This window comes from Lates calcarifer, linkage group LG2 (assembly GCF_001640805.2).
Source record: "Lates calcarifer isolate ASB-BC8 linkage group LG2, TLL_Latcal_v3, whole genome shotgun sequence".
Taxonomy (NCBI): domain Eukaryota; kingdom Metazoa; phylum Chordata; class Actinopteri; family Centropomidae; genus Lates; species Lates calcarifer.
In genome coordinates, this window is record NC_066834.1 from 10,192,207 (window position 1) to 10,336,385 (window position 144,179).

The 144,179-nt window shown below is 39.2% G+C and overlaps 6 protein-coding genes and 1 long non-coding RNA gene across 10 annotated transcripts; 5 read left to right on the plus strand and 2 right to left on the minus strand.

Moving 5' to 3' along the window:
- Positions 1 to 602: 602 nt before the first annotated feature.
- On the plus strand, positions 603 to 34,320 carry kcnq1.1 (potassium voltage-gated channel, KQT-like subfamily, member 1.1). 2 transcript variants are annotated; one of them, XM_018683367.2, is made up of 18 exons: positions 603 to 1,254; positions 8,178 to 8,268; positions 13,923 to 14,049; positions 14,531 to 14,609; positions 15,214 to 15,310; positions 19,192 to 19,332; positions 21,228 to 21,338; positions 22,004 to 22,099; positions 22,297 to 22,410; positions 23,536 to 23,674; positions 26,393 to 26,416; positions 26,710 to 26,766; positions 28,209 to 28,338; positions 30,781 to 30,856; positions 31,819 to 31,913; positions 32,074 to 32,120; positions 32,232 to 32,293; positions 33,517 to 34,320. In XM_018683367.2, the coding sequence occupies exons 1-18, from the start codon at positions 893 to 895 to the stop codon at positions 33,727 to 33,729; spliced, it is 2,061 nt and encodes a 686-aa protein (XP_018538883.1). In that variant the 5' UTR covers positions 603 to 892; the 3' UTR covers positions 33,730 to 34,320. The 2 variants fall into 2 exon arrangements, with proteins under 2 accessions (XP_018538883.1, XP_018538884.1); XM_018683368.2 differs by lacking the exon at positions 26,393 to 26,416 and having other exon boundaries at positions 604 to 1,254.
- Positions 34,321 to 36,883: 2,563 nt separating this feature from the next.
- cdkn1ca (cyclin-dependent kinase inhibitor 1Ca) lies at positions 36,884 to 38,412 on the minus strand. The gene is made up of 2 exons (XM_018683361.2): positions 37,657 to 38,412; positions 36,884 to 37,543 (listed from the first exon to the last, which is right to left on the minus strand). The coding sequence occupies exons 1-2, from the start codon at positions 38,357 to 38,359 to the stop codon at positions 37,443 to 37,445; spliced, it is 804 nt and encodes a 267-aa protein (XP_018538877.1). The 5' UTR covers positions 38,360 to 38,412; the 3' UTR covers positions 36,884 to 37,442.
- Positions 38,413 to 38,962: 550 nt separating this feature from the next.
- On the plus strand, positions 38,963 to 59,060 carry trpm5 (transient receptor potential cation channel, subfamily M, member 5). Of its 2 annotated transcripts, none has more exons than XM_051075243.1 (26): positions 38,963 to 39,827; positions 41,607 to 41,674; positions 42,802 to 42,958; positions 43,071 to 43,251; positions 43,733 to 43,899; positions 44,038 to 44,215; positions 45,681 to 45,745; positions 46,155 to 46,340; positions 46,679 to 46,778; positions 46,952 to 47,070; positions 47,528 to 47,869; positions 49,029 to 49,172; positions 52,277 to 52,400; positions 52,622 to 52,767; positions 53,559 to 53,671; positions 53,773 to 53,874; positions 54,245 to 54,503; positions 56,424 to 56,542; positions 56,697 to 56,829; positions 56,961 to 57,135; positions 57,270 to 57,438; positions 57,587 to 57,765; positions 58,005 to 58,137; positions 58,339 to 58,411; positions 58,548 to 58,638; positions 58,771 to 59,060. In XM_051075243.1, exons 1-26 carry the CDS (start codon positions 39,801 to 39,803, stop codon positions 58,914 to 58,916), a joined length of 3,696 nt encoding a protein of 1,231 aa, XP_050931200.1. In that variant the 5' UTR covers positions 38,963 to 39,800; the 3' UTR covers positions 58,917 to 59,060. The 2 variants fall into 2 exon arrangements, with proteins under 2 accessions (XP_050931200.1, XP_018538869.1); XM_018683353.2 differs by having other exon boundaries at positions 58,783 to 59,060.
- Positions 59,061 to 59,323: 263 nt separating this feature from the next.
- traf6 (TNF receptor-associated factor 6) lies at positions 59,324 to 65,697 on the minus strand. 2 transcript variants are annotated; one of them, XM_018683357.2, is made up of 8 exons: positions 65,557 to 65,697; positions 64,474 to 64,799; positions 64,034 to 64,184; positions 63,048 to 63,206; positions 62,854 to 62,925; positions 62,402 to 62,479; positions 61,949 to 62,272; positions 59,324 to 61,750 (listed from the first exon to the last, which is right to left on the minus strand). In XM_018683357.2, the coding sequence occupies exons 2-8, from the start codon at positions 64,797 to 64,799 to the stop codon at positions 61,145 to 61,147; spliced, it is 1,716 nt and encodes a 571-aa protein (XP_018538873.1). In that variant the 5' UTR covers positions 65,557 to 65,697; the 3' UTR covers positions 59,324 to 61,144. The 2 variants fall into 2 exon arrangements, with proteins under 2 accessions (XP_018538873.1, XP_018538872.1); XM_018683356.2 differs by having other exon boundaries at positions 65,546 to 65,681.
- On the plus strand, positions 65,676 to 82,054 carry ttc17 (tetratricopeptide repeat domain 17). The gene is made up of 25 exons (XM_018683354.2): positions 65,676 to 65,910; positions 66,522 to 66,611; positions 66,792 to 66,961; positions 67,172 to 67,283; positions 68,602 to 68,733; positions 69,123 to 69,232; positions 69,415 to 69,562; positions 70,446 to 70,585; positions 71,086 to 71,246; positions 71,646 to 71,758; positions 71,980 to 72,132; positions 72,395 to 72,510; positions 72,737 to 72,893; positions 73,083 to 73,154; positions 73,265 to 73,489; positions 74,502 to 74,718; positions 77,182 to 77,301; positions 77,725 to 78,020; positions 78,132 to 78,285; positions 78,389 to 78,509; positions 78,862 to 79,021; positions 79,547 to 79,630; positions 80,399 to 80,518; positions 80,647 to 80,790; positions 80,952 to 82,054. Exons 1-25 carry the CDS (start codon positions 65,740 to 65,742, stop codon positions 81,081 to 81,083), a joined length of 3,618 nt encoding a protein of 1,205 aa, XP_018538870.1. The 5' UTR covers positions 65,676 to 65,739; the 3' UTR covers positions 81,084 to 82,054.
- Positions 82,055 to 88,707: 6,653 nt separating this feature from the next.
- Positions 88,708 to 94,766, plus strand: LOC127143204 (uncharacterized). Its single transcript, XR_007814453.1, has 2 exons — positions 88,708 to 88,988; positions 92,070 to 94,766. It is a non-coding gene; the product is annotated as an uncharacterized LOC127143204 (long non-coding RNA).
- Positions 94,767 to 98,048: 3,282 nt separating this feature from the next.
- On the plus strand, positions 98,049 to 115,345 carry hsd17b12b (hydroxysteroid (17-beta) dehydrogenase 12b). Its single transcript, XM_018683360.1, has 11 exons — positions 98,049 to 98,387; positions 104,983 to 105,029; positions 105,225 to 105,300; positions 106,038 to 106,145; positions 106,469 to 106,533; positions 107,670 to 107,714; positions 108,686 to 108,720; positions 109,987 to 110,068; positions 110,786 to 110,851; positions 111,076 to 111,225; positions 113,933 to 115,345. The coding sequence occupies exons 1-11, from the start codon at positions 98,210 to 98,212 to the stop codon at positions 114,038 to 114,040; spliced, it is 960 nt and encodes a 319-aa protein (XP_018538876.1). The 5' UTR covers positions 98,049 to 98,209; the 3' UTR covers positions 114,041 to 115,345.
- The last annotated feature ends 28,834 nt before the right edge of the window (positions 115,346 to 144,179 follow it).

A 144,179-nucleotide genomic window follows, 5' to 3' on the forward strand; every position in this document is an offset into this window, starting at 1 on the left:
ATCTACGTTTTCTCTGACTGCTCATAAGTGAAATTACAAACGTATTCTGTTTTTATGGTGTAAAAAATCTGCATCATAAAACATTACTAACTCAAATTGTAGTTCTAATGTTCATCAAGGATAGCAGGTACCAGTCATGTGTTTTGAATTTTGGTAGTGGGGTCACCCATTTGTTTATATGTGGGTTAGGACTGTGAGTATTATGCAAGAGCTTTTTACAGTGTTGCAACACAACCTTTAGGTATACAAATCCTTTGTTCTATGCTTATTTAGTTTGGTGCTATTCACACATGCATATGCCTGTGACCAAAGCCACGAATACAGAGATTTGTGTTTACACGCTGACCAAAAATATGTTGGGTTTGCATTTTTATTATTAATTATGAACAATTATTAATTTTGGTGGTGGTGGTTGCCACAGACACAAAGAAAAATTCCGATAATAAAGGATAATAAACTAACTATGTAAGTAAGTCAAAGGTGTGATGATTTCTCCACACAGATCTGAAGATGTTGTTCATCAACTTTAAGCAGTTTTGCAAAACAGTGAAATGTCTGAGCAGCTGGCGACTAACAGCGCACCGCCTGGCGCCTACAGCTCTCCAGGCTGATAAGTGCTCTGAAAGAGGCAGGGGATACTCATTCAGGGCTGAGACTCGCCATATCCTCAACAACCCAGAGAGCTGTTAAGTTAAATTAAAGAAACACCATCCTGGTGATCTAGAGCATTAATAACACAGTTTATGTTACAGTTTTATGCGCCCTGGCGCGATCAGGCGCGCAACAGAAGGTGAGCGCACATGGGCGAACATTTGTCCGTTTGAGTGAGTCACCGGAAAAAAATAACTGTGAAAAAGTTAAGCCGCCGACAGAAGAATAACGGAAAGCTATAATGTCTAATTCCGCCCCCTGTCAGGGGAACACACGGAGGTCTTCTGGTGTGGCACGTGGAAACAGACCACCGGATTTGGAGCTGTCGGAAACCACCTTTAGCGCGCCCGAACCAGGGACACCAGTGGCCGACAACGACACGTTTTCTGAAAGAGACAAAATGCCAGAGGACGGTAACACTCCCACTGAGGTACCCCCTGTTCACCTACACCCGTACTTATCTCATCCTCGGATGTCTGTGCGGATGTCGGTGTACAGCACCGGGGTCCGACCAGTCGTCACCCGCGCCTACATCCAAGGACGCGTGTATAACTTTCTGGAAAGGCCGTCTGGCTGGAAATGCTTCGTGTATCACTTCACTGTGTGAGTGTTTTTATTTTCATAAACATGCAGATCCACGGGGTATTCAAGGGTGTAATTGCAACTCTAAGATCCTAATTAAACAGGGAGTTAATTGCGCATGTAGAGCCTTGGAATCCCTCACTACAAAGAACTGTTAATCCTGTGAATTTTAGAAAGATGCTGCACAGATATCACAGCACAACTGGAGGTCCCTCTAGGAATATTATATGGATGTTTTAGTCTAGCCACAGCAGATTTAAAAAATACCATATAATTCATCACAGACAGCAGAGTCTCAGACAAAAGATGTACTCGTAGGAGCACTAAAGGAATATTATACAGATCTTTCATTTGGGAGCCTATTTTCCTTTGCATCATTGAGCATTTAATTTTCCAGAATAGTTTGACTGCAGCCACACAGAGGTTTCTGCTTTGCATTCAGTGAGTCTGTAACAACAGGACTTTTGAGCTAATTTAACCTGACAGGGAATGTCTTAGTGAGTTGTTTCCTTCCTGACAGTATGACAGGTATGTGGGACTACCTGGTTGTATGAAAATAAAATATAGATAATTTAGCAAGTGATAACAAAACTTTTTAGGGGGGTGTAGGCGTAGGGTGGGGTCAGGGTGGAGTTGGGGGGTACTGCTAAATTACCTGCTAAATACAAACTGCTAAAGCTTCAGTATCATGAAAAGGTTACATTATTATTCACCATCCAAAACTGATGCGACAGTTTTGTTAGGTAACATGAAAATCTGTACTTTGATGTAACACCAAAGGATACAGTAAGTTTTACTGTCTTTGTAGTGGGGTTTTTTCTCAGTATAACCCACATCCGGGAAACTGACAGTCCAGCAGATCCAGACTAGAGTGCTCAGACAGAGGTTTAGGAATGTGGGATATGATCTTCCAGCTCACCCCCCATGTGTGCTGTCTGTCCCCACTTGCTGGCACTGATAGCAGGCAGCTAAACTTGGCAGTGTGTGTGTCTGTGTGTATGTGTGTGTGTGAGTATGTGCGTGCATGCTGTGGAGTAGGTAGCAGCCCTCTCTGGCGCTGCCACCCTGTGACCCTGCAGTGTCGGAGGGGATGCAGGGAAACGCAGGCTGTCGGAACAGGTTAGAGTCTCAGTGACTCAAAGGGAGCACGAGCCAACACAGTGCAACTCAACCACATTCGAACATTACCCAGAGTAACGGCACAATACACAATAACAGGAGAACCAGTGGCTACTACGATTACAGGAAAACTGTTGTTTAAGCATCAACATTTTGAATATTATATTGAGAGATGAGAGATGAGATGCTTTAACATTTCTGTAATGGCCCCAACATGCTGATTCAAAGAAAGCTCAGGGAACAACACAAAGTCAAAATCAATATGTTTTTCGTAACCCAGTGTGTCAGTGGCAAATTTCACTTCTCTGCCTGTGTTTGATGGATGATTTTATTATGTTGCTATGGGCACACCAAGTGTGTTCTGAGGATGTCTTTGCCTCGACTGACAAGTTTTTCAGTCTGTCACACTCAGCCCTGATGGTTGTTTGTTTGCTGCTGCTCAGTTCCACCCAGACGCCAGCCCTGTATGTCCAGATTTGAAGGCAAAGGCACAGTCATATTAGCCTGTCACTGAAAGAAACTGCCCTGCACCTGGCCCCTCTGTGATTACAAACTCTATACAGTCTGTAAAAGTGATGCTGCAGTTTGTTGTCTGATATTGCAAAATTGTGCAAAAAATAGTGATGGCATATGCTAGAAACATGACCTTTCCAATAGTGTTTCTATTGGCTGACTGGGGATATGCACATACTCTATGTCAGAGTTGAACAAAGGTGATCTTCAGACTTCAAGTCCACTGGAGCCAGCCAGGGAATTGCACTCAGTCAGGAAGTGCATTCTTGAATGTGTTTATTGTGTGGGCTTCAGTGGACATGAATGGGATACACGATTGAAGTATCATATGATCATGCCTTTACTGACAAAGATGGCAGTAAGCTGTACACTCAAATAACATGCCTTGAGAAACCTATAATATATTTAGAAAACAAATTCCCTGCAGTGTTAACCAATGTACTCAGAGTTGTAGCTTTGTTCAGTTTCAGTAAATAGGTTTAATCTGTGCCATGTCTGCTAGTGCGTATGTTACAAAACTCTCTCAGTTCTTCAATACCACCAGGCGTTTGTTGTAAGCGCATGTTATTGGGATGTCAAACCACCCATTAGGTTTTTGAGGTCAGTTCAGTACCTTGTTGTGCAAGCGTTTGAGTGGGAGAAAAGCAGTTAAGAACAAGCATGGCCTTATCACTGAGCCAGACCTCAAACGTCAGAGTGACCCGAGGCCTTATCAGAGGTACCCTTGTGTGTGCGTATTTGCACACGTATATGCATGTCAGTTTTTGTGTATATGTGTGTGATGATACAGTTTGCTTAAAGGGACTTGGGAAAGGAACATGACATACATTTAGCTTAATGCAATTAATAAAGCATACCCCACACTCTCTTGATAAACACTTTAAGAAAGGATTTAGCATTTATCCATGTTTTATTCATTATTTTTTTTCCTGCCTCAGCACAACACTTGCTTGGTGCCTGTCTGCAGTGTGCTACACTTGAACAGTAAATGCAGTATTTTAGTTTGGAACAGCATGGATCCATCCCACATGCTGATTATAGATGAGTCGACAGGAGAGTTGAGAGAAAACACAAATCCGAAAGTGTTTTTCAGACCAGATATCTTGTCAAACAGTATCAAGCTGGAGGAAGTAAATTCAGACACATTTTTTAATGATTTAACAAACAGGCTAAAAGTTCACTATTGTTATTCTTTTCAATTTGAGCAGCATTTTTGACTTGAGCTGTTTGTATTCTACCCTGTATTTTAGTGACGGGGGAAAAGAAGTCTGCACTTTCATCTTTTCTTTCTTAAAAACCTTCTCTACACCCCTGCCTCAGTCAAACATCTTTCTTTTTGAGTCTATTTTTCCAAACACAGGAGTTAGGATTCTTAACAAAGCACACAGGCAAGGTCATTCACTGTTTACCACCTTTTATCTCTGAGATATTAACCCCATTTTGGCCTTGGCAGACTTCCCCTGACTGTCCAAATTATAGACAAGGGGTGATCAGGCCTTAAAACCTCACTATAATTCATTTTATGGTGTCTTTTATCACAGTGTCTCCATCCTAACCTCTGTGTTGTGTTGAATTGCTTTTGGTTGGTTTACATTTTTGTCTTTTATCACTCTAAAGCATGTTATAACAGTGATAAAAAATAAAGCATGATTACTGTTCCAAACAGGATATTTGATGCTAACAGCCAGTGACATGGTCAGCAGCGTCACTGCTAACTCTTATCCTGTCCTCTGCTTTGTCTCTACACTCGCTGCACAACAGACTGCAAGTGAATCTGTCCATCAATAATAGATAGGAGCCATGCTTTGAGCTTTTGTTTAGAGTTCAGTGGTGCTATGTAGCTGAGCCAATGTATTATTTTGTCTGTTGCTACACCAAGCCCACGGGTGCCAGGCAGTGACACAGAGCCAGTATTATCTATAGGCCTGGAGGTAAAGCAAGTGAAATACAATGGTGCAGTTAGTAGAGAGGGACTGACAAGTCAGATAGTCTCAGATGGATTAAAAGTGAAGCAGAAGTGTATGCTCAGCATACTGAGTGTGTATGTTTACTGGCATTTCAAAAGCTCTGAAATAATTTAAGCAGAGCTTCACTGACAAATTACAACCATTAGCATACTGCAGTGTTTGGTTTGGAAAGTTTGATGTTCATTTGTGTTTCTTTTGATCCTCTTTTAAACTGCCTGAGTCACATTTGAACATAAAATTTTATAAATTGCACTGCGTCCTAACTTGTGAGCATTTTTGTTTTTTTGCCCAGTGTGCGGTGCTCTGCTTAATAGACAAATTTGCTCCTCTTTACACAGGCTGTAGTCATTTTGATGTCATTTTACAGATGACACAGGTACCAAACTACAGAGTCATTAGGCTGTGTTATGTTGTCTACTTGTTCTGTTTTTTCAGACAGGACCAGCTGCTTTTGTTAGCTGAGTTACACACCAGCCCATCTTCCCTGAACAGGTCTCTCCTAGGTCTTTTATCTGTGTTGACGTGTGGCGTGCACATTCAAGTCCTTGTGTGTGTGTGTGTGTGTATGTGTTAGTTTAAAGGGGGGCTTTTGGATTCCTGGCCAGTCTTCAATAAACTCGGGCTGTAGCGTGTGGTGATAAGGGCCTTCATGGTGCAAACACCAACTGGAAACTATAACTCCCTCTACACATAGTTTCCATCAGTCTGCTCATATAGGAAGAAGACAGTGATTCCTTAGGGTTGTTTTCTGAACAACTAGAGCAAATACTTCCATCAACACTGTGCAGTAATGTCAAGATATTATAGCTCCATAATGGGTTTCTTGTATACACCAGTACCAACTGGACCCCCTAAGGACTTCAGTGATCCTATGAATTTCAATTTCAAAGTGCTGCCAGCAAGTCAGTATTTTCAATTACCCTGTAAAATAGTAGACAATATTCCTTCCAAGCTGTTTACATGGCCAATGAAAATATTCCACTAGTATTCCCATTCACATGAAGCTGGGTGAATCCTATAGCTATGCCCTTTCTAACTTTATTGTCCTATGCAGGCTAAAAATAGGTCAGTTTCTCCTTCTATCCAGAAATACAAGGTTTTCTTTTGGATATGCATCTCTACACCCGCTTTGCAATCTGTTAACTCATTGGTTTGTGTACAATGCAAAGAGCTGGCTGTAAACAAGCAAGAGGCCATGTGTTGCAAACTGATGTAAAAACCCAAACTGAGACGCGCATCTGAATGTGCTGTATACATGATGTATAACAGAATGCTCATAAAACCCAAATAATGTTGGCATATTCCACGTCTTAATTGGAAAATTCTAAATTCAGAATTAGGCCAAATTAAGAATATCCACACACATTATGCTGTTTACGTGACAAATATCAACATACTCATTGATCCTTTTGAGTTAAATGTCTCAACAACTATTGGAATGCCATGAAATTTGGTTCAGATATTCTTGCCTCCTTCAGGATGAATTGTAATAACTTGTGATCCCTTGACCTTTCATCTAGCACCATCATCAAATCAAGTTTGTCCAATACTTCGGTTTAAGACTAATAATGACACCACATCAGCCACAGCTGCACTTTGTATAAAGTGATAATAAGAAAAAGTTAACGGGCCAACTTCCTAAAGTTAGACAGTGAACGCTCAAACATTAACACATCAGCATGTTGGTCCTGCCACCGTGAGCATGTTAGCGTGCTGACGTTAGCAGTTCCTAAGCACAGCCTACGCAGAGCTGCTAGCGTGGCTGCAAACTCTTAGTCTTGTTACCACTTTTGGAGCATCCTTGTGGCCTCGGGTTTTAAAATCCCTAATTAAAGCCTGAATGCTGCTTGAGTCTGTTTGCTTGTCATAGCCCATTTCATTGCATCATCACATATGATAGTAGTCAAATTTAATTCTGTCAGCTCAATTTTTGTTCAGTAGGCATTAGAACTGCGCCTCTGTCAGTGTACCAAGTTTTGAAATAAATACTGGCAGCAGGCTTACTCTGTATCTAAACAGGAAACAGGCTCCCTAGTGTTTCCATGGAAGTTTGTTCTGTTGGTGTCACGTGAATCCATTCAGAGGTTCTGCCCTTCACTGTCACATCTCTTGCCAGTGCAAATCAAAAGTTAATCAGTCTGCCCTTGCCCTGGCACCAACCTTTCTGCAAAGTTTCACATAAATGAATTCTTAATTTTCTTAGATATCCTGCTGACAGACTGACAGTTGGAATGAAGGCAGACAGTAACTCCAACTTCAACTCTGATCACAGAGGCACAACTCCAATAACAAAAATAAAAACAGGAACTGAGGCTGTTACTGGCTTGGCGGGCTGAGGCACATGTTAACAAGGTTATGAGTTTGAGAATGAATCATTGCAGTCAGCCCTGCTTTCCCATCTTCCTCTGCTAGCGGATCTCTCCTCCTGACTTTTATCAGCAGCAGTGAAAAATTATTACTGGAATTTATTTGTTGTTCCAACATACTATATATAAGCCTTCGTTGTAAAGATAAGCTGCTCTTTTTCTAAATAACAAAAAGATGGTCATACAAAGATTTCTGAAATCCTGTTTGTCCTCAAATTTATAAATTTGTAAAAAGGGAGAGCATTATTTATATTTTTGGTGTAGTGTCACAGCAGCTTGAAGCCTTATCTAAAAAAAATAAAAAAGTATATTTTGCTCAAGTAGGTTGAGGAGTAACAGACGTCTCATTGTTGCTGCAGTTGAAACATGTGTGACCTTGAGGGGGAATAAGGAGAATGTTAAAGAGCAATTTAGTGTTTGTTGATCCTGCATGATGTGTGTGTGCATGTTTGTGCGTGTGTGTGTGTCTGCGTGTCCCAACCTGTGAGCTCATTATTTGACAAGTTTATCATGCACTTTGCATTTGTATGGTGGAGTTCAAAAGGTTCACAGTATTTCCTCCGGAGAGCTGTCCTTGAATGTTTGCTTAAATCCAGTCAGATACTTTTCATGACAAAAATATAAAGTGATGTTATGCTGTTGCTGTCTTGAAACCTTTTTTTTGTTCAGAAGCTTAGACTCGAACCAGACATCGAGGTTGACTGAGGTTTTTCTGTTTAAATCAAAGTGTGAAGTGCTGACATAAATATGAGTTGGAATGTTTTTGCATGGTGATTTGCATGGTTTGACTGGTGACAGGGTATGTAAACCTTTGATTCCAGGAAAATTATGTTTGTTAATAACCAAGAACCAGTTGATCATTGCTATGCAACTGCATAAAATAAGAATGAATTAGCTAAAAATGACCACCAAAATAAAACTTTAAAACCTCACAACATTTTAATCAAGACTAATGTATGTTCTGTATTTTTTTCTACAGGTTTCTCATAGTTCTGTCCTGTCTGATCCTGAGTGTCCTCTCTACCATTAATGAGTACCAAGCCCTGGCTCATGAAACACTCTTCTGGGTGGTGAGTGTTACATTTGATTACACTGAAAAGTAACACCAGGGATTAATCATAAAAACAATGTTTTTGTGTTTGGGCTAAGTAGCTTGGTCACTACTAAAACAATAAGTGAACTGAAGTTCATTCAGGAGATCTACTGTGGAGCAGTTCATAATCCTGCAGACCAGGGCTATATAAATTTGGCAGCCCATTCTCTTTAAGCTGCATACAAATTACATGACTTTAGAGTTTCAAAATGTGTGCAGTACATACGCCAATTCCATATCAACATAATGCAGTTCCAATGAAGCATGGCTTTCTCTCTATTTTGTAAGGTGATTTTTGGCTTATTGGTGGGAAAGGGGCATTGGGTGGATGTCTAGGGACTTACTTTGTTGATAAAAGTGGAGTTGCATAAGCAACAGGAGCGCACTGTTGGAGCTCAGAAACTGGTCATTTTGACTATCACATAAGGTGTTTTAGTGCTGTCAAAAGGCATTTTCCTTTTTGTAACCCAAAGCACGATCTTTCTCCTACCCTAACCACGTGGTTTTTGTACTTAAACAGAACCATTCTAACCCAAACAACGATGAAACGATTGGCGTATTTACTCCACCAACCTGGAGTGACATGACTAACATTACAGCTTTCTCCTTTTTAAACTCTTGACATGTCTGTTCCCTAAAGGGTCAGCACTAGCAAGACAATTTTATATAGGTCTTTTATGTGAATTCTCAAGTCAATGTTCTGCAAGGTTGTACAACATAAAAACTCCATGTGGATTATTTTGCCTGTGAGACTGGATCCGCATCATCTGCTTTAAAAGCTGGTGTGGCCAGACCATTGAGGTTGAAGAAGGACTGAAAAACTGAAATCTGAAAGTGATCCTGGCAGCAGATAAGAAGAAAGGAAGAAAAGAGACAAATGTCTTTAATGCTAACTCTAAGACCTGGAGTATACTCCCTTAAAGAAAGATATGAATTGATGTGGCACTTAGACGGACAAAACAGCTTGTCCCCCTGCTTGTCAAACTGCCTCATTGTGTGGTGCATAACTGCTCCAATCTTCCAACTGAAAGTGATGACAATACATTCATGCAATTACATGCACAGTGTCTGCATCTACACATGATGATATGTTCCATAAAGGGCAACAGCGCACCTGAATAGAAGAAAAAGAAGACCACAAGATGTAAAAGATGCAGGTTTCAAAACATTCTTTAAAAAATCACCAAATAGCTTTATAGATATTTTATGAGATAGAATGCATTCCATGTATTTGTTAGGCCTTAAAGATGCAGAAAATGAATCTGGGCAAGAAACACTGGATGTAAATCAAACTGTATTTGTTTACAGGAAAACTCCAGAGTGTACCTTTAATGATCCTGATCAGTAGCCTATGAACCACATGTGTATAAAATATACAAGTAGCATGATTATATTACATATTATAAATCTAAAGACGCACCTTTATTTCCTGATTACGTCAGCATTTACATTGTAAATATAGCCTGTAGCCTTTTCTCCCTGTGCTGTCTCCCAATCTGATCTTTCCTTTGACTTTCACCATCTGCAGTGCACTTCTGATTTGTCTATTTTCATCTGTAAATAGACTTGATTCAGATATGTTGTAAGTGATATGTGTAAGTAGTAAAGGAGGAGCTTTGTTCCCATGTCATGTCAAACTAATTTAAAGAAATTTAAAAATGATAATGATGCCATAAAACAATGCAGTTAATAGACACTGAGTCACCATAAAGGTGAAGAGACACACCACCTTGTTTACTAAAGCACATAATTAATTTGTATGTAAAATATATGTTTAATTAATTTCTATTACAGTTTGCTGACTGGATATTTTTAAAGGTGTTGCTGCAACAATCAACACAAAGATGACAGTTTTGCAAAAACACAGAATATGAAATTGCTTTTGTTTCAAAAGCAATTTCATGGGTTGATTGACCTAACATCAGCCTCACAAAAAACAATTTAGTGACATTCTGTGTGGAACTACATCGCTTTTTTTTCTACAAACAATTTCAGGGTGTCCCACTGGCCTAAGAGAGCGAAGGCACCTCCTCTAAAATCAATAGTAAATGGGATAAACTTAACCCCAACACACCAGCTGCTGAGCGCAGGAACTGTTTGGGTGATGGGTGAGTCACTTAAGCTCAGACAAAAGAAAACCCCAAGAAAGGATAAAAAGGACTTGAGGATTTTCTTTGAGAAGGACTGGGGTGCGCCACACGCGACAAGTTCACCTTGGGATGAGGATAATGGGATGAAATGGTCATGCCATTTCATGAGCTGGCGCATCAGAATGTCAAATCCTACCATTCTATTGTTGGGTTCGAAGATATTCAGGCTGCTGCAGAGGCTCCCATGTATAAGTAAGACTTGTAATTAAAATGAAAATAAAAATAATTTTTTCACCAAAAAACCATCACCAGTACCACAATATCATGAAATATACATTTTATGGTAAAATGTTTTTCTGCCCTAAGTTCACCCTCTGGAGATATTTAATCTTCTTATTCTTCTTCACAGATAATGAATAATTAATATTTGCCACGCTACTGAACCTACCAAAATCTCAAACATTCATCTTTTCCATCCTCCATCCCAGAGGGATTGTTTTGTACTTTGTGCTTTCTAGTTTAGAGATTCGCTCTGACCCTGTCACTCTTTTCATTCTCTCCTTCCCCTCATAGAAGTATCTCCTTAGTCTTGTTTCTTTCTTCCTGCACACTCAAGGTTAACAGAGTCCACTCTGCTCTTTACGTAGAGATGCAGCAGTGACTGACAGTGTTTGTAGTGGTGTGTTTGGCCAGATGCTTGGCAGTTCACCTGAAGGATTTACATTCTCAAAAGAATTTGTTAACCTTTCGGATAAAACTGACAGTGAACTATTAAAAAGTATTGCTACATTATATTCTCTTGTATTTTTTTATCAGTACATATTACGTTATCTGAAAGGTAGGATGAACCAAGGTTGGAGACAGAAGGATGACAGGGTTTGAGATTAGAGGGTGGGATGGAATGAGGGTTAAAGCAGGAGGGGATGAACAGAGGGTCGAATAGGGATCGATGATGGGTTTAGGTCGAAAGATGTGGAAAGTAACTCAGGGAGTGAGACTCAGTGTGAGGGGAATGACTAGATGAGATGTCATAGTTTTATTGCTCCCCTTGTGGCTCCGGTAATGAGATGGCAGGAAGAGAGGCAGCGGGGAGTCAGGGGATTGGAGGGGTGGAAGGTGTGAAAACTGAAAGGTAAGGAAGAGACAGGTTTGGGGTGATATTTATTTTGCAATTTCACTTGTTACTTATAATAGTTTGTGATTCCTTTATAATTTCTAACCAGGTACTAAAAGGTCTAAAAGGTGCCTTAGCTGGTAAACTATAAGCATTATTAATGAAGGATGACAGTATTAGTAATAGGACCTAATCCAGAATGATACTGATCCTCTTGAATCCATTGCTCAGGAATTAGCCATACCAAAGGAAGTTAAATAAGGGCCTACCAGATCCAAAGGGCCTCTTTCACATGGTCTTCATCAGCAGATGGAACTAGCTCAGTTGTTATGTTGGAGATGTTTCAACATTACTCTTTTACACTTTTGGGATTTCTCTCTTGAAGATAATTCTTGATTGTGGAAGCAGCAGTTGAATGTACAATCTAGTCTCAAGGTTCATTTTCAAAAAAATATCACTCAGTCTTCTGTTTACAAAGTCAAGAATGAACTGTCAATTGTAACTGTTGACAGTTGAGAGAACTCCATCTGTTGATGCAGAACATGTTATACAGCCAAATGCCCTGGAACAAGCAGGTAAGTGTCAGCTGCTGTTGCCAAGGTCAGAATGAACTGTCAAGCTCAACTACAAACAGCTGTTTTGATTCTGCTCTATGCCTGTCTCTGCCTCCTTTCCTGTTTGTTAATCGTGCATTGCCTTTTTGGATAGACCATTTGTTTCTCAACCTTGAAGTAGAAATCCTCAGTGAATAAATTAAGAAATACAACATTTTACATATTAGCTTCCAAGAGCACAATTTAACATAATATTAATCCAATTTTCATTTTAAAAGATGTGCTATTTTATAATCACTGACGTTTTAATCTCAGGCTCACATGAAGAAAAACACCTCCAATAATTCCCAGCTGAAAACATCTCCTGCTGTACATTATGGAGCACATCTCCTCCAGTTTGTTACTCCCATCATTCACTGCAAAATTATCATGTCACCATTAAAAATCTATGAAAGGCTATTGATTTGATTTCAGATAGCTTCATTTGGAAACATGTGTCAGTTATTAAGCAACATGTTGAGGTAATTGCATTCTCATTCACACCAGTTCATTCATTTCCACATGTTGGTTGTTTGTGTGCTGTAATTGATTTTTTAGAATCCATTTGTCCTCAGGGAGCTCTGGGAGAAACTTGATTGGAATTGAAATAAAGAAATGTTAATTGAGAAGCTTTAGTTCTATGAGCTCAGTATTTAGTATTGGACACATGCTGTTGTGGCTTGTTTCAAGTATTGTCATGTAAATTAAAAATAATTAGAGGAATAAGAACACGAAGAAAATTAGGAAGTAATCCAGATGTAGTATGGTAAATATGAAGCCATCATTGGCAGCTGGTTAGCATAGTTCAGCACAGAGACTGGAAACAGGGGAGAATAGCTAGCCTAGCTCTGCTTTAATCATTAAACCAGAATGTGTCATTTCTTACATTCTAGTTCTTGTATGAATTAAGCAAATGAACTTTAGAGGTGGTGACCCTCTCTCCTAAAGACAATGTTTCTGTGCAATTAAATTGCAACATGTTTTGCAGAAAGATTAATTGCAATCACATTAATGTATGTAATTGGCAGGACAAAGGTATGTTGATACTGAAACCATTTACAGACAACATGTTTGATCTCCACCAAAATATCTTATCTTGCAGCACAATATCACTTGTAGTGACTACAGAACTTTTATGGTTATGTGGTGCTTCGTTAAGGTTAGTGAAAGGTTTAATGCAGAAAAAAGTTCACAGTTACAGTTAGACACAAGCTGGCTGTAGCTTCATATTCTGTGTGTGTGTTCATTTTTTATTCTATGTGTTTTTGTACTTCGTCAACACCTGGCAGTTACTTAGAAGATTCGGGTCCTTTGAGCCACTAGCCTCAAGCAGAGATCAGGAGCAGGCTACCACCCACTAATTTCCCAGAGCCACAAGAGGCTTTCTATTTTGATGTAGAAAACTGGTGTTCCAACTTCCCCTTCAAAATTAATGAAATAAAAATACATTTCATGAGACTATTTGTCAGGATACATAATCGTTTTTTCATCTATCAGGTCCATGTAGATTTAGGAGCTGTATTAAGGAATTAATCAGTGTTGTGGTAGAAATTAAGCAGTGACAAATGAAGTATCTGTGGGTTGAGGGTCAATAATCCTTAATGAATTGTGGTGACATGATCAGGTTTGTGTGAGAAGCTGCAGAACAGCTGTGCAACAGTTGCATCTATAATTCAACAATATCTGTTTTAATGTGGACTTTGTTGAAGTCAGAGCAGCTGTTCAGGTGTTGTTGCACTGAGCAACCTGCAACAACATCTGATGTTTGTTTTTTTTTTTTTTCCCGACCTGTCCTTCATTTGTCTGTTCTGTTTGTCCCTCATTTCTCTGACAGGAGATTGTCCTTGTGGTGTTCTTTGGTGTGGAATATTTTGTCCGCCTGTGGTCAGCGGGCTGCCGCAGTAAATATGTCGGCATCTGGGGCCGACTGCGCTTTGCCAGGAAGCCAATATCTATTATAGGTGAGAATGCAACCCCCATACACACACACAACCACACACACACACATGCAAATATCCATAAACATGCACACAAACAGACCTATCACTCCCCACCCACGCACAATATTTAAACAATATCTGTAATATATCTTGAGCCTCATCCAAAAATGAGATACCTCAGACAAATTCAGCATGAAATTAAAACTGTCACTGCAATATTTTTTCTACCCTCAGCTTTTTATTCTTAAAATTGGAGCCTCCAGGTGTTTTTTTTAAATATGCAGCGAAGAATATTAGTGTTAATATTATTTGCAACCCTTCTCACCTCAATTGATTTATAGAATAATTTATGAAAACCAGTGATAATTTCTTAATAGAGCACTTTACTTCTACTTCTACTTGACAATGTCTGCACGTTCCTCTGTTAAGCTACATCTCTGTATATTGAACATCTGCATGCTTATGTCATACACTTCAACTCCCTTATTCTCCATCTATGCAGATCTGATTGTAGTTGTTGCCTCAATAATTGTGCTGTCAGTGGGCTCCAAAGGCCAGGTGTTTGCTACATCTGCTGTAAGGTAAGAGACAGTGTTTCTGCAAGTGGAAACAATGGTCTAACTAAGTCTGGTATAGGCCTGTTTTTCATGGTTTGTGTTGAGCCTTCTTGTTCCAAGTAAGGCAGACTGTAACGCCAGATTATATGAAGTAATTTGCCTAAGGGTGCCTCTATATTTCACTCCCATTACAGTGTGACAATGCCCCCAACAAAGTCACATCCGTAAAGAACTGGTTTTCTCATTTTGGTATGGAAGACAGCAAAAACTGACCTGCACAGAGCCCTGACCTCAACCCCATCCACCAATTCTTGGATGAGTTGGCCAGCTGAGAGCTAAGCTATATTGCCCAATATCAGTCGCCAACCTCACTAACGCTCTTGTGGCTGAATGGGAACAAATTGTGCAGCCAGGCTGCAAACTCTTGGGGAAAGCTTTCTCACAGGAACAGAAACAGTTATAGCAGTAAATGGATATGGAATGAGATGTAAGAAGGTCACATATGCATGTGATGTTTTGATGTCCATTTACTTTTGGCTCTACAGTGTGTGTGTGTGTGTGTGTTCACATGCATATCTAAATGCATCTGGTCTGAATACAATGTCAGCACACTTTTGTTATTTTCCAGAGGGATTCGCTTCCTGCAGATCTTGCGTATGCTTCATGTTGACCGGCAGGGAGGAACCTGGCGTCTCCTGGGTTCTGTTGTCTTCATCCATCGGCAGGTACACAAACACAGCATAAAAGCTCATTTAATGTCAGGTCCAAAGCCATCTGGGCTTCTGATTATTATTAGTAAGCTGGAGGCTTTCTGTCAGGGGATTTACAGCCTCTCCTGATCACGTAGGCCATTATTTTTCATTACTATGCAGTATGGAGAGAGAGAGTCTTCATATGGGAATACATCATACAGCAAAGAGAATATTCAGCAGAGAATCACAAGAAAATAGCTACTGTGTAATTGGTGAGGTTTTTAGGGTTATAGACTCTGCTAGAGAGTGCTGTGTCTTCCTCCAGGGTATCATTCAGCTGAGACACAGAGGTGGCCATGATTATCCCCAGCGGCCACAGTAGCTGTCTCCAGTGTCTGTGTAAAAAGAAAGAGGGATGAAGGTGAGCAGAGTGTCAAAGGATGTTGCTCATCCAGTACCACCTACTGTTCTCCCTTGTATTGGCCTTGGCTGATGACCATATTGCTCCCGGCTGATGCTGCTCATCAGCAGTCATTGACCTCAGCTGTAAAGAAAGTGAGTGCAGGGAGGTATTGGTGCTTTTTTTTGGATTCCTACCAGGTAGAGTCATTCACTACGTGCTGTCACTCTGCATGAAATAATGCTGCATTTACGTCACATCATGACGAGCAGCTCAGTGTTCACGTCAGCCTCTGACTCATACATATCGGGATTTCAGGGTTTAACTTGATATAAAATATCTATATATCACTTGGTGTTGAACTGCAACAAATACGTAACTCAACAAAAGTAGCTAATTTAGGTCGTTTATCTCTTGTGAGCGCTCACCATCTTGGAAAAATATGTGAACACTCACAAGCTGGAAAAAGGGAGGTTTTTTGTACTTTCCTGTTCTGCCCACATTACATGTGTGACTCATGTGACATACCATTCACAGCCATAACCCTGAGACATCTGCCACCAGGTGTACTGATACATAATTAGTGGCGTTTCCCTGTAAAAGCATAACATCCCTCAAGCAATCACTATGTGCAATCAAATAAGGTCAGCAAAGGTTTTGGCCAGTGGTTCTCAACCTTTTTGGTGTGTGTCCCTTTAAAACAAAGCGATATTTGCTCACCAGCCTCTTCACAGGTTAAAGTCTTGGTTTGTGTGCATGAGTTGTGAGGAGTTCAGCTAAGAGTGTTCTTTCAGGCTCGCATTGCTTCATTTGAAGTATTTTTGGAGATTAAAGAGCGTAGAGTAGAAAGGAAGCGATTATATAAAGTATTATATAAAGTATATTTCAGAGGAAACTAGCAAAAATTAGAGAAGGAGAGCTGAACTAATTCATGTAGTAGACATATATATTTCTTTCTTATTCCTTTAATCATCTTATGAACCCTCAAGATTTATCAACCCCCAGCCTGGGAACCTGCACTTCAGGCTATGTACATGACCAAAATAATATTTTATCAAGATGGAATTTAAATTCATATAATGTTTCCTTCATTTTACAATGCCCGTGTTTCCCACGCAGTCAGGGTGGTGGAGAATGACAAGTCAGCATGGGTGTAGACTAGTTGAGGATTTAAGTGTCCAATTCCAATCTGCACTACCTGGCCTGGGACTGGCCTATTATGGTACACCCTTCACAAGAAGAGACTGAGGAGAGAGATGAAAGTGAGATTGACTCTGGAACAGGTGCGGTTTGATTCAGTTCTGATTAAAGGCATGAGAAGCCGAGCTTTGTTACATAGAAGGACCTTCTCCATGAGAGTTGGGCTATTTGTGTTTTTCTCTATTCCATTTTCGCATTGCACCCTCTCTGGCTATGGAGCATATGCTCTGTTAAGGCCCCAACTGCCCTAAGGGAAATACAGTGTGTGCTCATAGGACAGTCAGAATAGAACAGGTCAAATTGCCATCAACCAGCTGGAAACTGGTGCATTGTACCTCCAATATTTGTTCCTCTGTGATTATCTGACTGTTCTGGTTAAGTCAACACAGAGCCTGAATATTTTGCTCAGCCACACTCTTATATCGACACATGAAACTGCAGACCTTCTGTGTCAGCAGCTGGAGTTTTTTAAAGTCAATGGAGTTTCATTCACTCTAATCAGTATCCAGTCTTTGTGTTATAACAGCATTTAAATACACACTGAGTAGTGTTCTAGTGCTTGTGGCTTGTAAACACAATTTGCACAGTTGGTCCTCGCTGGCTCGCTGGCAGATGGGAAGCACACATCTCCAGAATGTGTTTGCCAGGTCACAGCAGCAGTAACACATCTACTAAACCTTTGGTCGTGACTCAAGGACGACATACCTGAATGTATTAAAAGCTGTTATTTCCAAGAATTTTGCACTTATAAGTTGTAAGTAGTGAGGATCGTTGAAGGTGTTGCACGCTCTGGTGTTCACCACCTAAGGTTTCATGCACATAGATTTCCTTTAAGACAAAGTTACATAGTCACATGGAGAGATAAAGACACAGATGTTGAGTACCATTAGACATTAAGAACTATTTGTGTAAGGTGGTGTGGGGACATATTTATGTTATTTCAAGGGAGGCAAATACAGATATCTCCCAGATTGTTTTTGCAGTAATCTGCTTCTGCTCCTCCGTGGCGCTCTGAAAAATCTGGGAGTGACAGTTTTGGGCCGAGACACGCATATGAGTTTTGCTCATCAGGAATTCAGTCCAATTTAGTGCGGTGTGTGCTCTGGCACTCTGAGTGGTTAAACATGGTTTAAATCACATAGTAGGTGAGTGTGAAGAGAACATTTACTAAAAGAGCTCTTTCAAAAATCAGTGGTCTAATTACAGTCAGACAGGATAAGAGGTAAGGCCAATTAGACATCCTGAGCAAATCAGAGACATCTCCTTATTGAATCTGCAAAAAGATGCTTCGTGGTTATTGTGAATATACTGGGAGAGATTACCTGTCTGGGTTTCAGACTAACTTGTAATGATTTAGTGCCCATCTGAATTCAACTGGTGATTAGTGATTGTTATTGAATATACTTTTAGTTTTAGAAAAAACTGTCAAAGAAAACCATGAAAATAATCTTTGTTTTAGTCTACATGGACACTTAACATTTTTGTCATCACATCTGACAAAACTGAACATTTTAATCTAATTTTAGTCAAAGCCAAGAGTGAGCATTTTAATAAAACGTCAGAAAACTGCTTTCAAATAATATTTCCAGTTGAATTTAGGATAAAAAAACAGTTACTAAAAAAAAAATCCACAAAATGACAGGTTGTATGATTAAGAATACAGCTTCGCAGACAGGCTGTCAGGTCTGATGTTATTTATTTCAGACATGAAACATGTTCTGATTTGCATATTTGTTTTGAACAAACACAATTCAACAAACAAGACTTGCAGCTGAATGAAACATATAGACACCAATTATAGAGACAGTCAACAACAACAATCAGCACCTCTCTGACTGCATCAGTGATGCCCAGCCCTTTTATTTAAGAAAATCCTGAGCCTTTTTAAAAAGTGAAGCTATATGCAGTATTTGTGACCCATTTTTAAAGATGCATGTCTTCAGTTAGATCAAATGGTTGATAAGTATTAAAAAACCTACCAATGCACTGTTCTTTTTGGTCTTTTCATGAGATTTGTTGATAATAGTAAACATACAGAATAATGCTAACATTATCCTTAAAGTGCAACCTTTTTCAACCAATTAGTTTAATGACACGGGACAGCACAATACTCAAAAAGATTTTAATCGTCATGTTCACAGCATATTTACATGAATATTCACATCCATATGTCCTGTTATTAGAGAACACAGCCACACCAGATGAGACACAGCCACACATATATATCATATCATTTATTATGGCCTTTGAAATGATCCTGTTGTTGTGTATTGAAATATGAAATATGTCATGCATCTGTGCATGTGTATTTCAGGAGCTGATCACTACCTTATACATTGGCTTTCTGAGCCTGATCTTCTCCTCGTACTTTGTCTACCTGGCAGAGAAAGATGCAGTCGACGGCAGCGGCTCCATTGAGTTTGGAAACTACGCTGATGCTCTGTGGTGGGGAGTGGTAAGTATGTGTGTGTGTGTGTTACTGTGTGATGCTTGTCAGGGGCCAAGTCAAAAGATGCTAACTACTGTTAGCTTAGCATAACATAAAGACTGGAGGCAGGGGGGAAAACAGATCCAAAGGTGAAAAATATCTGCCCACCAGCAAGTTTAATGCTCAGTAATAGCACATTGTGTCTTATTTATTTAATCTGCGCAAAAAATACTGTGTATGTCAAACTATTCCTTTAATCACCAGTTAATTAAGTCAACTTGAATAATTAAATTCTACTTATTTCATTACATTCTACTTTGTTATCAAATTCTTCTAAATATTTTAATATTATTTTATTACTTGAAATAATTGTTAATAAGAAGAATAGAGTCTAATAGAACATTATAGTCAGACTCTACAGAACTATGACATTAGCTGTATTATGTTTCAAAGACAGTTTAGTTGACCAGTCTTCTACGTATTGTTTCAGTAACATTCCCATGCCAAAAGTAAGATTTTGCAGAAACTGACTTGTTGTAGACAATATTTTTGGCAAGTGAAAGGTCAAATATAGACAGTGTTTTATCTCTACTACTGTTGTTACAGTAGGAGTTGTGTCAGAACCCTTTGGGCACATCAAGTGGGCCGCTAATACAAGAAACAAAACAAGTAGAGTAGAGAATACGGGATGAAAATTTATTTTCAGTACAATAAGTCACCGCCCACTCTGCTTCTCAGAAACTTCAGGGACTCTGATATTAAAAAATGTACACGCACGTGCACACACACACACACAGCAGAGTCATAACACCTTCTCTCCTATAAATGAAGGTTTATTTACAATATTTACGCATTATATACCAAGAGTTTTATCAGCTTTGACTCCACTCTCACACACTTACAGTCTGTATTGGGTACTGTCAGTGCACAAAGATGTAAACGAGAGTCAGTGCAGAAAAAAAGGTCGGAGTTGTGGTTGGAGGGTCAGGGAAAATGCAGGCCTAATGCACTACAGTGAGGACTCAAAGCAGACCACAGCTGTCTCTTTTGTCTTTTGGATCAAGTCCAAGTCAACTCACAATTTTTTCTTACATGTCTAGCATGCTGACCAGTACAATGACACAGCATTTGAAAGCTGTGTTAGTGTTTTTACTGAGTTAAAATATCCTCTTTTATTAGCCACGCTGCCAACATGGCTCTAGGGATTGCAGCGTCTGTTGTCAGTCCATCACTTTGGTCTAGATGGAAATGTGATGGATTACCATGCAATTTTTCACAGACATTCATTGTCCTTATCCTGACTTTGGTGATCCCCTGATTTTTCCTCCATCCACAACTCTCTCACAGTGAATTGTAATAACTTTGATAATCTCTTTTAATCTAGTACCATCATTTATTTCTCTGGTACTTTTGTTTATGACTAAATACCTGCAAAACAAATGAACCTCCTATCGACCTCAGTTATACTTCGTGTCGAGTGCTAATTAAGAAATATTAGCATGCTAACATATCAAACTAAGGTGATAAACATGTTAAACATTATACCTGCTAAACATCATGTTAGTTATCATATAGCTCAAAGCACCATTGTGCATCACAGAGCCACCATCATGGCTGTAGGCAGAGTTTCAAGCCATTGGAACTCAAGCGTCACATCCTAATTGTTAACTTAAATATGACTCAAGTAAGTCTCAAGTGTATAGTTCTGCGATTGATCAGTAAATGATTAAAAATGTCATGGATAGTTTTTGTTGTAGATTTCTTTTTTTCACTTGTAACAGTTCTTAACCAAATGCTGACAGGTGCTGGAGCATCTCTAATAGCAGTGTGAGTTTTTACAGAATACAACTGCCAGAATTAAGCTTCTTGTATTAATTCCCGTGTTTTTTTTTTTGTTTGTTTGTTTTTTATTTTCACCAAAGGTGACAGTGACGACCATTGGCTATGGGGACAAAGTGCCACAAACCTGGATCGGAAAGACCATCGCTTCCTGTTTCTCAGTCTTTGCCATTTCCTTCTTTGCCCTGCCTGCAGTAAGTGGAAGAAAAAATCGCTGAACCACAGTATATTGCAGGCTGAGGTCTTACATCTGCTCTACAGTGCTGTATGTTGTATTCAAATCATCAGTCCCTCTCTGATGTCTCCTGTACAGTGAGGGCCGTCCCCTCACAACATCCCAGGTTCTGCCACAGACAGTTTGAGGCTCTTCAAGGTTGAGATATGCAGTAAAGATTAACAGTAACAGTGAATTGCTTTTAAACATAGTTTCAGTCAAGTGGTGTGCATAAAAAAAAATTAGGATTAGACAAGTAGAGTTTGTTTTGGTTATTGATTATTCAATTATTTTTTGGTTCAGTATTCATAGTGTAGTGTATAAAATGTCAGAAATAGTTAGGGCTCAAATGATTCTCAATTTGTAGTGTTGTGAAATGTAGAAAAGCAAGGAAGCTGTGTAACAAATGGACAAATAATATATCTTTAATTAAGCTAAAACTTAAGTGATTAACATTTTAATCTATTACTATCTGATTAAACAAAATGAATAATAGACTTAAATGTTTCAGCATTAAATAGCACATAATTCCATAATTGTTTTGCTTTTAAACTTTGTGTGTATTTCTGTCTTTCGCTGCTGCCTGGAAGTGTGTCGTTCAAACTGAATTAATGAGCAGTAACTCTGCTGTGCTCTTATTCACAGGGAATCTTGGGCTCAGGCTTCGCCCTGAAGGTGCAGCAGAAGCAAAGACAGAAACACTTCAACAGACAGATCCCTGCAGCTGCCTGTCTCATTCAGGTATTTGACCAAAAAATAAAATAAAATACTGAAACAGAACCACAATACAGCGGGGGTACTGAAATGTCTCAGAGCCCCAGTCTTATTATTGAGACCATCCTTTCATGTAACCCTCACATTCTTTCTTGCATGGCGGACATAATGGCATGAAATTTGTCCTATCCAACCAATTTATTGCTATTTTCATGCCCCTCCAGACAGCATGGAGATGTTGTGCGGTGGAGAACTTTCAGTCGGCCACATTCAAGATGTTTTTGAGAAAGCGATCCCACATTCCAGCCTCCTTGTCCACCCCCAAGCCCAAGAAGTCGGTTAGTAATCATTCTATAGATTTAACTGTAACTGCCTCTTACATTAAGTTTCCAGTTTATTAGGTACACCGAGGCGAAGGTAATACAGTCTAAAGCAACAGCACTGCAATTTTGTAAATCCTACAACCATGAAGGTTGTAAAGTCAAAAACCATAGAGACTAACACTAGGAAAAATACTGGAAAGTGATGAACACACAAGGAAGAACAACAGGGAACAGGCTAACCAGGGGAGTATATATACATGGGGTTTGCTAATGGCAAAACCAGGGGCAGGTGAGTAATTAGAAGCAGGTGTGGATGGTTGAGGGAGCAGGAGACACGCAAGGGAAAGAAACTGAAACTACTCGTGAGTACTTCAAAATAAAACAAGAAACACACCATGCAATGATTAACGGGATGTTACACTAACCCCATTGAAGTCAGATTCAATTTAAAATAACAGAAACACCTTTGACCTCTCTTAGTCTAACACAGGTTGCATTTGTTTTGGCTAGATGTACTTTTATGGATTCAAGCTAAGCTAACCATTAGCAAAGGCCAGCTGTAGCACAATTTTAGAGAGTAATAAATCAAAGTCAACCATCCAGTGTCATACAGACTCAAGGGAGTCTCCATTAAATTGTTTAATACTGTTAACAATTTGTCACAGTTTATGGATGTGTTGATTTGAAGGATCAAAAACGAACCAAATTTTATCAGCATCACCATGGTAGTTATCAGTGTGAGGGGAAAATAAAAAAGACAATTAGACAAGAGCCAGCAGCAGTTTAATATTGATACTGATCATTCAACATTACTGCTTTGGTTATGAGACCATGACCACACAATTTATAAACTCTAAAATGCCAAAAGTTTTCCCTCCAAACTATTTAGGGCTTCATGAAGTTGTCAAATGTGTACATGTACAGTAAGTGTGAACATGTGTAATACATCAATATGAAATTATAATTTTACTGCCCTGACACTGTCATTTCTGTGCTGCTGCATTTAGTTAATGTATTCATTGTCAACAAAAATAGTGAAAGTGTTTTCTTTGAGTGGTAAAAAATGCCTAACACTTACACCTAACATGTTCCTCCATGGGAACGCTTTGTTGAGCTGATATTTTTGCATTTCTTGGGCAGGTAAAGATAAAGAGGAAGTTGAAGAGCACTGACAAGGACAACGGTCTGACTTCTCCCACAATTCCCAGTATCACCTTCGACTATGCATTTGACAGCGGGAAGGAGCTGAGTTCAGATGTTTACAGCACTGTGGGCACAGGTACTAAAAAACAAGACAAACTGTACGGTATACTTATCCAACCCACTCTCACAGCAGTTGGTGAAATGCTGATAAAATTTAAAGTATTGATTCGTATACATGGACACAAATTTTCAATTTTTTCATGGCACTCAGCACAACTTTCAAATTGCAAATTTACTTTTTGAAAGAACAAGCACTACATTCATTAATGGCAGTGGAGGTGCAAGAGGTGTGGATGGTGGGAGTACAAAGCACATGACTATCACACCAGAGACCAGGGTTCATATTCAGGCAGCAAAAGCTCTTTGGTTAAGATCAATGAAGGATGGTGGTTCTGGTTTGTAATACTGCATTATGTAATCACACCACATTATGTAATAACTCAACAAAATGTTGGTCTTATTGCATGATGTGGTGTTATATGGTAAATAAACACAGTGTGTCTGAAATCACTGTGAACTATTTCTTTATTAAACCATATAATGATCTTTCACTAACTTTAACCAAGTGCTGTGTGGGCCTAAACATAAGCATAAATGTAAAAATACTGCAGTCCCTAAAAGTCAATGTTTAACTAATATGTAAAAAATTTTGTGAGCATCTCGCAAACTGCTGTGACACTGGGTTATAAATAGAGATACAGTGGTTTAAAAGTCATGCTGAGTGTAAAAAAAAAAAGGAAATTTTGTGTCCATGTAATAGATTATATTTTGTGACCATTTCACAAACTGATGAGAGATTGGGTTGGCTTATCCCTGATGCAGTAGGTCAGGTTCCAGTTATCTTGAGTCAGTGGTAAAAACTTATTAAAACTTACTTTTAAACTTAAAGAACTTATTTAAGAGTACATTTCTTCACTGTTGCATGGAATACTCATACATTTTGCCAGAATTTTTCTTCCAAAATCTATGTGTGGTAGATGTTTAAACCACTTAATTAATGTCTGATGCACATAAGCATGGAAAAGAAGTGAGTAATATTGCACTGGATGCAAACCACACATTCAGGGATGATTCAGTAAAAATTAAATGTTTAATTTGAACCTCAGTTGTAAGGCTGTAGCCACAGGAGTGGGACAGGAGAAAGTCCAGACATTAAAGATGGATGAGCACATTGCAGCAACAAAACGTGAGGTTGCATTGATGAGGATGGACTCCAGCAGTGCACTGCTGAATTTACAAAACCCCTCACAACATGCATTATGGTACTGCTGGCTCAATGATGGAGAGCTACGAGGGTTGCAAAGAGGCAATTTAAATTGTATACTGTATCCCTCCAACTTTCATTATGCCAATGTCTTCGCCTAGAGTAGAGACTAACGGGAACATATTCATCTTTATCTAGTTTTTATCCACGTAAGCAGCGTGGCTTTAGGGATGGAAATGTTGGCAAGTCCATCAGACGGTCAGTGCACCACTTTGGTCTGGACTATGAAATTTTGTACAGACATAGACCCCAGTGGAAGAATCCCAGTGATTTGATTAATCCTGTGGCTTTTCATCTGGATGATCCTCAGCCAGTGACCCTGAAAGTCCTTCTCACAAACTCAGAATAAAAGTAACTGAGTTGTTTACAGTCAAAACTAAACTGGAAAGTACTGCCAAAACAACAAATACTCACCAACACTCAATATCTTCTTCAAAACTGCATCATTCATGTTTTCCCTGTAATTTCATTTTCTATTTTCTCCCCAGTATTGTATCCCTTAATGTTTTCTCCCCATGTAGTATTTTACATTTCTTTGTAAACCCTTCATTTTGTAAAGATTTATATGAACATGAATCATCATCATTGCTAATATCAAGGCTGCATGGAGAGGGCATTAATGGATGTTCTATTATATTATTAGATACTGGACAGGACAGTCTGTTTACTTTCAAAAGGAGACAAATAAATACTTTTTAGCATGCCCATAATACGTAAACATCTAATTGGATCATAGTCTTTGTTGTGCTTAGTTATATAACATTTTTCATTTTACACCAGCTGGTAACCTGAATAGCTGCCTGGCTGCGTGACTGCAGTGCAGTGGTTTTGCTTTGCACTCATTCCTCAGTACAACAGTACAATTTAATTTGCCCGGTTGTACAGATGCATTCGTGTCTGTTCGCTTCATGTTCAGTGAAAATCTGTGTCTTTGATTTGAAGCTGAATAGATTCTACAGGTCTCACTGCACAGCTAACATACAGCATACTGCTTTTAACTGTGAATCATTTCACTAAATTGCTACGTTGCCATCTGGTGTGTGGTTGTATTGACTGGACACACACATTGATGGAGGTTCAAGTGCTCAGCCACCTCCAGCTACCATCAGCTAACATTATTATCCTGAAATGATTTTAAGAAAACATAACCCCAGTCTTCCCAGTTCAGTAATTTAAGACCTAATTTAAGGTTGTTGATTTCATATTGTTGGGATTCTGGCTGGTAGTTAATTAACAAATTACTACATTTCATAATATAGATAAAGGAAATATGGACATATAATACAGATACAGGAGATAGTAATCACATGCAGGTTTTCAGCAGTGATGGAAATCAACTAATTCACTCTGTTGCAAGTTTATCACTGATTTTCATTATGTTCAGAAACTGGTTATATGAATGTCTCTTAGGTTTCTGCCCTTTTTTAATCTGTGTCTCAGTCTGCTTTGTTCAACCAATTTAACCGCATATTTCCTTGCTTGTGTCTGTTTTTCTCTCTTGTTGTTTTGTCTGTGTACATGGTTTAGCAGGATCCCACACTCTGGGAGGATGTGGTGAGCTGCTGTTAGTGTCCATGTCCTGCACATGTCCTTAGTACACTCACTGTTCTTTCTTACTCTCTATTTTAACAATCTCCTGTACAGTCACTTCTCACCATCTCAGTAACTAAAACGGCATGATTTGTACCAGGGCATGGTAATGTTATGAGGTGTTATGTTGTTTTCTTTATCATATAACTAATGAAGGCACCATAGTTTTTTTTTACTAACATCATCCTTGCTGTCATTTATGCCCAGTGTCAGTCCTAATGTTATCATATTTGTGTATCTCTTCATGTGTGCCTCAGATCGCCAGCAGTCCTGGACGTCTTTATCCTCCCTTCAGTTTAGCTCACCACCTCCAGGTAACGCCATGTGTTGATATGTTGATATGTTTTTATGTTGTATTTTCCTTCAAGACGATGACTTACAATTTGTATTGTGTATCAAAAGCATGTGAAGTCAAATTATGTTTTTTTTTTTTTCTTCAGTTTAAACTTATTTTTTAAACAAGTCATTCACAGATTGATATGTGTGGCGGAGTGTAACACAAACCCACCAAGTGGCTGAAGCAGTTCTCTGTACTCTGTGATTGAGAAATATCAGTCAGCCTGTCAGAACTTGTCATGACTGTGGCATCTGACATCTGTCCTGGTTGACAGCATCAATTAAGTTCATTCTATTTTAAAGTCCATTTAAAGCAGATGCATTTCACACCATGTTTTTCATTTCACACATCAAAATCAAGCATAAGACCAGTTTTATCGCACTTTCTGTAGCTGCTGCAGTTTCAGAACAGTCCAAATAATTAATAGGTTTTCACAGTCTTCCACAACAACTCTGCCTTCTTTGCTGGAACTCTCACTGCTTGAGATGGTGACAACACACACAGTTGCAGTTATGGATTCCACATGTTGATTCTCTGTCCACTGGACATAAAATACCCTATTTTGTATAGAATCTATGGCCCAGCCTTGTATGTTAGTTTTGCCTTTTCTTAAAAAGAAAGATGTGTTCTTGTCACACAGTAAGGTTTCTCACAGGTACAAAGTAACACTTTTGTTCATTTTCATACGACAGTTTACTTCAGGCATCCACAGAAAGCGACAATGCAGCCTAGCAGCAGAAAAAAAACAAAAAACAAGTAGTCAAAAAGCCTCTCCTTTTCATGGCAAAAACAAAGTGCAGGCGGCCACAGCATTAACATGTGACATTTGACAACTTCATCATATAAACCATTTGTCTCACCTGTTTGACTAAATGAAGCTCTGTTTTACCCCGTCATCAGTACAGGCCAGATAACTGTGGCTGTAAACTCAGATATTTTTTCCCATCTGAAAATGACAGTTTGTCATAAGCCAAAACAGAGCTATGTATAGACAGGGTCACTGGTCACACAAGGTCATAGTGTTCCCACAATGAAAAGGCCTTCCCCAAATCATTAGGGATTTTGAGAAGCCGCTTTAGCATTTTTTTTTTGTATTTATTTCATCCATTTACTGTGGTTGTGACTATTATTACTATTAGTAAGCAAAGCTAGGCTCATTTCTCTTTCTTCTCCTGTTGGGCTTAGAAGGATACACACAAGATGGTACAGCAAGAGATCAAAAGAGAGCACTACTACTGTAAATCACCATACCTGAACCTGAGCTTAGCCCAAAGCTGTATGCAACAAACCAGCTTGAAACAGAGGCAGCTAAATTTAATCAGCAGCATCACTGAATGTTCGGGATGCATACATATATTGATAAGCAAAGTCTTGTGTGTGTGTCTGTGTTTCTCTCTCTCTGTGTGTGTGTATGTGCAGTGAAAAGAAACCCTGGACTTTTGGATGTCCACACCCCCGACCCCCTTCGGAGAAACTGTAGCTTTGCAGACGACCTGGAGCTGGAGTCAGAGCGAGACAGTGAACTGACTCCTGCCACCTCAGTGTCACAGTGAGTTTGTTGCTACTCTGCCACTGCATTGATTTTGTGTTTCTGTCTATGTGCACTTTAATGAGTATGTTAGGGAACGTTTGCATGTATTTTTTGCTATTTGTAATTAACCTTTGTTATATGCCAAACCCCAGAGCGCTCCTGTCTGCTGTGTAATGATTCTCTATTAGGGAAAAGAACTTGTGCTCACTGGGGCACTTGCACAGCAAGAGACTGAGATTGATATGAGGAGATGAGTGTTAAGTAACTGCAGTGTAATGTATGTGCACAGTAAGTGAAACAAATGGAGCGACAGTTTTGACCCATGGGACTTCCTTTCTAAACGGTGGGGTAATGATGCAGAGTGGGAATTGCATGCAGCAGCGTTGTTGGCAAAGATCACTCTGTGCTCTGCTGACTCCAAAATATGTAACCAGCTGTTCTCATAGAGCAATGCCACATCAAATCCCATGCTAAATTGAGCCATTATGAGATACCACTGCTGGTTTTATCCATGACGAGAGAACACAGAATTTAAAAAGCTTGAAAAATGTGGCTCTTGTAACCGCGTTTGTCAAATTTCTGTGAATTCCAATTTGTCCATATTGTCTACGGCAGCGGAGAAAGCTGAGTTAAGTCCTTGCTATAAATCTAAGGTGAAGCATATATGCTCTTTCATATATGCTGCACCTTTGATTCTATAGATTCTTGATGTGGAATAGTTCACAGAAGTCATATTTCTGCTGCTTCCTTGGTATTGACATCATAGCGCAGTATGTTTTGGTAAATTGAAGATGATTGAGGTATTGAGAGTTTTTACAAAAGTGCCACACTTTTGTCACAAACAAAAATTATACTTCAAGTAACACAACAGACATGGCCTCCAGAGTGAAGTTAAAAGACATTGTAGCAGTTTGATAGGTGGGAAGTAAAGGTGTCCAGCTTCTTTGAAACATTTTTCATGCTTCTCAATTTGTATTGTTGTGTTAATAAACTACCTCATAAAGCATTTAGACCATGAGCAAGAAAAAACAAACTTGCTGTTGCATTTATTCACTAGAGGGGCAATAAGCCAAGGCAAAATACCTGTCATAATGGATTTCATTTGAAATCCAATTCAGTAACAATGGCAACTACTGGCAATTGCTAAAAGAAATTTCATGAATAAGATCAAAAATTAGGTTTGATAATGAAAATATTAAAGGAATAGTGCAACATTTTGGGAAAAATGCTTACTTGCATTCTTGATCAATAATCATCAATTAGATGAGAAGATCAATAATACTGCATAAACTGGACATGATGGCATCCTTGAATCTTATTGTCAGCACGAGGTTGCCAATCAACAAGCAACAACAACAAGTCTCCAGGAGGAAATAGTTCAGCATGTCAAATGCAAAACACTTTCTTAAACAGTTTTTTGGTACAGATTTAACAAATTAAATTTTAAGCATCAATTTATGAAATTTAGAAGTACAGGTAGGTGGATAGTACCAGCCTAGCTTTTTCCTCTCTTTTCAGTCTTCAGTGTTCAAAAGCTAATTGTCTTGTAGCTCCAGCTCCATATTAGATGGGCTCTCTCAAACACGTCTCTGCAGCCAAACTTACTTACTTTCCCAAAATGTTGAATGAATCCTTTAAGGACTGTAACTTTAAAATCAACATTTGGACATCCTTGTTTATGTGAGGGGGGAAAACAAGAAACACTTTTACTATTAAGAGAATTCAGCATTTATCATTAGACTTTAAAGAAATTGTGTCCCACTATTTGCCACACTATTTCTAGTTTCGTTTTCACTTTTGTGGTGGAAAATGGACTTCTATAATAGCACATTGACATTGCATGATGTAGTACTAATTTGACAGAATGTTCTGAAAGCTGCATTTGAGAATCAGTCCATTGAATAGCCTGTGAAAAGTCCATTATGAGACACACACAGACCTTGTTCCTCAACACTCTTTCAGCTAACTAGATCTGACAAAGAACTTACTGCTCTCCCCCTCACATACTCATTTGCTGCTTTGCCAGGGTAATGACCCCCAGTGAGTAATAGAGCCTTAACAATTCCCACAACATAACAGAAGCTAAGTGTACGACCCGTCAATTGTGCTTTTTATCAATGACTTTCAGAGTAACGCACAGATCCCAAAAAATGCTCTTCCTTTGTTCTTACTGTAACTCACCTTGATTGCATTCAAAGGAAGACAAGTCACGAAGGGGAGGCTTTTGATGCAGAATGAAAAATAATCATGAAACTTTCCTGCACTGAATATTTTCCCTAAAGTGATAGCATTTGAAGGCCATGTCAACCATCTTTTCATCATTTCACAACTGTGGTACCTGTATCACACAAGAAAAATAAAGCAGGGGTCTAAAGCTATGGTTTTGTTTGACAGTTCTTTTTTTTAAATATAAAAAGCAATTTTAACAATAACTTTCACCACACTCTCACATTTACACAGACTGACAGAATCACACCGAAAAGCTATTCGGGTGATCCAGAGAATGCGCTATTTTGTGGCCAAGAGAAATTTTCAGGTAAGAATGACTCTATTTTATAGCAAATAACAGCACTTAAAATTAATTAACCCCTGTGTATTGGACATTAATTCATTCATTCACTTGCAGTTTTTCAGTGTTTTTGTAGTCTAACTAACAAGCAATGAAATATGACAGAAAGTACATGGTATTTAGTTGTTATTGGGTATCTACCCTTTGACTTCACAGTACCTACAAGCAAACAACAAGCTCAGGCACAGACATTTGAGAGTGATGATAATAAACTTTGCCTTACCTACAGGTGGATGGGGGTTGGGCTGGTGATGATAGCAACAGCAGCTGCAGTGTTGTGTAAAAGCAAGTGTTGGAAGTAGTTTTACAGCAGAGTTGGCAAATGAGAGGCTCAGCAGCGGCATGACAGAACAAAAAAGTGGACAGAGCTTTGATAGCTCAAATCATCTGTCTTACTGCAAATGTTTTGCTGCAACAATGTTTTGTTCCTTAATGTTTGGTGTTAACCTCATTACTCTTGTAACACACACCAAGCTCAGCAGCAGAGACAGGGGAGTGACAAGACCACAACAAACATTACATTTCCAGGACTTTTGGCCTTAGTCTCCTATAATGACATTAGCATCCATGCATTATCTATACCGCTTATCCGTTAAGGTTTACGGGGGGGCTGGATCTTATCCCAGTTGACATTGGGGTGCGAGAGGCGGGGTACACCCAGTACAGATCGCGAGTCCATCACAGGGCCAACATATACAGACAAACAACTTTTTGAGTTACCAGTTAACCTAAGCTGCATGTCTTTCGACTGTGGGAGGAAGCCAGAGTACCTGGAGAGAACTCATGCAGGCACAGGGAGAGCATGCAAACTCCACACAGAAAAGCCCCGGGCTGTCCAGACATTAACATTCTGGGACAAAAACAACATGCAAATATATGAGGCAGAGAAGAAACATTTTATTTTGATACAACATTTTTTTATGTTGTAGCAAGCTCGTAAGCCATATGATGTGCGAGATGTGATTGAGCAGTATTCCCAGGGTCACCTCAACCTCATGGTGCGAATCAAGGAATTGCAGAGAAGGTAAACAGTTTAACTAACATGAGCTTCATATGAATTAAATAAATTTCCCTGGGTAATTTGCATGGGCAAATGTTGTATGATGTTTTTTATCAAGCATGACATAAAAGAGGAAAGAGAGCATGTGCAAATGTATAATTGAGTCTCCCATTTTTTCTCTCAGATTGGACCAGTCTTTAGGGAAGATAACTTTGTTCCAGACGGGCTCAGGTAATGAATCACTCCACTGCTCTCTCAAAATATGTTAGAGTTACTTTGGAACAAACCACTGTCCTAATCCTCCTGTCTTATAATTTATTGAACTATTGCCTCACTCTAAAGACAGAGCCAGGGACAAAGGCAACAACTCTATTGGATCCAGACTCAACAGGATGGAGGATAAGGTGGGATTTGTGTCATTTCAGTGGAAATTAGAGCAATATTCCCTTGTTTTTGTACAGTTTCAGATCATTTATTTTGTTTGTGAAGGAGCAGCCAAAAATGTACACAACCATGTTTCTCTTGCATTTATTGTTTTATGAAGGTTTTATGAAAACAAAAGAGAGAGAGAGAGAGAGAGAGAGAGAGAGAGAGAGAGAGAGAGCTCTTAACAAAGAAGCATTCTCTGAAAAGCATATTAACAATACAGTGGTAGTTTCACAAAATGAACTCAAAATGAAAATAGTTTTTTGCAACAAATGATCCTGTTGCATCATTCATTATTATTATTATTATTATTATTATTGTCTTCAGATCCTGGCCTTGTCATTGTAGAGTCAAATACAAAACTTTAACAGCTTGTGCCAGTTCTGCAGCATAAAAAGAGAAACCTTGAGATTGTTTTTCTCTCATTTCTATTTGAGACATGTCAAAACACAGAAAAACTAAAATCTGTTTTAAAAAAACAAAAAAAAACAAAAACAAAAAACAGGGCTAATTCTTTTCTCAAGTGTGCATTAGGTTCCTGCCTCGCTACCATGTTTATAATTATCAAACAAAATGTATTTCATGTTAAAAAGAACACACACACATTTTGTGAAGTGATATTGCGGAAGCCTTGGAAAGCAAATGAGAAATAAAAAAGTTCTGGGATACATTTTCTTATCTATGCTTTTATTCTTATTTAGAATGGGGCAGTGGTGTACTTCAGCCTCTTCTGGTGGAAATGAGCATTGCAACAACATAAACTAGAAAAATCCTAACAAAAGAAATCATCTTTTTTGAGTCTTGTTTTCCAGTGGTTTTCACAGATGAAAAAAAGAAGTAACTTAGAAAATGGTGGTCCCCAAAACTTTTCTTTCAGTTGTTCCTAAGACATGAAGACAGAAGAGAAAACAATTTAGATCACCAGATTTATTTTTACTCACTTACCACTCAAGGTTTTTTTTCATCTAATCATAATAGACCAAATCATTTGGCACAGGTTAAAGAACAATACTATAGTGCATGTTGTCACACACAGAGTAATTCAATTATATGAAGGATATAATTCTCTTGTGTTTGAACTCACAAATGAACATACTTGATTTAGTTTTAATCTTCATTAGTGGTGTATCTAAAGTGACACCAGGATGTCGTTGAGAATGCTTTGATTCATCAAATGTATCAACAACATCAACTTTCATAGATAACACACATGGACCGGACACTGAACCGCATCGCAGAGTCCCTCGCCTCTCTGCTGGACCAGAGGGATGCTGGTGGGAGAGAAGATGGCGGCGAAGGTGGAGGCAGGCTGAGGCCACAGCTCAGACAGACCTGTAATATCCTCCACAGCCAGGACAGCCTGCCAAGCTATGACCAGCTGTCTCCATCACCTCCGTCCTTCTCCCCTTCTTAACCCTCCCCTCAACACCACCACCAGTCAGGATGAGAGCTGCTGAAACCTGAAGTCAAATAGCCTCAAAGTGCTTCTCTTTTTAGGCTATCTATCTATCTATCTATCTATCTATCTATCTATCTATCTATCTATCTATCTATCTATCTATCTATCTATGCAGCAAATATTGATAGGCATGTCTAGCGGCAGATGCTTTGCTGAATTTTGGTATTATGATATTTATGTGAAATATCTCATCAGAGCATGGGGGATGTATGGGACATGTGTGAAGGAGAAACAACAATTCAACACTGCAAAGAAATGATTTCCCTGTTGGATTGTTGTGTAGTAGTTGTCGGTTTTGAATATTATACTTGAAATGTATTCAGGTTAATGCCAAAGACACTGCTACTGTGATTCAGTATCCTGTATTCTTTTGAAATAATAAATTTGATTACATTCATCTTAGGGGAGAAGCCTTATATTTCAGTACTCCACTTGAAAACTTACAGTTTAATCAAATGCTGTATTCACTGTTTTAATTTTATTTCACTTTTTTGTAAATGTTTAGAAATATTCTTCTGTAGCAATAAAAGATTGTGGTAATTATTACCAAGTGTTTGTGTATTGTTTCCGGTGCCTTTGGGGAATCTCTGACGAAAACAAATGGGCTAAATATTTCAGTTTCAGTGAGATTTTTTTTACTCTTGCCAGAGGTGGCTTGAGAGAAAGCAAGAAGTTATGTTCTTGCATTAAAAGGTGAATGTTTTACTGTTGTTTCTCCTTGGTCATCAATGAAATAGATGCTTCCCTTTCAAGGCGCCATTCAAGTTACAGTCTTCTTAATAATCACGTATCAGCTCTGTTGGCAGCAGATTTTTCCTTCATTGTCGTGAGGTGGGGGTGGCTGTCGTGTCCCCACTGACTCATGGAAATGGCCAAAACCATGGCTAATACCGTGTTCTTTACACAAGTAACCTTTAGGCAGCAGATGGTGACCTTTTCCCCGCTGGCCATCCATGGGGTGTCCAGGCATTCCTTCACACAAGTGGCCATGTGGAGAAAAGGCCCAAATGACCATCTGCCTCTGGTGCCCACAACAATGGGCCCCACCCTCCTTAAGTGTGCTGAGGGTGGCTGGCCTTTGTGCTGACTGTGAGGTGGGTGAGGGGAGAGTTTCATTACAGGGAGGGTGTGGAGGTTTTAAAAGTTTTTTTCTCTCTCCTGGTAATTAGTGCTATTTTGGGTACTGGGACAGGAAATCAATAATCAGTACAGCAGTCATAAGGAGGAGGAGCAGGAGGAGCAGTCCATCCAAAAAAGAACAAAGCTAAATAGAATTAATGCTTTGGTTAAATAGTTATAGTAAAGAAAGAAAAGAATATTTGTATCAAAGGCGACAATTTACTAAAATGCTGTTTTTTGAAGCACCATGGTAGAATGCACAAAGCTATAGATAAAATTAAATGCATTCAGATTTTTGGGTTTCACTTTAATCCTTCAAACTTGTATAGTTCTGATTTGATATTCTAGATGGCTAAAGTATCAGATTAAGGACACTTAGCTAAGTTTTGGACTTAAAAGCCATAATGTCAACCATCCCTGCAGTTTTCTTGTTTTGCGTTTTCTAATTTGGACAATTTGACTAAAGCCAGTGGCCAGAGGAAGTCATAATCATGTAAATTAATAGTCTACAGTATCTATTCCTGAGTAAATGTACAGCACTGGTCTTATTTTAGTGTGTTTTGTGCAGTACATTTCAGTACATTCAGCAGGAACTGACACTGCAGTGTTCTTAGTGAATGCTTCATTCACTGATGATGTACTGAGCAGATTGTTGTGTACATCATAAGGAGAATTTAATTAGGTACCCATGGGACCCTATGGGCCCATGGGATAGTTTGATTATTGATTTCTTGACTGGTAATCAAGAAATAAGTCCCCTGGAACAGAAATTAACATCATCTGTTCCTCATTCAGAAATAACACACTTAACATTGGTTGTCCTTGGCACTGAGGCATTGAAAGATGTAAATGTGACGTTTGCTCTTTCTTTTACACTTGTGTGTAAATATGAAACACAGTCCCCTCGCAACAAGCAAACACGAGCCAAAGTGAGAATAAACTGGGCACATGTCAGTGACAATAGCTGCTTTGACTATGAAAAGGGACAAAGAGAAAAGAGAAAAGTTGAGGAAGGACCTGGGGGGGCCAAAGAGCTCCAAAGGCTGATTTGCAGGTGAAATAGATGGCACACTCTGCTTTGTGGCCATTGTCCTGCACTCCAGCCAGATGGCCTCTCAAAATGCTTTTGAGCTGAAACCCCCCTACACTGTGGGAGTGCATACGCCTCTGTGGGATTTGGTCTCACTAATGGGCTAATTTGGCAGTTACAGCTCATATTAACGGATATAATTTTAAGCCTGACAGAACAGTCCTTATGATTGTGATTATGAAACATCTCATAATACGTCCCAGAAAATGCAATTACTCTAAAACATTTTTCTTCTCTCGATAGCCAAACTTAGGACTGGAATTGATTTTTCTATGACTTCAGAGGGACACTTATTATTAACTGCCACAAAGTCAGCATAAAACCAAATAAGTATTTTCTCATAAGACTGCAGTCATAATGAAAAAACAATCACTTGAAAAGATGATCAGTATTTGGTAGCTTTTAGATGAAGTGTTAGTCACTCGCATAATTAGGACAGTTTTTTTTAATACCTGTGAAGCTGCAGTAAAAACTCTGAATATTTTAATAAAAAAACTGTTGCAGTTTCAACATATGAAGACAAGGCTGACAGGATGTTTGACAAAGTGGGATTAGAAAGCTTAGACTCCGTTCAGTGCAAGATTTTTGCTTCAGGCACATTGTCACAATGGAACAGAGACATGTCGCACATAAACATGCATTATTTTCTATATTACAAATACGTGTTTTGGCATCCTGAACTATCTACAATATGTGCTGGAGGGCCTAGTTTCTGTGGAGGCTTTAGACAACTAAGCTGTGGACTATGGATTTGTGAGGCAGTGACTGAAGAAGTGGTGTGGCTCTCTGAAATGTTTTGTCACATGCTATTTAAGACTGAACCAAATTAAGATGTGTAAGAGTGTTCCGCATATTGAAAAGGTTTGGAGGAAGCAAGTAACAAGTCAATTTGGATTATGGATGATCATGTTTTTGTCTGCATATGAAAAGTTTCTGTGTACTATATGTAAAAGTAAAGATTCCCCAAGCAGACTGCTGAAAATGCAGTAACAATAACAGTTTATTAAAATTGCAATATTTGTAGGCATTTACAATCTTTGTGATCTGCATCTCATTTAATTTAGGACAAAATAGTGCTTTTTCAAAATATACTTAACAGAAGCAGCTCAGAACATCACATTAATCCATCAAGAAGGTTGACAACAAGATGAAATACATAGAAACACACAGTCATTTAAATGTTTTTGATCACAACACAATAATGCTGAAAAAACCCATCTTGATAAGTTAACAAACACATTTGTGACATTATTGGTGAAGAAAATGAAAAGTCATTAAATTAAAAATAGTCCATAAATAAAATAAATAACACAAAATTGTATAATTTCATGCCAGGCACAAATACTAAAACTGAAAATAAAATAAAATGAAATGAAATAAATCCCTTTGGTGCAGTGAATAGGCCTTGGACCAGTCCATGAAAATGTATAAATAGTTTCTTGTCAGTAGAAGAAGTTTTTTATCTTATTGTTTTGCACAGAGCTGCCTCACTGGAACTTGTGTTTAAAGGATTCAGGATGCTCTTGGTTTCTGTCGTCCTCCTCCTTTTTGTGAAAAAATCTGCCAAGACAACAAGAAGAGAGATGATGTTTAACATTCTCACGCTGTAATTGGTTTTAAATAAATAAAACAACACTAACAAACTCATTATGAATCTGTACTCTGATCCTCACCTGTGATTCGTGCGTTGTTTCCGGGCTTGGCTGCCGGTTTGGTGAGTTTCCTCTTCCTCCGGACGGGCGTCACTTCAGCGGGACATTTGTGAGTGTTGGAGATGCGGGAACAGTTTTCCTGGTCGGTCTCTGCGCCGCCCTCACGGTCGCTCAGTCTGTCGTCTTCCTCCTCGGTATTTGAGGAGCAGACAGCGTCCTGCAGCGGTGCGGAATCCTGATAGAGAGCAGCAGCGCGGTCTGTGGGTATTTCCTCCCACTCAAACCTGCCGGGCAGCGGCGTGTCAGTCTGGAAGTTAAAGTTCCAGCGGCGGCTGTCCTCCTCAGCGATCTCCTTCAGCCTCAGCTTCAGGTCCCTGCGCAGCTGCTCGTGGTCCACCGGGCCAAACAGACTCCTGCAAACCGAATCTCTACGTCTGATGGAGTCCATCCTTCTAAAGGTTCTGGTGGTATAAGTCTTAGTGTAGTTTTTGGGGGGTGGGGTGGGGGGTGCTGTGGTTGCTGTCTGCCTCTGGTCTGATCTGGTCATCACTGGGCTGCAGGAGTATTTAAAGGCCGCAGGGCGCACGATGTTTTGTTTGTACACAATGAGCAGAGGCTGTTGATTGGCTGCTGTCTGAGTAAGAGGATAAGGATATAAGGGGTAAGGGGGAGGCGCGAAATTCACTCCTTGTTGGATGACGCCATCAATATCAACTGGTTCCATTTGGGACACTTTGTGCAATATTATGATAAAGTCTACTCTCACAAGTATTGATCAGTTTGTAATTAATCATAATAATGGCGACTTATTCTGTCAGCCTACATTCTCAAGACAAATCCATTGTGAGTTCATCCTACTTTTCACTGGCATGATTGCAGACTGTAGAACACTTTTAAGAGAGTCAGTGTTGCAGGCATTATTATCCTGTGTACGCACGATTTTCTCAATGAAATGGAACCAAAATGTAGAAGTGCAGTTTAGCCTCCAGGGAACAGTGATTAGTGGCCACTACAAAAGGCCAAAGTCTTCATGCCAAAATGAGACTGAAAGTAAGTGTGCACTCTAATGAGAGGTAGCTCAAATCAGGAGATGAGATCTAGTTGAAGTTACATGTAGGTTAAGACTACAGTAATTAAAAAGCCATTGCTTTAATTGCCTCTCATCCCCATTGAAAGAAGAGTTTTTTCCACAGGTTGGAGTTTTGGTTCTGATTTTTTCATTTGCAATAGAAACACAAATCAATTTGGTTACTTTGTGTGAGTTATATTATAATTTCTACTAGATTAAGCTGATTTATTATTATTATTTTTTTTACAATTTGGCTGAGAATTGTGAGGATGGCCCAGTTCTCCCTCAGTTAAACTACAGTCTGATTTCCTGACCGCTGGGCAGCTCCACTGGAGAAGTTGGGGGTTCTGGCTCTTGCACAAAGGCCCCCTAGTGATTGTAATGAGGGAGGGGCCTTTCACTATCCCCATCTAGATTTTGCTGACCAATCTGATGACCTTCAATCCCCCATTCTCTAAGCGTTTGGCCACCACTGACTGGATTCACACTTCCACGGGGCCCTTTTATGGTAATAGTATTAAAAATGGTCGGGATATAGAGGCACAGTTCTGAAAAATTGCATTATCTCACACTTATGTAGAGCCACTTAAGCCACCATGCTATGATGGTGCACAGTACTAATCTGGAATTCATCAGACAATTCTGTTATATATCACACATTTGTCTCCATTTAGCTCTTATTAAATATTGCAAAGTTGCCACATTGACAGTGGTGATCAATGCTGAAGCTAATGGGAAAAATTACACTTAATTATTTTAATCTATTTTCCACTCTGCTGTTGTGAAAATTGGATTTATGAATGCAGGAATGTGCCAAAAATGTAGAAAGTAACACAAAGTTCTTCACTTTAACACAAAGTCTTCTTGTGAGGCCTAGAGTGTGTCTTTAGGCAGCAGTAGTATTTGGTCCTGATGAGGGGAAAGTACAGCGGCCAACCAACATGCAAAGTAATGGAGCGAAGCAGTGTTGGGATTGGCCGGAGGGAGAGCCCCACCTTTGCACCACTTTCCGATGGCCCTGGACATTCACCTGAGAGCTGGGAAGCCCTTACAGGTGTGGTTTGGCAGGAGGAGTTGAGGAGCGTTCATTTCAACCATGCAGGAGAGACAAGACACACCTCTGGTGAGTATGAACAGTGCAGTGACTGTAGTTTTTTTTCTCTTTATCACATTTATCAAGTTTAAACAGGTGTATGTGAAAGAATGCTCCCGAGGTAAAATATATCTCATATATGATGACAAATGTTTTAACATAAAGCAGTGTGTCTACTCCTTCTCTTCCTCCACTCCTATTGTGTATTATATGTCAAGGGTGATAGCACAAATGGGAAAATTGTCCTAAGATTTATGTGCTGTATAGTATAAAACTGTATGTGATTTTATATCTGAAGGACATAATTACACAGTTGAAGAGGATGACCTGAAGATGAAGCAGGAGTTGTGGGTTTGGTCTTTTTATTAGCAACAAAGAGTGAAAGAGATGTACTCATATAACTACAGTATTTCCTCACATGTATTATAAGTATAGGCACATATGTCAAGCTTTTCTCCTCATCAGTACTCAATGCTAAATTAATACTTGATCATCCTAATACTTGATCTTCATTTATCATCAAGGTCTTTGTGTACATCTGAACTCTGAACTGGGGTGTTACGGATGACATTTTTTAAACAACAAAAATATAGTTTTGTTGGATTTTTAAACCATAATTTGTACAATATGGGTTTCTAACTATGTCCTAATAACATTACTGCATTCAGTTAACTGTTCTTGAAGGTTTTAGGGTAAAGAGTATGTCTTTTAAATTTAAAGAAGAATGGCCCTTCAGTTTTACATGTACCCATGTACTTTATCTGTGTGTTGGCTGTCTGCTACAGTACACATAAATTGACTCAGACATCCCAGATCACCCTCTCCTCTTCTTGGGAAAAGTTCATCATCCTAGACTTCAAGCAAGATGTAAAGTGTGTTTGGGTTCAACGAAACACACACACACACACACACACACACACACACACACACACACCCACACACCCACACCCATACACACACACACACACACACACACACACACACACACACACACACACACAAGCACACAGCTGGGCGTTCTTTCCTCTACTTTTGCATGCAAATCGTCCTGTTTGCATGCCCAGTAGTCTTTTCCCTCCCAGACCCAGACCTGTAGCCAAATCAAGGCTCCCACAACAAGCTGCTCACTTACATTAAAACAGATGGCTAAACACTAATTGACTTTCAGTCTATGTGTCAACCACTGCGTCACCATTTTATTAAAACACTCTTTAAATTAAGGTGCACAGGGAGACCACTGCTTTTTGTCAGAGAGCTATCTATTTATGTTGCTTTTTTGTTTTAATCATCTTCCACAAGCGGCTCAAGTGCTCATGCAAATAAGGCTGGCTGATAAAAGTCTGTGTTTACCCAGGCAAATGGATAATCTTATCAATAATTAATGAGTTGCCTTTCTGAACTCAGTGTCATTTATTCTTCTGAAAAGCATCATTCAGAGATAAACAGACTGTGGCTGTTTTCAGTGTAAAACAATAACTACACACAAGCTAAGTCATAATGTCAAAAGCGCATTGTGTATACTTGTATCAAAAGGGTTTTATGTTCAGGGGTTCTGGTTGGAAATGACAAAACTGTGACCCAGTTTTCTTACTTTCGTAGACTGTGTGTGAGTGACAGTATTTTGTGTATTTCGAGTTCAAACATGAGGCAGGAAGCTCTTTGCATATGAAGCGAGGATGAAAATCCTGCCAACTTTGCATTGACCACAAGTACTTTTAAGAATCTTTCTGTGTGTGAAAAGAGTGGTAAGTGAGTCATAATGGTTTTCGATGAAATGGCCATAATATCTGTGCAATCATTTGTTTACAGGGGACACTACAACCACAGACACGATGTCTGCGATGTGGGGATGTATTGGAGTGGTCAGAGGAGCACAGGTGTGTGTGTGTGTGTGTCTGTGTGTGTCTGTGTAGAAATCAAAGCTATTCCCTATTGCTGTTCCCTCCACATGAAGTATTATATACAGTACATTCATGACAACTGGTAGAAGCTTTTATCTGAAACAAAGCAGAGCACTGTTCAATATTCATGATGCAAATAGACATTTTCAAGCACTCAGATCAGTCCAATGATTAGCAGGCCATAAGTGGAAGAGGTGTTACAGAAAGCAAACATTTGTACTGGACTAACAAGCCTTAACTAATTCTAAGTATAGTTTTCTATTTAAATTATTCATGAGAGCTGGGCCTTATTTCCTAGGTGTAGAATAGAATGCTTTCACCAATGTTAAATACTTAGAAAAGCAAAGTGCTAAATTCTTGATGCAGCAGATTAAAGACAAAGCAGCTAAACAATAAAGCACTTAGAGTAGCTTACCTCCAACTAGGCAAAAATCATCCAAATTAGTTATTTTTAATGATAGATCATGTGTACAGATTTTTAATTCACCTCTGCATCTGGATCTGCTTCAAATGAATATGCATCATGACCCTGTCCGGAAATATTAGAGCTTTGCCTAATTAAGGATTAAAGTGAGGGTTGCAGTGTAGTGGACATTAACGAGTTATGTCCAGTTATATGCCGAACAAAAGAATAACAGCGATTTGGGATCATTCCCATTTTCATGGAGTCATTATTTGTCTCTCTGTTCAGGAGCTGTGATCTAGAGGGATTTATGAGTGGCCACACCATGGCATTAATCTTTTTGTCCTTGACCCATGGCTTTACTACTGCAAATGATTTAGAAAATTTTTTGATTTGTTTTTGAATCCTCTGGTGAACAGCACCCAAACAAGCAAATAGAACAACATGCAATCCCTGCCAGATAAAACTACAACTTATTGGACCATAGGTTGAGTTCTGAGGTGATGGTTATCAGACAGAATATGCCTTTGCATTTAGAAAAAGTAGACAAAAAAGCTGAGAGTTGAGACTTAAGTTTGCGTTTGTGGATTCCACAGTCCTATCCAGGTGCTTGCTATATTACAGGAAGTCTCAGAGAGCTTTTTTTACCGTTGTGTTTTTGGTAGAAAAAATAACTCCATTTAATGTTTGTTTCTCTCAGTGTCCTGCTGGGCTGCTCCTGCTGCTCTACAGTGGACGAGGCACTTGAGAATGTAGCCAGAGGCCTGGCCAGCAGAATGAAAAAGGAGAAGAGTCACTGGGCAGCTGGAAGAGTGGGCGACATAGACTTCATTGGCACTACTAAGACAAGAGGAAAGGTGGCTGGATAGCATAACAAATACTGAGGGTTATATAACATCAAAGGAGGATTTTGGCGAATAAATGTTTTGAGAAGAAGGCTGACATATGAACTTGTGTCTTTGTGTTCAGTTTGTGAGGGTGTCCAGCAACACAGACCCAGTGCTGATCTACCAGATGCTGACAGAAGAGTGGGGCCTAGCTCCTCCTCACCTGGTGGTGGCGCTGGTGGGAGGAGATGAGTTGGCTCAGATGAAGCCCTGGCTCCGGGACACTCTGAGGAAAGGACTTGTGAAGGCTGCGCAAAGCACAGGTAATAGTCAAGGCGCCCAAACCGGTTTTAGCATTTGAAATCAACACTCGGAGAATGAACTCTCTGTTGCCCTCTGTTGACTGGTAGCAGAACTAATAGAGGCACATCACAGAGATGAAACCTGGTTGTTTTTTTTTTGTTTGTTTTTTTTTTAGATGTATGAGGCCTAAAATAAGAGTCATACATTATTTATATTTTTTTTCATGTATTTTTTTAATTGATTAGTAAAATATTTTCATGAATTTTAATGCGTGCAAGGAGGGCTAACACTGAATACCTTATAACCATAACCATATAAAAGCAATCTAATTAGCATCATCAATACACTAGCTGCTTATATGGAATCCAGGACACAACTCTGTAGTTTGATGCATATGCATTATAAAGATTTGTTTGTAGTTTCCCTAGATCCTACTACCAAATGCACAAAAAACTGTCTATACCACACACACGAGTATGCAACTGCTTCTGTACTCTCTAGGGGCATGGATTTTAACTAATGGCCTTCGCTTTGGCATCACCAAGCACTTGGGCCAGGCAGTAAGAGATCACTCCTTGGCCAGCACCTCCTCTAAAGTTCGTGTAGTGGCCATTGGCATCGCACCCTGGAACATGATCCACAACCGAGAGGCTCTCCTCACTGCCAAGGTTTCAGCACACACACAGACAATACAGCACTAAAAAACAAACAAACAAACAACAAAAATGTCAGTAACATCTTTGAGCAAATATTTACATCATTCACATTAATGTGTTCATGCTGTCGCCTGTCTTCATTTTCTCAAGGTGGATGAGCCTGCTGCATACAAGCCACAGGACTTGCCTCATGGATCAGTGTATTCCCTGGACAGCCACCACTCTCATTTTGTGCTAGTGGAGGAGGATCCTGACAGACCAGGGGCCACCAGTGAAATGAGGGTGAAGCTACTCAAACACATCTCTCTTCAGCGTACTGGTTATGGAGGTAAAGCCCTGTCACTGCTGGGAACCAGTGATGGAATAAGAATCCTTTACTTATACACCAATAGCAACAATAGAATTAAGAATTACTTATTTAAAGATTAAAATCCTGTATTTACCTTTACTCATATAAAATTTACAGATATATAAACTGTAAAATGTTCTTAAATAATTAAAGTAGAAGTACTCGTTCTGACAAATGGCCCCTTTCTTGGTATTGAATTATAAATGCATTGAGCATTATGTCACTGTGGTGATGTTTATAGCACAGGTACCTGCTTCATATACTGATAGCTTAGAAAAAACCCAGCTTCATATTTTATGACTTCTGCATATGACTTATTGTAAAATCATATGCAAATCATATGCAAAATAAAATCGTATACAAGTGCAGTGTAAGTAAATGCACATCTGCTCAGAGCTCTGTTTTGCAGTATGTCAGCAAGTGAAATTCTGGTATGGACTTTTCACTGCCCATTGGAAGTAAAAATATATATATTTTAAAGACTGATATACAGAGGGTCTCCTAAAGAACAGCAAGTGAGCAGACTCACCAGTTTGAGATGTTTTCCCTTTAAGGGACTAGAGTATTTGCTACTTCACAAAACTTCTGAGCAATCAGAGGCACTCTGGAGTTTTCATGTAAACAAACAAAAGTTCTGTTTGCACTCAGTGTTTTTGAAAAAATGCATTATGTGTAGTGCATTTTCTTCCTCATAACACACTCGTAAAGTCTGTTTTTGGATAATATAAATTATGAATTTTGGTATAAATTGTGCCTTGTTCACATTTTTGTCTGCTAGTTTGCAGTCTTCTTCTCTGCCTTTGCAGGGGCATTGCAGTGCTTCTTTGTGCATTACCACCAACAACTGAAAGTCAGTGGAGTAGCCTAAAATGAGCTTCAGGGAGACATATTATTTTGCTAGCACATCCACAAGTACGAAACACACAAAACGGGGAGGGACCCGTTCTCAAAATCATTGCTCCATCACTCCACTGGTAGTAAAAACTCTCCACAGGACACCTCTAAGTTACTTCTTATTGCCTTTTAGGGACACCATTATAAAAAGATGTATAATATTTTATCTTTCTGGGAAACCCTGGCACATAGCATGGACATATCAATATACTAGTTTCCAACCTGGGGGTCAGGGCCTACCAAAGGGGTTAAAACATAAATGTAAAGATTTGTGAAATAAAATGATGTGTCTTTTCTCTGACTTCTGACTTCTCTACTCCATGTTGTTTAATTGTTCAACTCTGGACAGATTTACCTCCTCGTGCATCCAAATCTGTTCAAACTTAACAATCTGATAAGGTAACATCAGTCTTTAGTTTAACTGTTCCCAACTGGGAGAGAAAGAGAACCTATGAAAAAGATATTTGTCACTGTATGTATTAAAAACACAATTTTAGACACTGCAAAATGTTTATGATATTATCATGAATGTAGTTGTTGGTGCTTTCAGGTGCAGGCAGTTTTGAGATCCCTGTTCTGTGTCTCTTAGTTCATGGGGAACCCAGAATCCTAAAGGTAAGTTTTATTTCAGTATGAAATTAGTGACTCAGGAACTTTTAAAACATGACCTCAAAGAGACCTTTTAAAAGCCAGATATCCGTTTTTTCATATGAATGTGAATAATGACTTTGAACGGTGGCTTGAGAATTAGGATCTGAATCAAATTTTGGCTGTGCTACCTCCTGAAGTAGCAGACCAGAGCTAGACTGTGAAACTAATTCTTTCTGTTTACAAAGAAATCCCAAATCTCTTGGACTAAAAAGCCAGTCAAAGCTACCTGTTTATTTGGATAAATAGAGCCATAACTAAAGAGATTAGAGACTACATCTTACACCGATCCATATAATTTTCTGTTGATGTTTGGTTGAGAAGTTGATAAGTAAAAATGATGAAGTTTGTGTACACACTGTGTTCCTTTCTGCAGAGGATGTATAAAGGCATTGGCAATTCAACGCCATGGTTGATCCTGGCAGGCTCAGGAGGCGTGGCTGACATCCTCGTCACACTGATGAATAGGGGCTGCTGGGATACGGACAGTGTTCATGAGCTGCTGCTGGACACCTTTCCAAATGCCCACCACAGCACAGACATCAGTAACTGGGTCAAGCTGGTGAGAGTGATGTGCACAGCATGGAGGCAGGCACATGTACAGATATGCACATCACTAGACTAGAATGTTGCCAGAAAAATGGGGCACAGTGGGAAAGATTGTGAGAGAAGCTAATGTAGGATTTTCATCCTTATCTTCAAAATTTGTATGTGATGACCCAATTAAGAATGTGAAGGAGGAGGGAAAGATACCAATAATGTAGCATGTTTTTTCAAGCTGATATACACAGTGAAGGGATTGTAATTTTAGAAACAATGTTTTATTGATTTAAAAAAAAATATACATTACTTTACTCAACTGAGGTATTAGTAATAACTGACTGTTAACCTGCCAATCAGATCCAGAGGATACTCGATCACGGGCATCTCCTCACTGTCCACGATCCTGAGCAGGAGAGCTCTGAACTGGACACAGTCATCCTCAAAGCTTTGGTCAAGGGTAAAGTGCTTCCTGTGAGAGATGCATTATCAAGAAACTTGCAATTTCCTCTGGCTGTACTATTATAGGTTTTGTGACCTGACAGTTGCATGGAGACGGAACTTTTACCTTTTTAGCACTTCATAGGTTCTGAACCTGTTGACATCATGTGTGTGTGTATGTGTGTGTATTAGCGTGTAAGAGCCAAAGTCAGGAAGCTCAAGACTTCCTGGATGAACTGAAGCTGGCTGTGGCCTGGAACAGAGCAGACATTGCAAAGAGTGACATCTTTAATGGAGACGTGGAGTGGAAGGTGAGACACAGAATGAGAGTAATTTGACAAGGTTTCTCACACTCGGGTTAATTAAACTTGTCTCGCATTCAGTGGGGTTAACACTGAAAATCAATCATAAATGTGTAAGATTACATTACAATCCATCCAAGAGTGTTTGAGATATTTCTGAAACAAAGTGCTGGATAAACAGACTTATAAACTTACATTGCTATCACCATCCCTGGAGTCATACAGCTAGCATGGCTGTATTTAGCATGAACATTTTTTTTATTTAATCATATTTGTCAACATTCGAATCAATCATTGTGAAAGTGACATGTTGACTTGTCACTAATTAGATAGCAGTTGTAGTACATTAAATTGTAGTAAAGAAGAAAAGGATATAACAATCCCATAACTTTTCCAACTTCCAACTTTTCACAGGCGGAAAACTACTGCTTTATGAGTCATTTAAACAGACTTGTAATCTTTGCAGGCATGTGACCTTGAAGAGGTGATGATGGATGCGCTGATCAACGACAAACCAGACTTTGTGCGTCTTTTTGTGGACAACGGCGTGAACCTGGGCGAGTTCCTTACCTACGGTCGGCTGCAGGAGCTTTACTGGTCTGTGTCGGAGAAGAGCCTGCTTCACAATCTGCTCCTCAAAAAGTATGAGGAGAAACAGCTTCTGCTCGGAGCTGCCAGGACGCCTGGTCCACCTGGGCACCATCCACCTGAGCAAGGGAAACCCCGCTTCACTCTCTATGAGGTTGCCAAAGTGCTGAAAGATTTTCTCCATGAGTCCTGCAAAGGCTTTTACCAGAAGATTCCCACTGTGAGTATACTCTGTCTCAAAAGTTCCAGTAAATCATATACACTGCACTGAATAAGAAATCCTTTCCAATGATGAATTACGCTCCACCTTGTGTTGCTCTTGCAGTGGTTCTCATCCTTTTTGGTTTGTGACACCTTAAAGTGAAAGAGTGTCAGTTTTTGACCCTTTTGTCACAGTTGGCGTTCATGAGTTGTGAGCAGAGAGTGGTTTTCCCTTCTAACCCTCTTAGACTGTTCCATTTGAAACTGTTAAAGGCCTGAAAGATGCAACAATGTATACACTTCCTGGTCAAATCACTTCTTGGAAAACACTGAATCTCTAAGGGGGACCTCATCCAGCACTAGTAGGAGTGAAACATAAAATCCAACCAATAAAGCAAACACAATTTTTAGTTAATTGTGTCCTTTAGTTAGTTAGTCCTGCCCTTCTTTTTGTCCCTTCTGTCAAATCAGCCTTTCTCTCCTAAATTGATATTCCATTGGTTTACACTTTGGAAGGATCTTCATTTGCATGATATTTTATCCCAGGGTACTATATCAACAGGATTTATGTTATGTTATTTATGTTATTGAAGTCAGAACTGTGAGTTTTTCCTGTTTTCCATCCTTTTTGCCATTGTTGTTGTTTGTGTCACATTGTGCAACATCTCAGATTTTTCTTCAGTGACCATCTGGGAAGGTCCAGACCCCTAGGTCGGGGGCCACTAGGCAAGGGGCCTTCAAATTAACCATAAGTGCAGAAAGGAAGTGATGGATTGTCATCATGAAACCAAACCTGCTGCCACATCCTAAGAAACCTTGTCTAAATATACCCTTAGGATTTGCAAATTAATTATTGTGTAATGTATGTTATTTGTATCATGTTGTACAGCTAAAAAAGGTGATAATCTCAGGGAGGAAATTACACATCAGGCCATGACTAAAATCTTTTTTTTTTTTGGCTGAGTGTCTATTAAGGGTCTTTCATAGAGAGCACTTAATGCATTTTTGAAATATCTATATGTCCTGTTGACAGACAGACAGACAGGCAGAAATAACCTTCTTGGCAGGGGAAGTAATTGGTTTTGCAATAGTGACTGGCATAAATTGTATGACTCACGTAATAACTGCATGTTCTGCTGTAAATTTAATGCATGTAGTGTTCTGTCTTTTTGCTCCAGGAGAAACCAGCAAAGGGTCGACTGTTCCACAGCCAGAAGAACCTGGCTGAGTTAGAGGAGCGCTGCGAACATCCTTGGAGGGATCTTTTCCTCTGGGCCGTCCTTCAGAACCGACAGCAGATGGCTAACTACTTTTGGGCCATGGTCAGTCTTGTCAGCTTCTTTAGTCAGTTCAGCTCCAGCTCGTACTATCTCAGTGCTGTGTCACTCAGTCAATACAAGTCTAAATGTGCCTGGCATTAGCAAAAAGCACTCAAACCAAACTGAAGTGAGTTGAATTATATGGTGCTAGTTTGTATTCTGAATTCAGTGTGAACAAGAGTGATGTGGGCCAGAGTGGTGCAGGTCAGTCCTGCCATATGAAAATGTCACTCAAGATAAAAGAGCGCAGCAAACGGCATATTTATCAAGAACTGAGGTGAACTAAAAAGCTATCTTATCTCCAAGAACATTATTCAAATGAAGGTCATGCCGCTTGCTGGGGTAGTATATTCAACCAGTGGTATACCAGCAGTGAGGTAGTGCAGTCGTATGTATTAATGAGAAATCTATCCTAACATGTAATTGATGCTTTATGAATAGTCTAAATGACACCAGTCAGTAGTAATTGCTCTTTGTTTTCAACATCTTTTCAAAGCACCTTTTATTTCTTTATTGCCCTTCACTGAACTAAGAGAACCAATTATTGTAATCTCACAAACGGTCACCCTGATGTGCTCTTCTCCTGCGTCTTATTTCAAACATTATCTGAAATTATGGTAATTGCATTCACTGTGTGTACATCCCCCACTGCAAATCATTTTACCATTCAGACTCTGGCCGGGATATCTGCATTCATAATTTGATTGTTTGAAGTGTCTCTTGTGTTGAAGGCCTCATCACAATTATCCTTGCAGGGTGGCTTATGCACTCAACATATCTATGTACATATTTATGAACCCAGGAGTAACATATACAACATAATACATAGGAATCTTTGATCATTTAAATAAAGAGATATGAGGTCCATACAACTAAGTGTAAATTCAAATAGAGAGCTCTCCTGTTTTAGTATGTCGCTCTTCACTGACACATCAGTCATGTTAGTCCTGTAAATGTTTATTCTACAAAGTAAAGGGCCATATTACCTGTTGATTATAGGAAATATAATATGACAAACATAATGTACTATAATGACATAGCAGCCAATGCCATGTAATGACTTTCTTTGTTAAAAAAAAAAAAAAAAAAAAGTGCATTGGTTATCGATTAGCTTCTGTCTTCCTGTGAACAGCCTCCTCCTTCTATCCTCACAAGTACGTGTGATGGACAAGAAATCAATTTGATGTTGAAACACTGGCTTAAAAGAATAGTTAAACACTTGGAAATTAGTGTTTACTGTATTGTCAGAAGATAAAAGAGAAGATTGATTCTCCTGCCTTATCTGCACATGTAATGTGAAGGTGGACCTAAGAGACTGCTAGCTTTGCTTAACATTAACACTGAAAACAGGGAGAAATAGCAAGCCTGCTACTTTAAACAAGTAACAAAACTTTCTCAAAAGCACCTCTAAAGCTCACTATGAGTTATATCACTTTTGGTTAATCTGTTCAAAAACTGAACTGTAAAAACAGCAAGTTGCAGCTTTACATGCCAGGCTATTTCTTGGTCAGGCATAGACTATTTCTTGGCTGATAGCATCACTGTTTCAGACAGAAGCTTTGGACAGAGGCAGGCTAGCTAGGTTCCCCTTGTTTCCAGTCTTAGCGCTAAGCTAAGCTAAGCTAAGCTGAGCAGCTTGATTTTTAATAGACCGGTATGTCAATGATTCTCTCATCTCATTCTTGGTAAGAGGTTCCTTTCATTTCAGAAAGCTCAGCTTGCAACCACAATATTACTCAAAAAACTTGATGTTCAGTATGAATTACTCTGTACTGAACTGAAATGAAAGCCTGGACAGTAGAAAAACACACACAAAAAAAAGTCTTAAGAGCAAGGGCATGCTTTAGAAAATGGCCAGCAAAAACATTCATGACTTGCAATAAATTGGGCAACACATGCAAAAACACTGAAAGGACAGTTCAAAGTTGAAGGTAGTTTTTTCTCGATCTCAGTAGAAGACACCACTTTAGTCATTTCCAAGGTAAGACTATATTTAATATTTAAGTCCAAGGGCATTAGAACCGCATTGCTAAAATTCAACACGCGGGGTTAGATTCTGCTATCACACAAACCATGGATGGATTATGAGGAAAATGGCCCCAGGGTACAGACAGGTAAAAGACCCCCTGCACTCCTATATACAACCTGCAGGCTGAGACAGATGCAAAAGTACTTCAAATGCTGCATTTGTGTCTCTTTTTGGTCATTTGCCTCTCTTTGTGTTAATTTTCCCTCTCTGTGTGGCCATTTTCCTGCTTTTTGTGGTTGCTTTGCTTCTCTTCATGGTCATTTTGTGTCTCTCTGTAGTCGTTTTATCTCTCTTTGGGATAATTTTGCATCTCTTTGGAATCATTACCAGCGGAGACAGTGTGGCTGGTATTGTTTTCCCCTTGTGAGTTGTGTGTGTGTGTGTGTGTGTGTGTGTCATCATGGCAAAATGTGATTCTGGAGACACCTACTGTAGTTTGAACTACCACAGAGGCAGTTTTGCGTACTTTGGCAAGAGTTTGATTTTGTCACCATGATAGCATCACAACCGTGCAAGAGCCACAAGACTCAGAGATGTGTAGTTGAGATCAAAATGAAGGTATGAAGATATGTGTCCTCTGACAATGAGGACTGAGTACTCATTGCAAATAATGTAATAATGACTGCTGAGTATTCATCAGTCAGAACATCACCATGTTTATGTCCACCTCAGCTGGTGATCCTGTTGCAAGATGGTCCACAGTCTTTGCGTTTCTTTGTGGTCATTTGGCTTCGAGGCCCCTTCAGTAATTCATCCATGACCCAAACTGATGGGTATCTTAACAGCTATAACTACATCTGAGATATTGATATTTCCTGATGCTTTTAAAGCTTGTTGAGATCTATACTATTGGTAAACATACTGTATGTGAGCATAGCTGTAATCTACAAGGTCAAATCAGACAGCAGACTTTTAGAGACAGAGGTTGGACTGGAAGATGAAAATGTATCTGTTGCAGCCTTATGCCCACAGTACACCCATTTAGATGCAAAAGACGCAACTAAAATTCTGAACTAGATTTCTCAGATCCCTCTCTCAGACCCATTTCTTGGATTCAGCTTTCTTTTAATCCTTTCAGGGCCCTGAGGCGGTTGCGGCAGCGCTGGCGGGTTGTAAGATTCTGAAAGAGATGGCAAGACTGGAATCTGAGGCTGAGTCTGCCCGTAGCATGAAGGAAGCCAAGTATGAGCAGTTTGCCCTTGGTGAGTACATAAACCATTCGACGACAACAGCTGACAGTGTGATCAGAAAAAAGTAAAGGTCAAACATAGCAGAGGTACATTCACTGACCTGAAAACAACTCGTGTCTTTCACAAGCACTAACAGATCCTGTGCTGGAGTGAAAATATGAATTTAAATGTGCAAATTTATCAAATGTAGCTGAGTGGTTGACACAGTGTACCTATTGTTCTTACTGTGGCAGATGTCTTTGGAGAGTGTTATTCCAACAGTGAAGACAGGGCTTATGCTTTGTTAGTGAGGAGAACACACTGCTGGAGCAAATCTACGGTCCTCAACTTGGCAACCGAGGCAGATGCCAAATCCTTCTTTGCCCATGATGGAGTTCAGGTAACAAGGAGACACATCCATATGCTCATTTGGCTCCAGTTTAACTGATTTTTTCAGCTATTGTACATTTATCTTTCATCCAGCATTTTCAAAGTATTGTGCAGTGGGTGATTTATGTCACTGCCTTCAGTATTGAAATATTGTGTTGCCCTACAGTTATTAAAAATGGTTCCGGGGCATTGGATACTTTCAAATTCATACCTTTTGCTGCTCACTGGACTTCATTCACTGCAGTTTTACCTAATATTCCTCCAACAGATGTCCTTGTCATTAGAAAGTCATCATTGAGAGTTAATTGGTATTCAGTGTCAGCAGGGAAAGTTGGGGTGCAGAAAACTCTTGACAACTAAGTAATATTTAATTTAAAACACACAGTTGGAGTAATGTAGGCCTTTTTAATAGGGAGCTGTTTATTTAATTAATTGTATTTTAGTACATGTGTATTGTAGAGAAATACACAGATCTGTTGCAAAGGGAGGACAAGCTCATGACCTGACATGTCCTTTCATTGAAGTGACCTCATCTCAAACTGCAGCTAGACAGTTGATGGAGAAGGAAATGGCTGGCACATCATATGAAGTGGTTTGATGAGGAGGGGGAATTTGCATTTTTTTTTCTGTATACCAACTGCGGCAACTCCCTGTATGATGCTTCCATGGATATAGTCACAAGATTGTAAGGCAGAAATATTCTAAGGCCTGTAATGCCCTCTTGTGGTTAATTTCAGTCACCTCTTATGTAGTTTATCCCTGTTGAAACCTAAATTAAACAAAACAAAACTTTTACTGCAGGCTCTCCTCACAAAGATCTGGTGGGGGGCGATGACGACAGACACAGCCATTTCCAAACTTGTGGTGTCTTTCTTCTGTCCACCACTCATCTGGACCAACCTCATCAAGTTTAGGTGATCAGTGTTACGCTGCCCCACCATTTTCCTCAGCCACATATACCATATATGTATGTTGTTTTGTTGTGTGCACTGACACACCCATATGTGTTTCTCAGTGATGAGGAACTTGATAATCGCAACGGGCGCGAGCAGTTTGTGGAGCTGGACAGTTTGGATACAGAAAAGGCTTTGCTGTTAACTGATGACGACGACCCTTTGTGAGTTTGCAATCGTATAATACTTACATTGATGTTAAATTATCAAAAATGATCTTGTGTAGCTAGACATGAAGCCTAAATTCATTTTAAGAATGAAAATCAGATGCACTATATGCATTCATATTTGAATTCCACCTTTTCCACTCTATTTTTCCTAAAGGGGAATTTGTCTTGCAGTAAAACACATGCTAAAAACCACCACAGAAGCTCACATAAAATGTGTCAAGGATCAGTCACAGCATTACATAAAACCTGGAGTGCATCCAGCCTGCATGAACAAATCCAATCATCAAAGGTTAAAGCAAAACCATTAATGTTCCCATGTTCCAGTTTAACTGAGTGAGTGTCTTTTCCACTCTTTGATTTCCAGGGACTCTCCACCTGGAGATCCAGCAGCTCAGAGCTGTGCTTCCGTTTGGTGGCGTTTCCTACTCCGCCGCTGGCGTCGCTTCTGGAGCGCTCCTGTCACTGTGTTCCTTGGTAATGTCATCATGTACTTCGCCTTCCTCTGCCTCTTCACCTATGTGCTCCTGCTAGATTTCCACCCACCACCGCCCTCTGGCCCCGGAGCCCCCGAGATAATGCTCTACTTCTGGGTCTTCACCTTGGTGCTGGAGGAACTTCGACAGGTGACCATCAAAGCACATACATCCTTTATGATCCCGTCACATGTTTTCAAACAAAGTTCTCATATCATTATATTATGCTTTTTAATGTATCCACACCTATCAGCCTATGCAGTATGACACATATTTTGAAGCTCCACCATTTTTATTAGATGTGTTTTCATGACAGTTCATGCCTGACAAGTCAGACACATCTGAGTAGGAGCTGATGTGAATCGCTACAATGAGCTCATTCTCTCTGGAGTTTTAAGGATTCATGAGCCTTTCACCTCTCTGCCTGACTCCTTCCCAGTGAGCCAGGTCAGACAAGCATGATCCCTTATTGCACTGATCCCGCTGAGACTCCCTCCCCTGAGCTCAAAAGCCCCAGATGAGACAGGGCTTCACCTCTGTTCCCTCAGCTCACTTTTTCAAATGTGCATCTCAGAAAGTCCCTGAGCTGAACAGAACTATGGTACAGGTTTCCAAAAAAAGAAACACACTGCCACAGGCAGCCCTGGCATACTACCAAGCCCAGCGGGGCCCCTGTGCCTTCAAAGAGATGGCTCTGGGGTGCATGCCTCTACCTAAAGGAAGACAATGCCACTGGGGTCCCTGTTCTCACCATCCTTGCCATAGAACAAGGTCAGAGATTGGCAGGTTCACAATTATTTATGCTGAATTTTTCATAGCTTATATTAAGTCAACATCAATAAAACTGTAGTAAGTGCGAGGCATTTGATCGATTTACCTTCCGTTCCTAGCTCAGCACCTTACATATAAACAGAAACTTCCTGCTCTATTTCCAAATCATTTATGCCCTGAGCAGACATCATCAGCAGCTCTGAAAATAAATTTCCAAGGAAGACTAGACTCTCATTCAGCTTTTATTAAGATGTTTTGATGGGGATTTTTGTCCCTGAAACTGTGATTTGAAAAGATGCGCTAGTGTTGATCAAGACAATGGTATCTTGCAGTATCTTGAGTATTTTGAGAGAACTGTGTGATCCTAAATGGAGGCTGCACTGATTTGATCAGACAAATGCTCCTTAAATGAAGACAGTTCTTAGAAATGGGCACCCAGCTAAGACAAATCCAAAGTCACAACACAGAATGCTTGGTGAGAAAAGAGCCCCAGAGCAACAGTGAAGGCTTAAAGAAATCATTGGAGCTGGTTAACATCTCTTTTGTGAGTCTACCATACACAAATCATGGTGCATGGCTGGAGCCTGGTGTCCATCATGAGAGTATTTGGTTATCATTGTGGAGTTTGAGTCAGAGCTTACATACCAGGTCTGTTGCTTTATGAAAGCGGCATACTTGGCTCAGCTTGTCCTCAAATCCATTGTGCCATCAAGAGACCAAGCACAGTTTTGTGGTGCACTTACAGATGCCCTGCTCAAGCCACAGGAGACACTCAAACTTACATTTAGGGTGTAAGAGACATCTCACAGGAGTGAGAATGTGGGACATTGCAGGTGCCTCTGAAGCAGCAGGACTGTGTACCTGCTAACTCTCTTTCGGCTCTGCAGGTGTGTCTGGACAGGCCTCCAGGGTATGACGTGGCCGAGGGCATGTTAACATGAGAAAAATGCTATCTTGCTCTAATAGAGAGAAAAGGAAAAGGAAAAGAAGAAAAAGGTTTAAAGTCTCATTTACCTGTAAACCCCTAGAATTATTCAGGGTGTGAATACATTTACATATTAAATGAGAACTTTACACGAGCACGCAACCTAAATTTAAAACTGCTTTATCATGTTCATAATGTGAATCACACATTAGCCCCATTCTTTGAGCTGGTAGTAGCAGAGCCACACATAATGTATTTTTTAAATGTATTACGGACTCTAATTAAATCAAGCACTGTGTACAATATATTTTAATTTCTGTCATAACACAACAAAACAGTTCATTATCTTAAAGAAACTGTCTGTCGTGACACAGAGCTTCTTCACGGATGAAGAGATGAGCATCTTGAAGAAGTTCAAACTCTATGTGGAGGACAACTGGAACAAGTGTGACATGGTTGCCATCTCACTCTTTGTTGTTGGGGTTTCATGCAGGTAATCAACATTAAGACAACATAACAAAACTTTGTGGAGGCTCTAGATTTGATATGATGGTACCAAATTATTAAGATAAAGGAGTGAGTGAATGAATTAATTGCTGAATGGGAAGGAGGAGAAAAAGTAATCTCAGTTTAAATTGATTTTTCAGGATGGTTAATGACACCTATGAAGCAGGAAGGACAGTCCTGGCGATAGACTTCATGGTGTTCACTCTCCGTTTGATTCACATCTTTGCTATTCATAAGCAGTTGGGCCCCAAGATCATTATTGTGGAGAGAATGGTGAGGGAAAAAAAAAAAAAAAAAAAAAAGCTATTGCACATGAAAGTGATGCTTTGGGTCTTAGATGAAGACAGAGTAGACCTTGTGTGGCCCATTAAGAGGATGAAAACATGTCTGTGTCTCCCTCACAGATGAAGGACGTTTTCTTCTTCCTCTTTTTCCTGAGTGTGTGGCTCATTGCGTATGGTGTTGCCACCCAGGCTCTTCTCCATCCCAATGATCCCAGGATTGACTGGGTGTTTCGCAGAGCCTTGTACCGCCCCTACCTGCATATTTTTGGTCAGATCCCCCTGGAGGAAATAGATGGTAAATTACATGCTGTACAGTGTGACACTTTATTGTTGTTATATTTTGATCATTCATGCAATCAGGGCTTTCTGTTGGCCCGAATGTTATGTCCTCTAATCTAATTTTCTTGTTCTTTCATAAATGGAGCACAGCTGCTCGATTCCCTGAAATTAACTGCACCAATGACTCAAAGGAGATTATCATGGGCCTACGACCACCATGTCCCAACGTCTACGCCAACTGGCTGGTCATTCTGTTGCTGGTCATCTTCCTTCTTGTCACAAATGTCCTGCTGCTCAACCTGCTTATTGCCATGTTCAGGTCGGTGGGTGGAAATCCAGAAAGCTATGTGTTTGTCTGCATGATAGAATGAGATGAGTACAAAGACGCCACTACTTCTTTGTACTTTGTAAAATCAGAAGACACAAACAGGTTTCATTAGGTTTTTGTTCTTTCTTCGCATTCATAGCTACACATTCCAGGTGGTGCAGGGCAACACGGACATCTTCTGGAAGTTCCAGAGATACAACCTGATTGTGGAATACCACAGCCGCCCAGCACTGGCCCCACCCTTCATTATCATCAGCCACCTCCTTCAGATTCTCCTCAGCCTGGTCAAACAGCCTGAGTCCAAGCAGGAGCTTCTTGGTATGAAGGTTCTTTAAGTATATTTCAGCATATTTTCATCAGTGACCATTAAGCCTTTCTACCGTATTTCAAGCAGATGAAATAGCTTCTTATGGCTTATCTGGCTGAATTCAAATTAAATACAGGCAAACACACTGCATGTTTATCTCTGTTCTTCACCTGCTCTATCCATAGAAATTGCCTTTTGGTTAATTGGACTGCCTCCATACGTGTGTCTGTGTGTGTGTGTGTTTTGCCAGAGAGGGAGCTGCCGGCAGGGCTAGACCAGAGGCTGATAACATGGGAGTCAGTGCAGAAAGAGAACTACCTGGCCAAACTGGAGCGCCAACACTGGGAAAGCAGTGAGGAGAGACTCAAGAGCACTTCCTCAAAGTAATTGTTATTTTGCAATTTGTTAACCTTGGTACACTGTCATATACTCTGATTATAAGACATAATCTCTTTAGTAAACAAGCTCTGATAAACCCACTACACACTACCTGCCCAGCAACAAAGCACAGCTTGTTTTAAAGCTCTTCTGCCCCTTAGTGATAAAAAAGATTACTACAGCACTGCATTTTGTTTGTGACCTAGGGTTCAGAGCTTGCTGAGGATTGTTGGTGGCTTTAAGGACCAAGAGAAACGGCTGACATCCATGGAGGCTCAGGTAAACCTGGAAAAGTGACCTCAATGGCTCTATTTGACACATAATGTGGTTGCAATGTCCTAAGCCTATTTAATTCAAAAATCTGTGAATCTGAGTTTGTATAACCCTACATCGTTTTTGGATGGCCTGTCTCCAGATCAGATATTGTGGAGAAGTGCTGTCCTGGATGGCAGAGTGCTTTGCTCAAAGCACACTCAGGTGTGAGAAAGAAGTTCCAAGAGCTCCAGGTGAGTCACAATTCAGATGCAGGAAAGAATGACTCACAAGTGCTTATTAAGTGATGACAATTCCAACAGACTATTTCACTACTGTATACATTTTGATATTTAATTTAATACTACTATGGCATTAAATTTCAGTGTCTCTAACAGGCAGCAAGCCAAGCTGCACCAAGGATGCAACTCAAAGTCAACCAGAGAAAGAGGTCAAACAGGAAAAGGGAGAGGCCAAACCTGGTCATCCAGGATATGGAGCTAACAAAAAATTCCCTTATATTGATGAGTAAAAGTGATAGAAGTAGCGGGTAGGATACTATGTGTAAGATTTTTAGAATATTTTGAGGTATGATGATCATGTAATTGGAGGGAAATTAGACATTGATTTGGTTTTAACTTGAATTTAAATGGATAAAATGATGTATATATTCACAGACGTCTCCCTGGTTTTTGAATGTTATTAGATTTTAGAACTCTAAACATGTTTTCAACGCCACTCTAACCACCTCTTATAGAGGATATGTTTTTACTAAGTTCCTTCTGTGCAACAAAAAGGTAGAGGAAATTATCAAATGAGTCACTTGGATGAAGGGCAAAACATTTTGGTTCCCTGGTTACATGACAAAAACATACAGTACATACATCAATGTATAGTCAAAGTCAGTAGAAGACATTAAATGCTAGACACTAAAGTGGCTGTGGTCTAAAGTATTTCTTATCTTTAATTTAAGGCTATTTTCATCACCACTGGATAAAATTCATGACAAAAAACATGAAATCAGGAACATTAAGATTAATCACCGTTTACAGAGTCAAATTGCTGAATGTTGTCATATTAATACACTGAAAAAGCAAAAATACAATCTATTATCTGTTAAGGCTTTACAGATGCAGCACTATTTCACAGCAAAGACACTAACCTATGATGTTATTTGTACTCTTGAAATATTGTTATAGGTCACATTAGGCAGGAGCTTGTATTAGAGGCCATAAATTCTGTCAAAAGCAAAGTGGGCAACTTGGTAACAAATCTGCAAAGTTAAAGTTAAAAATAAACTGTGCGGTGCTGGTAGAACTGAGGGAATGGAAAATCATCCATGTTGTAAAAGTTGTGTTGTCAATTTTTGCTGATTGTGTCACAGTAACACCCTAAGGACAGAACAGTTAAAAATAGTGAAGTATGAAATGTTGAGTTTGGACAGCGTATGAATTTGATTTTCCTCATCCTTGTAATCACCTCATTTTTAAAACAGTACCCTGTGGAGTTTTTGTGTTAACACGTTTACAGTCATCAAAATGCACTGTGTCTTCTTGCCATCCTTCTTTCCTACAAAACATTTGCAAAATATTTTGAAACTTGCACTGTTTTCAAATATCCATAGATACATCAACTAGTAGTCTTCTTCTTCTCCCTTCCTTGGAACATTGCTGAGCTGCTCACAATGTTACTGCCACCAAATGCCCAGCATAATACCATGACACCGATGGATGTCATTATAGCCAACCTTTTGATTGATGGACATGGTCAGATATGTTGGTTTGCTTCAAATGCTGTTTCAGTTTGTCCACTTAACATGATACTCCTCTGCATCGTTTCACCCATAGATATATTAAAGAGAAATCAATACCACGCTCCAATATATTGAAGCACACCATTTATTCCAAAGTAAGTTTCTCACTTGACACATACACGGGGAAGTTCTCAAGGTTTCTATGATTTCAGCATGAAATTAATATAATTGGACATCTTCTTTGTTCCAACCATTTCTTTTATATGATCTGGTAAAGGAAAATATGTTTTTGGACCCAAACATGTCATGTTTCTTACAACACTATCTGTGGCCACTACAGCAAAATGGGGAGGCTTAGTTTCAACCTGTTCGTCCTTTTACTCACTCTTCATGGATTGTATGCACTACTCATTTTCATTACCACACTCTGCAGTCGCTAAGAATGTGGGTCACATCAGCCACGTGCCTTGGTACATACATGGGAAGGTGTGTGTGTGTGTGTGCGCACTTGTCAAGGATGAGGTAATAAATAAAATGGGGATCGGCTTGTCAAAACACTGCATCATAGTACCACTAGAGGTCAAAAACTCCACAGGGTATCTTAAACATTCAGTGCTGTCTCCATCAACCACAGAAAGAGAGCAAAATCTGTAGTAATGTTCAGTCTGCAGGAAGCAAGATCACATCTTAAACTGATTGTCTTGAGCAGATTAAACACTGACTATTTACACAATTTGAACATATAAGGCTTGCTGATTGTACCATGTGGGAGAGTACGTACATTTAAAATAAATCTTTACCGTATATAGCTATTAAAAGAAAAAATGTATTAACATTTAAAAGTTGGTAAACAAATAAATACTAGTATTCGCACTCTGCTATAGATGGCTGTCAAAATTAGTCTTCCTCCTCTTGATGTCTACCAATTAATATGACTTAGGCAGCATTGAAACATTATTGTGCTAACATCTCGGCATGACAATGATTCTATTGATATGAGTTTGACTTCAGTCCCTTGAAACTGATGCCTCGGGCCCCCTTGGCTGCACTGCTGGTCCCTCACGGTGAGGCATATTGTCAAAACGTGGTGTCACATCACAGCGGATAAGTAGGGTGTCATCTTTAACATAGGCTCTCTGACTCAGCTGATTCAGGTGCATGAAGGTAACGTAGCCGAATCCTTTGGGGTTGCGCTGAATGGTGGGCTTCTGAAAGGCTTGCAGGTCTGGCTTAGTTTCCATCACTTCCACGTGGTGCTGTCCTTCGGGACCCTGGTCTAGGATGGCAAGCCGGATGGTGCCTTGAAACGGCCACGTAAGCTGCTCATCAAAAGATCCTTGCATGGTGTGGACAAAGAGGGAGATGTAGTTGGAGCAGCGCTGGGCACTGGGGGTCTGCAGGTGTAAACGCAGGCACAGCTTGTAGCCTGGACTGCCTGTGTAGAAGCCGGGGCTGTGCTCAACCACTGGCAGGCCCACTTCTTGGTTCCGCTGGTGGGCAGAGAAACCTTTGAGGCGCCAGATGAAGATACCACGGCACTGCTGGGCCTCCAGTTCCTTCACAGTGTCCTCCAGCACCGACACCCTACGTCTGAGCTCTGCAAGCTGGCCTGCCTGTGAAAGCGATAGGACAATAGCATTAAAATACAGAGGCCTCAAGACACTCATGAAAGGTCTCAAACAGCTAGAGACAAGAGGCTGCCAACATACGAAGACTATCAGGGGAAAAAAGGAGGTAGAACTTTCAAGCTTAGAGAGACCATGTGCACATACAATTGTACTTGCATATCTGTGCAATAGGACATCCCCTACCTGTGTTTCTTTTAAGATGATGAGCTCACGTAGCTGGTGATCCTGCTTCACCAGTCGTCCATCCATCTCCCTGAGCCTCTGCATCTCTTCACTAGGCTGAGCTGGAGCACAGTTGCTGCTGCAGCTAACAGCTCCCCTGGGCCCACTAGAAGCTGACACTGATGCTGCAGCTCCTTGATCGTCAGAGGAAACAGAAGGCCCAAGTGCCCACAGGGATTTGGGTGTGGTGCCATTAAGGCTAAGGCCACGTAAGAACTCAGCCATGTAGCGCATATGCATTTGTGTGAACTCCTGCATGTGCTGAGCCAGGTTATGACGCTGCATCTGCAGAGGCAAACAATTTTTCTTTGTGAGATCTGGTCTGCAGGGCTGATAGGACTAACAGCAGTGTACCAGACTAAGTTCTCAATGATTTGATTTGAATGAATGAAAGATTTGAATTTGACCACCTACCCTCTCTTTACATCCAAAGGTGCTAAAGTTACAGGCGATGGGTGCTTTTGGGCAATCTGTATCACAATGAGATTCCATCTGAAACAAAAACATCCTCAAGTTGGTTTTAGTCATGTTTATTTATCCAAATCAGGTTTTCAACTAGCATTTCAAGGAGTTAGTTATTACTGTATAGTTATGGACAAATGTAATGTAATGTAGCCCTCTCGGAAGGAACTAATTTCCTACAAAATTTCATGAAACAACTATGTAACCATTACTGTTTACACTTGGTATTGCAGAAGTGGTGGGTGCACACGTCAACTGTGACATGAACTAGGACTGGGTGTGGAATAGTTCCCCTTTGAATATATAAAAGAGAAGTTCTTATCAACAGAAGTTGACCACCAATTCACTACATCTCACTGACAACATTTTGATTAAGCAGAGGCCCTTTTCACGATGGAACTCACCTGGTCTCTGATGAGATCCATCTCACAGTACTGGCACTTCACGCTGGCAAAGGGACACTGCTGCTCATGACGCTGAAGGAGAAACCAAAAGCAGATTGTAAGGAGACTAATCCTCACTGATACACAATACAGCTATGAGAGCTATTCTGGTACAAGCAAAAAGAGCAGAAATTACATGAATGAGTCAATAGTACCTCTCTCTCCTCATAAACAAAGCATGCTACACAGTCTGGACATGACACAGGTCTCCTTTGGCACTCAACAGTTGTGTGCTCCCCTAGGTGGCTTTTTCTCACAGACTGTTGGCATTGTGGGCAAGGCACGGTGGCAAACTGACAATGTGCCAAATGATTCTGGAAGGAAAACAATATGTTGAAACAATGCAGTTAATTTTATTCTGTAGTAAGACAACAGGGGCTCATTCACTATATAACAATTTCATTGTCTATTGCAGAGAGAGATGCAGCTCATTACTTGCTATCTATCCCATTTTTTACATGCCAAAACAAAGACACATAGTGTGACAGCCTCCGAAATCCCTACTTACTCCTTAGTGTACAAGAGAATCTTCACATCTACAAAGATCCCTCACAGAGAATCTCTTTAGGTCCATCAGTAGTTCAGCATGTGCACATTTGTCACTCATAACTAAACTAAAACCCTCCTGACTGGCTGTTGATTAGGAGCCAACAGTGTGAAAAAATGTTGGAACAGTGTGTGCTGACTATGGTGGTGCTGACAGGAAGGAGAGGCAAGCTGAGCTGCCAGTATTTTACTTATTGCCAGTTTCCTTTTAGAGTCATTTTTTGAGGCACCTTTTTGTTAAACTGCAAATCATACAACTATACTGACCACTGAAACTATGGTGCAATGTACACATGGACTAGGATACTCCAGCAAAAAACACGTTTGCATGTGTGCATACAAACTGCTGAACACCCCTTTCTTATTTTTATAACAAGTGGCAGTAATGGATCTCATGTTCTGTGCCTATTTGTGCCCTATGTAGTATAATAAACATATTCAAGTGATCACAATGATCTTAAAATTATTTAACTCTCCCTGTGCAACCCAGGGTCATTGTAAAATACTGGCCTCTTAACTAAAATTGCCTTTTTTCCATGTTCTTAGTTGAGCTGCACTCAAAATCAGGGATGACTGTCACTCTAAAAATTCTCACCTCTAAATGTCGTAGCTCCATTTTCTCAGCACAACCAGAGTTTGGACAGCGAACAGTTAGTGACAAAATCTCCCGTTTGGCAAAGTTATCAGGGAACAGCTGGTCTTCTGACAGCATTTCATTGTCCACAGGGCATTTCTGTCCTGTATCACTGTTTTGCAAGAGGGAGAACAGTAATCATTAAGGCTGAGCATTAATAGTACCAGTTTCTGCAAGGTGCTTTACATCTGAGCAGGAAACCTAGTATCACTGAAAGCCTTGGATCATTTAGACACATATCTGGAGGACATTTATTTCTAAATTACTACTCAGAAATTTGACAGATTCCGTTGCTGATACAAAATGAACAGCTCTTCAAGAATGTGCCAAGAAGCTGGTGGTAACGAATGCAAGCCTGAGTTAGTCCTCAGTGTTATTTGCAGAGCTGCACAATAGCATACCGAATGGATTTCTCAATGCAGTTCTTGCAGAAACGGTGACCACAGGGTGTTTGAACGGCATTCCTCAAAGCCATGAGGCAGATGGGGCACTCATATTTACTCTCTAGGGGTGGGTCAAATTCCACATCGTAGCCCTGGAGGGGAGCAGCGGCCTGAAGACTGGAGGATGTGCTGCAAATGAAGGTGCCAGGGCTCTCTGATGGGCTGAGAAGGGATTCCCGCTCCTTTTCCAGCATTGCCAAGGCACAGCCGGACAGCTCTCCACCAACAGCTCCTTCATAGCTGTCCTCCTCCAAGCTCCCTTTATTGCTTTCAAAGCAAGCCATCTGTGGAGAGCACATTTTTTTAATAATTGACCTTAGGCAGTCAGGTTCTGTAACAGCACGTATTCTCCTTAACCCTTAAACACCAGGGAGGTACTACTCTCTAACATAAGATACTGTAATGGTATTCACACAGGTCTGGACAACAGTGTTGGGGATTTTCCAGCCGGCCAATGGTAAAATCACAAACAAAAATGTTTTATAACATTATAACATCAACCGATATAAATAAATATAAGACTTGTTGATACCTTTTAAGGACATTTTTGAGGAAAGTGAAAATAACGACTTTTCAAGGCCTGCAGTTGCCATGTGAAGCTTGAACCTTTTTTGATCATGGTACCTCCTAATGTGAAACTGTGGATTTGTAGCTTCACACACAAAATATCAACACAATTACAGAGATGTAAGTAATAGCTACATCAATGCACGTAGAAACCACATATATTACTCACACTACTCAATGACTTAGGGTGGTAAAATATACAGTGGAAGTGTCGAAACTGTAACGCTAAAATCTTGACACCTCCACTTAATAAAACGGCGCTGACAATGTTGTCACTTGATGGACAGTCATGCCCCTGGATGCGGAACTGCGACTTCGAGCCTGATTGTGCTCGAAAGGGATGAAAAAGAATGATACTAACCAAAAAAGCAGGCAGCAAACACGTATCCTCACTAGCAACAACGCAACAACAGCATTAACGTACTGACTACCTTTGTATAAAAAAAACAGGCATCATACTTACTATATACGCACCTTTGACGAGAAAATTTCTCGGACTTTTCGTTTCTACAGAATTTCCTGTTTTTTCTCCAAACGTCATCAAAGATAACCAGTTGCATTTTTTCTTTTTGTCCATTAAGGTCGTGAGCAGCGCCACCTTCCGGCCGGAGGCTGCCAGACGGTCGTTACTGCCACAGAGCAAAAGAAGACAGAAAAATGGCGGACCTCAGGAAAATCTATCCTGAGTCTTTGCCCTGTCGTGTCAACTATTCACGAAAAACATCATTTAAGGGAAAGCTTTTCATCCTCCTTTGCGTACTTCTAGTGGATTCCGGAGGAGCTACAACCCATTGGGTTGTCACAGAGGATGGAAAAATTCAACAACAAGTATGCCAGTTAGCTTGCTCATTGCCATGCTAACGCTTACGTTAGGTGGCTAGCTTATGCAGCTAACTATTTTTGTTAGCATTAATAGTGCCGTTTTGTCATGTGATTTCGTTTATTTTTTAGCGGTTTATTTTAACTCAACAAGAGTCGTTTTTTCGGCTTCGGTAATGTGACAAACCACGCGGAAGTAGTATAAAAATTCGTTTTGTTTGGCTAAGTCGGTTAGCTCAAACCTGCTACCTTTAAACTGACGCTATCGTTAGGTGATTGAGGTCAAGATGACCAAAAGATTTCAGGCCCATGTCAGCCTCTGCGATGGAAATTGCATGTACGCATGCCAGAGTTAACGTGTTGGTTGGTGCCTACTGTCAGAAAGGTGTTACCTGAATTTAGACATACAGAGCGTTTTGATGTTTATGAGACAGGCTTTGAGGAGTCCCATAAGATGAGTTTGCACATCTGCAATTAGAGTAGAATTCTAATATGTCCGAATAGTATTTCAATATTCTGTCATATCATTAGATTAATACGCTGGTTAAGTCTGCTTCGCATTCGACTGACATGAATAGACATACTTTATGTTAGTCATCACCGCACTATCTCTGTTTCAGGTTGACTCACCTTTGAATCTGAAGCATCCACATGACGTTGTAATCTTTATGAGGCAAGAGACTCGTGTTAACTACCTCAAGAAACTGGAGGTGTGTGAGTTTCACTTTTTCAGTGTCATGTGCAGGGATATTGTAAAAGAAGTTTCCTTCTGGTCACTCAGGTTAATCTCACCAGCAATAAACTTTCTGGGTTACATATTCTGTCAGTTGTACATTTCTTGTTTATATGCATCCTGACCGATTCATTTGTCCTTGGTTGTTGTTGAGCAGAAGCAGCTTGTGGCACAAAAAATTCACATTGAGGAGAATGAGGACAGAGACACAGGATTAGAGCAGAGACATTACAAAGAGGATGCTGACTGCGTCATGGCGAAGGTACCCCTGGGGGACCTGGACCTGTATGATGGCACTTATATCGCACTGGAAGGCAAAGACATCAGGTAAGCTCTCCTTTATTAAACACAGTATTATTAGTATTAGTAGCCAATGTTCTTATTCTAATCTTGACAGTGTTTTTGTGAAGTGGATGGGGTGTCATTTAAATCTTGCATAGCCAGATCGCAGAGTTATTGCAGGTCTAGAGACTCTTAATGATTCTGATGAACTTGTCATCTTAAAGTGATTTTTTCCCCCTGCTCTCCTCCCTGTAGTCCTGAAGACTATGTGGATTCCAGGTCAGCTCTTCCCCCAGACCTAGAAAAGCCTGACTGTGCGAAAGTGTATGAACTACCTTATAGTATCCATGCTTTCCAGCATCTTAGGGTGAGTGGAGGTCAAACCTGTCAATACTTTGTTCACAATGGTGCAAGATGTAAATGACTCATTTAACCAATCAAAATGCAACATCACCCTGTGAACATTTTGTTAGAAACATAGAGAAGATGATGTACTACTAAAATATGGGCTCACAGTTAAAGCAGTCATAGGTGAACATCAAGAATGGCGTTAAGGTATAAATATAAGTGTTTTTAAAATATATATATTTCTGTGTATTAATCTGTGCAGCAGCAAAAGCAGTCTTATCCAGATCAGTTCTGGCACAGGGCTACTATCAGCTAGCCACAAGAGCAAGTTAAGCATGGACCAGGGTTCAAGAGCACAAAAGATGATATATAAGTTCACAATATTCTGTCTTAGCAAATATGTGAATACCAAAGGTTATTAAGTCTCACTGTTAAGGAAGCCTAGCCAACCTTATCAAACAAAATGTAGCGGAAAGTGTTACAATTATCCACAGTAATAACCCTAACAGCCTAGTGTGAAACACAGTCTAAAGGCTGATAGTGGAGCTGAGTGTCAATAAATCATATCCCAGTAATTTGTAACTAAGAAAAAACAGTTTCAACCTTCCTCCTATTACAGTTCAGAGGGAAGCTAGCTTTTTTTGAATGAAAAGTCAAGCTTTTGTTTGCAATTTATCAACAATATTGTTTGTATGATATGTAAAAGTAAATTTCTCTTTGTGCCACATGTTTCTTGCTACTGTAACATGTAAATTTCCCACAAGTGGGATAAATAAAGTCTGTCTTACCTTATCTTATCTTATGTCAGGACATTTATATTCTGTGACCCTTTTAGAGTAAAAATTGCCTCTGTGGAGATATGTAAGTCACTGTGTCTCCAGATCTCAAGAACAACACGATTGTATCTTAAGGTTGCATTTTTATAAGTGAGGACCTCAGGTAAAGATTAAAAGGCAGTGGTGTTTTTGTGGGAAAGTACCAATGAATAAAGTTGATATTGTGGAAGATATTGTAGAGTGGGAAACACAGATAACTCCACCACTTTTTACTGAGTCATTCATTTATTGTCTTTACTTGTCTCAGGTTATTCCATTGGGTGGTCACCAAAACATCATACTTATTTGTATATGTTTGCAGAGACATTTCAAGTTTGTACTTGGGAAGTAGTGCAGTGTTTATCTAGTTGTAAAACACTTGAGAATTTCAGTTACCCCTGCTGCCAGGTGAGGTTATTTGTTCACTGCTTATTATGTACACAACAGAGATGTAGCCTTAGTCTTTGTCTGATCACACGCTAAAACTCCAAGTAACTGATTCTTCCCATTTGTCTGTTCCAGGGTGTGCAGGAGAGGGCAAACTTGACCTCACCACTTCTTTCTAAGGAGGATCCCATTTTTAGTTCACTGTCTCATAAGCTGGGCCGCAGTGTTGATGAAGTGGGCCACCGCATCTATCAAGGTTTACTGAGGGTAAGGTGTAACTCTAAAACTTTGCCTCATTAATCTTCTTGACTTTTGTAGCTGTTGGACACAAACATGGCAGGTATGTAGAAAAAATATATTAGATGTGTATGGGTACATTTGCATACATCTGCTTTCCTTTCAGTCACAATCACAAAGTCAGAGCAGTTTTGAAGTTGGGTGAATGACACCAAAATAGTTAATAATTACTGTCAGTACAAGCCCAGACACATAGAGACCATCAGCAAGTGAGCCCAGTTAGGTATGTGACTAAGATCCAATGCAGCAAAACTATGCTGGGGGGGGACTTGCATAGAAGCTCACCAGTTAGCAGTTAGAACTTCAAAGAAGTTTTTCAGAAATGTATGTGTGCATGTCTTTATGATTGTGTTTTCCAGAATTCATCATCCTGGGTGCTGTACAACATGGCATCATTTTACTGGCGTATGAAGAATGAGCCTCAGAAGGCAGTGGACTGTGTTGTGCGTGCTCTGCATTTCTCCCCAAGGTACTGTTAGGATGGTCAGAACAGAAACCCACTGCATTAGTATGCTGTATTATATTATATGAAACTGCTCACAATTGTCCACATTCTCTTGCTGTGTGTGTGTGTGTGTGTGTGTGTGTGTGTGTGTGTGTGTGTGTGTGTGTGTGTTTGTTTGTTTGTTTGTTTGTTTGTTTTACTTGTAGGCAGCACAAGGATATAGCCCTGGTCAACATGGCCAACATCCTGCACCGCGCCCATTTCTCTGCAGATGCTGCCATTCTTGCCCATGCTGCCCTGGACCTTACCACAGATCTCTTCACAAGCCACTACACCTTAGGCAACATTTATGCTGTAAGTCACAAAGAAAGCATTACAGTGCTTTAGAGGCTTATGCATTTAAAGCACAGACTTTAGCAACTGGTTAATCAAATGGATAACACCACGCTATCACAATATTGTTTCCTGGTTTTCTTGACGCAATCTATAAAAATAACTTGCATAAATTTGAAATGTTCTATTAACGAGGTGTGTCCTTATATGTGTGCATTGCATGTGTTACAACAACAGCTTACAAACAAGAATAGTTTACAGACTTTTGTGGTTTACAGCAGAAACCTATTTGAAAGTCAAATTATCCAGTAACTGAGTAATTGACATTTGTATTAATGGAGCATTGTGCAGCAGGCAAATGTAGAAATGGTTTCAGTTTCCCCCTTTTTGCTACTCACCTGTCCTTACCATGTTTAGGTCATGATAAGAAATAAAGAGCTAATTGACTTGGCCAATTAAATAATACTAAGATGAGTTTTTATTTCTTTTTTTTAATTCTACTATTGGACCTGATGTGGTGGCAGATTTATTGATAATTTTGCTGTCTCACTGTCTGTAGCTTTCCCAAAACACAAACGAGACAGAATTCAGCTGTCAGCAATTTGTTTTCTTAATGGTTATTTTTGAAAATAAAGGCACGGTGTATTGTGAGCCAAGACCCAAAAATAAGATTATTATATTTATGGGACTTAATTAAATCAGCAGCATTTTACCAAACTCATATTTATGCAGTATAACGCTTATATTTGAGTCCTCAAAGCTTTATACTGTGTAGTACACATATTTTTGATCTGTGTAGTTGTTTTATTTTTGTCCAAGTAAGATTTCTACATGAAACAAGTCATTATCGATCTCTGCCCTATCCATGGACTGTATGTTTCCTCTCCTATTGCTGTCTGACCAGATGCTTGGGGAATACAACCACTCGGTGCTGTGTTACGAGCAAGCACTGCAGGCCCAGCCAGGCTTTGAGCAGGCCCTGAGGAGGAAGCATGCTGTGCTCTGTCAGCAGAAGCTTGAGCAGCGTCTGGAAGCCCAGCACAGGTAGACAGATAACTGAGAGATGCAAATAATAAGATATCAGCTTATCAGTATGCAGTTTGATCTTGGGATAAATTTTCTGAATAGGCATTCTAATAATTGTTTCTCTTCTTCCCTTGTCACTTTTCATAGTTAGATGAAAATACTACTTGTAAGCATGTAAGCCACTTACAGTACCTTAGGCTGTCCAGCATATTTCTTTTTGAACATTAGTCTAGGATTTCAACAGTGGCTTGCTATAGAAATGTAAGAGTATCACTCAGTATGTGTTGGGGATTTCTAATCATTACAATAAAACCAAATTACTTTTCCCTCTAGAGATATTCTGTTCACACTTAACACCCCTCTGTGGGGCAGTCAGAGTGTAAGTAAAAGAATAGTACCCAGAGCCAACAGAGAGTCCGTGTTTAGTTATCAATGCAGTGGATCTTTTTGCAGAAACCTTTCTTCATATTTCTTTCAACTGTCCTGTATTTCCCATCCTCATTTTCCTATATTTGTAGATCCCTGCAGCGGACACTGAACGAGCTGAAGGAGTACCAGAAGCAGCATGACCACTACCTTCGCCAGCAGGAGGCACTGGACAAACACAAGCTGCTGCAAGAAGAGCAGATCCTGCGTAACATTATCCATGAGACCCAGATGGCCAAGGAAGCCCAACTTGGTAGGATGCCATGCACGGCAACTAGAGCAGGGCATGATAGAATTCAGAACACTGAGAACAATCATGAGGTGTGCAAGTAGTGTTATCTCACAATTCAGTTACAATTACTTTTTTGAAGTTTGTACACACTGTATTATATTCTTAATTGAAAAAAAGCTAATTGCTTTAGCTCATCAAGAAAAAAAAGCAGATATCAATAATTCTGAAAAAGAAGTGATATCATCAGTCATGCGCTCTGCAGCGATGTCACAGATCCATTACTATGTTGCTTGAAAAAAAATGTATTGCCACATTACTCTAGCTTTAATCTTCTTGCATATTGCCACATACGTATCCGTTGATCCTGAAGCACAGAGCAGCACCTGAGTATGTCATATATGTGTGTCATATGTGTTCCAGGAAACCATCAGATGTGTCGGCTGGGTCAGCAGCAGCGCAGCCTCTACTGCCCCTTTGACCTGCCTGTACGCTACCACCGGGGAGATCTGTTTGAACATGTACACTATGTCCAAGTGAGTCTTACAGTGTAGTACTGTTATAAGAGAGAGATGATTATAAGCCCAGGGGTTTCCCTGTAAAGAGAATTTAAACTCCAATACACTCTTCTTTCACCACAAAAAGAAAATGTTGTGTACTACAGCATTCAGTGGATATTCATCTTTATTTATAAGGGAACAACATTTCTAATGCCAGTTTCTGTTTCTCAGTTCTCTCTGTTTCTCTTTGTTCTTAGTTTGGAGAGGAAGTGTCAGTGGCATCAAGCGTGGCGCTTGTGTCAGAACGAAACTCAAACCAGACAGCAGCCAGCCCCCAACTCCATCCCTCCGTGTCCGGAGACCAAGACCCTGCCGCTGCTCTATGGGGCAGCCATCAGGATTACATACAGGCAAGAACTGCATGCAAATTCATTTTTCAGGTCAACTCTGTTACTACAGAGCACACTATCAAATTGATAACAAAAGGAGAAATTAAAACTCTGTAATTCAAATGCACACTGAGTAAAATTCAGTGATCACATCACAACTGTCAAACAAGGTGATGGTACTGTAGAGAAATTGCTGGATCACATTTGATCTTGCATATGAATATGATATGTCTAAAATTTCTGTGTGGCTTACCTGAATACTCCTACTCGGATTTTGCTTTAGGACATACAGAGGATGTTGTGGCCTCAGAGGACTGACTGTGCCCATGAGTACCCAAGTGTCCCTCCTGCTCATCTGCTCCCAACCTACTACCTTCCACCTGAAACACAGGCCCTCAGGTCAGTATACATAACTTAAAGAGGGTATTGGAGGTGACACTTAGTAGCAGCATAGCTACTGAGTTTGTTTCTCAGAGTGATTTTAAAAATTACACCACATGTCAAAACAAGGGATACCAATTTATAGCCAAGTGAGAAAATGGTGAACTTCTACCAGAGTTATACATAAAAATATACCACATAGAAATAACTCCTGACTGAAATACGTCCAATTGTGTATTTTCAGCCCTGTGGCAACTCTCCTCTATGGGAAGACTAGTCCTCCTGAGACAGTAGCTCTGCCGGACTGTGGTCCCATCCCCCAACCATATCCAGCCCTCCTGCCAGCCTCACTAGACTGGCCGCTGGAAGAAAAGGAGCTGCCGGATCCCTTTGCCTCCCAGGTCTATTTCTTTATGTGTTTGCATGTATGTGGTTAGAATAAGAAAAATTATTGAGATAGATAGATACCATGTGCATTATGTTTACTGTGCCTTTACTTTGTATGTCTGTGTCTGTCTGTGGGTGTTTTCTTTAGTATGTGGAACTGTGAAGAATAATGTCCAGTCATGAATATTTCTTTGTGATTACAGATACTGCAGTTACGCAGTGGAGGATGGACACTGGAGCAGATTGGCTCCAGATTAGCTCAAGCTATGAAACAAGTAAGAGAGCTCCTCAGTCCTCTGCTCTCGTAGTACCACTCCAAAGTGTTCCTAGTTCAACCCATCTTAAGCCACTGTCAGAGCTAACAGAAGTTTGTTTGTATATATAGGCCACTATACCCCGCTGGCAGGTTCACAATGAGGCAGCTCTATTCTGGCGAGCCAAAGGCAATGGCAGCCGTGCCCTACAGTGCCTGCGCCAAGTGTTGAGCTCAGCTCCGCCTTCCCACCGCCACTTGCCCCTCACCAACGCTGCTAACCTGCTGCTACACCATGGCTTGACCACCCACGCACAAACACTGTTGGAGCAAGCATTGGCACTCAATGCATCAGAGGTAAAGGCACATTGGTAAATAACATGCTGGGTTTTACCATCTTTGAGTTGCACACAAACACTGTTTTACCTGCACTCTACACTTTTGCCACTTTTTTGACACAAATAAGCAGCCTCTTCAGACAGTCAGTCACTTCTGCTGCTCTTCTGTAGTATACAACACTCATTACTGATATCGATACATCAGTATACCGGAATCAGTAAAACCGCAACAAGATCATAGTAGCTATCATGCTCTTCTCATGCTCTTGCTGTATATGTTCATATTAACAGACAAAAACACTTTTCCAGTTCTACCATTATACTGCATTAAAGGTGGATCTCTGTGGTAAGGGGTTGAATGTTCTACAAAAGAAATGTCAGATCATTGCCTTTTTTAATTTTAACTGTGCAAGTTATTATGTATAACATGTACCTATATATGACATGTGGAACAAAATGCACTTTGGCCCAACTTATTATCAAACGTACTACAAAAGATGCCCTACCCTTAAAACTAGTTGAACAACATTTGAATGCCACATCATGCGCTAATGCCGCTGACTAAGTGCATCTTGTAATCACCACACACTGAACTCGTTTTTGATCAGAGATGTAGTGTGTGTAGTGTGAAAATGAGCACTATCTGCTAGATGTGATGGAGTCAGCATGGAATAAAGTTGTTTGAAATAAAGCCTTGTTAAATCAGGCCTTGAAAAAAGCAGGTGCTTCTAGAGGTAAAAGTGGTATACCCAATAAAATGGTCTTGAGTATATACAATTCATGATGATAATATATCAATCCAGAAAGTTAGAGAATATATGTAAGAACTGGAGCTGATAAGCTCTGGTATGGAATTGCAATGAGTTGTTAATATAAGACTCAATGTCACTCAATTGCCACAAGCTGCAAAAGTGTCCTTGCAGTTTTAGTCTGTAGGATGTGCACATATCTGCTAAAGCTGAGTATCAGTTTTCACATATGTTGCCCATCAGCCAATGTTCCTTTGTTTTCTTTTGTTTTATTTTCCTCAGCCCCACACTTTGCTCAGCCTGGTGAGTGTACAGTTGGCCCAGGGCAATGTGACAGGTGCTCTGGCCTTGTTCCGCCACATTCTGGTGATGGCCCTTTCCTCTTCCTCTTCCTTCTCATCCTTTGCTGGCTGTGAACAGTGTCGTACCAGCCTATCTCTGCTGCGTTGTCTGCAGTTCTACCCCTTCCTTTACAATCTTTCACACCGTCCCTGCTCAGGTGAGTAGTTCAGACACAGGCTTATTTTATTGTATTTCTGAAGTATAATGACCTTTTTTGTAAATTTACTACTTTGAAAAGACATATTCCCATCAGCAATAACCTGGGAGAAAGTTAGGGTTATGGCAGCACTGGGGAGTTACAACAAGATCAAGTGGGATATTTTTTATAGAGAGCCTTGCATGTTAAAAGAGGGTGTGTTGTGTGTTCTAGTCTAACAAGCAAAATGAAACTGTGGGAGAACCTGAAGAATTAGTAGGTTTCTTCAAAAGCTAAGGGTACTTTCCATATTTAACAAATAAACATCATTCTCTGAAGTTTTATCAAAACCTGAGCTGTGTACAGACAGATTACAGCCCAATATTTTCCCTATATTTCCAACAGTTTACACACACATCATCATCATCATCATCTTGCTTGCATGTTTTCAGTGTTGGCCATAACACACTGAAATGCAACATAGCCACCTAATTAGAACCTGACAATTTCTTGCTAAATTTGTATTTTAGTTTCATTTGTCCAAAACTTTACCACAAATTTTAATAGCACTCAATGAAAGAATATCTTACGACATTTATTAAAAGCTGGTGAGTCTAAATTATTGCTCAGATTTAAAAAAAAAAAAAAAAAAAAAAACATTTTGCAAAGCAATTTCATAACAGCTTACATATCGTCACCCTCTTAAAATAATTGCCTAAGTCATTTTTTTGCCTAAATCATCTCCTCATGATGCTGGCCATCTCTGGTAAAATTGCCCACATCCTCAGTTAAACAGATCATGCCATTCTACCCCTTTAGTATAATCGCCTAAGTCAAGAGTGTGACTTTTTTAGTTTTAATTTGCCTAAGTTATTTAATTCTCTCATGTTCCATGTTTGACTGACCTTCTGGTTTGTATGTCAATAGGCATCTGTTGTTATAACTGTTTTGATTAAAATTGTTAGTAGATATCATATATTCAACAAGTGGTTCAGTTTTTTGTGTTTCCTGAAAAATCTGAAAAAATGACTTAGGCAATTATTTTAAGAGGGTGACGATATGTTTTGTGTCTTGCCCAACTCTTACCAGTCAGCTGTGTTTAACTGAAAATTGGCCATGGACTCAGAATACACTTATACGCTCTGGGCCTTACACCCAGAAACTCAGAAATCCCCATGTTGTCCCTTGAAGCTGCAAGAGTGGCTGTGAGAAACAAGTAGTATGTTGTGCTTCTGATGTGAACAGAGACTGCACCTGCTTCTTTATTCATATCAGTGGGAGTGAAGGGGAAAGTGCTTTGAAGTGGAGAAATTTTGCCACTCAATAATTTAAGCTGTAGAAAATAGCTGATGCCAAATTTAGAAGGGTCTATATTTTATTCTCCAAAGCTAAATATTGCTCCCATAAAGCACGCAGAGTACAAGAGGTCACACAAGCTCTTATAAAACACACACCCACCTTAAGTTGGGACAAAAGTTTAAATGCACACAGAAAACATTACAAACATTTCTCACATTAAATTTTATGGTGGCTGCAGTTCCTCCCACATATTTGATCCTTTTAGCAGTATTGCTACAGTCAAACAAATGGTAGTAATGTGGGCTGTCCATCTTTTTTACATGGTTGTGTGAAAACAGATATTCTACATAGATTCCCATAGTTTCAGTTTGCTTGTAGCACGTGACAAAAAACACTTAAATTAACACTTAAAAAAGAAGGGCCTACATGATGGGATAGTCCATGTAGAAAGCAGTAATCTACAAGAACTCCACAGCCCAGCATTACCTTAAGGGTAATCTGTGTAGACCAGCTAACAAACGACCACCAAAACCAACAAAGAGCCATACAGGGCTGCAGCAGTAAGAGTGAGTATTCTTCAAGTGCTACAGAGTTAGGAGCTATAATCAATAGCAGAGCATGTTACCATCATTACTATCCCATCCTCTTATTATCTTAACAAGTCAACAACAATTGCTGCAAATCATCCATCACATGACTTAGACATCTGGTAATGTAGTGTAGAGGTCTAAAGTCTGCCAATGCATTTTAACTTCCCAGGTCAAAAACTTGAAAAATCTCATGCCAGAGTAAATTGACCCTGTGAATGTAGTCAACAGCGTGTAGACACAGAGAAGCCGAAAGGACTGATGTTTGGCAACATAAATATCCAAACTGCAACTTGTCTGTAATAACACGATTACATAATTTTCCACACAAGAGTGGGATAATTTTTCAAGTCTCAGGATATTCACTTTAAGCTAAATTTACTAATGCGTAAAATGTAAATCACTAAAATATCTATGAATATACAGTTTTTGGGAGTGCATTTAACATTTGTATTTGTCACATGCTATACATCTTTTGGTCAGTCTTTGTTTATCAGTTCAATTATGAACATAGTTATCTCCATGCCATATAAATGCCTGTGGCAAGTCTACTCTCATGGTAAGATGTGGAGTAATAATTTTACTTGTGTTGATCCAGAGGGTGCTGCCTGCATGGCTGAGGATGACCTTGGTATACAGCTGGAGGAATGGGAGGGCAGTGAGGAGAAGCAGGATGCACCCGCCATTTCTGCAATGGAGGACTCCTTACTCTTTGAGAGTAAGAATATTATGAAACTAAAATAAGAATATTTCTATAGTACTGTTGCAAAGAATGTTTAGTCCAGTTAAGTTGTTCAGAAATTGACAATCAGTTCAGTTCTATAAGTGGCACAATCACAAACATCAAAGAATAAAGAATAATGAAATACTTTATACATTTTTACCAATCTCTTTAATAATTTTAAGCATGATCACTATTTGATACATGGGCATCTCTGGGTCCTGAGGCTGAATTTGATTTATTCTCTCAAAACAACATTTCATATGTAATTTGACTGAATTTACTGCCCTGAAAAAAATATTTATGAGACATCAAACAGTGTTTCTATTATGCTCTGTTTGGTAAGTGCTTCTGTAACACCACTGTAATTGAATTCTTTCTTTTGTTTTCATACCTGCCCCCAACCCCACCCCTTCTCAGAGGTTATCTTGGACAGTAATGGGTCAGGTGAGGCAGCCGGACAACACCGGGCTTCTCCCTCTGCCTCAGGAACGGCTAATATGGCCACCCCATTTGGGGGTGGAGGAGTGGAAGGGGAGGAGGAGTGGCAGCTGAAGGAGGACTTGATGGGAGCTTTTGAGGGAGCACTGGATGTTGGAGGCAAGCGAGGGGATCTGCGAGGTATCCGGGTGTTGAAGAATGACCGTGTCATGGGTGCCCGCGCTGGCGGTGGGCCCTGCTTCGGGAACTGTGAGGATGATGAGGGAGCAGAGTGGGTAAGTGTGCAAGCTCACCCTTTTGACAGCAGTGATGAACAATCACCAGACCACTACAGATATGTGTGGGACTCATCCTAAAGTGTGAGTGTCTCTTTTGCTGTTCATCAGATCACCTTTCAGGTAAAGCGGGTCAGGAAGGCTAAGGTGGATGGGACAGAGAACGTTGCCAGCTCTGATGACAGCCAGAACGGGGAGTCAGTACCTGGAGGACACTCTGTCTTGGAGATCAGTGGGCCAACTATCCCATCGCCTGGCCCTTCAGGTACCACATACACCAACATTTTAAACAGGAAAAGAAAGCATCAAGGTACTGGACTTCAACCAGCTGAGAGAGATGTCTTTGTGGTTTTTGTGTTTCTGGGCAGGTCGCTGGAGGGACTACACAAGTCTTGGCTGGCCAGGGCCAGAGGAGTGCCAGCGGACTCGAAGGGTAGACCTCACCACTGTAGCTAGCACCTGGTTGGCTGTCTCTGCCAAGAACATTGAGTAAGACTTTCACTGTCCTGATTGCAGTCTCATCTTCATTTTACTAGTCAAGTGTTTTAAAGAGGATTCACATATCTCATTATTAAATAACTGAATTTAGCAGTTGCTGAAATTCTGACCATAAACACAGTGACAGCTCTAATTAATTTGTTTGAAAAGTAATGAAAGGTATCTTAGAAATAATGGAGTATTTTTTATTTTTTTAACACCTGTTGAGGGTTTAGAACTAGAGAACAGGAACAGGAAGACAAAGGATCAAAGAAAACATTGCTGCGTCATTGACATTTTCACAGCATATCAGTAACCAAAAGTCAGTAAATAAGTATATTTTACCTTCACTGTCTCTTTTCAGCATCACAGAGCACATAGACTTTGCCACTCCACTCCAGGAGCCAGCTGCTGAACCTTTATGCAACGCTAACCTAGCTGCCAGCATGCACACCCTCGACCACCTGGCAGGTGTGGCCAATCGTGCCGCCATCCACTACACTGGAGAGAGTCAGCTCCGTGAGGTAGGCTGAGGCAGACACCATCAATGACAAGAATGAACATGTGTTCTCTTTCCTTTCTATAGCTGTTGTTATCTCCATCACAGCAGTAATAAACAAACAGATCGACAGATAAGTTGATCATCAACCAAAACTTCTGTGAAAATACTGGACTCACCTAACATTCTCATTCAAATGAGTTTCAGTTCCACAGGTGTTGCAAACTGTGTACTTTATGAAAAAAGAAGATTTAATGTGAGGAAATCAGATTTTAGGGGGGAATGAGGACTTCTGCTGGGTTATGTTAGAACCTGCACACGTGAGATGTAACTGCTAAGACAATCATAGGTTGATTTTTAAAAAACATCTAACAGGTGTAAATAATGCACACTCAGGGTCAGTTCCTGATGTACTGAAACTCTCAAGTGGAAAATCATTGTTAGATTTTATAGAAAAAAGTGACATAATAGGCAGACTATTATTAAAGAATCAGGACAGCACCACCTCTTAGTTAATAGTCTCACATGTATCTTTTTTCCTCACCCACAGGTCCTGCAGAACCTTGGCAAAGATAAGTTCTCTCCTCAGTCCTTTGAGCAGGTGGGCACACGTATTGCTAAAGTACTAGAGAAGGTAAGGGCGGTCTACTAAGGGTGGTCTACTATTAGATCAGAAATTTTTATGTGCAATTTTAAATGGTGACATTACATTGTGCACTACATAAAATACATCCATGTGCATAACATTTACTCATAATCCAACTCCTCTGTTCTGCTGTTGTAGCTATTCAGAATACCTTCATTGCTTTCCTCCAAAACTGAATCTGACATGCATAAGCACTCCACTGTGAAACTCACTGTATTGAAACATATTCATTTATGTTGGTTAAATTTGTCTGTCTGAGCTACATGAATCAATTCTTCATTTTCTCCAAATAAAAGCATTTCAGGAAGCCAAAAATCATAGCCATTAAGGCAGGGTACTTGGTCTCACTGAATAAAGAGTATAAATGCCAAGAAGTAAAAACAGGAGTCCATATTGAAACTTAGAAATGTCTCTTCAGCACTGTTTGAGAGATGCCGACAACTGCTCAGTGTCATGGCCATTTCTAACATCAGTCAGCTCAGCCCTGATCTTGCAGTTTCTTGTCATAATTGCGGCCCAGAATTACATTTTCAGTGGATTTTCTGAAATGTAATCTGAAATTTAAAGATACAACAAAATAATGATAAAAATTCACATCTGCAGGAAAAAATGAATTATTTGAAGAAGGCACCATTGCTGTGCATCATTTATTAGCAGCAGCACCCAGCTATACTAACATTTAATTCCAACACCAGTAACATTCAACCAATTTAATTTCAACAGCATATATTTTTCCCTTCCTTAATGAAACTGCAGAATCAGACATCATGGGTATTATCGAGCATGGCTGCACTGTACTGGAGGGTGAAAGGTCAAGGCAAAAGAGCCATCGACTGCCTACGACAGGCCCTCAACTACGCTCCACATCATATGAAGGCAAGTTAGACATCAGCTGCTCCCAACACTTGACCTACCTAGTACTTAAATTAAATAAAGGATTGTTTTAAAAATGAAAAAAAAAAAAAATCAATATTCTTTCTTTTTCCTCCTGAATTGTTAACCAGGATGTGCCCCTCATCAGCTTGGCCAACATCTTCCAGAATGCGCGGCTATGGGAGGATGCTCTTACAGTCGCCCGTATGGCAGTAGAAATAGCCCCGCACTTTGTCGTCAACCACTTTACCCTCGCCAACGTCTACATAGCAATGGTAACGGCTATAGTCAGTTTTTCTCTTACTGTTTGGACATCATTTGTTCCCTTGTAGAGACATGACCCACTCAAATTTATTCAGCGCTACAACAGAAAGTCAGAGCAATAATGAAGCAGTAGCGGAGGCCACTCATGGTTGTTTTGTTTTCATGACAACAGGAGGAGTTTGAGAAAGCCATGCGCTGGTACGAGTCAACTTTGAAGCTGCAGCCGGAGTTCGCCCCTGCCAAAGATCGACTGAGAACCATTCAGTGTTACCTGCTCACCAAGAGGGAACGCCGTCAGCCCTAAACCACTCTTAACAGTCTGATCCCACAAGTACCCTGCAATCATTCACACGGCAGATAAAGAACACTTAGACACATGCACACACTCATACACACACAGACACACACTCATCTGAAGACCATAGATAACTTGAATATGGTTAAAGGTGAGGAATCAAGATTCATATCCAGACGTATAAGGCTTTTTCTCTTTGAGATCTAATTTCCCAAAGAATTAGTTTTGAGACGTCACAGAGAACAATGTAGATAATTCTGCCCCGCAACTTGTCTGTCAAATGCAGAACCTCTTGTTATCTAACAATCAAGAAGTTAAGGACTGTCAAACTGAGTTTTTTCTAGGTTTGTTTGACTTGCAAAAATGGAAGGGGGGAAAATTGAACAAGGCTCTAAAGTTACAGTTAATTCTTCTGCAATGCATCTCAGTTTGTGCTAATTGGAAGAATAGCTCACACTGTCATTCTTAAGGACCTTTTAAGGTTTTGGTATGTGGAGGTGGCATCTAAAATATAGGAAATACAAGTATATTGTTCCATTGTTCTCAAGGAGCAAACATACTACAACCTGGAGATGGTGCCATGTTTTGATTTAATGTTTAAATTGGTATTTTTTTTATGGAAAAGGATATTATACAGTATTTGCTTAAGTCTTTTTCTGAGATGGTAAGGAATGTGCTTCTCAACTCAGAGGTTAAATGAGTCGAACAATTTCTGCCTCATAAAACGGATGGGAATTCTCAGTTTTTGCACTTTTTACTATATCATTCCTATTTATATGGGACCTACAAACTGATTTTGCTCCAAGCTAATTTAAATACAAGAGAGAGAAAATGAAATATGCTATTACATTTGCTTCTTAACTTATGGAAATCATCAGGCAGAAAAAGGATTTGCCATTGACCATCTATTAAAAAAAAACCCTCAAAAGCGGAATCTGTATTAAATGTACAGTATTAAAGGCAATGTGTGGATTTCATCAGTTCATTTCTCTGCCTCACTTCTTTGTCTCTTTGAAAAACAGTGTTTAGACTCCTAAAAGTTAAAAATTAAACTGTGTAACATTTCACTCATTACCTTAGTGCTACACTATATGACTCCATGACTAAAAGCTAAACATAAAAACATCTGCATTTTTTTCTGGCAAATATTTTAAAATCAACCTAATGGTGGCACTGTCCAACCTTTTAAGGTACACTTCTTTTATCAGCTCCTACAATCTGTCCTCTGTATGATGGTCCAAGATGTTTTCTATGTCCGGTTTAAAGTCCCTTTTGTGATATTATTTTAAAAAGAAGGAAGAGTATTCAGTCAATATCTAAGAAGAGAGTAAACAGTGATTTCCTGGCATAGACTTGTATTTTTAGTTTTGATTGCATTATCATTTTTCATCCACCAATCATATAACTGTATATGGCCTTAATGTATGCATATCTGACTTAGACACTTAATTACACGGCTCTTATCATCACAGCCTCTTCTAACAGGGTAATGAAATGGCACTATTATGACTTTGCGTTATAAAAGCTCCACAGTATCCCAGTATAATGTGTTCTAGATTAAATCATCAATTTAGAAATCTGTTCTGAGGTAGATGAGAGTCTTAAGTCCAGCACTGTTTGCATTCAGTCTTACTATCGCATACTATTTATAAAGATGACAAAATCAAAAACAATTCCTAATTGAGTGAATAAGTTTTGAAATGAATCGACTCTTAGCCAGTTAATAAAAGCTTTGGATAATACACTGCACAGGAAGTGATGCATGTTGAAGACACAACATCAGTTTTTGTAAATAAAAATTAGAAGTAGAGCAGATTTTTAAAACTGCAGGTTGCACTGGTTATGACTGCAGGGAGGAGGAGCTTGCAGACAATGAGTGCATGATACTAAAGCAATGCAGCGATTGAGATGGCATGTTCATTGAAAATAAGATCCTTGTGGATTCTTACACCATAGTCCAGAGAGGAAACCGTAAAATAATGATTAAACCTTTTCACTGAAGACCTACTGCCAAACCTAATCTAAATTATGTCTGGGAAATGTGAAATACCCCCTAGCAACAATTTGCTTCAACTCACAACAGATGAGCAGATGTACATTCTAGTAGGGATGTGAATTAAATATTTATGGGCTGGAAAGATATTTCTTATTGTCAAATTCTTCTGTAACAACCTGTGATACAGTGACAAGATTTTAAATTGGCAACAAATCAGTCACAGAGTGAAGTTGTAAATGTTTCTGTGCTTGTTTTCTGACCTTAAGAGCATTCAACACTCTCATTCATATCTGCTTTTTTCAACCTTCAGAGATAAAGTACATTGTATTGGATTGTACTCTCTGTAGGGGTTATTTTTATATCTTTTATGGCTACAGCTGAAGTTGCCGTCAGACGCAAATAAGTTATAATTAGAAACTTGCAAAGCTCTGTAGATTTTCAGCCAAAACCCTGAAAAAGATAATAACCCATTAGTGTTTTTTATAGCACTTTACAAAACAAAGTGTTTTACCTCATAAATGTGTAAATCCATAAAAATGGGAGCCATACTGTAAATTAAAACCTGCCAGTGGAAAGTTGTTTATTTGAGCATAATGTTGCAGATACAGCATGGAGCATCCGTCCCAAAGATGGAACAGTGCGTCCATAAACACAAAAAAAGAAATGCATCCGCGTAGTATCTGTGTGAAGCAGCACTTTTATTTTCTGCTGCCTTTTTTTTCCTCTGCAATTTAAATTGCAAGAGCTAAAAATGGCACAAGCATAGTGCAGCCTGCTATTTTAAGAATCCTGTAAAGGAACAAGATGGTTGCAGAGGAGCTGAAGTGTATGCACAGACTCCTATAAATAAAAGCACAACACATGAGAGGGCAAATCTTGCAGCTCCTGCCTCATCTCTCCTCAGATTCGGTACCACTGAGGCCAAACAATGCTGCTGCTGCAGCTGCTGCTGCTGCTGCATTGCTAATGGACATTATTTACTGTGAGCCCCATGGTCTATTCCTGTGCAGCTGAACCCATTCCCCGCTCTGTTTTGGAATGTTTCTCAATGAATAATTGACTGGAGTGGTATTTTTGACCAGCCCTGTCTTGGGTGCAGTTTATAAATAGCTCATGTGCAGCAAAGCGTGCATGGATTTGTCAGGGGCGTTAGGCCTGGGAGTAGGAGCCCTGTTATGTAATAGGCATGTGAGTTGGCACACCACAGAGACACTGCATTGAATGGGTGTGTGTGATGCTCTCTACCCATTGAGTGTTTTCAGAGTGATAGTATACTCACTGGGAGTCCTTTGTTAAGCCTGCTACAGCTGAGGCAGCTAATTTTTGATACTGCAATAGCTAAACATGAAGTTGCATGCACCTTTAATACATTTAAATAATGCACTTTATTTAGGTTTATACATACAGTATATGAAGTTGCAGTAGATTGCACCCAACCATGTTAAATACTTATTAAATTCACAGTTTCACCTAGCCTCATCTACATTCATTTCATCTTTTAGAAACCATATATTTCACTGTTGAATTACTACTTGATACTGGTGAAGCAAATATTGATTATTAGTATAGAACAGCTGTTGTTTACACGGTAAAATAAAATGCTACTCTGGCAATCTCATATTTATCAGTTGTGCATTAGTAATAAAAGCAAATGTTTTAATAGTTCAGTAATCAATTTTTGTGCAACACTCTGGACTGGTGAAATTAAGATTGTTTTCACTAATTATTTTTACTAATGCAATTTTGCAATGATATATTCAAGACAGTTTTTTGTTGTCTATTTCTGTCTATAACTGTCTATTTATGTGCCAGTCAAACTCGCTGCTAATCACATGCTGAGGATCATTTTGGGTGGAGGGACATCAGAACAAGCGGGCAAAGTTTTGAGTTTCCTGCTTGTTCCAATACTAAACTTTTGAGGTGCATTTCCGTATTGAAATTTGTTACTGCACGTCAGAGTATGTAGATATATTTGGCTCACCACGGCCGAAAATAGAAACACTGAATGGATGTCGTTGTGAGATATTATATAATGATAGTGGATTTCCTACATGGACATGAAAGGAGATGACTATTTTAAAGACACACTGACGTAAGACTGGATTAAGATTTCAAGACACATGAGGAAAGAATGTCAGTTTATTTGAATGAGGCTGTTTCTCATTGATGGTGTAGACTTACAAACATTTGCATGTATTGTTGTATTATCATCTGATGTTAGACAGTGGCTTCTCAGTAACTGCACCAGATTAAATCTGGACCTGATTTTTGATAGAACATGTGGTGAATTTTCTATAGATGTCAGATGAAATTTACAATTTATTACTTTAACAAATAAACATCATATACAACCAGAAAGATAAAGTAGAATTTAATCACACAGAGAATATAAGGTAACAAATAGTAAACAAGCAGACAGGAAGAGTAATTTGATCCGTGCATGTATAATCTGCTGATCTGAAGATCAGTAAGTATTAAAGTGTATAAGAAAAAAAAATTCTCCACCATTTGCACTTGTTTGTTTTGCACTAGACATTCATAGAGCATGCATGCTATGCTGGCTCCATGAGGGATTTTCTGTTAATGTAGGATTGCAACTAGTGATTATTTTCATTGTTAGTTAGTCTGCTTTCTTATTTTCTCCATTAATCAGTAATCATTCAAAATGAAAACTATTTCCCAGAGCACAGAGTGACATCTCCAGTAGTCCAAAACCCAAAGACATTTCATTTCAATCATGAATGACAAGCAAAAAAGCAGCAAATCCTCAAATCTGAGAAGCTGGAACCAGCAAATGTTTGGTATTTAACAAACTCAAACAGTTGATTATTTATCACAATGGGTGCCAATTCATTTTCTCTCAGTTCAACTAATCATTGCCGCACCAACCTAATTCATAACTGTGCTTGAAAGGCTATAATCTGAACCCCTCACTCCTGACTGTGGTAACTGCCTTGCTGTCGCTCTAGCACCATGGACAGCTCCAAAGTACAGCCATCACACTCTCCTCTAAACATGCAGCTGCACTTCTGAAGTTACAAAAGCTTTTCATACAGATGAGGGAAAAAAGGAAATAGCAATATACAGTGTCTTAGCAGGAGCTGCAGGTTAGCTTCAGCATGCCTAGAGGGCTAAATCACTGGAGTTCTATGGAGGAGGTGAGCACCATTCTTCCAAAAGATATCCTCTCATCTAGCATTTTGATGATGGTGGTCGAGAGCATTGTCTGAAACTCACAAAATGTCCCATATGTGTTCAACAGAGTTGTGATCTGGTGACTGAGTCGGCCATTACCATGGATTTACATCATTTTCATTATCATCAAACCCATTCAGCAGCCTGTGGATGGGGGCACTGTCATCCTGGAAAAGACCACTCCCATCAGGTTTTTTTTTCTTTTTAAATCTATTAACATAAGACATCTTACATCTGTGTTCTCACACTTCCCTCATTACAGGGAAGACAGAGGCACCACTCCCAATTACAAGTTGTTTGTACCATCAAAATGAATTTGAAGCTGTTAAAATAGTTGCATTATATTACTTCAATCTTTTTCTTTGGGTTGAAAGCTGTAAAGGTAAACTCTCTCAAGGGACACTCATACACTACATTATCCATCTGACCTTGTTGTCATTTTTTCTTCATAAATTGTCCATTTTGCCATGAGCTGCTACGTAACCACGTCACTAATGTCAGATATTCATGTGGGGGGGACCTCTGAGTGTCAGGAATCACCCTTCTATGATCACAGTAGGATCAGTTTGTTCGTTTTAGCACCTCATTCAGCTCCATAATCCTGGAACCACTCCCCTAGAAAATGCTCAAACTAAACATCGGCCATTAAAAGCAGTGGGAGGGCACCATACTTACAAACAGTAGACACTAGGTGCGTCTTTTACATAATTTACTATATCTACAGTGTGAGACGTGTCGCCAACAAACAACCTGCCTGCTAGCAACTGTCAACACTGTGAATGATTTCCACCACTGTCAAATGGAATAAGACCTAGAGTCAGCTTCTTTAATCACCCCCCACTTCAGGCTGGACAGTCTGGACAGTTTATGAATGGCTTGCATGATGACAGAGAGCAAAAACAGGGCAGGATAACTTTTTAATAAATAAGCAACCTCCAATTTCTCTGTTAATGAGTGACTTTTTTGCAGGCAAATATTACTCATCTTACCTTTCACACACCTTTTCAATGACACAGCCCAAAAGGATCATACTGGTGATCACCATGTATGTGAGGTGTCTGTATTATGGATTATAAATAGGCCTCTTTATTTATTTTAAAGGGAAATCATATTTGCATTTATAAAAACTGAATATGTACATCAAAATATATAATAATTCTTGTCATCATGCATAAATTGTTGTTACAAAACTTCATAAAATGTCTGAATAAAACACATTCAGTGGATAATGATAGAAAAGTTTAACCTCCTGTGAATGTAATGCCGTGGAAATCCTACAGGTCGCAGCTTTAATGAATGAGAAAGGGGAGGCACGAGGATTTATTTCTATAGTTATTATATTATTATTATGACAAACCAGATCCAGCCCGCTTTTCCGCCTGGAAGCCGTACTGTGTTTATGTTTTGCCTCTCGTACAGTAGTAGGCCACCTTGAGCAGAGAAACCCGCAGCGCCAGGCATGTTGAGTACGGGAGTTAAAAATAGCATCATCGGTCGGCCAAGCGCCGCTCCGTTACTACGCGTTTCAGCATTCTGCCCTGTGCAGGGGGAGTCTGCAGGACTGAGACCGCGGCAGCCTGTAATGAGCCTTCCACCTTTGTGTGTGTCTGTGTGTGTGTGTGTGTGTGTGTAGCTCTGCATCATCACACTGAAGGCCTCTTCTGGGTCTGCTGGAGGGTAAACCCAACCTGGAGTCATTTGAAACCACCTCTGGATTGAAATAAGAGCGGATGTATTTTATTTGTGTGTAGTAGACCACTCCTTTGCTCCCAATGGCATGAAATGACCTGCAAACAATGGCCTTTCCATTCAGAGACGCGCGGGGCTGTGCCTTCTTTATCCTCCTGCTACTGTACATTTTCATCCGATGATTTAGTGTTTTTTTAGCCACATTATAGGCAGCGGAGGCTCCTGTTTCCACCTTCAAAGTGGGAGATTCTCCACCTGACGTCAATACCGAGTGACTGACGCAGCCCCCAGGAGAAGGAAGTCGGTTTTTATTTTATGTATTTATTTGCTTATTGTAGTTAAATATAAAACAGGACGCGTAAAAATAACATCGTGTGCCAGTGAGCTGCAGAATTATAGGTCTGTGTGTGCGTTTTAGCCACATTTTTTGTAGTTTGACAGGGTGGGGGCGTCTGCCGTGCGCGCGTGTTCGTGCGCGTTGGGTTGGGTTGGTGGTGGTGGTTGGGAGGGTCATCGTGAATCATGAAATCATGAGTCGATTAAAGCGAAATCCTGCACACTTCCATGATTCCCGTTGTAAAAAAAAAGAAGAAGAAGAAGAAGAAAGAAAGAATAAATAAAAAAGAAATAAAAATCCGGGCGTGCAGATTTTCCACAGCATCATTATTATTAAGGGAGATGCTAAGAACCACCGTGCCCGCGCATTTACCGCGCAGGGAAGGGGAGGGCAGAAGCGGGAGCTCGCGCCAGCTCTCAAACGCTGCACGCTCGAAATTCCTCCAAGGAACCTCTGCGAGCTTTTCTTTTTTCATCACGCGCGAGCTAAAAATAGAAACGGGGTTGGATCGTGATCCAGAAATAGATAGGGGGCATCACTCCTATAAAAGGCACACCATTCAAGAGTACAGTGTGTGCACAGTTTGAAGAAGAGAAAAGCTAGAGCATATTTTATGGAGAAACAAGCTTTTTTTGTGGTCCCTTTTATTCACTGTGGCACGTTTCGTGTTTTTAAAGGAGGCTCCGCTGCTACAATGGTGAGTTGTGTCAACCTTTCTCTGGAGCTGCACCTGTTTCTTTTCTTTTTTATCTCAGGGCTTTGCTATTTATATATATATGTGTGTGTGTGTGTGTGTGTGCTTTTTATCCACTGCAAAACCACTGCAAAACGTAGGGCAGTTGCAAATGTGATTAAGGTGTTTTGATTAAGGCGGGAAAGAAACGCGATGTCATGAGGGGTTTTTGTGTGGATTTCTGCTATTTTTTGCAGCATGCTTGAAGGGATATCAAATCAGTCTGTCTTTTGCAGCTACCCGGGAATCACCCTCAGTTATGATTAAAATGGGTGGCTATGTCTTCTGTCGGCTTGCTGTAGTTGATATTGCCCTTCTCGTTGTTACTTCATGACATTGGACTAATAAAAGGGGGGTGATTTTCAGAGTTGAAGATGATTTCAGAGCGGGTGGGGAGCTGTCCTCTTGTTGTGGTGCTGAAGTGTTTTAAGGGACTGGGTTTGCTGTTTTACACGGAGCGTCCTTCCACTACCACTGTGGGCATTTCTCATAAGTTTGACGCACCAGATTTCACATTATCAGGCTTTCAGGCTTGCCTCTTCTAACTGATCGCCGGTTTTCACCGTGCAAACCTCCACAGTCGCCTCACAATTCCAGCGATTTCTTTCTTTCTCTTTTTTTTCCACGCAGAAAGCTGAAGGGCGAGCAGCTCCCACGGCGTCTCGTCGCCTCACGCGCAGCGCTACCTTTGCGATTCGATGCTCGTTTGCAGATTTTCCCCCTTTTGTGCGCGATGAGTCTCGAGTCGTGACTGCTAAAAGTGAGTAAGGCGCGTGCTGCGTCAGTGGCGTCTGGCTCCGGTGCGCTCGAGACAGATGGGGGGAATCGTGACCGGCTGGGAGACGCGTCCGCGAATGAAAGGCTGGACGGCCCAATGAAAACGGAGCGAGGGTGGGGCCCCTGCTTTGGCAGCTGGAGATTTGGAGCCAAATTAACCCTTTGCAAATAAGGAAAACTTTAGGATTAATGAAACTAGGGGCACTGGTCGCTTTCAGGTAGTGTTTTATTCGGTGTAAAAATGGATCCACAAATAGGAAACCACACATCAGACCACCATGTTGCCTCTGCTGTCTCATGCATTTTCACCTGAGAGGACTCTGTTGTTGGCTATTGTTTGGTATAAAGTCGCACTAGTGTCCACAGTGAATGTAGGGGGGTGGGGGGTAATGAAACTGTCAGGTGCTTTGGCCTCCTGCTTAGGTGCTCTTTTCCTTTGCGTTGCCATTGGTAGATGACGAGTCGTCCCGTCCAATGAAATCGCGGCCATCCCTCTGCTGCGTGTTAAAGTCTATAACGGCAATGAGATGCCGCCTCTCCTCATCGCCGCTCTTTTTAATAACAAGGCTGCGTGTTGCTGCAAAGCAATGCCAATCCAGTGGCTTTTAGTTGTGGTGGCTACGTATTCGGCGGGGTGATAAACTAAAACAGCCGAGCCGTCTGCACAGAAAACACCATCATTCATGCACAATGTGTGTGAGTGTGTGCGTGTGTGTGTGTGTGTTTTTTTTTTTAAATCTGAAAACACTTGGAGGATGATGAAGACCCCGAGGAGTCGTGGACTGGAGTGGATTTTTTTTGGAGCTGTAGCAGTTGTCCGTCACGAATCTTTTTGCGGTCTGGGCTTGCTGTGCATACATGACTCTGGGAAGCCCTTACCCCAAAAAGCATTTGTGGAGGATATGAACGTCGTTCATGTTGTTTGAAAGGGGGGGTGGGGGTGGGGGGGGCTGAGAAGTCAACACTGCTGCTGCTTCTGCTGCTGCCGCTGCTGCTGATGTCAAAGACAGGCTAAGTGGTTTGATGTAATTCACCGAGGTCTGGACCCACAAAGTGCACAAGTGTGACCCATCACGTCGTCAACACACACACAGAGAGATGACGGAGTGGCTCAGTCAGTTTGTAATAGCAGGATGTCACACATTTTAAATGGCCTTCAATATTAATCACGTGCCTCTCCAGCTGTGACACATCATGAAGTGGGTGAGGCCACAGGTCAATAACAAAAAACAACAAAAAAACAAAACACACACACACACACACACACACACACACAAATATAAGGAGTGCTGTCTTGCACCTGTGAACACACCATAACATCTCGCAGCCTCACACAGCAGTGTATGCTCATTCAGCAGTCCATGGGTTGTTTGGTGTTATGCCTGTGATGTGCCCAATTATGCACAATGTTTGTTTCTATTGTGCTATAAATAAACACTTTTGAAAGAGGAACAGAGGTGGAGGATTTTTTAGTTTTTCAACATTGTGGAGATTCAAGCATCATCATCTACAAAAAATAGTTTTTTATTGATTATTTATTCTGCATCAAAATTACATCACCATCATAATATCTTCTCTACACATGTAATGCCTTCATATCTGATGAGTGCTTTTTATAGGGTCTTCAAAAGGCGGCAATTTTTGTTGGTTAAGCGGGCAAATCGAAACGCAGACATGTTCTTTAGCAGAAGTTTTTTTTTTTTTATTTTAGCGACATGTTGTTTTGAGTCTTGTGTTCCTGCTGAGTGAACATTTGGGACAGACTGAATATTGGACAGACAGATGTCAGGGAGAAGAAGATGAATCAGCTGTGGGGATTTGCTTTTAATAAATAGCTTTTAACACATTTACTCAAAGCAGTTCCTCAACAATGTTGCAGATTCAAGAGATTTTAAGTTAAATCAGGATTACAGGGTTTAGTCACTGATTTCTAATGATTTTACTGAGGTAGACTTGATGTGAGTTTTGAATTTTCTTCAGTCAACAATATATAAGTTGGAAAGTGCAAGAATTCCTATTCTGTGTATTGACAGCATACAGTAGAATATATGGATTATCTTAATGTTGTGAGTGTACTCCTCTACATTTCCTGTATTTGTATATGGTACATTTTCCCATCACACACAGCATATATCAATGCAAAGCAATTGAGTTTTCCTTGTGACGCAGGAGCTAAGCAAGAAAAAGTATTTTTCTGTATTATGAAAACATGTTTGCTTCTGCTTTCTAATGTTGTTTTTACTTTTTTTATGCCTTTTGAACTTATAGGTTGTCCACATCACACACACACACACGCTGCGCTGGGAAACAATAGCAGTGACCAATCCACAACGAGGTCAGCAGGTGGAATCCACAGAGTGAGTGGGAAACGCTGTAAGAGGGAAGTAAAAGATAGTTTTTCTATCATATTTAGTAACAACAGCTGCTAGCATGCTCATGAAGCAGTGACGTAACCCCCACTTCCCCACCACTTGCAGTGCATTTACTTTGTGTGTCAGTGTAAGATTTTGTTGTATTTGAAGTTTTCTTTTTCTTCTTCTTGATCATCACATATTACAAGAATGGAAATATATTTTGGAATTGATCAGGTTATAGTGGGTCTTGCTTAGCAGCATTATCTGTAATTTAAAAAAAAAAAAAAGAGGCTGAGCCCAAATTACATTATGAGCCCAAATTACATTATGCAGTTACCAGCCATGTAAGTAATTTCATTTGTTCCTTTTCAGGCTCAGCGCTAAAACTGACACAAAGTGTCACAACATGACGTCATGTTGAATCTCAAACATTCCTAATATTTCAAAGTGCAAACACTTCAACTGGCAGCACACATGGTAACTTTAATCCATCCCATGCTGCCATGAAATTCAGCTGTTTTATCAAATCTCCACGGAGTCTTCAGATTATTGCACACTTTTAATAATGATTAACAGACCTGAGCACATCCTCAAGAAAATCTGAGGTGACACATGATTCTCTTGTGTGTATTCAGAGAGAATGTTTAAGTGATTCTCTCAGTTACATAGAATGTGGTTTTTGGTAAAGTGTGATTTACACAAGTGACTGACCCCCCCCCCAGCACTGGCTTTGGGATTCCCCAGCCCCTGTGTCCTGGGGTCTCACCCATACCCAAGAGCGAGTAGTGAACCCCCTCCCTCCCTCAGCCCCGGTGGAGCAGCCCAGCAGTTCACACAGTAGGCAGCTCCTGGTTTGGGAGAGTGAGAATGTGCCTAAGCTTCCTTCTCACTGCACTTTCCCCTCCAGGCCATCTTTTTAATCAGCTCACCTGCTTAAAGGAGAGTTAGTAACAATTACACAAAAGTCAGAATACACACACTGCTCAGAAGGCAGTGTGTCTCTATAGTTTTTAGTTATAGAAATTGAAAGAAAAAAACATTATGTGATGTCCACAGTGAAGGACAGCCATTATTCCTGTTTTATAGAAATCAAAGGAATATTGGACTTTACTGGAAGATATACTGAGTTTAGATCCAGGGAGCAAAGATGTGGTGTGTCTTTTTCTCTCTACTGGGTCACTTCATGCGTCACTGTAAACACATTACGCCTTGTATTGTGAATCAGAGGGTGATTTGGGATTTTGAATTAGTTTTTGTGTTTTTTTTAATCAGTGTTTATGAGTGGACAAGTGTTAAGACTTTACACAGAGTTCAACTGAGCAACATTACATGAAATAATGTTTCTAAATGTATTAGAATACACCATCTCCTTTTTTCTTTTTCTTTGTCAGAGCAGGTTGTGTGTATGGAAATAATGTGTATCTTTGTTATAATGTTAATTTTACAGATGTAGGAGTGTGTGTGTGTGTGTATGCGTGTGTGTGTGTGTATTTGTAATAGAAAGAGAGAGTCTCTACAATTATTGCTAAAATAGAGTCTGAAATTAGACAAGGTGTACATGCATGTGTCCTTCATTCACAAACTTGGAGTATTTACAGTGGCCTACAGTATACATTACTGTTCAGTCAGTTATTAGAACGAACAGTTGATCTCACTGCCTGTATTTTTCAGACGTACACTCAGACACTTAACTGTGGTTAAATGAAAATCTGCAATCATTTCTTCTCGTGCTTCATAGGTCGAAGAAATATTCAACTGTGCTGATCTGGAAAAAAATCAGACAGATATTTACTGTTTAAGGCTTCAAATGCAGATTTATGAAAATGTGGAACCCCTTGAAATACGTCATGAAGCTCCTCATCTGCCCCTGAATAATTGATTTGTGATGTTGTTCTTTGTTTAACAACAGATGACAAAGAGAGGACAAGACACAGAGAGCAAATTGTGTGCATGGAGTCATACATTCTTGTTATGGTCTTTAGATGTAGGAATGTATGTGTGTGTGTTACCCTGTGTTACCTTTTACCTGCGCTTTTATTCCTTCTCTTCATGTGTGTTCTCCTGTCTCCCTGGTTGTTAAGTTAATTTGATTTAATTTAATATTTTATCTCACACTTTCTTATTTTGTCATGCTTTTTCCCTTTTTCAAAATGTATAAATATCGCCTGTGGACTATATAACAAACTTCGATAATTAGATTTAGAAAAAAAAAAAATTATAGCCATATTCCAAGAATGACTGAATGTATTATTAGTAAATTTACCTCATTTGCTGTGATAATGAACAGACATCTAACTTCTTAACTGTGCCCTATTAACTGTGTGTGTTTTGTTTCAGAGGAGAGAGACTTGTGTGCATGCTCACTCTTACCCTTAAGACTGTTTGGGGTTTGTATCTTATGTTTTGAATTTACAGTTTTTAGCTTTAATCTACAATTATTTTGCTTTTTACACTTAGTACAGTTTTGCATGTCTGTTCTATGTCGCACTGTGGTCCGTGAGGAATGACATTCTGTTTCCTTATATCTGTATATAAGAAATGTATATGTCTGTGTGAAATGTGAACATTTCTCTGTAAAATAACACATGGAAATAAACATTAAAAAACTGAAGTGACGCACTATTTTTTTTCCCTCTCTCTTTCTCTGTCTCTCTCAATCTGTGTATATGTGTATGTGTGTGTGTATTACCCTGTGCTACCTTTTACTTTATACTTTTATTTCCTCTCCTCATGTGTGCTGTCTTGTATTCATATTTGTTCAAATCTGTTTAACTTCACTTTACATTTTATCTCCTACTGTCTCATTTTGTCACATCTCTTCCCTCTTTTAATGTGTTATAATGTCTGTGGACTATATGACAAATCTAAACAAACAGATATGAAAAATGACTGAATGTATCATTGGTAAATTTGCCTCATTTGTTGTGATTAGGAATGGATATCTAATTTATATGTGTGTTGCTAACTGTGTGTGTTTTGTTTCAGAAGCGGCTGTGTCTGAATATTAACGACCATATATACAGCAGCTTTGGTTTATAATAAAATCTGTATGAAATCTCCTGTCATGTGTCCTTCTTTATTGTCACGTGTAGTTTTTAGTAAATAACACCACAGCATTTTCAGTACCATGTATCAGAACTTGTGTGTATGTATGACATACATACATGTGGAAATAACAATAAAGCTGAACTTAAACTTGATGTTTTTTTTTGTAAAATAACACAAATAAACATTTAAAAAACATATAGCATGTATGTGTGCGTGTGTATGCGTGCAAGTGTTACTTTTTAGTTCCTTTCTTTGTGTGTTCTCCTGTCTTGTTCAAATTGATTTAACTTAATTTTACATTATAATATTACTACCTTATTCAGTCATGTCTCTCTTTTTCTGTTCAAATGTACCATAATGTCTGTAGACTATTGTTTGAGATACAGAATAAAATGTGTATTGTTGTCCTGTGAAATCAACAAAGAACAGAGTTTAATATGTATATTATTTGGAACAATTGCTCTATAAATGTGGTGTTCTTCTTGTATGTGTGTGTGTGTGTTTTGTCCAGTAAAAAACAGATTTCTGTCAGTGTACAGATTTGTAAATCTTTCCATCTTTTCGTCTCTCTTCTCTCTCCACATTCATACTCAAAAATAACAACAAACAAAAACAATGAAGTCATGTGTATGGAGCTGTTTATTAATATGTGGTGCTGAAATTCTGCTTTCTGATTAAAAGATGTCCTCATATTTCTAATGCAGATTTATTAACCAGCTGCTTTTTACATGTTTTGTCAAAGTTACAAGTCAACTTACCCTGCTTCATTATTTATCAGTGCTCTCACTCTTCATCTGCCTCATTCACTCACTCACACGTGGACTTCAGGCCTATTCTGTACTTGCCTGCAGGCTCTCGTGGTCCTGATCAGCAGCTGGTCCATTTATGTCCGAGATGGCGCTTTAATCTAAATTTCATTCAGGTTCCTTTGAAAGCTTAGAGCCAACAGTTTAGACTCCTGTTTACCATTGCTGCATTTCTATTTTTAGACGCAATGCTCTTATGTAACGTTCACTCTCACATTATGGACCACTGCTGTCTGCTCCACTTGGCTGAATTGTGTACTCCATGTGTGTGTCTGTACACTAAGTTGGATTCAATTATGTCTTGTAACTTGTATGAAGTAAACAGAAATCAAAAGGAAAGAGAAGAAAACATATTTATGGCTAAACATCTATCATACATGTTACTGGGGAAACTGTAAAATCATACAAACATTTTACAACAAACACACAATATATAGTGCAAATAAAATCCTGCATGGGGCTCTCTTATAGACAGTTTTACTATTTATACCCCTGTATGGGACCTTAAAATAATTCTTACAAATTCTAAATAATTCCTACAATTTCCCTGGGTGAATATGGGCATATGTGCCCAGTGTTTGTTGTATTAATGGATTTCTCACTATTCTGTAAATATATTTCATGCATACTGTCTGTAATTGTGAAATCAAAAACCTTACCACATTTCCAAAAATGTGAGCCCCATCTACAGTTTATGTAATATTTCCATAAAACCTAAAAACATGAGGAGACAAAAGCTTAATGTTGGAATGTAATCTGCTAGTTTTCATTTGATCAAATACAGAATCTACTAAAACACACCGGGGGTGTATAGTTGGACAGGATACTGACTTTAAGGCACAGAGATTTATACTTGTAAAGTAATAGAAAACTGATTTGGATAATATCTAATATACGGTTTAAAAAAAAAAAAGAAAGGCTAGAATTTGGTCCTGGATTTTTGTTGTTGTGTTTTGAAACATGGTATTTCAACCTATACAAAAGGGGGAAAAAAAGAAAAAAAGCAACCCAAAGGTTGATTTTTCATAACCTGCAAAACATCTGACAACTGCTCAGATCACTGTGATCAATAAGGCAGTCAATGACGATCAATACACCATAAATGAGCCATCTGGAAGGTATTATTTTACACAGCCAACCCAGGTGTAATAATACATATGTATTCAGTCTTATGCTGCAAAACTATTAGAAAATCGAAAACATTAACACCTTACTGTAATGCAAAGAGTCAGACATTTTCTCTAGTAGGTTATAAACACAACCTGCAGCTTTGGCAATGACGACTGAATATACACAAATCAAAATGCATGTGACAGACAAACATACTGTAAAAGAGGTAGTGAACAGTATGAGTAATGATACAGTTTTATGATGCAATGATGAATACTCTGAGTCTGTCAAAAACAAATATAAAATACTGATATAAATGATACAAAGAAACACCCACTACAGAAATTCATAGAGTACATAAACAGCCACAACCTCTGGGTAAAAGAGCGATATAAAATCAAAGTGAAATTGTTGGACACTTGAGAAAAGGTGTGTGTAACAATTACAAAAATTAAGACATTACAAGAGTGTTGAATTCTACTCTTCTGGGATGATACAGAGTGGACTGTTGAACAGGGAGAAAAATGGTAGTTTAAGCCTTAATTGTGAAAATACATATTCCAGATATGTTAACTGGTCAGGGCAAAGCAGAGAGATTAAAGAAATGAGAGACTGAACGAGGATTGACTTAATAAAGCTGCAGAGACTGTGGGATAAGGAGTCAAATATGTAAGACATCAATCACAGGTAAAACAGAGAATATTATATAAGGAGCTTGAAGAGAGAAGTGGTAAGAAAAAAACATTAAGTGTAAAACTGCATAACAGCCCATGAAATGCCATAGCTTCTACATTTTATTTAATTCTATTTTAAATACGGACTGATGACAGGCAGGAGTGTGACTGTGGTATAACAGTAGGTGGTAGTAATGCTCTGATTTATTACAGTTTGCCATCGACAGCAGGAAACCGAAGAAGAAAATGGTCCAATCACAGGCAGCCAAGCTCTGATGCGGATATCCTGAATCCTCTCCGATCCACGCATCTTGCACTTTGAGCACTTCTTTGCACGTTCAAACTAAAGATTGCGTTAGTATAGTTAGTTAACAGACACAGGTGTGTGTGTGTGTGTGTGTTTGTGTGGTGCAGGGATGTCGTCCAGCGGAGAAGCCGTGTTCCGGGCCGTGGAGACGCCGCTGTTCTGGCTCGGTGCTCTGACCGCGGCCTGGCTGTCTGTGTGCTCCGTGTACCGGCTGCTGTCCGGGATCAAGGTGTGGGTGCTGGGCAACGGGCGGCTCGTGTCACCCACCAAACTGGGGAAATGGGCAGGTGAGAAACTGCGGGGGGATACGTTAAGATAGTTTATGGCATTTTTGTTTAAACCGTTTAAGAATGGTATGCAAACTAAACAGAGGATGTTACTACTGATACGGGAATGTTATTGACTTCTGGACACTACTTTCTCATAAAGCACCACTTATAGAGTATTATAAGCTTTAACAAATGTATTTATTAATAATAATAGTTAATTACTAGTTCGTACTGATTGTTTTCAGATCAGTCATAAGTCATCAATAACGACAGGTTTTGGGTTGCTAGGTTGTGGAAAAACCTCTTTCTTCATGACACTAACTTCTACACTCTCATTTGAAAGTCACCCTGAAGTCTGCTGCTAGAAAGTTAGTAAGCCATTAACAAAGGATGTGATATTTGTGCCTCTAGATGTTAACAAATCATTAATAAAGATCTTTTCCAGAACCCAAAAGTTGTTCTTGTAAAAAATGATCTATAAAGCATTAGGAAGTAATTTATTACCTTGTGATACTGCTATGAAATACACCCTAAAATCTCATTTTTAAAAGTGTCCTTTATCAGATTGTGGTAGTGATTCAGGGTGGTTCCTGTGCAGATGAGCATCTACCTGAACCTGAACCCTAGACATGAATCCAAGCTACCAAAATTTAAGAAAAATGACACATAGTTTCTCAAAACTCCCAAGAATGTTCAGCATCCAGTCTAAACACATTTTACTGTTTCTATTCAGTGTCTTCTAGTAGTGCTGCATTCATTACTCAGTCTGCAGAATATTAATCAACAACTATTTTGGTAACTAATTACTAATCATTTCAGTCATTGTTCACACAACAATTCCAAATATTGCTGGTTGCAGCAAATATGAGGATTTGTTTCTTGTTTGTTGTTGTTTCACACTAAGTTCTGACTTTTCATAGATGTGACTGTTGACTGTTGATTAATCAAGAGAATAATCAGTAGATTAATTAATAATGCAAATGATCATTAGTTTCAGCCCTGTCCTCTAACTTCATTACTGGTATTGTTTTTACATTGTAATCACATTTCACGATTTGTCCTTCTGATTTTATATATATATATATGTGTGTGTGTGTGTGTGTGTGTATATCAGCCAGAGATATATTTTATCAGCCAGAGATAACAGGCCATTGAGCAATGAAGGTCTGCAGGCATTTGATCAACCTGCATGAGGGACTAAGATTAGGAAATACTCACTGCAAAAATTATGTCCGTACCTCTACCTATAAATACTACTATTAATCCTACTAATACAGCCCCATAGATTTTCTTCATTTTTTCTGTTGAGACTCATAAGGTTGAATTTAATTATTTTATTTCAGCAAACTGACTTTTTAGGACTTTAGTGAATAGTTTTGTATTATGTGATGATATGACTAAGTTTAATTGCATGACACTATTGCAGTATGATTTTATTTTACAGTCAGACATAATTTCTTTGACAAAGCATTTTTAATTCTTTGAACACATCATCAACAACCTGTACAGTACTGTGCTGTTTCACTATGTCACCACTGTCTTGCATAATAAGGACTGTTTCATAGTTCAAACTGGCGATTGCAAAGCCTCTGGTCTTCTCATACTGCTTGTTACACCCTTTGTCCCAGACAACAGCAGACTACAGTGTTACTCTGTGGTACTTCTGACAAAAAGTAAAGAATGGGCAGTGAATGATCAGCACTTTGTCACTGGGTGTAAACTAATGGTAGATCTTGTCAGCGGATTATGGCTCGAGAGGATTATCAAATCAGACTGAATACTGTCCATCTGTCCATCCTGCTCACTGACTCAACCTTGAAGTTTAAACAGACCGCTGGGATTGATTTAATGTCATCTGGCGTTCAAGGTTCACATCATAACACAGAAAGAGCTCAAAACCTATCATACTATAGTCTAGAAGAAAATAGGAATAGTGTTTTACTTGAACACTTGGTTCCTAACTATGTTATTGTTTTTATCAGAGTCTAGATTCACCACTGAAATGAGAGGATTTTAATTTAATAATAAATTCTGAGTGGTTTTGTTCAGCCTGTGCAGTCACAGTCACATCGGTTTGCTAGAGAAGCCCAAATGTTTTGAGGATGCGAGCTGAAGTTGCCTTTGATCTCTTCTTGTGTGCAGCTAAAAATGGAAAGGCATCAGGCGTTTTTTTTTTTTTTTTTTTTTTTTTTTTGGATTACACATGCAAAATGATTCAGAATATGCAATGAGCCAGAGGAGCCCGTTAGCCTTGGCTGCTACTTTCATTCACAAACTTTGTCTCACTGAAGTGGACTTGATTGAGAGGACGGCCTGATTATGTAACAGGAGTAGAGCCATTCACAAATGAGTTTCACATGAGACTCAGGATCCTTGGGATTCTGGTTCACTGGCGCCCACATCTCACTTGTGTGTGTGTCTGTGTGTGTGTTGGAAGGAGAGAGAAAGAGACAGAGAGAGAGAGAGGCGCTGTGGTAGTATTACAGAGAGCCATTGTAGTAGTATCCTAATTAAATGACATCTTGCTATCTGAGACAATAGCTCAATTATTAATAATATAGCTGGCTTATTGTGATAGTAATGCAGCTGGTTTATAATAAATCAAGTTAATAAGAAAATATGCTGTATGTATCTAAAAAAAAAAAAAAAGTTATGGTCTTGAAAAATAAAGAAAAACAGTCAAACAAAAGTTTGACTTGTTGAATTTTTTAGCTTAAAAATGGCTGCCTACAGCTATAACTATTGATTATTTTAATCTTTGATTAGTCTGCAGTCAGTCATTTTGCTGTATAAAATTACACAAAATAATGAAATATTCCCAGTATGATTTCCCTGAGTTCAAAGTGACATCTTTGAATATCTTGTTTTGTCTGAACAGTTGTCCAAATCTCCCAAGATATTTGCTATGGAATAAAACAGAGGGGAAAAGAAGCATATTTTCACATTTGCAAAGATTGTACCAGATAATTATTTGGCATTTTTGTTCAAAGAGTGATTAATTGATTATCAAAATAGTTGCCATTTGGTCAACCAATTGATTAATTGGTTGACCAATTTTGCTTAATCAATCACTGAGGGCTTCTTTAGGTCACCTCCTGAAGGCTGAAAACTGGATTCTAGAAACGTTTTCACAGAGTGTGATGAGAGCAGTAGAAACTAAAGATGAGCATTTGACAAATGCAACACATTAAATTACAGTTTATTGAGTTCATGTATTGGAAAAGAAGAATCTACAGTATGGATCCATGTTATTTTGGCGCCTCGTAGCGTTGTCATCTCATTTGTGTTCACTCTGCACATAGTGTAGTTTGCAACTATTGGTACAGTGTACTTACATGTCCTCTACCAATAATTTTTGTATGGAATTGTTTGTTACAAGTACACAAACTGTTATTCCCCAAGAGAAGAGAAAGTGAGTCTAGAAGTAGGGCAGGATGTTGGTGTATATTTGTCTAGACTGTCTGCTGAGTCGCCTCTTCAGTTCTCTCCTGCATTGTTCAGTGCTTACCAGTTACTAAAGCAGCACTGTTTGGTAGACAAGGGTTCTCATAATTCTGTTTGTTTATAAAGGGGCATCTCTGATAATCTAAGTCTGAGATTTAAGAAAATACATACAGTTTATGTTTATTTCATTGTGGGCTATCAAATCCATGGTGGCATGCGTTAACACTATCATCAGAGCATCTAGCCAGTCTAACCTACATTTGCAGAAGACAGCAGTTCCTAAAATAGACTGTGCTTTATTTGAGTGAAGGTAACATGCACAGCTTTTTTTTCCCTGTTCTGACTGCAAAACAGTTCATTCTTAAAACAACTAAAAATAACCCAGCCTATGTTCCCCTCATCATTGTGCCTGCAGACTCTCACTCACTCTCCCCTCCTCTTCTCAGTGCTATTTTTAGTTGCCCCCAGGATCCCCCATGTTCGTGTTTGTCATTTTCTCTCCTCTCTTCCCTCCCCACTCCCTTCTGTTTGGCTCTGCTGCGGCCCTGGAGGATGCTTGGCACCTCAGCATCATCTGTACGCAGGAAGATCACATAAGGGGGAGATGGGTACAGCAAAGGGTAGAGAGACAGATGAGTAAGAAGAGGAATGAATGGTATTGTCAAAATAACAAAATAATTGCTTAAAATAAACTTCATCCCTGCAGGGATATTTGTATCGGACATTGCAGCAACAGCACAAACCACTTGTCATAAAAACAACACCAACAAGGTGTGTAGTGCTTAGCAATATGGCTAAGTTTTGTTATGATAAAAAAAACTCCCATTTATCAACAATATTAAACAGGATATATACCATGTCTGTAAAATAGTTGTCATCATCAAATATAAAATATGTAGTGAAAACTTAAACTAGGGATGTGCTAATGCTAAGCTCACACTACATGATTTCAGCCCTGATTTTCCAGTTGACAGTTTGTGGAGATCGTGGAGAAAAGCCCCAGATCAGTGGCACATCAGTGCTGAATCACTACTTGCTAACTGTTCAAAAATGCTAAAGATCCAATTAGGATTTGTCTTGGTGAATGACCTTGTAATTTGTGACCCCTTGTCGCTGATGAGTCATATAGTGTGCAAATGCAATCATTTCAAAATTCCTGATTACAGGATTCCAAGTTGTATAGTGTGAACAGTGCAGCAATGCTTAAGTGATGTAATGTTCACTGGCATAAGGTGATATGCCAGATCTGTATCAGTGCTTGGACTGAATTTATTGTGCAGATCAGGTGTCGGCCATGATGTGACTGGCAGCAGAGCTCTAGTAACTAAGATCATCAATGTCAATAGTGCTCTAATCTTAACTTAACTCAGGTACTCGGGTTTGTTTTGAATGGAGGTTGCACTTATGTCTGTATGTCTTGCATATAGTATTTAATGAACCTAAGAGTCCAAGGCCCTGCTGGTAGACCCTAGAGGCTGCACTGTTCAGTGCACCCAGCTAAACTGATGTGGTTTGACCTAACTAACCCACCAATATTACCATGTTAAGTGCACTTTACTCTCACAAGTAGGTCTAAACCACAATGCCAAAACAAAAAACAAAATAACATGAAAGAAGAACAGAGTAGCAATAACAAAACTGACACCTAAAGATATAAGAGGAGAAACAGTATGTAAGTTAACACAAGAACAAGATGAGTATTGCTCTTTAAGACAGGCCGTACAGGTTACACTGGGACACATTGTAAAGCTCTGACTCTCCATCCTATTCCCCATCCACTTTTTGTTATATTTAGCCAGAGGTGTGATGAATAGTTGCTTCTGAAAGATGGGAATTGCTAAAAATAGGCGCCTGCTGCTGCTGCTTTTTGTGCCAGGCAGTTCCAGGGCATCCGTTCGCTCGACTGCCACCGATGACAGAGAGGACCTCACTTTCCCTCTCCCTCCCTCCTTCCCTCTTTCTCTCTCTCTCTCTTTGTCCTCCTTCTTCACCTCAGCTGCTCTCCTTGTACCTCATCCTGCAGTACATCTGTCTAACGCTGGCTTTCAGCCCTTTACTCTGGGAAATCAATTTATTTTTTATTTTTTGAAAGCTTTTCATGCCTGGCCATCACTGGTGTCTTTGCACTGCACTTCCCAGGGATCACTTGTCAATTGTCCTCAACTCTGCTCGGACATCTATATGATCATGATAATGCTCCTGTAGGTGGCGTTGTTTGTCTGTTCCTCCATGGTAATTAGCACTGCTTTGTTTTTCTACACTCTTTCTGCAGTGTTGAGAAATTTCTTTCCCTCAATGTTCTGTCTTCATCTTGATTTTGCACCAACGAAGATAAAGAAAAAAAAATCTATATATGAGTCTACAGCAGGAAAGGGAAAACATCCCTGGCCTCAAATTTTTAAATATTCTTCTCTTTCTTTCAAAGCAGCTCATGCCAACAGAACACATTTCAGACTACAGTGAGCTCTGATTGTTAAGGTGTGGTCTGACACTGAGCTAGCACACAGCTAGCTAAGCTTTTTTTTTTTAAAACTAATCCTTCTTCTATATCATGCTGCAAATGTCCAGGTAGACACTCATGTCCACATACTTTTGTCTGATTTTGGTCAAGGCCTCTTTATGAATGGGAGCAAATCCCTGCAGTCAAGTCCCAGTATTTAGTGGGAAACCTTCAAAGAAAGGCATGGAGCAGATTAGTGATTAGTATAGATTAGATCAGTGATTCTCAAACACTCAGTGTGTGAGGGTGTCTGTGTATATTTATCCAGTATATTGACTCTCTGTTTGTTGTCAGTGTCAAAGGTTAAGGGTGTAGCCCATACATATTAACAATGTTACATTCATAATTGTCTGTGGGTTTTTTTCCATCTAATTTATATCCTTATGAATTTTTCATCATGTAGTAAGGATTTATGCTGATAGTTAGCTGTGACTGAATGTAGAAGTATAAGAATATATGAGGGCAACATAATTTTTTTTGTTTTAATGGGCCAGCCAAATGAGCCCCAGTTTTATGATCACAGAAGTACTATCTATACATTGTACTTGTACTCGAATTTACCAGTGAATAAGCAAAAGTACTTTACCTTATTACATTTTTTCTGTTTTCAAATTTGATTCTGAATATCACAAACTTTAATCATGCTTTCTGTCTTTTCTTACCTTTTAGTTGTGACAGGGGCCACAGATGGGATTGGGAAGGCCTATGCAGAGGAGGTAAGATTCTCTGGAAATTTTCTGACTTGACCTACTGCAGTGGGCCAAAGTCACACTTTATTTAATGCCATTCTCACTCTGTAATCTACAAAATCTCTACAGGCCAAGTTAATGACCTATGTTGCTGTGCTGTGCAATAGGTGTTTAAGTACAGGCATCGTCTTTTGTTGACATTTTTTTTTTGTGTGTTTTTAGCTTGCCCGCAGAGGCTTTGCAATCGTGCTGATCAGCCGATCTCAGGAGAAGCTGGATGACGTTTCCAAGGCGATCGGTGAGTCGAATGCGTGCTTATTTCATTTATTTATTCATTGTTTCAAATAATCAGTGCAAATGCTGACAAAAATGTTGCCACATTCGTGGAAAATGAATGGAAAGTGAAGATTTTTGAGTTTCATACAAATCACCTTGAAACACAGTATCCAGCTGTGTTTAATCCATCAGTCGAATGAATCCCACATTTTACACTCAAAGGAAATCAACAGTACCCGTAGTCCAAAGACACAAAACAAATATAGTTCACATGTTAAGTATAACAGCTGCTTGACTGGAGTTCTTAATGATCCAAGTAGCTATACAGCCTCACTTATCCTGAACCTGAGACGTTGCATCCATATTGCACTGTGTGTGACGGTCCAGTAGGGCTAAAGGACTAACAACTAAATGATATTGCATAGAATTGCATGTTTTGCGCGAGTGATCCTTTAGTGAATGGAGATTCAGCAGGACCCTTATGCCTTTCGGTTATGAGGCAGTAAAGCCTGCTGCTGGAGCTGAAAGTGAATCTGTCCAATTAAATGAAAGTGTTCTCTTAAGGGAGGGATATTCTCATTGATGATGAAGGATTATTCCAGGGTTTAATCATTTTTTCCTGCTCTTCTCTTCCCTTTTACAAGTGACTGTTTGTTAGCAATGTGGCCATTCATAAATGCTTTACACAAATGAGTACTTGTATCTTTCATTGTTTCTCATATACTAAATTAAATTGTTTGTGCATATTTGTATCTTCAGCAAGCAAATGTGGTGTGGAGACCAAAACGATCGCAGTAGACTTCAGTGCTGTGGATATCTACTCCAAGATTGAAGATGGACTCGAAGGGCTGGAGATTGGAGTACTGGGTAAGACTGGAGCAGGTGCTTGGGCCACCTCATAGAATTTAATTAGGTTGGTCACATGAAATTGCAAATTCAATTTAAACCAAGGCCTACAGACATCAGGAATGCTGTATAGTACTCTGTGATAAATGTAAGCTTTTCATGTAATCATAAAGGTTAATTTATCCTAGCTTCTTCAGCCCTTTGCTGCCCTCCTTAGACTGGAAAGAGGAATAACACTCTGAATTCCACATTTTCAGACATTTAATCTTCTCCTCATTCATCAATCTGTCACATTATCTTGCATTTTGAATGTCACAGTGCTGTTCTTTTTCTCTTGTTGACAGTGAACAATGTTGGGATATCCTACTCTTACCCTGAATTCTTCCTCAATGTCCCCAATCTCAACACTGTAAGTTAAATGCTTATTATATTCTATTTACCACACAGGCATATAAAGAATAAAAGTTTTGTAAATCATTTCATAAGACTGCAAAGACTTGAGGTGGTAGTAAGAGCATATAGCTTAAGTCATTTTGTCTTTCATACACACCTTACCTCAGATCAGTTTTCTGCCTCATTAGTGCAGACAAAAGGGCCATCATGTGCAGATAGAAATGAGCTTCAGACAAAGTGACCTAAACCTAAATTTTAGCAATATTAGCTAACATTAGCCACCATACGCAGAACTTCTGAGTGTATTTAACTGAGCAGTGGCGAGTGTTATTGCTTAGTTGTTTAATTTGTAAAGCAATGCATATGCTGTTTCCTTTTTCAGAAGTGAGTTTGTATTGCTTTATGGTCAACAGCCTTTAGCATTTCAGCAAATAAATTCTGCCATCCATTGCTTTAACAAATCACTAGATAACACCTATAATACCTGCAGTGGATGCTTGAATGGATTAAATAGTTGACATTTCTGAACAATGATGTCAAGACAAAATGCTGCTGCTTGACTCATTACTGCAACAAAGAGGCACCATCACATCACTGCTGTGCTTTCCTTCCTACACTGGCTTAGATTTCAAATTGATTTTATTGCTCTCTTTTAAGGCCTTTAATGGCCTTGCTCTTACATACCTTTCTGATTTACTGACCCAGTATGTACCTTCTCAGCAACTTAGATCTGTGGATGGAGCACTGCAGGTCACAGTTACTGACAAAACGTGACCTCACTATTAGAGCCCCCACACTGTGGAACTCTACCGACTGAAGTCAGACACACTAAGTCTTTAGCTTCTTTTAAATCTATTTTTAAAACTTTTCTCTTTGTGAAAGCTTTTGGAATGTTTAATATCGTTTTTTTTTCCCATTTTGTTTTATTCCTATTTATTGGATCTTATTCATTTTATTGTTTTTACTCTGTGCTCATGTTCTTTGGACTTATTCTCATTTTATTTGCCTTATCTGGTTTTATTTCTTTTGTAAAGCATAATGTAAAGAAAACATGCTATATAAATGAAGTTTATTATCATTATCATTATTATAAGTAAATGTACTAAACACACTGCCCAGATTGTAGTAATACTCCTGTTCTTCTGTTTTCAGTTCATCGATACAATGGTCAACATTAACATAACATCAGTGTGCCAGGTGAGTGTTATTATTTTAAAAGATTGATGTTGTGATGCTTTTTGACACAGAAAAACAAAAGTATTTCTAATTCAGTTTGATATTCAGTAGAGGAACTTATGTAGTGATCAAAGTCTTGTGTCTATGTGGACAGAAACAGAGAAGTTCCAAAGAATGAAAAACATGAGCAAGTATAAGGGCTGTGAAAATGTATAGTCAACCTGGAGACCCCCTGGCAGCAGAGGATCAGTTCCTGTCTGCACAGCATAGACTTTCAAATATTTTATGTCTCACTGTGACTGTGTGCCCTGTGTTGCCTTTGAGCATTGTATGTCCAAGTTTTAAATCCACTGTCAGTTATTCCCGTAGACCAGTAAAACATGCACTCATACATACAACGCCATAATGCATCCCCTAGCTCCTTATCCTAACCTTAACCATTACAACTGAATACCCTAACATAAACTGAACTCTAACCCTAACCCTAAAACCAAGTCTTCATCTTCAAACAGCCATTTAAAATTGGGGGAAGCTATCTGATCCCACAAGTGTAGCGGGCTTCCGGTTTTCAGACCCCACAAATATAGTAAAACAAGCCCACACACACATACACACACAACACAGTGACATAATGCGTAGTAAGTCACTTCTCTCTCTCTTCTCCATGTTCAGCAGCTCCCAGAGCAACAGCTAAAGTCCACCCACTCTCTTAACACTTAATTTATGTCATTCAATATTTCTTTAAACTGCTCCCTTTGCTATCATTATCATTTCCTTTCTCTCTTTGTCTTCCTTCCCTGACCACCTCTTCACACACAACCCACACACACACACACACACACACAGACACACATTTACAAATGTGGATGCAGTCCTCCACACACTTGTCGACAACCCACACACATTAATAGACTCTTTTGTCTGTGTAATGCTTCTTGAACTGTTTCTCACATCTTTCACCCTCTGGTTCTCTCTTTCCATTGTTTTTCCAGATGACACGAATCGTTTTGCCTCAAATGGTGGAGAGGTAAGTACTGGATGATGAAGAGGTAATATTGTTTGAATCAACTTCATATGGAGTTGTGTTATCCAAATAAATGACTCTCAGTTAATTTTAATGTTTTTTGCCACTGTGGCATTGATGAATATGAAGATACAGTCAGCAGCCCTTTAGCTTAGCTTAGCACAAAGACTGGAAACAGCTATCCTTTAAGTTTTAAATACATGAAATAAAAAGTAACGAAGCATTAATATTGAATATACACATCCTTTAAACTCGATTTGCTGCAGAAATTCTTTACTTTTACTACTATTACTAAAAGCACTACACTTAAAAGCTGAGGGAGGCATACGTACACGGTACCAACCATGTATTGTTCAACACTGGAATATGTGTGCATGAAAAACTAGGTTCCAAATTGTTAATTTTTGCAGTAGCTCCAGTGGAAGGTTTGAATTTACAGGATTATTCCTTTTTGGGAAATAAAACATACTGTGCCATCTGTAATTTTGGTAATTGTCATGTGATAGATTGAAGCTATTACAGCCAGTTCATGCATCCACCCATTGTCGGCTGCATTGGGCTGGAGCCTATTCCAACTGACGCTGGGCGAGAGGCAGGGTACACCCTTGATGGATCCTCAGTATTGCAGAGCCAACATATATAGACAACCACTCATACTTGCATTCACACCTATGGGCGATTTAGAGTAATCATTTAACCTAACTTGTATGTCTTTGGATTGTGGGAGGAAGTTGGAGTATCTGGATGGAACAGTGAGAACTTGCACCTCCACACAGAAAAGCCCCGGGCGAACCAGGTTTCAAACCCAGAACCTTCTTGACAGTGCACTACTACTACACCATGTGCCGCCCCCACTTGATTCAACTGTCTGATAATTTTAGACTGGTGTAGCCAAGGGAAATTAAGTTTCATTAAGCCTTCAGTTACTTGACAATCATATACGCATAGAATATGATTTATTTCTCAAGAAATCATCCACTGTAGTTTAAATGGAATAATATATGAAAGCACCACGGGCAGGAGCAAAAATATCATCAGATTGTAAATATTTAGGTTTTGATGTTACTGTATGTTTGATCTACCAGCTCTCCTTTGATGTACAACAAGAGCAGTTTCAGCTCAGCTTGCAAGCACACATAGTACCATGTTCTTTTCTCATCTAGGGATTGATTTCAGGGTGAAGTGTTTGTTGCTTGTTTCCCTCTTCTTTCATACTTTGTGTTTCTTCTCAGTGTAAAAGAGCATTTGTTTATATTTCTGTGTTTCCAGGAAGAAGGGAGCCATCCTCAACATCTCGTCTGCCAGTGGGATGTACCCTGTTCCTCTCCTCACCATCTACTCTGCCTCCAAGGTAATTGCAGTACATGGTTTACGACCTTTTCTTCAAGTGTTAACTGAAGTGTTATCTACAGACGCATCCCAGCATCATAAACAGTTTACAACTCACCATATACTGTTGTCCGTGAGGAGAAATCCATCTTTGTTCTCCTGCTATGAATTATTCTGTGTAATCCACCAGCATTCACTGAGGCAAAACTTAACTACTGATGATGACAGATGTTAGTTCAACATTTATTTAGATGTAGGGATAAAGTGAGGGATCGTCTTTTTTCTTATTTGCTGTTTTAATTGTTGAATATAAATAAGTCGGTGACTAACTCAGGTCCCGAGGTAGTGTACCAATTAAAAATGTTTATAGGAGCATGTGGCATCATAATGTTTTATAACCGTCTCATGTGTGTTTGTTAGCTTAAAAGCAGCCTGCTGTTCAGTTTCCGCTGATTAATTTGCTCGTGTCTTAATACTGGGTCATGTTTATCTCCTAAATCCAAGTTTCTGCAGTGCGAGTTTAAAAGTGCATCTGAAATACATCCAGGGTGAATCTGTAGATTAATGCTCAATTTCATGATCATCACAGTTCATTGAATATATTTCCTCTTTGCTTGTTTTTGCACAGCAGTTTTTGTATTGTATATGCTCTTATTATTTAGAGAATTGAAATCCCAAGGCTTTTTGGTGTTTGTTGTTTGTAGATTTGGCCTTAATTACCTGTCTTTATCTTGTGTAGGCATTTGTGGACTACTTTTCACGAGGACTGCAAGCTGAATACAAGAGCAAAGGCATCATCATCCAGGTAAAGCCTGAACCAGCTTTAGTTCCACTGCTACAACCGCATATGGTTTTAATAAAGTGTGGTGGTTCATAACTATAGTCAGACATGTAATTTGAAGGACAAATCTTTGGTAGGGTTAAGAAAAATAAGCGATCATCTCAACACTGTGTTGATACTTAATCTAGCTGTGACAGTAGACACATTTGTGCAACCATTGTCTTTTTTCTCTTCTGTTTTTTTTCCAGAGTGTTCTGCCATTTTTTGTTGCAACCAAGCTGAGTAAAATCCGTCGGGCCACGCTGGACAAGCCCAGTCCAGAGCGCTACGTTGCAGCCGAGCTCAACACCGTGGGGCTACAGACCCAGACCAATGGTTACCTGCCCCATGCTGTTATTGTAAGTTTGCTTCATTTTGATTATCACAAGAAATATCTGATCTGACTGATAACATCTGAACCCACAGCAGTTGTGTGCTTAAGTGTAGATGCTAAGAGCTAGCTTTAAACTGAGTGTCTAGCAACAGGGAAGGATGGAAGGAATGACAACTCAAGCCACAGCAACCGGCAGTTAGTGAGTTACTCAAATGTTCCGCCAGTGTTATGATCCACACCATCTTCACACACTGCAGTGGTGTGTGATGTACCATAAAGCCTTATGCACTTCTCACAGGAGAAGTTACAACCCAAGTTACATAGGGCAAGAACAGGTGTTCAATGTATGGAGTGGGAATCAGAGAGGCACTGCTCTTCCTGTTAGAAGTCAGTGCAACCTTAAAATGATTTTGACGCTGTTACTTTAAGATAAAATAGTTACATAATGTTGCTTTAAGTGCCTCTTGAGTGATTGCTAAATACAATCTATTTTGTACATCGAAAGTCAAACAGTGTTTCTGTATAACCAGGTGAAATACATACAGTTCCTTTATACTATAAAAAACTTCACTGTAACTCTACCGGGCTTTTATTTATTCTAAACAAAGTTTGCATGTTATGGAGGCTGGCATTAAACGCCAACTGAAGACCTTTACTGTTTTGTTATTTGTACACTCAACTGACCACTGAGAATGACTCAAGATCTGCTGACAGTGGCTCAGTCAGTTGGAGCTTAAATCACTCTGCAGGCCAATTGTTCCTCCGCATTTTATAGTCCATTATATAATCAGCCTGAGCAATAGAAATGTACCTTGACTATTTGGCAATCTGAATGACAGTATTAGGAAGGAGAGCTCAGCTGGAGCATCTGGGAATGATACTATTCAAACACAACTGGTATCTCTGTAGCAGTAACAGTTGTGGTGCAGCCTAACACTCACCGGAACAAGTGAGACTCCTGTAAAAGGTAGTCGAGGTCTGTCATGGCAACAGCAGCGAAACCTCATCAGGCTGCAGTTTCACTTTGTACAAAAGTGCCTCCTACCAGCTCATCTCCATTCACTGAATTAATGTTGTGTCAACAAGTTGTTAAAGCATCTGTCAAAAGGTAAACATACTCTGAAATAATGGAGTGGGATGCTTCACTACCTGCAGTATTGTCTGCATCCAAACGCTGTAATTACTCTGTAGAGACACGAGCATCAGAAATGAGACGGGGCACAAAATCAAATTCTGATTTTCCAGGAGGTGTCTTCATTTTAGCAGAGGTCACAGAGAGCAAACAGCCATTTTCTCCTCCCAGTCCCTCCATGTTGTGTTGGATACTGTTGAACTACAGGACCTGAATATCAATGATCATGTTTATTGATATATATATCAGTAACAACACCATCTGTTACAATATACATGTAGTCAATAAATCATATTCAGCATAACAAAGCCTCTGTTGATCCTGTTCAGCTCAGTGCAGATAATGTAAACTCAGCACAGATCTTTTCTGTCATCAGCCCCGTTTTTCACAAAAGCACAAGCTGCAGACGAGTAGTGTCTGTGGTGATTATCTGATAATCCCCTCAACTGTGCAGCACATTTCTGTCCATTTTCCAGCAATAATCCACAGTTCACCAGTATCTAATTTAGACTGTGATAAAGCTGCAATCTGCAACCCTCTGTATGTTCAGAAACACCCATACATGTTCTGGCATCTTTGCTGCAATTAATTTGTGGATATATATTTTGGTTGCACAGTTATGATGTCATGGTAAAAGACCTAAAATAATAAAACTAAATGGACGCCTGTAACTGGCTGATCAATATCATTGACCAGCCAGGTTGAAAAAGGTTGTGTGAGATGATGAAGTTGAGCAGCTTTGTTGTCATTTTAAACTGGATGTGTATGACAAACAACAAACCTCGACCAGCATTTCTCAGTAGCAGACTTTGTAACAACAGTAACTGTGCTCTTTTTTTAAGTCTTTTCAGCACACTCAACAATAATTCAAATTCATGATCCGTTATTATATTCACCTTGGTTTTAATGATATATCTACTTTGAAAGATGACAAATTTCAGCTTTGAAGTAAATTAGCATGATACAATTAAGAGAGAATCTATTGGCAATGAACTGAATATGGTTATAATAAGCTAATGGCAGAGCCATTTATGGTGCTTCATAAAACTGCTCCTTACTTAAAAAGAGGATTAAAAACAGTGGGGGTTTCCTTAGAACAAAATCAACTGTTTCAACTGTTTTATTCTGAGTAAAAGCTGAATAAACTGGCATTACTGTTAAAGCAGAAAAGGTTCTATTGCTATAAGTTGAACTGCCTACTAATGTGCAATATATAGAAAATAGATGCAAATTAACTATAATTGTTCAGGGAGGTAAGTTTACCGTATTTTACAACTAACAACTACAGTAGTAGTAGTATCTTTGTAGCTTTTGATAACATCAGCAAGAAAAGGTAAAAAAAAAATGCTGAAATGTAAATTTTCAGTTTTATGATCAATATGCAAAATGTTCAGCTCCTGTAGAGACTCGCACCACAGTGGGTGTAACCAAGGCATCATTTGAGAAAAGCATTGACATTAAAACAGAACAATTGCCTGAAATGTTCCTTTGCACAAACGTGCTTGCCACAGTTGTTGCTCCTGTGGGTTGGAAATTAATAATGAATGCTCATCTGTTATTTGTAAATGCCACCAGCTGACCATGTAATTTCCCTCTGTAGGGCTGGGTGACTACAGCTTTGCTCCCTGCCAAGATCCTCAACAGCTACATGATGGGGATGGGGTTGTCCCAGCGCGCTCGTTACCTCAAGAAACAGAAGCAAGGATAGATAGGTTGGCAGCGGCTGGGAGCAGCAGTAACAGACAGAGGGGACCAAGTGTTAACGAGTCGTCTGACTACCACCATTATCATCACGGACCAAGAAGAGAAAGTATGACAGTTTCTGAGCAACATCTCAGTCTCCCTCTCTCTGATACTCCTAGTCATAGATGATGTGAAGCAGTACCAGGCCACAGTTGCCGTTAAATATACTCAATCCAAACAACCGTGTGGAAAAATATTGAACAAAGCAGTGCTCTTATTGAGTGATTAGCTTTAATCAACAAAACACTAACATGGAAATAAAACCAACTTTAATCAGCCATCTGAAAAACATGATCGAAATACAACAATTGGATATGTCAGAAGGTTGGAAGCCTCTGTATGTTTGTGTGTATGTTTGAGCCTCCTGTGAATATGTGAACTAGCTTAAAGCTGTTAAGTAGAACACTGGAGGGTGGCACTTACTTACCCTAAACACTTTCTAAAGCACTTAAACAATGTTTTATCAATTTTCATATTTTTTTTCTATTTCATATCTTGAGTTTCAAAGCACACAGTACCAACAAAAAATCGTTAAAGATCTGTTTTCTTTGGTCATCTTAATATTTTCCTGGCGGCATTGATGTGGTGGCGAGGGGACTGCATGTAAGATGTAACCGAATTACATTTCATACATTAAAAATGTATAACATTAAGAGGATTTTCTGTAGATGAATAGCCAGCACTGAGAGAGAAGCTGCGGTAAAATATTAAAAGGTGTGCTAAATTGATCTTCAAATTAATTCTTACAACTGGTGTTACAACTGTTAATGAGTTGATGGTGTGTCTCGATCTTTTCACCTGCATTGTTGGATTTACTAAAATGTTAAACCAGACCAAACATACAGATACAAGCCAATGAAATAATGTAAAATCTCTGATACATGTCTTTGACTTTCTTCTTTGAAAACTACATGTATGCTGTGTGTTCATACAGTATGTCAGTAATAGTCTCATATTTCATGTATCTTGGCTCGGACATCAGCTTTACGTTTTACTGTATTAAACCCACTGGAAAATTTGTACTTAACATTTTACTTACTGACAGTTGCAACAGCTGGGGACCAACTTCAGTCCTAAGGCTAGTGCTTTTCTCAAGGGCAGTGGCATTAGGCATTAGGCATATTCCTAATACCGGTGAAGCGTGTTGTTGGGTTGAAAGCAGGGCAAACCAGAACACCTGGGTGTTATTACAGTTTATGTCCTGACTGTACAAAACTATGTTGCATTTGTCCTTCCAGCCTACAATAAATATGCTTTTCAGATAACTTCACCCAGTCATCTGTCTGTTCTGACTTCTTATGCTCAGTTTCACCCATCTTGTCATATGTGTTTTGAATCACATGGCTGTAGGATTTAGAGCATGAAGGTAGCAAATTTTAGCTGATAAGTCTTGATAAGAGAACAGTACTGGTTTTAATTTCTTACTTAGCTCTGTAATTAGATCAAATATGACCGGATTAGGCGTCAGATATCACATGGAAATCTCTTGTGTCAAATGGCATCTCAGTCACACACTATCACAGCAAAATACATACTGTCAACAACAGTCTACAAACTCCTCTGTGTAATAAAGATGCCCTACATACCCATATTTGATGTTACATCCCTTTACAACCTATCAATCAGGGCATATAACTTACTTGGGTGATTTTACAATTTTTTCGTCACTTTCGCAGTCCATACAGATGTGTTGCTTTTTTCTCGTTCTGCCTCTTCCCTCCCAAACATTACCATCCAGTTCCCATGCCAACAGTTTCTGAGAGATTATTCCGGTGCACCGGTATGGAAGCTGCGGAAATGTGTCATCACTGACAATGTAGGAGGGGAGAGGAGCTCTGTGTGTGGAGGGATGCCCAAAGGAAGAAACGAGTGGGTTGTAGAGATGTATATAAAGAGGAGCTCAGTGGTGCTCAAGTCCACGGCTCACTCAGACACACACACTCTGTGATTTCACAACAGAGTTTCAGAGCAAAGAGCATATTGGAAAAAGGAGCAAAACAGGATCTCTCAAATCATCTCTCATCAAGCAGAGCCCTCAGGACTGAATATTAAACAGCTCTCACTGATTGAGTATTGTATTACAATTCTTCACAGATTTTTGTCATTTTTTTTGCATCATCTGTCCCAAATCAGTGGAGACAGCTGATCAGATACACCAGAATTTTTAACAAAAGGCTTTAAATCCTACATCCACCACCACTATCTACTCCAGAGTCTTCATTGTCTACAGCTCGTCATCCTCACATTTGGGCCACCGCTCACTGTTCACCATGGCGACCAGCATGGACACGCTCCCTGCCCATCTGCTGCCTTTAGTGATGGAGGAGTTCCCCCAGTCTCTGGCCACGGCTTGCGTCTGCAGAGCCGGACAGCGTGAGCCACGCCTCCGCTGCGTGCAGTGCGGCATCATCGAGGAGGAGGAGGAGGACTGCTCCACCCTGGAGGAGGACCAAGCCCAGCGCTCCTTCCTGCAAACCGTGGAGAGCCTGAGGAGGAGTACAAGATGAGCCCCTCCAGACGAAGTTCTGGCGTGACTGCAACATGTTTGACCTATTTGGCTTCCCTGCAACCAGTTTGGAGACCAACAGATGTCTACAGATGAAGACTGTGCTGACTTAGAAACCTCTGTGGGTCGTGATATTTTGGTGTAACTGTCATCACTAGTGGGCACCATATATGGCGATGGATTAGAGTGCACAAGAGTCAAGACACTAAGAACTGTGATGGAGAATTTCAAAGAGATAGTGAAAAGCTGCTGGCAGTAAACCACTGTTTGACATATTTTATCAATATATTCAAAGTAAATTTGCCATGTTGTTACTTGTTACTTTCACCATGTCAGATTCTTCTTCTTATTATTATTAGTATTATTCTTATTTATTATTATTAACATGACTGCATCTCTCTGTCTTTATGTTCATATTGCCTGCTGCTAAGATTTTGACTTTAATATATAAAGCTGATGTTCTAACATTTCTTTGGTGGTCTGTTCTCTCTATTATCAAGGGGAAAGAAAAACAGAATCTGTTAAATTTAATGCAGACACCTTAGACACACTTCATCTCTCCTATTCATTTCTACTTCAAATCTAATACTAGAAGCTGTGTTGCAGAAAGCCATTAGAATCTTTCAGGCCTTTCCATGTGGTGGCACTATTGATACACTTTTTTGAGCTAAATAGCACAGACTACTGTACGCTGTAAAACACAACAATCCCTCCTTCTAGTCCAGCTTAACTGTTTATTGGCACCTGCAATCTGGAATCTACCCTCACTATTCCTGTCATGATTCAACCATGAATCTATTATACTTGATTTTTTTCAGAGAAGAGAAACAAACAAAAGGCATAGTCATGAATCAAGATGCCACAACACACACATTAGTCCCCCACATATTATACAGTGCCCTCCTTGGACCTTGCAATATGTGGATTTTCTTCCCCCTTCCATTTAAAAAAAATTATAAAATGTAATCAGTCCTCTTATGTCCAATTAATTCCAACCATGTTTACTATCATCAAGGCAGGTTTTACAGTGTCAAGCTCTATGCGTGCATCATCTCTGCAAAGGCAAGAATGTGATATTCCTCTGTTTAAAAGGCAGAAACAAGCAATTACGAGGCAGCCACTGCAGGATGAATGAGCAGTTGTTTGAATCAAAAATGTATTGGATTGCACTTTCTCAATTTCTTGATCATTTTCAGAAAATAGCAAAACATAATTTTTTTGAAAAATATGCTCTGCAGATGTCTGCTCCATAAATGAATTCAATTACAGATACTGTACACCAGCTGCAGCCTGTTTGATTTTTGTTTTTATGTAAATATCTGATTCTTTGTGAGGAAGCCTTTTCTTTTCTTTATTTAAAGTGCATTCATGAGAACAACTCTTTTGCTTCTGTTTTCTTTGTCACTTAATTCAGCGATTACTGCAGTAGTGTTGATGTGAGAGGCTGTTTTCCTCTTGCCAAAGCTGTGTGTATTCCAACAGACTTGAGTCCACCACAATTTTGTTTAATTATTGATATTGATAAGATAAAAATTTTATGACCTAATGAATAAACCTACTTTTTGGACAGATCATATTTTCTCACCAAGATTACACAATGTTTTTATTTTGGTCAAAAGAGTTTTGTTTGATATTTACTGAGAGTGAAAGTGTGGATATTACTGTTGAATCACTGATACACAGGTAAAAGTTATATCAAAAAATCACCTCAAGTAACCTTCAGATTCTCTCTTAAAATACAGCAGAATTTGTTTTTAAATGAGGCTTGCATTTTATTTTTTGCTTCGGTATTTTTCACCAGTTCTGAATACCCATCTCTGTACCCATATATTTCTGTTAAGCAGCATGAGGTTGCTGGAGTCACCAGTCTGTTGCAAGAAAAGCACAGCCTTCCACACTTACACTGACATCTATAGGCAATTTAGAGCTGCTGACCTGAATGCCTTTGGCCTGTGGGAGGAGGACACCCACACAAACACAGGGAGAACATGCAAACTCTATACAAAGCGGCAGTTTATTTCAAATTCAGGACATTCATGTTGAGAGGTGACAGCTAATACTGAGTTCACTGAAGCATTTCTCAAGAGATTTTTGGTCACTGTCCTGAAATGTCCTTTTACCCTGAATCTCCTCTTGTGAGATTTGAATCACACACACACACACATACACGCACACCACAGCTAGAAACACACTAACCTACACTGCAAGCTACAGCGTTTCTTGAACTTTCTGTCTCAGTGGAATTTCTAGGATTAGGAAACTAAGAAAACTGCTGCCTCTTTTATTTTGCATCTAAACTAAAGCAGTGGGGCAGCACAGGGGTGCAGTTAGCAGTTAGCACTGTCGCCTCACAGCAAGAAGGCCCCGGGACTTTTCTGTGTGGAGTTTGCATGTTCTCCCTGTGCCTTTGTGGGTTCTCTCTGGGTACTCTGGCTTCCTCCCACAGTCCAAAGACATGCAGCTTAGGTTTACTGATAACTGTAAATTGCCCATAGGTATGAATGGTCATATATGTTGGTCCTGCGATGGACTGGCGATTCGTACAGGGTGAACCCCCCCTCTCGCCCAATGACAGCTGGGATAGGCTCCAGTCCCTCTCTGACCATTAACAGCTAAGCGGTATAGATAATGGATGGATGGATGGACTAAAGCAGTGTGGAAAGGTAGTGCTGTTTCAGATTGGCTGTAAACGTAATAGATTGCTTAGTACTCAACATATTTTGAAGGATTGATCATGAAAAGATTCATGGAAAACATAAACATATTGATATACTGTATTGGTGAGAGTTAATTTGTGTAATCCCAACACAACACACACACAAAATATCATTATTAAATAGATTAATTAATTCACATAGGAATAAGTTTACTGCTGCTTGAGCAGGCGTAACAGCTCACACATTTCTGTAAGTGTTTCATGAAACAAAAAACAAACAAATTGAAAAACTTTCTTTCAGTTACTTTTACCATAGTTTTCAACTGTTATTTCCATCAGCTGATTTAGTTTTGAAAGCTCTGTCAAAAAAAGAAAACAATTAAAAAAACATATTTACATACATATAAACATATATTTGATGGTTCCAGCTTCTTGTTGTGATGATTTACCACTTTTTCCAATCTTGTGTTGCAATAAACTGATGATCTTTGGATTTTTGACAAATGATCAAATAAAAAAGCTTTGTAAATATCACTTCAGGCTCTTGTAAATTATCATGTTTTTCACTACTTCTTGATGCTTTACAGGTCAAACAACTAGTGGAGTAATCATACACTGAATGGGATTAATTGAAAAGGCTGAACTTTGACCTTCAAATGGCATGACACGTGACATCCGCTACTAGTCCAAAACTTATATCAAGCGCACCTGAATCATGATGGCGGCTCTCTTTACTGACGTGATTCCGAGACTCTACCTGCTGTTTTTGCCAACTCCTCTGTAATCGCCACTGGTTTTCGTGCACAGTTTAATAAACAGTTTAACTTATTAACTGCCCGGTAATATTATCTCAGGACGTCTTTGTGGAGGAATATTAATGTTAATGTTGCTGTCATAGTTCAGTCACTCACACCTGTTGCTCATGGTATCAATTACATTCGAGATATCAGTCGTTAAATACACTGGGATTAATGGATACTTCAAACCAAAGACTTCATACCCCGCAGTGGACTGTATGGAAATCCTCAGAAACAGCGTTTTATCACGCCGTTCTTCCATCTTTGTGTCACCTCATGAAGGTAACTCTTTCTTCTTTTAGTACAATTGTTGCTTGGTAATTTGAGCTAATCTCATTGGGTTAGCTAACCCCAGCCCTCCCCCAGATTTATCTTCTTACATGTCCTAATTTAACCAGTTTCTTACATGCTAGCTAATGTGTGCAGCATTTACACTGGTTTCACTGGTTTCACTGGTTCACTTCACTTATCCCCCGTCCACACAACATCATACTTGGTCTAGATAGAGATCCACTGTAACTTGAATTTTCCCTATATGTCTACTTAACTTAAGCACAATTGGAAGCCAACTGAAGCATTATCCACAGTTGATAATTACATTAGGGCTAGAGGAGATTCTTCCCATAAACTGGTTGTGTGTTTGGAGGGTTTGCCGTTTGCTTACTGCAGACTTGGGTCCTGTAGAGAGAAATATTCCACACTGGCTTTAGGGATGTAAACATAACTGTTGTCCTGGACACAATCCATTAACATAATTAATAGGTGCTTCATGGGAAATTGAATGTGCTTTTGTCACACACACAAATTAAATTGTCACATTCATTATTTTTCTACACATTTCGTATTCAGCATCCGGTATAGCATTATTGAAAGGAGAATGAGTTTATGTAACAAATACTATTCTTCATATGATAATTACATCCTAACTGCTGAGTTCCTGTTCTACATTGCATACTGCTGCTTCACCCTGTCTGATGGTCATCTGCTGCTTATCACTGTATTTCATAAGAAAAGATTGCCCAAGGTCTTGTGATTTTAATATGTATAAGTTCATAATTATCTGCTGCATAGCTGATGTGTCTCAGCCTGCTGCAGTGCTGCATATCAGGTGGATTGCAGGGTTTAGATTTATCCATCTCAATCCTCTAAAAAGTACATTCCCCTCGTGGTCTTGGGTGCCCAGCTGGGGAATGGTCACACGGTGGTTGACGCCGCCGGCCAGTTTGCTAACTCTGCTGTAACACTGCTGCAAAAACTTGCTGCTGCCACTGCTGCTCTCTTGTAGCATTACTTAAACCACCCCACCTTTACCCCAGCATCCACCTGTAGGCTCAGAGTCTACATTCCCCTGGGGGGGCGGAGGGGTTTATTATCGTCACTCCCCAGTTGCTGCTGCGCTGAGGTTGGAGTTTGCTTGTGGGGAATGACAAGCTCAGAGTCTGACACCAAATATCAACTCTGAACATTCTCTTTATTCGTGCAATAAATCCGCTCTGCGTGAGTTGGCTGCTTGAAAAAAAAAGTTCTACATTTTGCAAAGTATATAAATATGATCTTTTTGTGCTTTACCAAGTTTGAAGGGCAGTTGAAATGACTGAGACAACAACTGCTCCAATGTCTTATTCATGCAGGCCACTCTGATGATATCTGATGACTGGTGCTGAAACACACTTATTCATACATATCCACAGCAACTTGCAGTATAACCCTGACCCACATTTTATTTCCCTTTTGAAAATGTATATTCTCATACTATAATATATCTCCCATCACTTGTGTCTTGACACAGTCATGGGGGTCAAACAGGAGCCAAAGACACATTTTGTGTTCATCCTCCATCGCTTACACAGTTTTGTGGTTCGTTGTTTTGTGGGGATGAAGAGCCTAAAATAATTACAAACAAATAGGGATGCTTGGGTGTTATGGGCACCAATCCTCATTATCCCGCCATAGTCTGCTCACTGAGCGCATGTACGTACATGATTGGACTTGCCCTTCCATTTCACTTGCCATGCTGCAAATCGCAGCCACGTTGGCGGGTTCACTTCATTCGGGCACGGCATGCTATTAAGGGGTTATTTGTATAATTTACCACTTCTAATTCCAAGGCTCAGCCATATTGGCAGGAACATTCAAGACTAAATTGAGTGTGAAGATTGAGAGGAATTAATGTCTGCTGGACTGTGAGCTGAATGCGTGCCTTCAGTGGGCCCTCGGCCACCACAAGGACAAGAGTCTGAGCAGGATTTGTACGTTAAAGGTTGACTTAGCAAAGTCAATAATTGAGCTACTCTGTGGGACTTTGTCCGCCCCAAAGCAATCAGCCATTCTTTTTTGTTGGATGAGAGGAGAGAGGCAAGCAATCTAATATAACTATAAGGCTTGTAAGTGGAACAAAACAAAAGCTGAAGAGGAATTTATGTTTAAAGGAACAGAAGTTTTAACAATGTTCCAGACATTTAAAACATTACTTTCAAGTCAGATATTACTAGTTAATGCTATATTTTTTCCTGTTCCATTATCAAGTTTTCCCATGTGAGGTTTCTTTTTTCTTCCTCTTTCCTTTTTTTTTTTTTTGGTAGTAATGCTTTTTTAAGTGTCAGCAATGCAAATGGAGTCAATAGCAGAGAAAAGTTTAATATATACACATACATCTTATATAAATATAGTATATTTATTTTGATATAGCATATACATTTTATTTTGCTGATTTCCTTGTTAAATGTAAAGATAAAGTCCACAGAGATGTGTCTCACTATACCTGATTGGAGAGTTAATTTCTTTTTAAATGGTGATGACACTGGCAGTCTTTTAAAAACATTATTTTTTGGTGTTTTTTGCCTTTATTTGCCTTGACAGTTAGCAGTGAAGAAGCAGACAGGAAACATGGGGGAGAGAGAGGAGTTATGACATACAACAGGCCAAAAGACAGAAAAAGTGATTAGAGCTGCATATTTCTTAACTTGATCTTTTTTTAAATTAGTTGTTCGTCCATAAAATATCAGTGATAGTGATAAATACCCTGCATAAATATTAGATAGTAATTATTAGAGAGTTGCAGTGATATATACGTTTTTCATTATGAAAAATAATGCACATGGGCCTTTTTCTACCCATTTAAGTTTGCAGCCATGAGAGTAAACTACTTAGGTAATATATGATGCTGTAAAGCTGCTCCAGGTTACACTGAAATGATCCAGAAAGCCTGCGTCATCACCAAAAATACCATCACTGTTCCCAGAGGATTACCTGAACATTTTGATATAGCCTCTCCCTGCATCACCTCAGTCTTTATATGAACAAAAACATTTTCTACAAACAAACCAGGCAAGTGGTATAAAAACTGCACAGCTGTTGTCTGTTAAATTCACAGAAGATGAAAAGTGCAGTGTTTAGAGACCAGAGGAGTTGCATTGCTTTTCTATAATGATATGTATCTTACATCAGAGAGATACTAAAACTATACTGTGTTTCTAGGCTGTTTTTCACATATTGGCCATTAAAGACATATTCAAACAAATAGATAGCAGATAACTTACATTAGTTGTTACAGCAGTTACTGTTGTTACCAATAGTGAATTAAAGTGACTGGTACACATTGAGTGTGCTGAGACTCATTCTTTGGATTCCCAAGAGAAACTGAAGCAATAGATTGCAAACATTCCCATTACCTCAGCACATAGTCAACTTTGTACATAGAAAATCTTTATGGCTTAAATGTGATGACATAGAGCTGTATCAATAAAAAAGTCTCCCCACTGTGCCTTGATGACAGAGCAGTGATTTGACTGATTATCTAAGCATTCACATTATCTGCAGTTCACCTCTATGAAGCCTCTTTGTCTTATAACAGAGACAGTGTTAATTTTTACTGTCACTGTCAGTTGAGTTGATTGTATGTATTTGTTTTCATACTGTGTAATGACAGATCAGAATAAGTTGTACTGACTTTTTCACCAATTTTAACATGTTGAAATTATGAGCTGCATTTGTCAATTAATCTCACTACAGTCTATTGTTCAACTTCCTGCTTCTTGTTTCCTGACTCTATTCCTTTATGCACACTGATTCATGTTATTTTTGTAACTTTAATAGTCTTTGTCCCTCCTCAGAGATCAGTAGTTTTACGCAGTACAGATTGAAAATGGAGTGTTAAAGGAACAAAATTCAGCTTCTGGCAAAGTAACTGTTGAGTCATTGACGCTGATCGGCCCTGTCCTGTCATACCCTCTCAGATGAATGATGGTCATTATGCACTGTGAGACAGTAGAAGTCTTGATTATTACAATTTTGCAGCTTGACTTCAGCCTGTATTTTAACCTTTGTATCCCTGCATCTGTGTCCATTTCAGATGATTTTTTTTGGATGAAATTTCATGTAATATTTAAAAGACCCCCTAGTTTTAGTGTTACACTTCAGATGGTCCCCTTTTGAAGTGTTATGTTTTGATCTATCATCAAAGTAGTTTTTTGTTAAAATCTAAATAATGTTCTCGCTGTTTATTTTTTTCTAGTAGGTATCCAAAATGTTGCCACACATACGATTTAAAGGTGGTGGGGGCATAATTTTGGTGGTCATGCTAGTTGCAGCTGAATACTGTCTTGTGAGACAGCTTTTCACCTCGAGAAATATTGTCACATTTTAATATCACCCCTACAAAAAATGATCTACAAAGTGCCCTCTTGTTGACTACTTTTTTAATCTTTCAGGGGCATTGGCCCAGCTGTGGAAATGCAAATCACAAAGCATTGGTGGAAGTTTTAGCTTTGGGAAAGTTTCTGGACATTTGTTACTTGTGAAGTTCAAGTTCTTTGAACTGTTGGAGGAAAAGCAACTTTTTTTTCCCCCAACCCATTCCCTCTCCAATTTATCAGTATCTGGGGACCTTAGCCACTCAAGGGAAGAGTCAGGTTGTTGGAGGGCAGCAGGTAAGCTAGGTTTACTGCATGGCAGGAAGGTGCGGCAAGGTCTGAAATGACAGGAGAGTTAGTAATATGGAAAAGGTAGGGAGAGACTGAATGAATGCATGGATGACTTGTGACACCTTGGGCACCTTGGTCATTATAACTCTCTGCTGTTGGGTCACAAAAGCAGTGATATCTGGATCCAGTAAGAACTAACATTTCCTATGTGTTGTTTTGGCAGATATGTCCACTTCTATCAACGGGAGACTTCTGCTGGATTCTTCCGCATTGAACTTGCAGGTATGTCAAAATAGCAGGGCAAATTGTGCATGTGGCGTAATAGGTTGTGAGGCACTTATAACAATGTCATGCTGTTTCTGCCTTTCCTCTGACAGTACAGTATACAATTCACATGGCTGTTAATGGTTTGTATCAGATGAAGGTATTCATAGGTTGCTGTAGCATTTTGAACAAAGAACATATTGTGTTGTTTTTCTTGTGAGGACAGAGTCTACTCAAAGAGGGTTATTTTCATATAGAAAGAAAAATTATATCTACCATTATTTGCATTATGTTGCAGTGAGTTATACATTTATACCCCCCCACCTCCTCTCCATGACTGTGTGTGATTACATAAAGATATGCTCCAGAGTATATGGTTGTCCACTTGCCAGACTGATATGAATCACTCAACATGCCCAAGCTCTACACTTGGCATGAAATTGCACAACAGCTTTTTTTATTTTCCTCCTCCTACTTGGTAACAAAGGTAATCTGCATGATTTTAACATATCTCTATGTTGGAAAAGCAAATAAGTGGTGACAGTCAGATAAGGAGTTTTTTGAGCAGTACGGGTGTTAACATTTAAGTTTAAAGTAATTTCTATAGATAAAACTATCTTAGCATTTTTTATTTTCATGTGATGCAAACATTATGCATAGTTTTACTGCACATTTTCACTGGTTTTCCTCAAGTTTCTATTTTAATCTGAACTACATATTCTGTCGAATCCAGTTACTTTTGCAACTTTGTTTGAAATAAGTCTAAAGACTGATCCCAAACCTGAGGTGCTATTTTTATTAGCGGCATCATTACATAAACATTTTAAATGGGATGTGTGTCTGTGTGTGCGTGCGTGTCTGTGTGTTAAACATCATCCTACATGATTTCCTGTCAGCCAGCATGGTGCCATAATGTGACAGTGTGAATTGTCTTTCCTTCATATAAAACCCTCTTTTTACCATACAGAGTGTAACATCTCTTTGTATCTCTGTGACAGCAGTCTTTTGATCAGGGATTGTGTGTTTCTGTAGAATTGTGTTTCAAGGAGATTAGAATAATAATACCTACAAAGAAAATCTATCGATAGTGTGTTTGTACAAGTGTAGTAAACAAACTATAATACCATTCAAATAGCCCTCTCCCTGGTTTTCCAGGTTTTGTCTCTGAAGAAGGAATATTTGTGTTGATGGACAAAAGCCACTGCTTTTTTTTTATTCCTCGTTTTCTCTTTCTCTTCCTCTTTCTGCCTTGGTGACAAATAACTCTTTTGACTTTCCACAGTTCAACTAGGAAATGTAAATGTGACCATGTACCCCCCTCTATCACACAGTACACAGCTATTGTGTCTTGTCAGTCACAGTGAGCCCATGTGTATAGGCATTCTTTTGCCTCTGCAGTCTCATGTGCTTCCCCTTAATTACCAAACCAGAGGCTGAGTGAATTGTGATTTTGAGGTGGACTTCCTGGGCTTTTGGCATGATTGGGTTTTTATCATGTCTGGGAATGCTAAGAAGAATAGAGGTAATGGGCACATTCATTTACATGCCAGTCAAATGGCAGCATGCTCTGAAATTTATAGCCTAACGGGGGGCAGTAAACGCTCAGTAGCCTCGCCCTGAGGCCCGACTGGAGACTAAAAACCTGTGCACTTTAAAGCAGTGTCCTCAAACAACAAGAGTTCTCCCATTTATGATCTGACTTTCTTTTGCTGTAGAGGATTTATTTCATTCAGACATGGCATGAGACATGGTTTATTTAATAAAGTGGACTTTTGTATTAGATTAGATGACCAATTTGAATGATGCTGCACTGGCACAGTCGTAGCCGTGTCGTTTAGCATGAATTACAATGCAGAGATGTTGACAAAAGCCATTTTGCAAGGTCACTTGTCACAAAGGATTTAAAGGAAAACTCAAAGTGATTGATTGACCTACTAGGGTAGGTAGAGCGTGCGAGAGAGGCTGACATCGCTCTCTGCTTCTGCTGGTAAACTAATTGTCAAAAGCCGCACTGAAATGGTTAGTTAATGAATTATTACTTATACTTTAATCTACACAAAATGGAGAATCGGCTACTTTTGATTATTAATAAAAGGAATTTGAAGACATCATCTCAGACTTTAGATAATTGTAATTCAGTTTTTTAAATAACTTTTGACTAATTTGAATTTGATTACAAAATGTTGATCAACAAAGAATTCTTCATAATGTTTTTTATTCTACTAATGATTTAGGACATTTATCAACATAAAAGGCTATTTTTAGCATCACATACTGTATGTAGGGGATTTGTTTCTTTGATTCTCTTGATTAATGTGATTTTAATTGATAGAAAATACATTTTTAGAATTTATTAATTGGTAAAGTTGTATTTTCTACTTGGCTCCAGCTCAGCTCTATTAATTGGATAAAAAGACATCTGAAAATGAAAAACAGAGGTGTAGGTCTGAAAGAGAGGAGAAAGAGTTAATTCTGGCATGCTAGTTTGTGCAGTTTGTGGTGTGGCACTTATTAAGACTCAAGCCAGTAAATTTAGTTGATCCTAGTTACTCTTGGTTCTTCCTTCGCTTGGCTTACTCCTTTTTTTTTTTTAAACAAGAACAAAGTCCAGTTTGTCCCTGGCACTTGCACTCTCATCCATATTAGGAAGGCATTGGCGCTATTCATCAAGGGCACTGTAAGAGTTCATCAGACGAGTGATTCTTCTATTCTCCCACTCCTGTCCTTCTCATTTGATTTCCATCAGTGGGGTCTTGTTCTCTCGCTCTCTCTGCCCCCCCTCTTAATTAGCCTGCAAGCAGACACAAAGAGGAAGTTGTGATAATGAAGCAAGGAGAGGAGAGATTCCAATTTGGAGTAGAGCTAACTCTTCAGAGACACGTTATTTCATTCCTAATTCATCCTTCCAAGGCCACACTGGAAGTTTCAGTTTAACCATCTTCAAAATGTATAGATTTAAGTATTAAATCAGCCATAAAAGACCCTATTTTCTGGGGAAAAAGTCTGGAAGCTTCATATATAGTGCACTTTTAAATTATAAATGCTAGTGCTGAAACATTCAGCTAATCAATCGATTAGTTGATCAAGAGAAATTTAACAGCTTTGACAAGCAAAAGACAGAGCCTCCGAAATGTGAAGATTAGATGTTGTGATGTTGTGTGTGCAATTTTGTCAACTAAAACAACCTGTTTTTCACAATGAAAATGAAACAAAATCTTGCTAAAAAGTAAAATGGTTGCTGTTTTGATGCAAAGTCTTTTTACACTCTGTAGCCTGGACCTTGAGTGTCTACCACCACCCCAGTTTCTGTTGATTTAGCTGCTTGACCTGTTGCATTACTTTGAGAAGCATCTTGCATTCGATTACATTCTGTCTCTGTCAGTAATGTTATCTGACTCTCGTGTAAGAAGAGAGTTAGATAAGAATAAGCAACAAAACAGCTTAGACAAACTGTGAAAACATGCAGGGTAACACACTGACATTTATAAAAGTGTGAGGTAATTTTATCAGGTGCTGTGTATGTGGATGCAATGTTAACACTACTTTCAGTCGGCTATCTCTTGTGTTGCCATCACAAGGAATGAGTAAGTTCCAGGATGAATGTTGGCAGCCAACTACCTTAATCTTCCTCTAAAGAAATATCACAACATTATCTGATGTTTTAGCCTCTCCTCTAAAGCTAAACCCAGACAATGAGCATTATTTCTGTGAGCAAGTGAGTGAAGCCAGCTTCTGAGTGAGCTGTTGCTCAGCACTGGAGAGAACAGGTAGCTGCAGCAATGCTAGGTGAGCAGGAACAACAGAGAGTTCTATTCAAACAGCCAGAGTTTATAATGACAGCTGGATTAACTGAGGACAGCAAGCCTCTTGTATTACTGCAGAGCAGAGGGATATGGACACTGTGTGAGAACAAGAGTAAAAAGGACTGCTTTTTCCACTATCTTGGCAACACCTGCAATCATGGCAGCTGTACACAATGCATGGCATGGCAACAGCTGTGGCCTCAAAATGCTTAAACATGCATTACAAAAATGAAACTAAAATTATGAAAAATGAAAACTGCACCAAAATATTGTTGTAGACTAAAACAAAGGCCAAATGACTAAAATTTAACTAAAAGTAGAATACATTTTCATCAAGATTAGAACAGAATTTAAAAAGGTGCCAAAAATAACACTAGTGTCATTTTAAAATTTAATACAGTTGGATTTTAGCCTTTTGGACAGACAAATCAGTGGAGTAGACACTGAATGTCGGACTGAGATTAATTGATAAATTAGTGAAATATATGGCAGATTAACTGATAACTGAAAATAATTTGTAGTTGTAGCCCTAATATTTACACTGAAGATTACACTCTGTATTTTGTAATATCAGCGTTCAGTGTCTGGTGATTGTAAGTGACTGCAGTCTTTAGTCCATGCACCCTCAAGAAGGCTTTTATCTTTATTCAAGCATTTCCAATACTTCAGAATATCTCCCTCATTTAGATGAATCCCTCTACAAACATGCTGCATGGATCAGCCAGTGCACTTACATTCATTTAAAGCATGCAGTGAATGGGTGATTGCGATCTCTGGGGGGAGACAAACTGATAAGAGGATTGATTGACAGATCAGGGGGTGTTACTACGGCATAATTTATCTCCACACAGTTGCTACGGAGTTCACATTGAGGGGAGATAATGTCATTTTGTGCCTAATAAGCTAATGCATCCTAAATCCATTTTTTAGCGTGCATATGAGCTGAACACCATTACCCTAATGGTGATGCACAGGCTAGGGATGGAGAGAATGGCATTGAATATTATTTGAGTTTAAATCCACTCCTCAAACATGTGGAGGACGGATTATGACGGTGGAAGTGATGGTTGCTATGTTGGTTCCACAGTTAACTCTGGCCCCGATATTCAGCTGGTTCCTCAAAGGGATTATATTATATTTGCTGGATTTAAGGCACTAAATAGTTGATTAGGGATTTATCATTTAGTATTATGAATTATTATTTTGGTATTTTGTATCTAGGACATCTGTTGGTACAAATTAAATATTGCATAAAAATAAACAAAAAAGGCAGTTTTTTCCCAAAGCCCTCTCTACATGTTTGTCTACACCATGAGTTTAAAAAGAGAAACAGCCTTTATGTGTCATGGCAGTGATTTCGCAAGGGGCCTGTGACTCGGCTTTCATTAAACAATCTCTCTGAGTGAATGTGTGCATTTCTAAAATAACTCTGACCTTTCCATATGAATATTTTGAAGACTGGAGAATGTCCACATGGATCATAGTGTAGGTTGTAATGTAGAGAAGAAACTAAAGAGGAAAACATTTGTTCTAATAACTGTCTATCAAATTCAGTTCTTAAGACTAATATAGTTTGAGTAGTTTTTCCAAGATGAGTTGCTATGGCGCTTATTTTTCTGCAGTCAAATCAGTCATCAGAGCCGTGACCTTTCCCTCTGTCGAGACCTTCTGGAGGTATTGAAACTAAACATTTGTGAGGATTTGCTGCTTTTTTGCATATGATAATTCATTGAATATCTTTTGGTTTTGCACTGTTACCACAAACAACCAGCAAATGGTACACATCATCTTGAGTTCTGGAAAAAAAAATCACAGTTTTGTGAAGATTTATAGGGAATAGGATTACTCGAATAGTAGAGAAGATAATCAGCAGGTTAATCAGTAATGAAATCATCTTTATTTGCAGCCAAACACTAGCTTGATTAATTTGCACACATACTGTTAATGCTAATGAGAGCACTTGACCAAGAGGACTTTGGTAGCCACTATGTCTAACAGAATAATTCAGAAAATAATATTTCTAATAAGCCATGGCAACTGTGGGTCATTCACTTTGTAGTAATTTGAGAAGTGTGGGCAGAAACTAAAAAACAGAATTATCAGGGTTAGAAGTCTTCCTAGATTTATGAATTGGCACTTAAATCATGCAGCCTGAATCACTCCTAGCTGTTTCCTTCCAGTTTATGCCTACTGGTCGAGGCTGCAGAATGCTGAGCACTGACCTCAGGGAGTAAAAAGTAGTGGATTTTCCCGCCAGTCTGTGATAATTACTTGTTACAGCCTGAACCATCTGACATCTCCCACATTCATCTTCCAAGGGCCACCTCCTATAGAGCAAATGTTTTTGATGAGATGTCTTGTTTTGTTCTGGTCCTCTGATTGAATCAATCAAAATTCAATCATGATCATGTCTTTTTATAAGGCTCCATTGTCGCTCATCTGTTGCTGTTTCATCCACCTATTTATGAACTGACACTGGTGTAATTACAAAGGACGTGGACAGTGTTTCCTTTTTTTGCCGTGGCTGGGTTTCCAAATCCTAAAGGGCTCATAAAAGCATATCATGTTGAAACAAACTTGCAGATAAACACAAAATGTAAATTAATTTGATAGGAGACAAAATTATAATAAACACACTCAGCCACCCATACTCATATCCACAATACACAGTACAGAATATACACAAACACATGATCACATACCCTGTGATTTAATTTTCTGCATCAGGGGTTCTCAAATCTATTCAACCACTCCTACATGCCATTTTATACAATTTATCATCACGCTAAACTTAAATGTACTGCTTTCTGTTGTCATTTGGATTCTATTATCCAATTTAATTGTGTCTGTTTCTTATCTTAATTATCTATTTGTGTTTTTCTGTTTTGTGTTGAAGAGTGATGTATGTCTTCATCACTTCATCACTTCACTTCCAATTTTTATTACATCCAACAATGTGGTTAGTGAAACTTGGCCAGAGTCATTTTTTTTTCCTGTTGAGACACAATCCCTTTCTTGAAATATTAAAATTAGATTTGTTATAATCAGGGCAAGGATTTTTTCCTTGTTTTTTTCTGTAGTAAGTTTGTGAAGCACTTGAATTTTAGCACATTTTGTCATGCCTAATTAAGATCTTTTCCCTCATAACCATTATTAGAGTAAAAATAGCAAGTTACTAATTGATGTGTATGTGGGTGATATTTGGACTGCAGCAAAACTGAGTTTGAAAAAGTAAACAGTATCTATCAAAAAATGCAAAAATTTTTATGTTTCTTCTTTTTTTGTGCCACATGAGGCAACTACTGGAGGGTGTAAATTGGGAAAAAGCCAAAGAAAGAAGAATACATTTGGTCTCTGGTATCTCTTGCCAGCTATTATACATGCTGTTTCTTATGTGATAGGTTTTATGGGCAGCCATCTGGCTTGAGTTATAATTATGTATAATATTTTTTTTCTGTATGGATGTATAATACCAGGGAATATGATGGCATTTTATGGGACTATGATAACACATTGATGAACACTGCAAGAGTGGCATAATGAACACCTAGATGAAGTCATACCATGTCCATAGCCTTGAGTAGTATATGTAACCTATTGATTTTGTCCTTATTTGTTACTTAAAGTGTCTTAAACCAATATTCTTACAATAAAGATGTATTAAATGACAATGTGACATTGTGAAAGCAGTAGCCCACAGTGATTAACTGACTTGAATCTGCAGTCCCCCCTTTATGGAGAGTTACAGCGACTTTCAGCTCATTGTTTAGCTCTGTGGCTCACAACTTTATTTTTCTGGTTCACTCTCATTGTTTTCAGCATAGTTTTTGGCAGCAGCAGGCAGCTGTTTCAGTGAAAAAGCTCTAAAAAACCCACCTTACACTACCTGATTACCACCACACAGCAGACTCTCATAGCTGGACACTAGCTGGAGCTGGTATTGGTATTTAGCAGCTACCAAGCCAAGTATTTCCAGAGTGGAGAGTGGACACTGGACTTATATTTGCTGGAGGTCCCCATATCAGCTTAAAAACTGATGTTCACAACCTCCTCCAGTGTTTCTCCACTTCAATATGGAGCAGATTTCTCTCTTCTTCATCACTAATAAAGCTAGAAGCTTTTGTTTTTCCACCTCATTAGTGTATTTGAAAGGGCAGTGTAAATTCCTTTGTGTAAATAGGGCAATGGTGACTTGACCAGTAAGGCTAATGTAATTAAGCAGGTGAGTCCACAGTAGATAACTGACTGACAGACTGTCACTGAGGTTAAACAGCCACTTGGTATTCAAAAAGAGAAGTCTGAATTCATGTCTTTAATTGAACATGAGTTTAAATGTTTAAATGATATCAGCCGTTCACTGCAGGAGATTTCTCAGAGGAACAAAGTATTGAAGGGGATCCTGTAAGTCAAAGAGAATTTTTTTCACCTTACTTCGTAAGGCATAAAGATCCTAGTTTCTTCCATGCATGAGCAGACCCACATGGATACTGGATATGAATATGGAGCCTTTTGAAGCTTAAAATGGGGTAGCACATGTTAAGGCTCAACACTGAACCACATTAAACAGTCAGTGAGGATCCCATCAACCCAGTGAAGGTTAGGCAGGATTTGATAAGTGAATTTCTACAAAGTCATCATTGACTATGCAGTCATTGTGCTGAGCTACAGAAAAATGGCATAAATGGCAGATTTGATGGGGTTGGGTTCATCCTTATTTGCTGAGTACATAGTATACATGTAAATTCTGAGCACATAAATGCAGAGATGAGTCTCTGTCTGGAGCCTTTTCAGACAGAAATGCCATTGTAAAATTGAATATTTTGAATAAGCTTTATACGCTGATTTAAACATTTATCAGGGGTAACTTAGCAATTCTTCCCCCAACCTTTTATGTAATGTGATGAGTCATAGAGTTGAAGGAAAAGCTGCTTATCTTATGTTTAAGGCCAGTTTAGTAGTTTCAAATTAAGCCACTGGAGACAGAGACTAGAGGCTACTTTTTGGATTTGATGGTCAAAAGATGATGTGCACTTTGAAAAGAAAATCTTCAGCCATTTCTTGGAGACAGAACGCATACCACAATAGAGACTGGGATGTTTTATCTTCTTGACAGGGAAAAGGAGAGCCAGTGGAACACTCATTCCTCAATTGTTACTTCATTCCATCACCCCCTGACATTTCTTTGTAAGACATGCACCAAAGCTTTTAAGATAAAGGCAGGTGGCTCTGAAAAACGTTTATGATTATTATGTAGTCATGGATGAAGGGGGACTATTTTATTTTATTTTTTTATTTTTTATTTTTTTCAAGAAAGGCTGAACACCTGCCTTCTTCAAATAATCGGGAATGCCATCAGTGGAGAGGAAGCCATTCACAATAGAGACCAAGCAAGAGCCCTCTATAAGCTCTTTTAAAGAATGTAGTGTGAATAATATCTAAGGGAATTTGGGTGAGTTGGAAGATAACCACAAAGAGCGGGTTCAGCAGTGATAATTTTACGCATGAGCACCTCAAGGCCAGAACATTCACCAACAGAAATAGATTTACTGTGCTAAAAACAGTTTCAAAGAAATCACTGTGATCTAAGACTCTGCAAGGAAGAGAGGTGTAATTTAGAGTTGTAATTTGGGCTTGAGAGATGGGGATAGACTTTAATCAAATCTCATAAATTGAGCCAAATCTTAATAAGTAAACTCTATGTTTACAAGTACATCTAAGATAAAGTATTTGTAATATTATTTTACATCTAATTCAAAACCTTAAATACTTATTTGAAGGACAGGGGCACCAGAGGTGTCAAGGCTCTTGCCTGACCAATCAAGCTCTGCATCATTTTCAAAAACTCCAGTGTCACTTTAAACCAAATCTGTGATCAACCATCCAGAACACAACACTTAGACTCTGGTTCTCAAAATCCCCTGAATAATTACATGCTTTTGGAAGATATACTGAGACTTATTTGTGTTTAAGGAAATAGCTGCTCTAAATAGAAATACGAATTACAATTTGACCTGTGGCTCAAGAATACACATATAGAAACGCTTCAGTGCTTCAAGCTTGAAAGCTTATGCACTGTGTAAGTACAAAAGAAAAGAGAAAAGAGAGCAGAAAGCTGCAATAATGAGGTGATTATCTTACTGTTTTGGATTGCTGTGTTCATTTAATTTTGATGCTGAGAGAAAAATAAACTTGCTTTGCTCTGACTGAGTTTCTTTTTTTAAATACAGATCTAGATTTTATAATGTCATCAGTAACAAATACCTCCTGTAGGCTTCTTAGGTGGGTAGTAAGTTGGTAGTTTGCTGCTTGAGCACAGCAGCAGTGCTCAGCTTGAAATTATTTCAGTTAAAATGGATTCATAGGGTTGGATGAATACTATACAGCAGATACATTACTGTACGGTACTGTGCAGCACTGTATCTGCTTTCAGGTGAATTGGGACAATCTGATCATACATTGCTTACAACCTGTCATCCTTGAGCATTGTTGTACATTTTGTACAACAATGGCAGGTTGGTGTTGAGCAGGTAGTGCACAGTTTTTAGAGCCTTTTTTTTTCCAAAAACAGCTGCCTGCTGCAGCTGAAAATGACGCTGAGAGTTGTGTGACTTAACTAGTAAAGTTAGGGACCAGACAGCTGCTCAATGAGCTGAAATTCACTCTAAAATTCTGTAAAGCTGAAGGGAGCTGGCTGATTCAAATGATAATTCTCTGTAATGTTCATCACATTGTCACATTTTTTCACAGTCATATATTTTTTTAAATAATAAAAATGTAAATTATGGCTGCTTTAAATATACTAACAAAGGACAATATAACATAATCCGCATTTAATGTGAGTTTAATTACGTGGCATTGGGCATCTCTGTTTGTTTGTTTGGTCTCTTAGGCACATCGGCATGATTAATGGAGAGGTTACATAAATACTACATACTGTATGATACTAGAAAGATTTTCTAGTCTTATTTGGTGATAACTACAGCTAGTTTAGGTAGGTGGTCACCGTAAGTAGCATTATAGTAATTACTAATTTACTTTGTCAACATTTGAGCCAAAACAACTAGAATGATGTTAAAACTTCACTTGATGCCACAAGGGCTGACAAGATAATTCTCAGCGCTACTTACCTTAACCCAAACCCTAACCCTAAACTTAACCACTAACCAAACAGTCAACTGTTACCTATTTGGGGACACAGCTTTTGTCGTCAATTGCACAAGCCATGTCCCCAGTTAACTGGTCTGAAATTTGTCCCCAAATGTAGCCTGTGACAGAAAATACACACACACACACACACACACACACACACACACACACACACACACAGTAATGGGAAAATAATGTTGGTAATTACCTCATCTGTAATGCCAATGTGGTGTTCATAAATTAGTGTATTATAATATGAAAACAGAAAAACAATTTCCTCGTGCAGCTCCGTCCCAAATTTCTTTATAGGCCTAACTCTGATGATTCAGAATAATTTTAGGGCTCATAAAGTGTTTTGCCAATGACTTGATAATGCGAGTAACATCATGTTCAATGGGGTAATTTCATCTCTTCACTGCTATTTTTCTGATAGCCTTCGCTGAATTTCACTGGCATTTATACTTTCTTTTAAAAGTTATAAAATAGTCCAAAATAGTCCAGATATGTTAAATTAACTTTCCAGTAACCATTATAAAGAAAAATACTTGACTGTATTCATTAACTTCACCAACCTCACTTGATGACCTTGAAGGTCTCTTGACTTTCCTCACTGGCAATAAGTGTCTCAGGTGGCTGTTCTGTGTAGCAAAAATTACAGTATATTTTTCTTTTAAAGATTTTAATCAAAACAGAATTAATTGTATCACTGATTTGCTTACTGGTTACCAAGATATAGTCCTACTCACTTCCCGTGGAGTGCTGTCTCTGTTCACATCACAGTGTGTGTTTGACATCACAGTAATTAAGGTATGCATTATTAGTAATTCTGATAACCAATAATTTAAGGCACTGTATAACTGCCAGTTATCGTATGCAGTACTGACAGATCTTAATAGTTGGTATTTAACGGCAAATTTAGCTTATTACAGATACACAGTATTTGCAAATATGACAGCTCTTAAGTGCCAACAGAAGGCTGTACAGAAATACCAGACAGACATATCTGAAGTAATTTAGGAACAGTGTCGCCTTCACTATTCACTAATTTGTCCACCAAAGGGACAAATTGTTACATGTTAAACAATTTATGTTAGTAACCAAAATCAGTCCATATGTCATTATCTGATATTTTTAATCTAATCACTGCTTGCACTCTAATATGAGATAAGTCTGAGTCTGTGAATACTAACAAAACATTTGGCCTTAATGATGGTAACATACCAGGTGGATGGATTGCAGATAAACTGCTGTTCTTATGTGGTTCTCTTATTCTGTTATTAAGTAACTTTGGGTACATACTGCTGCACACCTGGCATGGTTCTCCATGTACAGTGGCTTTAGAAACTGTTCATACCCCTTAATTTTTTACTCAGTTTATTGTATTATAGATAAATTGATAAATTTGCCATTTTTGGCCATCTACACTCAGTGACTCATAATGATGAAAAAAAAAACATGTTTTTAGAAATGTTCGCAAATTTATTAAAAATCCAATAACTGAAATCCCTTATTTACAAAAGTGTACAGACCCTTAATTCAGTACTTTGTAGAGACCCTGTTGGCAGCAATGATTCTACAGCTTTAATTCTTCTTGGGTAAGTCTCAACAAGCTCTGCACCCATAGATTTGGGCAGTTTATCCCATTCTTTCTGGCAGATCCTCTTATTCATCCTTTGTCAGATTGGATGGGAAGAGTCTGTGAACTGCCATCCTCAGGTCTCTCCACAGATGTTCTCTGTGATTTAAGTCTGGGCTTTGGCTTGGCCTATCAAAGACAGTCCCGAGACTTGTCCCTAAGCCACTTGAGTTTTTCTTTTTTTTTTTTTTTTTTTTGGCAGTATGCTTTGGGTCATTGTAATGTTGAAAGGTGAATCGTTGCTCATCTCTCAGGTCAGGTGCACTCTGGAGAAGGTTTTCTTCAAGGAACTCTCTGTTATTGGCTGCATTCATCCATCCCTCAGTTCTGACCAGTCTCCCTGTCCCTGCCCACCCCCCACCCCTCATAGCGTGATGTGGAACCATCGTGGTTTATCTTACGTTGACTGTTTGGGTTCTTGGTCACCTTCCCGACCAAGGCCCCCTAACAATGCTCTGTGCTCTTGGGAACACTCCAAGCTTTAGAAATGATTTTACAACTTTGCCCTGATCTATGCCTCGTCAGGGGATGTCTACAAGGAGTTCTTTGGACTGCACATCTCAGAATAATTAAAACATAGAGGACGCAACCAACCACAAAGCAAATCAAAAACCATGTTTTCAGTGTGACACCATGTATTATTCAATGTAGATTGATGGGCAAACATGCCCGTTGTATCCATTTAAAATAAAATCTATAACACAGTGAAGTGTGCACATTGCACATTGCTTCATTACTGTGCCACTGACATGACCTATACTGTCAGCATGATGCAGTAGAATAATAACAATACAAACATAGTCAAATAGCACTTTTTTAACGAAGATGTACAGTGTTTTAAAGGAAATAAAAATACACAAGTGAGAAAAAACAAAGGCAAAGAAAAAAAATTACCTACAACAATTATTGAACACATGAGGTGTTGTATGACTACTGACATTAATTATCTAGGGGCTTTAGATTAGCATCAGTATTTTCCTAGATGAAAGCATTTTAGTGGCAGAAATTGATGAATGGACAAGTCATCTAGTCACAATAAAATTGTAAATCATTTCCCAATAAAAGTCTAATGCTGGAGATTTTGAAAGACCTTAGGATGGTACATTACAGAAAATTCATACGGTACACCCAACTTCCATCTTGAGGGTAATCTACCATGCTGCATACATGTGCATATTAATAAAGAGGAATTTGGAACTGCCTGCTCTATTTTAAAGAATTCATATAAACATTAAATGTGTCGACATATGAATATTAGCTGATTAATGATTTCTTTAGTTTTATTAATGACCTTATTACTAATACATTTTAAAAAAATGTTTTTACATATTGTGGTGATTGTGATGCTACATTAGGTAGAATGGCACTTCAGTATTAATCACGTCTGTCAGATAACGAGTGACTGCACAGTTTGAGTGTGCTTTGGAAGTGTATACTTAATGTCGTCTTTTAATGAACTTTAAATCTCAACTGCCAAGGATGACCATCTGTCCATTGCTAAGCAGGACTTGGACGCAAGGGTCCTCATGGGTAGCTCATGGTGGTCCCATGAAGCTCTCACTGACGCTTTTCATTTGTAGTCCAGTCCACTTTGCAAGAGCAGTGTGCAAAAAATGCCCAGACGGACGGAGGTAGTGCACTGGGAGTTGTGGGACTGGCAAGTACTGTGGCATAATGACTTAGAACTGAGAGCTATTCTGAATTTGTTGTCATTAAATTATTAGAACATGAAACACTGCACCACAACTGGAGCCCCACAAAATACATTGTGATACTTTCTTACACTCAGCTTGTTGAACAGTAAAACTCTTAAGTGTTTGCCTTTGAAGCAAGAAACTTACCAATTATCACTTTCCTTGAATGCAGTCCCAAAATACACAGGAACCATTTTTTGATACATTAGTAATTAAGTAGAATGCTCAGTGCATTTGAGAGAAAATGTCAGATGCAGCTTCAGAAATCATCATTATGCTCATCCTCATTACACAGTTGTAAATTTGTGCTCATGAATAATAAAAAGTACAAGTATATAAAGCTATCAAGGATCTAACAGATCGGCCAAATTGATTCATAATAATGTTCAGTGGGCATGAAGCCTAAATTTCCAAATGTTCTATGCCTATAGGTCATAACAAATTAGAGGTGCTGTCATTCACACAGCAAACTTTATTTTCAGCTTTTTCCCTCTGGAAAAATATCTTGGTGTAATTAATTGTGCTCCCAAGCCAGTGGCTCCTTGTCTTTACTGCACAGTGGTAGAATGAGATAGCTGCACTGGGTGGCAGAGTCTCTTCATTTGAGTAGATACTTTATTAGATTGTATTCTTTAATTTCCTCTGTTGAAGCAAAAGCAAACAGCATCAGGAGTTGCTTATCCACAAGAACAGAACTGCATTGTATTTGTAGGCATTAGCGCTCAGACATTCTAATACAGCAGATGATTAAATGCACAATAGAAACCTGTGTAAGAAAGTGAGAGGCTTTAGAGAGGAGGGATCTTTCATAAGCCCAGGGAGTGCAGATTCTGTAGAGGTATGAACCTCTATTTAGCAGTATCCACCACAGCAATCTTGTGAGATTGCATGCAGCTACACTCCTCTTTGTTATTCATGCATGATCATCCAGGTTTTGGTTTTGTGCAGTGTTTACTAGACAAGAAGATATGAAGAAATATGACTTTCCATATTAATAAATGGAGTGAGAAACACAAATGTGAAGTTTCTAGAGGCTTATTAGTTGATAAGCCTTGAATGTAGACAGGATTAATGTGAAATCATGGTCTGATTTCTTAAATGTTAAAGTAAAGATTTGAAATAATATGGTCTATTAAACACTGCATTCATTTGGAGCAATCGCCCATGGACTAATTACTAACTAAATAAACTTGTTAATTTTTCAGGTGAGGAGAAGTAAATGTGTGACGATTTACTGCAAATGCTCATTTACTTCCAATTTGCTTGATTCACCAAGTTAGAAAAAATAACAAAATAATAACTCTTAATTACTGACAAGCATTACTTATTACATTCTCATTTGGCAGACATCACAAAATGTTTCTTGGGGCCAGCAACAAGTCAGTCTATTCCTGTTTTCCTTTCCACTCCTCCTTGCAGTTCAGAACTAATTTAAGGATATCTCGCACACTGTGCACAGATTTTTGATTCAGCTCTATTTGGGGACTGTGAAAGTCATTTTAAAACCATGTTGTTTGTTTAAATAGTTCATGGTTCATCTTTAAGGTACAGTATATAAAGGATCATTGTGTGCTCTATCCATTCTCTGGGACATTGCCTTCCAAAACTTGCTGATATTTCTTAGAATCCATTCTCATCTTTAATAACACTTCCTGTGCTACTGGCTGTCACACAGATCCGTCCCAATCCAGCAGTCTTACACATTGAAAATGTTGTCTTTTGAGATGTCATATGTAAGGTTTCCCCCTTTTGTGTTCAATAAGATGTTTGTGGGGAGTGTGAAAGTTAATTAGCAATAAAGCATGAAAGTTTGTCATTTATTCACTGCCTGTGTGCTTTGTAACTGCAGTGCTCTAGATATACCACATTTGCTGTTAACCTCAGTGCACTCCTGAGAAAGGGGTGTTAGAACTGATGTTGTTGCTCTGGTCATTTGTTGCTTTAGTTTCTTGAGGTTACCATAGAGGATGCTGTTCAGCTTAACCCCTTTGTAGGTCTGGCAGATTACCAGTGACTTACTGTGTTCAGATGGCCAACCATGTGTAGGGCCAACTTGTTTTTGTCTGTCAAATCAGATTTGGCTGTGGAATACAAAGATTTGACAGTTTGCTCTGTTTTTCACACAGACATGAAGCTGGTGTCTAGGTCATAGCTCAGCTATGTCATCACAATGCACTGAGAAGGTGGCAGGTTGAACTTACCTGACATCGGAGCTGAGAAATCTTGGAACAGGCACCAGAAATGAGTTGCCCTGCCTCACGCTGTCTGGTCTCTTCCCTTCCAATTCCATCACGTCTCTACTCCCATCACAGTCAGTTTTGTGGTTTTGATCATTTAAGTCAACTTTTAGGGGGCAGTCTTATATGTGTGTAGTTGTTTTTGCTGGGATACTATAAATAGTGAAATCTACTTTTCCTCTGAGAGGCATTTATAGGCAATTTTCAGAGCAGGAGAGTTGTGTGCTATAAGTTGTAATGATATTTTATAACTCCTCTACACGGATAATAATTGTGCTTCTTACATTTTCAGCGTCCTGTAGTTTTCTGAGTGGTTTTCACTTGGAAATGAAATCTATTGTTGACTGTGTAATTTCACAACAAGACTGTCATCACTTCCCTCACAATAATGTCTCCCAAAAGGGGTGTTGATTAATCCATTAGCAAAGCTGCAATTACGATTGCCCCTGCAGTTATTTGCCTGTAAAAGGAGAAATCAACCCTCATAGACTCTGACAGACACCATCACTTTGTGATATTCCGTGCTGTTCAGGAGTTATTTTGTGATGAAGTGTTTGATTTAAATTCGTAATTTAATTTTGCGGTACACCCACTTCCTCTTGACTTGGCTGATATACTTCTACTTCAGTTTTGATTTCCTTTGTCACCCAAAATGACTGAACAACCTGGAGAGAAGGGGGCATGAACTTATTATTTTCAATCAAAGGTGGGCGTATAGGAATATAAATGTCTCACCAATGAGTTCTTGAACACTTGGGCAAGTCTGTGATTGCGGCCGAGCCCCTTACTAAAATGTCTAGTGGCTGCATTGCATTATGGTCTATTGAAGCTACAGTCAGTGGAGAAATTGGTCTTTCTTTTCTCTTCTACTGTGGATTTTCCCCCTTGTATTTTCATTGAGTGGTGGGGTAAAATGGTGGTTGTACGTAGAGCCTTATCATGATGTCAGCTAGTCAGCTTTTTATACTTTGCTGTAATATATATATATATATATAAAACCATAACCATAATAGTTCTTTATAGCTGCACACAAGTATGTCAGGATAGAATTTACATTACCTGTGCATTATATGAAAAGAAAAAATGGTGCTTGTACCATGGAGACATTAAGATTCAACATTGCCCTTTTATGTTGTCTTGGAGCATCATAATAGCGATACCCTATTTACTGCACACATATGCTATAGAATTTTTTCTTTTCTTTTGATAGAAAATAAGCAGGCTCCTGCTTCACTGCCATTTCACAAAAGCAGAATTTGGTGTTCATATTTGGTCTCATCTCCACACACAGCTCAGTGAAAAGAAAAGTGATACCCGTGGGATTGCTTATGGCTCATTTCTTGGTCTTGTCTCACATCCACCGCACACAATTCCATTAAACTGTGAGGTCTTTTGAGAAAGAGAGTATGCTCCCTCATGTGCAACGCAAACAAATGCACCCTCAGTGCACACACACATTCGCTCTGTCTCTCTCTCTCACACACACACATACACCCTACAGGCTTCTTTTCCTGGAGAGGGAGCACTTACTTAGCATAGTGGCAGAGTGCAAAGATTGGAAACTCAGCAAGTGGTAGAAAACTCGTGGTATGGAATGATAGGATGTTTGATGTTGACAGAAAACTCAGTCTGCACTGTACAGGCACTTTGCTGTTAAGACTGATAGGCACTTGAGAGATTGTATCAAATTAGATTCTATTTTGGGGCAGATGGTTCCCACATAGTATTTACCCAGAGTGTGTATGGGACTGTGTTAGTGTGTGTCTACCTATTTGAAGAAGCGCTTAACCTCTCCTAGCTACTACGTAAATGTCTTGTTCTTCAAATACATATTCTTTATTGTTTGCATATGAACTAATTAATAAAATGTGCACACTGAGATGTTGTAGAATAGCCAGAAAATAAGCAGCTGAAAAATTTGGTTAAACCTATGGCAACTTTTTTATTTAATTATTCATTAATTTATTTTTGGCCACTTGGAAATAAGTTGAGAAGGCAACACTGATGTATCATAACTTTTCAAGTTGATGCGGTAAACTTGTTAGACTGAACAGTGGGCTGAAACTCACTATAAAGCTCTGTGTTGACTTCATGAAGCTATATGGAGATACATGCTACTATTTTCAGGTATATATAACTGACCAGGAACAGTATCTTAATAACGTGCATGTTCATATCATCTAACCCTTTAGATCTAAGGTGGAGGAGGTGGTCAGTGGGTGGAAACTGGCTGCATTTAATAACTTTCTGAAATATTGGCCATTGTTTGTGAGCCCTTCAAGATGTTGTGCAATACAAGAGGGCAAAGTCACCTCCATACATGGAACAGTCCTGGAGTGGTTAGCTGATTAACCAATTAGTTGATTGACAGAAAATTATTAAACATCAAATCTGATGATTGATCCATTTGTCAAACTAAAATATAACTAATAAATTATTCATT

Excerpts from the sequence above, each read along its gene's own strand:
- kcnq1.1 (XM_018683367.2), top strand. The coding sequence starts at position 893 with ATGTCTAATTCCGCCCCCTGTCAGGGGAACACACGGAGGTCTTCTGGT. Across the intron at positions 26,767-28,208 it reads GTTTAGCTCACCACCTCCAG|TGAAAAGAAACCCTGGACTT; the intron begins GTAACGCCATGT and ends GTGTATGTGCAG. Across the intron at positions 32,294-33,516 it reads TCAACAGGATGGAGGATAAG|ATAACACACATGGACCGGAC; the intron begins GTGGGATTTGTG and ends CAACTTTCATAG.
- cdkn1ca (XM_018683361.2), bottom strand. The coding sequence starts at position 38,359 with ATGGAACCAGTTGATATTGATGGCGTCATCCAACAAGGAGTGAATTTC. Across the intron at positions 37,544-37,656 it reads AAACAACGCACGAATCACAG|ATTTTTTCACAAAAAGGAGG; the intron begins GTGAGGATCAGA and ends TTGTCTTGGCAG.
- trpm5 (XM_051075243.1), top strand. The coding sequence starts at position 39,801 with ATGCAGGAGAGACAAGACACACCTCTG. Across the intron at positions 52,401-52,621 it reads GTATGAGCAGTTTGCCCTTG|ATGTCTTTGGAGAGTGTTAT; the intron begins GTGAGTACATAA and ends TTACTGTGGCAG. Across the intron at positions 57,136-57,269 it reads CCCCCTGGAGGAAATAGATG|CTGCTCGATTCCCTGAAATT; the intron begins GTAAATTACATG and ends AATGGAGCACAG.
- traf6 (XM_018683356.2), bottom strand. The coding sequence starts at position 65,659 with ATGGACAAAAAGAAAAAATGCAACTGGTTATCTTTGATGACGTTTGGA. Across the intron at positions 62,480-62,853 it reads TGGATCTCATCAGAGACCAG|ATGGAATCTCATTGTGATAC; the intron begins GTGAGTTCCATC and ends TTTTTGTTTCAG. Across the intron at positions 62,273-62,401 it reads CCTTTGGATGTAAAGAGAGG|ATGCAGCGTCATAACCTGGC; the intron begins GTAGGTGGTCAA and ends TTGCCTCTGCAG.
- ttc17 (XM_018683354.2), top strand. The coding sequence starts at position 65,740 with ATGGCGGACCTCAGGAAAATCTATCCTGAGTCTTTGCCCTGTCGTGTC. Across the intron at positions 69,233-69,414 it reads GCTCTGCATTTCTCCCCAAG|GCAGCACAAGGATATAGCCC; the intron begins GTACTGTTAGGA and ends TTTTACTTGTAG. Across the intron at positions 80,519-80,646 it reads ACGCTCCACATCATATGAAG|GATGTGCCCCTCATCAGCTT; the intron begins GCAAGTTAGACA and ends ATTGTTAACCAG.
- hsd17b12b (XM_018683360.1), top strand. The coding sequence starts at position 98,210 with ATGTCGTCCAGCGGAGAAGCCGTGTTCCGGGCCGTGGAGACGCCGCTG. Across the intron at positions 106,146-106,468 it reads GCTGGAGATTGGAGTACTGG|TGAACAATGTTGGGATATCC; the intron begins GTAAGACTGGAG and ends TCTTGTTGACAG. Across the intron at positions 108,721-109,986 it reads TTGCCTCAAATGGTGGAGAG|GAAGAAGGGAGCCATCCTCA; the intron begins GTAAGTACTGGA and ends CTGTGTTTCCAG.